General features: G+C 41.2%; 2 protein-coding genes, 1 long non-coding RNA gene and 1 other non-coding gene across 8 annotated transcripts; 1 reads left to right on the top strand and 3 right to left on the bottom strand.

Moving 5' to 3' along the window:
• Positions 1–33,225: 33,225 nt before the first annotated feature.
• On the bottom strand, positions 33,226–75,597 carry LOC124982533 (uncharacterized). Its single transcript, XR_007108306.1, has 4 exons — positions 75,459–75,597; positions 73,817–74,023; positions 33,790–33,885; positions 33,226–33,290 (listed from the first exon to the last, which is right to left on the bottom strand). It is a non-coding gene; the product is annotated as an uncharacterized LOC124982533 (long non-coding RNA).
• Gsg1 (germ cell associated 1) lies at positions 73,433–88,260 on the top strand. 5 transcript variants are annotated; one of them, XM_047549328.1, is made up of 6 exons: positions 73,433–73,616; positions 82,194–82,512; positions 83,952–83,999; positions 84,804–84,956; positions 85,752–85,863; positions 87,852–88,260. In XM_047549328.1, exons 1-6 carry the CDS (start codon positions 73,569–73,571, stop codon positions 88,189–88,191), a joined length of 1,020 nt encoding a protein of 339 aa, XP_047405284.1. In that variant the 5' UTR covers positions 73,433–73,568; the 3' UTR covers positions 88,192–88,260. The 5 variants fall into 5 exon arrangements, with proteins under 5 accessions (XP_047405284.1, XP_047405281.1, XP_047405283.1 ...); XM_047549325.1 differs by having other exon boundaries at positions 83,952–84,122; XM_047549326.1 differs by lacking the exon at positions 73,433–73,616 and adding an exon at positions 80,204–80,310 and having other exon boundaries at positions 83,952–84,122.
• Positions 88,261–89,033: 773 nt separating this feature from the next.
• Fam234b (family with sequence similarity 234 member B) lies at positions 89,034–113,687 on the bottom strand. Its single transcript, XM_047551519.1, is given in 14 exon segments — positions 89,034–91,468; positions 92,073–92,293; positions 93,727–93,844; positions 96,400–96,555; positions 99,321–99,402; positions 99,999–100,142; positions 101,463–101,604; positions 101,958–102,105; positions 107,078–107,208; positions 108,268–108,396; positions 108,399–108,444; positions 110,840–110,937; positions 113,392–113,461; positions 113,463–113,687. Coding segments are annotated over 14 exon segments (1,710 nt in total). The 5' UTR covers positions 113,682–113,687; the 3' UTR covers positions 89,034–91,462.
• On the bottom strand, positions 106,346–106,418 carry Trnag-ccc (transfer RNA glycine (anticodon CCC)). Its single transcript has one exon. It is a non-coding gene; the product is annotated as a tRNA-Gly (tRNA).
• Positions 113,688–138,669: the final 24,982 nt, after the last annotated feature.

The raw sequence follows: 138,669 nt of genomic DNA, 5'->3' as shown, positions 1-138,669 counted from the left end.
CTTATATTGCCCTCTAGCCCAGGTGCAGTGAAGGGGACCACTGGACATCCCAGACTTTTCTAGATACTGATGTATCTGCTCAAATGTATAATTAGACAAAATACTTATTTTTCTTTAAAATGTGTAATGCACAGGATATAGAGAAAATATTCAATGCACTGTACAGAATTTCATGGTAATATCAATTTTATCTCTCTTACTCCTTTTTTCTAACAAGATAAAGCTTTTCCCACTTTCAAAGGTTTAAATCTCAACTCACTTCTGCATGAATTTCCTCTGCCGCTTCACTGATCTGCCTCTGTGTTAGAGTACTTGTCCCTGTTGGACCATACAATTTGAGTACAGTCAGCCTTCCATATCTGCAGACTCTGCATCTGGAGATCTAATCAATAGAGATTGAAAATATTTGGAGGAAAAAATTGTGTCCACTCTTTATACATGGAAATTTTTCTTCTAAACAATATGATAAACCAACTATTTATGTAGCATTGACATTGTATTAAATGCTACAAGTAATCTAAGGGATGATTTAAAGTATATGGGAACTGGGTGCAGTTAATACCAGCTACTTGAGAGACTGAGGTAGAAGGAGCTCAAGCCTGAGGCCAGTCTAGACAACTTAGGGAGATCCTGTCTCAAAATAAAATTTAAAAGTCTGAGGATATAGCTTAGTAGTTGAGAACTTGCCTAGCATGTGCCAGGCCCTGGTTCAATCCTCAGTATAGTGCAAACAAAAATATATATGGGAATACATGACATTTTGTATAAGGGACTTGAACATCCCAGATTCCAATATTTGAGGAGGTCCTGGAACCACTCTCTCTGGGATGCTGAGAGGCGACTGTACTTCTTACACATTTTTCCTCACATCACCATTTCAATGAGAACTTTTCTGGTCCCCTCCCCCAGCACTCCTTCTATGCTTTTGCTGCTTGATTTTCCTCCTTAGTGCTTACATACCGCATATCTCCTTCTTCTTCCTGACCATCACCTGCCTCCCACATAACCATGTAATTCCTGGGCATTCAGGCATTTGATTCTTTCTTCATGGCTCTGTTCCCCAGGGCAGAGCATGGTAGGTGCTTGGTACTTATTGGCTGAATGCTCGGCATGGTTTGTCTCCAGTTTACTTTAGTTAAGTAGTTCCCTCTCCTTAACCAAACTATAAAGTCCTTGCAGTATTTCAGATCTGGAATGTCCCAAAGATCTATGTGTTGCAGGCTTTTCCCCTCATGGCACTATTAGGAGGTGGTAGAACCTTTAAAAGGCCTAGTAAGACCTTCTTAGGTAATTGAGGGTGTGCCCTTGAAGAGGATAGCAGGACCCCTGCCCCTTCTGCTCTTTTTTCCTCCGTAGCCATGAAACCAATAGTTTTGCTCTACCGCACACTTCCGCCATGATGCACTGCCTTGTCACAGGCCCAAAGCAACAGGGCGAAACAATCATGGACTAAAATCTCCAAAACTGTGAGCCAAAAATAAACCTTCTCTTTATAAGTTGATTATCTCTGGTATTTTGTTATAGTAATGCAAAACTGACTAACATAGTCTCAAAGACAATAAACAGATCTTATATATCTTCTATATCCCCACAACACTTTGGAAGATTCCACACACATATTGGTTATTTTAAAATCCACTTATCTGATAGAGTAGCAAATTAAGTGAAACAGAGGACCATAAGTCATATACCAAGGGATATGGATCTTTCATCACTGTGAACTGACCTCTGCTTTGGAGAATTTTAATTGGCATGACAAGCAGTAAAGAACACTATAATAAAAGTTAACTTTTCTTTCATTCCACAAGACTAATGTTGGTGACACTTTGAGGGAAGGCATGCCTTCTCAAAGTATTTTTCTCCTCTCTAAGCCTTAGAAGTCCATTGGGGCCCTCAATACCCATCACTCTGACAGCTTTCTATGCTGAATTTGAGAATATTCTACAAATTCTTGTACCTGTCAGGGCCAGGTGAGGATGCACACCCCCAGGGTATGGCAAGAGTGACTAGTTCAGGCAGCAGGGAGGTTTTGCTCACAGACTCACCTTCCCAAACCAGGGTGGACGTGTCCATCTGTACTGCACACAGGCCCTGCCAAGGGGAGATCTTAGATTTCCATTACTTCCTACCTTGTATGTGCACATGTGTGTACACAGGTGGTAGGCCAGCTATGCCTGATTCACCTGAATTCTGAGGTGAGCTGGCTTCTTGGAGATACCAGGTTGAAATCCTGCTAGCCCGACCAGCCCTGACCCTACAAAACAGGGGATTAACCCCATCTGCAAACACCCAAATCAGGCCACAAGTTACAGTGGTTAGACAATGGAATCATCTTTTCTTCTGGTTTTGGTGGTTACTATTTTTAACTGCATTGAATGGTCAGGAAGAACCTGTGGGGAAGGTAGCCAGAGCAGCAAAGACCTATTTCCTGGCTTAGGAGCCCACAGCCCTTGGAATAGTTTCCTGTTTGCCAGAAGAAAGCTATGTTAGTACACTGGGGGAGGGCTGATATTCCCTTATGGTTTTAAGGTTTTGCAATACTTAAAGGAAAAGAAAGAAGAAATCGGTTTTGCCCAGGCTCAGCCCTCATAGCAATTATTTTTCTTATGGGGTGGGAGGAGGGAGAGCAAAATGGGAAAAAAAGTAAGTTTTAGTGGAACAGGATGTACTTAAAATTCTCCGTGTCTATTATCCATCCCAAAACTGGCCTCTTCATGGGTGTAGGAGGCCACTGCAAATTCATACATATTTATAGTATTTGGCAGATTTGTATGGCACAACTCTAACAATGTATTTTAAATAAAACTAAATGAAATGCATTCCCAACCCATAAAAAATGATCTGAACTTTTTTTTTTTTTTTAAACAAAATGTGGTGTGGAGATATGGTGCTAGCTAAAGCATTGTGGGTAATCACAGTGTATGAAGCAGAAATGCATCTGAGCGGAGGCCAGACTGCAACAATCTGGAAAACAAGCCTGCTGCTCCAGCTAGCCTAACTGTTCCCAGATCTTGAAGCTTGAGGAGCAGGGTGCAGCTCCACAATCCCTCCAGTCCTTCTGCCCAAAATGTTTTCCAGTTTTTGGGAACCTGATGGCTTTTGGCTTTTCGATGAATTGAACACTAAGTAACTCATTGTCTACCAAGGTTCTCTGAAGATTGGAGATTAGCAGGGGTCAAGTTTTCTGGAATCAATGCAGAGAACATAAGCCCAAACCCAGTGCTCTGTCTCCTCTGATCTCCCAATTATATTGCAGAAGTGCCTGTGTCTGAAACCTAAAATATATTTTGTTAACTCTCAAGATGAAATATAGACCTAATTGAACTTCATTAGCCTATGTATATGTCTATAGGTACAACTTCTTCACTGACTTCACTGGGCCCTGGTTTCCTTATTTATAAAATAAAGATATTGAACCAAGTTCAAAACTTCCAAGCTGCAACAAAAAAATTACATTTAATATCACTCCTCCAATCCTATAGCCATTTCCCGACCAAACCCAGTTAATTATTTGTCCAATTTACTTCGTGTTTTAGAATCCTTTTCACCATTCCAAAGGTAGCCACACTAGTTCAGCTTTTAAGTCTCTCAATATTAGACTATTGATACTGTCTTCTTAGGGGTTTCTTTAATTTCAGTTGCTTTTATGCTGATCAATACCATGTGCAGCTGCTCATGACCTAGCTTCAAGAACCATTTCATATCTAGTTCAGAACCAGTACCTATCTGGTCACTGTCCCACCTCATCCCCACCTGCTAGCACTCATAGATCCTTATGGTGCCCTTTGTCTAGTCCTTCATTCACCTGAAGATCCTTGCCCAATCACCTTAACTACAACATTTCTATATTGCTTCCCCTTCTCTCTGAACCACTCTTTGTCCATCCTTCAGAACTCAGACTGAAGCCAGTCCCAAAATCAAAGGCCAAATGTTCTCTCTGCTATGCGGATGCTAACACACAATAAGGGGGGTGGGGGGGAGGGAATAATGGAAGTTCATTGGATTAGACAAAAGGGAATGAAGGGAAGGGCAGGTGGGAATAAGACAGTAGAATGAATGGGACATAACATTCCTATGTTCATATATGAACACACCACCAGTGTAATTCCACATCATGTACAACCACAAGAATATGAAGTTATATTCCATGTATGTATAATCTGTCAAAATACAGTATACTGTCATGTATATCTAAAAAGTACAAATAAAAAAAAAAAAAAAAGAACTCAGCCTGGTTACACAGCCAAGAGAACAGAACTTGTGTTCTTTAGTGTTCCCTTCATCCTCCTTTCTTTGCCATTTTGATTACATTCTCCACTGCATTCTTTAGTGGTTTCATGCTAAGACAAAGTTACAGATTATACTGTCCTTTCTTCTGCACTAGTTGTGTTGAAACGTCATAACCCTGCATCCCCTCCTTGATGTAAGGTGCAGTACTTTGTATATAGATGCTCAGTGGATGCTCATTAATCATGAAGGCAACTAGTAGACCTTGAATTGAAACTAATTCAGTGACTAAACTTGCTGTAGTCACCACAGTAAAGGACACATACTGAGGGCTGAGCGTGAGACCAGACTCATGAACCATGCCCATCCCTTGGCTATAGGCCAGATTGAAGAAAGATGAGCTCTCAGCTTTTCTGCCAATGATTTAGTCTTCAGCTAGTGACCTCACTTGGTTTTCATTCTCATCTCTGCAAATTAGGGGGAGGATGACTTGGCCCAGAAATCTCATTATGAAAGACTCTGCACAGAGGCATCATTTTATTTTTGTAAATATGATAGTCTCTATACAGTCAACCAGAAAAGCAATTAATACACGATGATAAAGATTATGAGATGTTTGCTCATATCTCCTGACCAACCATTACACACAACTAAGGACCAAGAGGCTTTGGTCTCCGTCCCCCAATACCACCCTCATTCCCAAGAACAAATCAGTGCCAGAGAAGGGTTCTGAGGAGAGCATGGCTTCCACTCCTTCGCTTGTAACCAGTAAAGGATGAAAAGTCACTTTTATTAGAACTTGCTTGGAATCTCAGAATTAAAACCCTTCTTTGCAGCCCAGAATTCAACAATCTCCTGGCTTCCCTATGGAAAGTGTCCTGTGAATCCTCCAGCAATGCCACTTCTTGTGGCAGGACTTCAGAGTTACACTTGTGACTCTCAGCTTTCAGCTTCTGTGAGAGGACTTGCTTGAGCTCCTCAGATTGTCTGCAGAGTTCCAGAACAACACAGAGAAGATACTGATTGTCACTGCTGGGGGAAAAAATTGTCACTGCAGGTGCCTCTTGTTATTGTTTGTACTGTGTCAAATGTTTTCTGGAAGGAGGAGGAGAGCTTGCTTTTATGCTACACAGACACAGGCTTGTCCTCTGGTGACCCAGACAGGTTGTTTTTCAAGGGGTCAGGAATAGGGGGTACACACAAGTCAAATGACCGGACAGGAAACTATTTTCTTCCAAATGCTATCTTGTTACAACTTATAGAATAAAGGTCTACACTTTGAATTGTTTGATAAAATGAGGATCAAGTTCTTGACCCCGCTGTCTCACTCTGATACCTCCACCTCTTCAGTTACTCAAGGGACTAAAGATTCTTCATCTCCAAGAGCAGGGTCATGAACCAGGAAGGAATCTCCTCAATCAGGTTCAGTCACTGGGTTCAATCCTCCACCAAATTAAAAGGGTGGTGGCAAGGTCACACCCTTGTGGCAAAAGTCATCCTGAGGGAAAAGTCTCATTTGGAATCCAAAGTGTTCCCTTAGTTGTAGACCTGGTGATTTCCAAGCTTTCTGTCTATCCACTCTCTTCTTCCTTTCACTTCATTACACCACCTATGAGACACACAGGCATTATTTTTATTAATAAAATGAGTTTAAACAGACTAGTTTGGGAAGTTGAGAATTTCCTGACATCATGAGGGTCTGTCTGGGGCAACCTGAATGGGAGCTGCAAGTCTTTGAAGCAGATGCTTTGGAGTAAGACCAGGTTTAATCTGATTTCTAGCTGCCAGGCAAGGAATTCAGTCTCCCTGAACTTTCATCTAGAAAATGGAAATGATACCATCTAGCTGGTTGGGTTGTTAGTAGCAATAAATGTGATACATAGAAGTCACCCAAGAAATGGTAGATTTGATCTTATACATTAATTTTAGAGGACAAGGTGTCAGAGCACACAGGGAAAAGTCTAATAGGTACAGAGTTTATTCCTGAGGCATTTTCTTTAGTTTGGGTCACCAAAGGATTAGAATTAACACGTGCAGGAGAGCAGAGCTAAGCATAACAGACAGGTGAAAAGAAAGGCAGAGAACAAGTCAACAGAAACATTCCAGATGAAATTACACCCTTGGACTCCAAAGGCAAGGGCTGGGTTTTTGGGTGTTAGTCACTGTTGAGGATTAATGAGTTACAGAGCATGTGGCTGGGATCCCCTCTCAGGCAAGAATGATGTCTGGCAGAGTTCTGAGTTGCCAGAGGAGGAGGACCTGTCCCTTCAGTCTGGACAATCCTGCTCATACCAGGGAAACTTGAACTGAAACACCCTCTCCTGACTCGGGCTGGACAGTGAGGTGGAAGAGGGAATAGAAGGCAGGGACTCTTTATGATCCTGATGCTTGATCTAAATGTAATGATTAACAGTCAACAGTGCAGCATTAAAAGGCAAGATGGGCTAATTGTAGCATTAGGCTTTAGGAATCTTTTCAAAATAATGATGAATACAAGAACAAAATAACATGCCTTTGCCATGATACATGCCAAGCACAGATATCAATCCAATTAAGAGGCATGAAATATACCAGATTTATACTTTAAAACCAAGATAAAGTGCATACATTTTCTAGACCACATACTAAACTTAAGCTTTCGGTCAATTCAGATTAATTTTCCCATGCTTTCAATCAGTTCAAAGTGGTTTTAAGTGTAATAAAATTTAAAGATATATTCACCTAGTAAACCAGGACAGAGTCAATCCCATAAAACTGTGAATTGGATACTAACTGGAATATCAAGACAGACTTAGAATCAAAATTAAAACAAATAACAGCTTCCAAATTCAATGCCAATTAGACTACAAATAAAAGGAGTTGGGCAGTGGTGCATTCCTGTAATGCCAGCTATTTGGGAGGATGCGGCAGGAGGATCACAAGATTGAGACAAGCTGAGGAAGTTAGCAAGGCCCTAGGCAACTTAGTGAGACTCTATCTCAAAAATTAAGAGGATGGGGATATAGCCCAATGATAGAAAGTTCCAATATGCCATCCCTCGTACCATGAAAAAATAAATGAAAAACTCTTAGTCGTTGATAATGATGGTGACAATGATGATGGTGATGATGCTATACTTCCTGGTAGTAACATTGATCTACACACAGGGGCTGATGCTGGGCTTACCCCTATAGGGGTCTCAATGCCTTCCAACTGGAAAACCTGCCTTCTGGCTGATATGGCACTTGAGAAATGCATTGCACTGGAGATCCCAGAGGAGAATCAGACCCCACGGAGGAAAGGAGAAGACAGCTAATTGACTTTCAGTTTATCAATTATTAAATGTTATGGTTAGCATATTTACCAAGGATTATGCCAGTTTGTGTGTATGGGTATGTAGTCGATATATAGGTATTATTACATGTACACATCTTTAATAATTCAAGTAATTAACAACTTACTTGTTTTGCTGGAATATATTCTTTAGATCCTGGGAAAGATCTAAAGGAAAATAAAATTGTGAAACCCTTCCACCAGCTGGACACATTCAGATGGTGTTGTTTGTTTTGCTTTAAAATATGGGGTTAGAGGGACTCAAAGTCACACTTCCAGGTGTCATGGAAATTGGGACTTGGGGATGCCTCTAAGTGGAAGAAGAGGAAGGTCTGGTAAGTGGGGAGATGGGGAAATGGATATCTGGAGCAGTAATTTGGCAGATCTTCCTAGAGGTGAAGGAGCTGGCAGAAAGAAATAAAGGGTTTAACTCCATGCAGCCAGGAGTTTGGCTGTGGTTGAGATTTGAAGATTTTGAGACACACCAAGTCGACTTGGCCACAAGACCTCCATTTTCTGTGGTTTCGGATTTACTCATTTGAGAAACATGGGATGTCCTAGCCATTGTAGAGAAATAAACCCAGTGATCCTGAGAGAACACGTTGCTGATTCAGAAGCTGAAGAAAGAAAGAACTGTGCCATTCTTGGCTCCTTCTCCTTCTGCATTCTGGAATGGGTTCCCTTCTCCCCTGAGTAAGTCCCCAAGCCTGTCCTGCTGGCTCTGCAGACTGGGCAGTTCTAGAATGGTTCCTCCCAGGACCCAAGTAGGTCCACTCAGGTCTAAGAAGAAGAGCAAGTTCCTAAAGGCACGATACCCTCCAAGTTTGCTCTCTAGCAGCACTGTCTGAAGTGTGGCCTCCACACACACCGCACAGTTAAGTCATCAATCTGCTTGGGAACCATTCCTTCTTTTCCTCCTTGTTAGCCCAGCTCCACAAGAAGAGTTTAACTTGGACTCCATTTCTCTTCCTGTTGTCCTACTTTCCTCTGTGGCTGAGAGAGGTTTTTCCATTTCATTTTGCAGACATGTAAGGCATCTCACTCCCCCCACTTCCCCACCCCATTCGTCCACACATCTGGAAGAGCAATGCTCACATCTGGAGACCATTCTCATCTGGAAGATTTCTTTTGACATTCTTTTCTTTGAAACTCAATCCATGTACCCTGTCGTTCAAAAAGGCCTCTGAACTACTGAAATAACTTGCAGAGGCTCGGGAAAAAGTCCTTCGTTTCAGTTCTACATGGTGGAATTTATGACTCAAACCAAACCAAACAATATGTTTCTGATTGCCTTTTTTTAAAAAATTACTTTTTTGAGCTTTGTGTTTTAAAGGACTGAAAGTTCTAGCCTAGGTCACATACAAAAGGAAGCAAGAGGTGATGTTTGATAATTACAAGGGTGAGTCCAGTTATTAGGTCTATGACCTTGAACAAGATAGATCATTTCCAGGATTCATAATCCCTGCTTTATTACTCTTCAGGAGTGTGTGCAAATAAGGTGAGAAAATATATCTGAACATGTCTTGCCTCATACCTGCATAAGATGAGGAGTGGGAAAAGGGGAAGGGGCTGGTGTTAGGCCGAGCCTGTCTTTGCATTTGCACTTCCTTCCACAGAAATCCATGAAAGACCCTAAGGCTACAGCTCCATGATGCATCTCTGCGTAGGGAAAACACAAGTCGGTGGAACACAGGAGCCCACTGATGGCCACACACTCTCATTCCGACCAAGTGAACAGCAGGGTATTTGATCAGTGGTTCTCAAAAGCAATGTGCATACAAACATCTGGTCATTACAACAAAATGAAGATTCTGGTTCCATGGCCTGGGATGGGGCAGTGGTCTGAGTTTCCGACAAGCTCCCAGGGGAACACGTGCCACTATTCCCACTCATATCTGAGTAACTCAGTACTAGTTACCAACTCCCAAAATCCAACTTCTGCTAACAAGTAAACTTGCCATTCTATATAGAGTCTAATTCTCCAGCACGACCAGTGGAATGGTGAGGCGTGGCGGGAAATGACATTCACATTCCTGAAATGCACAAAGACCAATTCAGCTCCACTTTTATGCTCTCCTGCCGGAAGGCAGGAACCACACAGCCTCTTGGGTGTGAAGGGAAAATTAACTGCCCTACTTCACCCCGTCCCCTGCCCTCAAGTATTTCCCCTCCTGAGTCAGGTTTACACCTAGTGGAGAGAATGCCACGGCTGCGGATGGCCGCCTTTGACCTTCAGCAAGTTGCCCAACACCCAGTCAGGCTGCCAGAGAGGGGAAACAAGGCAGCTTTGGCAGCCAGACGCCACCAGCCAGCTTTGCTTGCCCCTGAACTAGGTTGCCTGGCAACAGGAGGGCAGGAGAAAGGGAGGATGGAAGCAGGGAAGAAGGCAGAGAGGAAATGGTGATGACAGGAGAGACTGAGCTGAAGTTCCTCCTCCCTCAAGCAGACGCCCAGTGGGGTGAATGCTGTAAGTCTCAAAGGGAGGGTGCCAGTGGGTGTGAACCTAGAAAGCAGGAGGCCAGAAGTGTAAAAGCATTTATTTTTTCCATTTTATTATTTTTAAAATACTAGTAATAAAAGGGGGAGGGAAAAAATCCTACTTCTTAGATGAGTTGGCAAGACAAGAGGAAAATACTAAAAAACTACTTATAAAAACCCAGCGAAGCATTAAAGGGTGTGGAGGGGTTGGGGAGAGGTTGGTAAAAATCTTTTGCTAAAAACTAAGGCATGTCATAAAAAGTGGCCAAATTACAGGAAGGTCTAAAAGTGGGAATGAGATGTAGCCACCATGGGGGTCTTGTAGATGGTTCCGCGTGGCTCACCTACCACCACCAGCCTGCTGTCCCATCAGGTTCTCCCTAGGCAGGTGTCACTATGGCTGACAAGAGCCCTGGTCAGAGGACCACTGTCTGGGTAGGCAGTTAAAGAGTGGGAGGAGTTCTATTCCTGGTGAACTCATGGAGCATCATTTTCTACCCAGGTCAAAAATCTGTGTGAAGGTTCTGATTCTGCAGGAAGACCCTGGTACCCGTCTCTGACCTGGCCCTCCTACTTTCTGCCATCGCCATACTTCAAACCCTACTACACACTGCCCTGCTATAAAGATGGTCCTTCTGAAACACAGATGGTATTTTGCTGCTCAAAAGTTTTCATAGCTCCCCAACACCAACAAAGGGAATCTATACTCCTTAGTGTGACGTTCAATGCTTTCCTCAGTCTTACCCTCACCTACTTTTCCAGAGCCGCCTCCAGTTACTCCTACCTGCGCCCACCAACCATCCCACAGTGTAGCCATGAAACTATGCCTTTCCCAACCAAGCCAAAAATGACTCTCTCATTCCTTTGCATGTTGTTATAATCCCAAATTGGCTTATCTTCCAAATAAGCCCTATTCACCCTTTTAAAAATACGCAGATTTAAAATTTTTCAAAGTAATATGGGCAAATGATTTAAGTTTTAAATTGAGGTGATCAAAAATGCAAAGCAAAGGCCAGGCACAGTGGCACACACCTGTAATCCCAGTAACTGAGGCAGAAGGATCTCAAGTTCAAAGCCAGCCTCAGCAACTTGTCAAGGCCCTAAGCAACTTAGTGAGATTCTGTCTCAAAATAAAAAATAAAAAGGGCTGGGGTTGTAACTCAATGGTAAAGAACACCTGGGTTCAATTCTCAGTACCTCCCCACCAAAAAAGGGCATGTAGAATTAAACCTGGTCTGTCTCAAAATGTTCTTTCTTCCAGTTTCAACATTTACAGATATTTTTCTGAGTATAGAATTAGTTGAAAAATCATTTTCCTTTTATGTTAAAGCAGCTAAGACTATCTTCTAGCAACCTGTGTTGCTGCTAGAGATCTTTGGTGCCCATTTACTTGTAGGTTAGCATTATTTTTCTCAATTTCTTTCTCCCTCTGAAAACATTTAAGATCTCTTTTTATTATTAGTGTCCTGAAGTGACTAATACTGCAACTCATCAACTTTTTTCATTATCACGGAGTACTAGGTGAACACTTCTTTCCTAAATTTTGTATCCTCCAACCCTGGGAGGTTCTCCTGCAATATTTCTCTATTTGTCCTTCCCACATCTTTTCTCCTCAGTCTTTGTGGATCTCCAGTCAGTCAGATGTTAAGCCCCTGGGTTAATACATATATTGTCTTTTTGTTCATGGTTTTACTCCATCTCTATTTTATTTTTTCTCTGTTATTCTCCAAATTTTTAATTAACATTTTCCATAGCATCCTCTCTTTTTATTTCTTTTGTTTCAATTGACAAATGAAATTTGTATATTTTTATTATGTGAAACTTGATGTTTTAAAATATGCACACAATGAGGAGTGGCTAAATCAAATGATTAGCATATGCATTACCACGCATACGTTGTTATGTGTATGGTGAGAACACTTAAAATCTACTCTTAGCAGTTTTCAAGTATAGGACACGTTGTTGTTAATCATATTCACATAATATATAACAGATCAGCACCCTCTTTTTGTTGAAGTCACATTTTCATAAATGTCTCTAAGGATACATGAGACTTTCAAGCTCCTATGTACCCTGAATCACAGTTTGATTTCCCATGCAGCCAGTCTTCCACCTATCATAACTTCCTCAAATCCCTACTGAACTGAGCACCCTGGCGCACGCCTGTAATCCTAGCAGGCTGAGGCAGGAGAATCCAGAGTTCAAAGCCAGCCTCAGCAACTTAGTGAGAGCCTGTCTCAAAATAAAACATAAAAAAGAGTTGGGGATGTGACTCAATGATTAAGCCATCCCTGGGTTCAATCCGTGTTGGTCTTTGGCATCTACAAACCCGACTGTGAACTTGGAGTACATGGCAGTCCCTGTTCACTATTGGGCTCCGCATCCGGGGAGCGGGAATGAGCCCGGATGTGACCTCATCTCCCGCAGGATGAGCAGGCTCTTCAGCGTCTTTAGAGAAGGGCAACCCTCCCCAGGGTCTCAGGGAAGAAGTGGGGAGCCTATCTCAGCCAAGAATGAGAGCCTGTCTCATTCTCTCTATCAAATCTAGAGTTGTGGAGTCCTCTAAATTTGAGTCTTGAAACAGTCTTCAAATTTAGAGTTCTGGACCCCTCCAGGCTTCAGCAAGAAAAATAAGCCCTTGACAGCAGCTCCACTGTGTATGTTCTTCACAATGTTCCTTCCACCCTGCGATCCACATACCACACCACCACGTAGCCTCTGGACACCCTCCCCACATTCTTTTAATTGTTGGAAATTCATAACCAGTTTTTATCCCTTTGATGTCATGACAAAAGGGTTCAGATGGCAAAGGAAATAAATGTGCATGTCAAGAAACCAAAATAAAAATGACAAGTCTAAAAATCTCCAGAGGAAAGGTACAGAGTCCTTGGAATGAAACAGGAATCCTTAATATCAACTCTGGATGCTGGGCAATAGAATAATTTTTTTCAGTGCTGAAAAACAAACCTTCAGCTTAGAATTTTAACTTCAATAAACTATATTTAATGATATCTCAGGCATATGTAATCTATCCTTTAAAAGTATAGCTCCAGTAAAAAGAGAAATAAATACAAGGCAACACTATGATACTTGTGTTAATTAAAAGTTAAAATAAAGTCATATAGATTTTAATTTTTTAAAAAAAAGTAAAGTTTAGTTAATGGGTTAGAGAAGTAGAAGATGACTCACCAGTCATACTATTGGAGTCCCAGGAAAAAAAAACAACAAATTGACAAAGGAGGATATACTTAAAGAAACAAATACTATTTCTCAGAATTAAATAACATAAAAGCACTCAATTGAAAAGGCTTATGGACTGTTATATGACATAAGGAGGAGGTCTTGTACTTGGAACATTATAGAGAATTTATAAAGTGCTTATAGTGGCAGAAGAAGAAACTGAAAACTTGCATAAGTAAATATCATTATAGAAATTAAAAGAGCAATCACTTTATGAGTCTAGTAAATATAACTTTGATTCTAAAACTGGATAAGAACAATATTAGAAAAAAATTGTATTGTCTACATACATAAATAATTATATGTCTAATAATGTACAAGAAATGCCTGTAAATCAAAATAAAGAAGATTGGAAACCACTCCCCCAAAAATGACTGAAATATGCAACACACAATTTTGAGAATAAACACCAAGCACCTTTTTTCTTGCATGTGCCTGCACCAGACATAATTTAGGACCAAATCCTTCATTTTTCTATTTCCCCTAGATTCTTAGTCCATGGATCTAACCTTCCTAGAAATCAGAAAAAAATAATAAAAACGTAGAAGCAATGATATATTGGTTTACACGTACCCAGAATACAAAGATTAGAAGAACAGGTAATAATAAATGCTGGAGAAGATTCATGGAAATAGACTCACACACGTGTTGCTGGAGTGATAGTAAACTGGTACTGCCCTTCTGGGAAGCAATCAGGCAGTATTCAGAGAAATCACATATTCATATTCCCTGTGGCCCTGTTATCCCCTGCCCAGAGCAGTTCCACCTGGATCCACACACAGGGATGCTCTTGTCCTATCATTAGTGTGTCAGGTGCATCAGGGATGGATGGGGTCAGAGGTGGGAAAAAGGGTAATGGCAGTGAAGATTAGGGCTGAGGGCAAATAACCAAAACGAAACCAGAACACGACCTCGCTCAGCCTGCTAAGGACAGAGTGCCACAAACTGAGGGATATGTTTAATTCGCTTCTGAATTTCCATTCCACAAAAGTCACCGCATGCAGTCATTTACTTACAACCTAGTATCCTATCCTGGGTCAACAGTGGAGACAGAAAATTGAATGAGCAACTTCTGCCTGGCTGCTTCACTTGTTTTGCCCCAACAGGTGAGCATGGAGTGGAAGTGACCTTCCACAGGGTTGCTCCCACACCTCTCAGTTCAACTGGCATGGTGGGGAAAAAGAAAGCCTTGCACTCTGTAAACATACCCCTCTCTAGCCCTCAGTCATCTCTAAACTCAGTTTATGCCAGATTTGTGAGCCCATTTCCCACCCAGCATTATTTCCTTCCACAGAGCTATCTGAGGAGCATGTTCCTCAACCCCTAAACAATCCCTGTCTGCTTCATTGCAGAGCCAGATTGGATCCCTTGTCCGAATGTCACCAGCACTCACTGGAGCAAGGATGCAGCCATCTCATGAACCTCCGACCCAGGAGGGCAGGGAAGGCTAAGGAACCAAGTGGAAGCAAGATCCTGGGTTTTCTGAGGAAAAGAAATTATTTTAGCAGCAATAACATCTGACCCTCCTAGGTAATCAAACGGAGCAACTGGACAAAGAAACCCTGCCTCCCACAGATAAGGTCCGGAAATGGGGACTTAAGTGGCACAGGAATACAGAAAAAGCAGTGCAAAGGTGAACCCTACGAGCAGGTACAATCACAAGGGGCAGATTTTTTTTTTTTAAAGAAACATCACCAGCACCTTTTTTCTTGCATGTGCCTGCACCAGACATAATTTAGGATCAAATCCTTCATTTTTCTATTTCCCCTAGATTCTTAGTCCATGAATCCTAATTTACCTGGTTCATCAGCTCAGACACGGCCATACTGTACTGTCTGGGGAATGGGGCACTCAATTGTGGACTACTCAAGACTTCATGCAGACTACAAAATGTCCTAAGGCCTTTCCAACTTCTTTGTCCTCACCTACCAAAATGCTGGTCAATTCACAGAAGTTGTTAAGCTTACACTGAGGATAGTGTACTGGCACTTCACACCCTCCCACAAAAAAAGACACAGAAATAAAAGTTTATATAGGCTCTACTCTTAGAGTAAGTGAACTAGTGTCTATGGGTCCCCTGTTAAGTGACAACCACTAGCTGGGGTGGCAGTGCATACCTGTAATCCAGCAATTTGAGAGCTGCAGCAGGAGGATCACAAGTTCAAGACCAGCCTTGGTCACTTTACAAGACCCTGTCTCAAGATTTTATAAGGGTGGGGCAGGTGATGGAGGTCAGGAGTAAAGCACCCCTGGGTTCTAGCCCCAGTACCAAAATTTTTTTAAAAAAGGTCACTCCCCTTGGGATTTTTTTTTTTTTTACACATTCCTTTTTTGTCTCCATCATGACCCAGAAGTTCAAGTCCCATTTTTCTCTGTTTTCCAAAGGAGTAACTGAGCCTCTCAGAGGTTGAGGAACATGCTTCAAGGTAGTGAGTAACACATCCAGACTTCTCACTCCAAGAAGTGAGAAGAGTGTCTTTTCACGACAACTTAGTTGCATTAAAAAGAACTCATCCCACCCAGAAGTATAGAGCACTGCTCCCTGAAATGCACTCAAAGGAATCAAAGGACAGCTGGTTCACAAGAACAAGTGCATAAGAAAAATTCTGAGCTAGGTGTTCTTATCTCTCCTGGGAAAAGAAGTTTGACAGTGAAGAATTCCTACAGGAAATAGTTTCATAATCCAGTTTGAAAGAACCGAAGGCTGTAGATTGGCAGAGAAGAGGAATAAAGTCAGAATTAGCATCTTCTCTCCAGGTTACTTAGACCTTCCTACCACCACGAAATGAGTTTTCCACTGTGTCTACCAGAGAGGAATCACTGAAACGTGGCAGGGTGGATTCAGGTTAGACAGCACAAAAAATATTTCTTGTGATGAGGAGGTTCAATGCCAAACTATTTCATTAAAGGAAGTGGTAAAATGTAGATTTTCCTCTCCTTGGATGGTTTTGACTTACTTCAGACAGGAACAGGAGATGGAACACAGGAGCTCTGGAAACGTCATCTGAAAATGGCAATTCTGTAGCTGATAACTTTATTATGCTCACATAAAAAAAAAAAGTTTAGGGCAACCCATAGAACAAAAAACTATCACCCAACCCCAGACCCTCCCAGAGAATCACTGCAAAGTCATTTCTCACCTTGCCTCCCCAGTTCCCATACTCGGATAAGCAGGAACCAGAAAGGGTCTGAGTCACCAGGACATGTGACTGAAAGTGCACATGGGGCCTCTCTCCACACTTGGCACAGCCATACGAAACTGACATCGCTGTGCCAGGCAGGCGGTGGAGCACTACAGCAGTTGCAGGTTTGTGTCAGGGGACATCCCAGATCTGCTGTCCAGTCGAGCAAGCTGGAAGAAAATTCATACTTGGAAATGGTTCATTCCAAGGGACGATGGCCTGCCTGTCAGATCATTTCAGTGGGCTATGTAAGTTACTGCCATTCATATCTGGGGTCCAGGATCGCCACTCCCTGCCTTAGCTGCTTTCACTGTTTTCCACTTTAGAGGGTATTGGCAATGGCTGTTCAGGTGTAAGTTAATCAGATGATTAGTTGGATAGTTGATTGGTTCGGTTAGTCGAATAGTTGGTTAATTGTCTAGATGATTAGTCAGTTAATCATGTTAGTTAGCTAGTTTTGCAAATAGCACAAGATATATCTATCTGGAAGAAATTGATGCTCTTTCATTGACCCATTGATGACATCACTACCCAAATGGGAAAGCAGCAATGACCTTGAACAAGTTTCCTGGGAAGAAACTTGTCTCTTCCTGCTCTAATGACTTCCATTTCCTAAGAATCACAGACTCAGAGATGTTTCAGTCCCAATTCAGAAGTCATCTAGTCATTTTCCAGGAAAGGAAGCCCAAGGTCAGAAAGATTTGCCCAGGGTCAGGCATCTGGTCAGTGCCCTTCACCTGGGAGTGGACCTGTAACATCCAAAGTGAGAGCGGAAGAAGTTGACGGTATTCCTTTTGTACTAGTTATGTTAGCTTAAGATTGGTGAGAACAGGGTTGGGGATATAGCCCAGTGGCAGAGAGCTTGCCTAGCATGTACAATGCTCTGGGTTTAAGCCCCAGTACTGAAAAAAAAAAAAAAAATGCAAGCACAGTTTTAGACATTCTTCCCATGCATATCCCAACCCCACCACCAGTACCAAACATGCGTAAGTTGCCTGCCCTGCTTTTATTTCCGTGAGAAGATTTTTAGTTTATAGGTACTATCAGTTCCTTCTGTCAGAAACAGGATTGCTTCCTGTCCGCAGAAGGAGGTGGCTCCCCTTGGCAAGCTCAGGCTGATGGCAAATACAAGCTTCTTGCCACCCAGGCATTGTTCGGTTCTCATCTCCCAAATCCAGAGCCCATCTTCTCACCACCAAAGTGGATCAATCAGGTATAGATACCTCCTCACCACCAAAGCAGACCAGACAGGTGTAGACAACATGAGATGACTGAAAAGAACCTGACTCAAATCAAAGACCTAAGTGAGTCCTGGCAACAAGACATTTATTAACTGGAGGCTTTAAATGGGGGACGACAACGCTGTGGTGTCCTGAGAATGAAATGAGATCACATTTTGGGAAAACCCTTTTGAGATTGCTATGGGGGCAAATAATGGGGTTTTCATTACCAGCTTCAAGTGCCCCAGGCTCAACCATGCAGCAGAGTTCACCGCCCACGGGAAAGGTGCCAGCAGCTGGGCGGGGCCAGAGGCGGGGCTGGAGGTTGGACCCAAGTCTCCTCCACCTGTGTATACAGGGAAGCACCTCTTCCCACAGCCCTCAGAGGGGCACAGCTGAGGAAGTCATGACTGGAGCCAGCCGCACACACAGTCCCAGAGTGCTGCTGCTCCGCATCTGCGTCTGTTGGTTTTTTTGTCTTGTTTTTTGTTTGGTTTTTGTTTTCCTTCCTCTTCTTTTTCTTGGTTCTTGCAGCTTCGGGAGCATTTTAAGAGGCCGTGTCACTACTGGCCTGGCAAACAGGCAGATGGCTCCAGGACAACAACTCATTCCTTTTCCCAGTCTGAGCTTGTGCAAGTGGGGAATGCTGGGAACATGGATGCCTATGCTGTCTTACTCTACTTCCTTCCAGCACTCTATTTTCCTCTCCCACTCAAACACCATCAGCAGTCTTGATAAGAAATGATAACCTCCTAGCTAACATTGACCCCCACCTTCCTTCTCCATCTCAAAAGACTTAGCTCCCTGCAGCTGGAGAGTAAGCAGCCTCTTTTACTCAAGCTAGGCACACCGCTATTTCCTCTGCCTCCGGAACCCTCCCCACCCAATGAGTGCTGCCCACGCTGCCCACTCCCCTGACCTCACCCAACAGCACATTTGGTTTCTCCTCATTGCAGATATTTCTATCCTCTTGAGCATGTTCAAACTTCTGATAATTTAAGAAATGTTGCCTGATGTTCCTTCCACTATTTACTCCACTTACTATCTTATTTTTATTTTCTTTCCATTGCCACGCTTCTTCAATCGGTGGTCTATACATACCAGCAGTAGCTTCTTTTCCTGAAATCACTATTTTGACCCATCATGTGTTCTATAGAAACTGCTCCCACCATAGGTCACCAAGGAATTGTATAAGGGTCGATACCCAATTCTTGATCCTCATTCTTCCCCCATGATATTGAAGTTCTATTCAGTGGGATCCACCTCTCCTGTGGCAGTGCATAACCCTCATGTCCCCACCTCTCTGTCTGCTCCCATGTCCTTGTTGTCCATTCCCCATCTTTGTACTGCCTCCTTAATAAGATATGTCAAGATACAGTTCCCAAGTTCTCGCTATTCCATTAATTCTTTTTCCCTTGTTAATTACATCTACTTTCTCAAATTGATTATAGGTACCATCAGTTCCTTCTGTTACTTCAGTTACTTCATTTTGAAAACCCATCCAAAATCTCTTTCTATAAGACTACTCTGATCAGCAAATTCCTATAGAATATTGTCCTCTTCTAGGTCTTCATAGTGAGTTGATATACCTAAAATTAAATTCCTCATCCTTATGGATTCTCTATTTGTGTGAACAGCCAACTTCTCTCTTGATAAATCATTTAAGGATTAAGTTTGAGAACCATTCCTAATCCCTCTGCCTCACTCACCTCCATGTTTAGTCAATCTCCAAGTCAGTTCTTCTTTCTAAATTCTTATGCATTCTCCTTTCCTCTTTGCTTATTTTATTCCCACTAATGTCCCCTTTCCTGGTTCAGATAAATCACCCTTTTATTCACTCATTTAATAAATATATGTGAATACCTACTCTGTGCCATCTTTGTACTACAAATCAGGTAAACAAAAACAGACACAGACTGCCCCTGCTCCAGCAGAATTTATAGCAGAATCTATAGAAGAGACAAGCATTACTCAAGAAAACACCAATGAATACATAACTACAAATTGGAATGAGTACTGAAGAAAGGCCAAATACTGTCTCTGATTTGTGGATGCTAACCCAAAACAAGGAGGTTGGAGTGGGGAATAATAGAAATCCACTGAATTAGACACAGGGAAAGGAAAGGAAGGGAGGGCTGAGGGGAACAGGAAAGACAGTAGGATTAATTGGACATAACTTTCCTAGCCTTGTATTAAAATACACGACCAGGGTAACTCTGCATCATGTATGGACCATGCAGGACCATGTATGATCCTAAGCAGAATAAGTTATACCCTATGTATGTATAATTTGTCAAAATACATTCTACTGTCATGTATAACTAACAAGAACAATTTTTTTTTAAAAATTTTTTTAAAAAGAGAGAACACCATTAGGATGAGATGGGAAGTGTGACTAGAAAGTTGACTAGACAAATGGAAGAACCCTCAGAGGAGGAAGAAGTCACCTCCGGGCAAAATTTATTCAAAGACTAATTGGTCAGGAGGAACATAGGAAGTAAAAAAAGAAGAAAAAAAATGGGAGAGGCCAATGAGGCTAGAGCTGAGAGGAAGAAGGACAAGATGAGCTGGAGAAGGAAAAGGGACAGATGGCATCAAGCCTGACTGAGTGTGGACTCCACCCTAAAATCAGTGAGGAGACATGAAGAGTTCTTGCTGGTGCCCATATTGACTGAAGCAATGGCTTCCTGCCTGCAATTCTGGCTTTCCTTACTCCAATCTTTACTGCACATCAGCACAAGAGTTTTCATGGGATGATCCACCAACCCATCTCCCTAGATTCACTTTCCAACACCATCTTATGCAATTCCATGTCACAACCAACAGATCTGCCCTTTGGTCCCTGGGTCATCCTGTGCTTCCTGACCTCCTCTGCCCTCCGCCCCACTCCTCTTCTGCTTCAACTGGTGTCAACTGACCCTCTGGATGTCACACCTGCTTATCATTGAGAGGATCATTTAGAGCTCTGTTTTCTGGGATCATAAAGCTCCTGACCACCCTAACTTAACATGGCTTTCCATGCTCTCAACAACCATGATACATGCCATTTACACACTACAGGAGCCTGACTGTAGAGCTAGGGTGACTTGACTTGAATCATTTAATTCTAGAGGGTTCCACTATCTAATCTATAAAATGGATAAAATCATTGCACTTACAGAGTGGTTGGAGAATTAAGTCAAAATACATTTGTGAAGTATCTAAGAGTACCTGACCCACAGTGAACACTGAATACTCGTTATCACCTGCCCCTTTCACCTCTCTTTACTCTTCTAAGGAAATGGTAGACCTGTAAAAGAAAGGGACTATGTGCTAAATATTTATCTTCATATTTCTACACTTAGCATAGTGCCTGATATCCAGGCACTATGTTTGGATGTGTATTCAAACAATAATGGTGAATGATTTAAGACGATGAACAGATGTTGAATAATGTTAAAGAACCATTTAATCAAGAGAAATTCAGCATCAGAAAAATCTTGTAAAAGGAAAAAAAATTTGATCATCTCAATAAGTGCAAAATAGTAAAAATTTAATTTTATCTTGAGAACATTTTATCAAGAATAAGCCAATCCCAAAAAAAACAAAGGCCGAATGTTTTCCCTGATAAATGGACGATGATATATAGTGGAGGTGGTGGGGAGGGGGAGTGAGAGAAGAATGGAGGAACTTTAGATTACGTAGAGGGAAATGAGAGGGAGGGGAGTATGAAAAATGATGGAATGAGACAGACATCTTACCCTACATATATGTATGATTACATGAATGGTATGAATCTACATCATGTACAACCATAGGAATGAAATAATGTACCCCATTTGTGTACAATGAAACAAAATGCAGTCTGTAAAAAATAAAAACCTAATAATTTTTTAAAAAGAATAAAATAGAATGTTATTAATCCAAAAAGCATATTCACCAAAATAGAGCATTAAAAGTGACATCATATTTAATCATAAGACCTTAAAAGCAATTATATCAAAGTAAGGAATAAGATGAGGATATTTGTTTTAGCATTTCCATTCAGTACTAGAAATCATAATCAACAAAATAAGGATTAGAGAAATAAATGTACAAAATGAAAAGGAAATTTATAAACCTGCCCCTACTGACAAAGGATAGGATTATCTATGGAAAAATCTACATTAAAAATTAATATCGATAAGATCAGTCAGTATTGTTATTAGAGGCAAAAGCAATATAAAAAATAAACAGTTTATTCACAAATGGAATACTATTCAGTCTTAACAAAGACTGTAATGATAACATTCTACAACATGGAAAAACCTTCAAAAATTATACTCAATGAAAGAAGTCAGTCACAGGAAACTACACAGCATATGATTCCATTCATGTGAAAGTCCAGAATAAAGAAATATAGAGACAGAGATTAGATTAGTGATTGCTTAGGACTAGAGCAGACAGGGAGGGACAAGGGGGTGAGGGAGAGCTAAAGGATATTGGGGTTTTCTTGAGATAATGAACTTATTCTGAAGTTCACGTGTGAGGTTGGGATGTAGCTCAGTGGTAGAATGCACACTTTGCCTGGGCAGGGCTCTGGCTTCAATCATCAGCACAAAAGTAAAATACATAAATAAAAATAAAAGGTACTGTGAAGACTGTTGCACATATTTCTGAATATTCTAAACTAGTAACTACTGTTTTATACACTTTAAATGGGTAAATTGTATGATATTTGAATGAAATGTCAAAAATCAATCAATGCCTACAAATAAGTAAAAAATAATTAGAAAACAGTAACAAAAATTCCATTCACAAAATCAACAAAAACTGTTAATGTCTGGAAATCTCATAAATATTGTGTAAAAATCTTCATTGATAAAAATTATAATAATGAAGTAAGAAAATATCTCAATAAATGGAGAAATAAAACACATTTGTGGATGGAAGACTGAATATTGAAAAGATATCAGTGTTCCCTAAATAAACAAAAAACTAAACAGGTATTGAACCTCTGTTTGATCCTCAGTACAAAAACCAAAGAAATGGTGGTGAATTCTTATAACTATTCTCTATTCATGTATATATGTTTGAAATATTTAACAATTCAAAAGAGAAGTAAAAGACTAAGTTTTAACAAACATGCTAAACAAAGGGTTAATCAAATAAAGCCTCTTACAAATAAAGTATACAAAATTCACCATTGATAAATGAAAAAATATGAATAATGAATTTACAGAAATTAAAATATTAATAGTAAACTATTAAACCCATTGTCAAATATACTCAACTTAAATAGATATCATTTTTGCACATAAGATTATCAAAATTATTTTTCTTGGTAATAGTCAATATTGGCAAAGATATAATTCCATGAAGTCATATGCTACTGCAAGAGCATAAATTGCTACTAATATTTAGGAAAACTATTTGGTGGTTTGTATTAAAATGTCCATCACTTTTTACCTTGTAACTAATTGAACCTCTAATAAAAAATAAAAACAATAAAATAAAAACAGGAATGTAATAAGATTTGTGTTCAGAGATATTACATATGCATCCAATCGTAAGGGAATGATTCCATAAACTATAGTTTAGGATTTATCCATAAGAGAGATTGTTGCATAGTCATTCACTCAAGATGATGTTTCTAGAGAATTCTTCCAGCTATTGAAAAACACCTGTGATGGAGTGTTAAATAGCAGAGTAGGTTGTAGCCCTGTTTTACAGGGTTGTACACTATGGAAATACATCCAAGGGCCCTCCTTACCACATCATCATTACTTAAGTAAGACTCTGGAGTTGCAAGATTTCATGAAGTAAGGAAAGGGACTTTGGAAACTGTACAAATCATATTCAAACTCACTAGCTGATGAGAATCTGGAGAGTAAAATCAGGAAAAAATTGGAGAGAGAGCCAACAAAGATGATGACCGGATAAGTCATGCAAACAGAAGGGTCTAACTACTCAAGTATTAGAAGAAGAGATTGAGGAAATTGAGGAACTCTTCAAACATTTTTGCAAAAATGTTTCCTTTTATGTCTGTGTTACAAAAAAATCAAATGTGAAGTAAAAGATGCAGTGTTAAGCTTTCATTTTCTTTAGAAAAATTTTCCTCCCACTCCACCCAAATCCCTGCTTATTGACATTTTCTTCTAGGAATTGGTGTCAAGTTTCAAGTATTATTTGAATTTTATTTGAAAGACTTGTGAGAAGATTATGCTCATAATAAATAAAATTGTGCTCATAATTTTATGACATTTTCAAGATAAAAATCACAATCTTCTTAATTCTGAAATTTGATTCCCTATTCAAATAAATTAACAATGACTTGCTGACTATTACATATAAAAATAAAGAGTAGGACAACACTGTCTAGTAGAAATTTAATGTTATCACTTCTGTAATTTGAAATTGTCCAGGAGTCACATTTTAAAAATCTTTAAAAGATAGATGAAATTAATTTTAATAATGTATTACATTTAATACAACTGTCCAAAATATAATTTCAACACTTAATCAATATAAAAATTATTAATGAGAAATTCTACTAATTCTTAATCCAGTCTATATCTTACACTTACTGGACATCTCAGTTGGTATGAGCCAAGAGTCACATATAACTCAGGTCTAGAAGAAAATGCTTTTAAAAATCCATACAAAATGGTTATGTATGAAAGAAAGGGTTAAGTGTAAGAAATTATTTTCATAATTTAAAGTCACTTCAATTTTTGGCCTTCAAGTAGCCAACATTTTAACTTTCTTTTTTTACTTATAAAAGGTAATGATTTGTTCTATACCTCATTTATGTCTTAAGTATTTAAACAGTACAGTACATTACATTTTTTTTCTGCTTCTTTCTTTTTTTATATTTTTGAGACAGGGTTATGCTAAATTGTTCAGGCTGACCTCAAACTTGTGATCCTCCTGCCTCAGCCTCTCAAGCCACTGGAATTACCAGTGCACAACCAGCTTTGTCTGTTTCCCTTTATGTTCTTTGCTGTTTGCATTTCATTTCCTGCTTGGGCTTTACTAGTTTTCTCAGTAAATTATTTCCATTTTTTCCACCCTTTTCACTGGTAGCCTGGCTAACTTTCCACCTCTGAGATCATCTGAAAATATCTCTTGGCCCTGCCAAGTTAGCTTAATATTCTACCCTTCCCTACTTTCTCGGTATTGAAAACATTTTCACTTATGTTATTGGCACCATAGTCTTTTCTTATGGAACAAACAGTTCTCTTTGGCTTCTTTGTTTTAAATATATATATCCTTCTTAGGTGATCCTTTAAGCCCCTGGAAACCACTTGGTTGATAGTCATCTTTTTTCTCTATAGGTTTCCTCCCTTCTATTCATCAGCACCATACATTTTATGATATGTAAACATATGATCACTTTTAACCTGAATGCCAAGTTTAAACTCAAACACTCCCTGCTCATGAGTATCACACCAAAAGCATGTTTACACTGCACTGGTTTGCTTTCTCTACCACTTGCCATAAAGGCCTGTTTCTCCTAGGAGAGTTAGAGAATTGATTTTACATCACTTCCATGCCATTTCCTTTCAAAGCAGATGGAAGCAGAAATTGTTGGGCTAACACTATTGCAGCCAGTAGTCAAGAGTTGTGGGTAAATTGCTCAAAGAAAACTTTGCAGCTTGGTCAAGGGATCCTCTGTGTATCATTTTCTGGGGGCTAATTGCCAAATTCCACCTTTCTAATATCCTTAAAATCCCTCAGTTGGTTGAGAACAGAATTGTCAGTATATAATATGATCTAACTAATTTTGAAATCTCTGGACAGTAGGTAAATGCTACTCATTACTGTAAGAAACTACATTTTCAGAAAGTAGAACTCAAATAGTAGAACTGAACTGAAAGGAAAAAAGTTAAGAGGTGGTCAGAGGAGCTCAGGGAGCAAATTATTGAGCCCTCACACTTTACCAAAGTGACCCAGTCTATGGGATCATTAGGGATCCTGAAAGTAATTCTTGAACATCAAGCCACCCACAAGAAACTGGAGGCTGTGTTGTTCATGGGAATGGAGGACTATGAAAATAGCTTTTAGATGAAGAGGCAAAAAAAGTTAAATAGAACAGTCACTAAGATTTGGGGTGCAATGAATTAATGATCACTTATATTTGATAAGCATTGTGGGAAAAGTTACAGAGAATCTTTGATTATATTCTGTACTTCTCTATGTGGGGCTTGAAAGAGACTGGAAGTCTCTCTGAGAACAGTAACATTTACATACATGCTATGGAGGTACAGAAAGAGGTGAGGGGGGGAGGAGAAATAAAGAACTAGGAGGGAAATAGGGAAAGAATGAAGGGGAAGAAAGGAAGGAATTTTATTAAAGTGTGTTTCATCTGTAGAACACATTTCCCCGAGTGGGGGGAAATGAGACAATTTAATTAAACTGAAAAATGATGTGAATAACTGTGGTGGCTTGTTCTAGGTGCACAGGAGGGTCACAAGATCACAGCAGTCAAGGCAAAAGCTCCGCCCTCCACATGCTCACAGAGGAAGGCCCAGTTTGCCCCATCATGAGGCAGGAATTCACACCAGGTTGAGGCCCTAACCTCAACAGGTACCTTCTGAACAAGCCCCCTGGAGGAGCCTTAGCATGTGGATAGGACTCCAGAGTTTATCTGGGGCTTTCCAGAGGTGACTTTAATTTTGAGTTACTGTAAGCTCATCCTGCAGTAGTCTCTGGCTATTCCGAAGATGTGCTCTGTCTTTTCATGAACTTCCAAAAGACTAGATCAAAGCTGCTGGGAATGCCCCAAACAGAAAAAGAGTACTTAGGGAGAATATCCTTCACCTCCTAAATAAATGTCACCTATTTCTATGTGAATTGCTTGTAGGAGGTCACTGTCTTCCTCAGAAAGAGCAGAGATGCTATAGGTTAAGGGAAACTTTCAATGTCTGTGACCAAACACAAAAAAAGCAGTCAGGAGGAAACCTAGGGAACCCAGGCTTGGAGCCAGTTCCAAGCTATCAGACAAAATGTTCTACCTTTCATGTCTCCATTTCTTTAGCCTTCGAAGGATGAGAGCACCACCTACATCACAGTGGCCCATTGATGATGAAACATGGTCCCTGAACATTCTGGAAACATCTAATGCATGTTCATTAATACTTACAAAATTATGAAAGAGAATGCCTGGATAGGTGAGAGCACAGATTCCTTAGACAGCTGAGGAAGTAAGTTCGGGTTAAGTGAGCAAGATACAAGGACTCTTCCTGAGAGATCTCTAGAGATATTGAAAGGATTAGACTCGGAAAGGTGGAAGGCAACATTCAGGCCAATTAAGGAAACTACCCAAATAACCAGATTCTGCCCTTGTGAAACTCATAATTGAGTTGAACCTAAATTCTATATTCTGCCACTGAGAGAATCCCAACCAGTGAACCCCAGGAGACATCCTGAAATCTACAATGGCTGTCCTGGGCTGTAGTGGCTGCGCCTCTGAAACCATAAACATGAGAGGGAGAGGTAGCTGCAAGGGCAAGGAGCTGTGGCTCTCAGACATCTGGCCACAGTTCTACCACACCCTCCTCTCCATCCGGTCTGAAACCGGGCTGGCCTGAAGCTGAGCCAGACTCCACACAATAGGGGTACAAAGTGCCTTTCCCTAGACAGTCACTAGGGGAAACTCAGTGTCTCTTTTCGGTTCATATCCTGAGTTTCTTTTCCCCTTTGTTAACTTTGTGACATACCTTGTTGCCTCTTTATGGCCCATGTAATAAAGCTGTAAGGAGATAAAGGAGGTGCTTAATTGACCAGCAAGGCTGCAGGACTGAGCTAAAAGGGTCCTTTCCATCTCACTCCTAGTAAATCCTAGGCCTACCAGCTTTTCCATCATATTTATGTTTTTTTCTGTCAACTAAAAGGATCAGACTCAGAAAGTTGGAAGGCAACATTCTATGTGCCAATGGAGACACATAGATTCAAAACCATACCTCAGTTTTACAGATAGTTAGCTTTGGTAAATTAATCCAGGCCAGTAATAAAATGAACAATCTCAGCTCCTGGTATCCATGCCCTTCTACATTGAGTAGGGCTGGCCTGTGCAGCCTAGAATAATGCAGAAATGATGGCATGTGGCCTCTAATAGTAGGTCATAAAAAACATTTTGGCCTTGACCTCATTCTTTCTTGGGTCACTCCCTTTGGGAAGACAGCTGCCATCTTGTGAGGAAGTTAACAGCCCAGGGTAGAAAGTCACAGGATGAACTATGGCCTCCTGAAAGCAGTGGATCCTCCTGTCCCTATCAAGCCTTCAGAGAGCTGCGGTCAGACCCAACATCTTTTTAAAAATAATGGCATTATTGAAATATAATTCCCAAACATATAATTTACCCACTTAAAGGGTACAATGCAGTGGAGTTCAGTATATTCTCAGATACATTTAGTCATCACCACAGTCAAATTTAGAACATTTTCTTCAAGATAAAAAGAAACCCTATACTCTTTAGCTATCACCTCCTTATCTCCCCAGCTCCCCTAGCCCTAAACAACTCCTAAACTATTTCCAGATTTGTCTTTATAGATTTGCCTTTTATGGACAATTCTCACAGATTCATATAATTTATGATATGTTTTCAAAGTTCATCCACGTTGTGGCATGTATCAAAACTTGATTTCACTTTATTGCTGAATAACATTCCACTGTATTTATGTACATTTTTTTGTCCACCCATCTGTTCATGGACATTAGGGTTGTTTCCAACTTTGGGCTATTATGAATACTGCTGCTATAAACAGTCATATACAACTTTTTGTACAGATATATATCTTAACTTCTCTTGGGTGAATACCTAAGAGTGGAATGCTGGGTCATAAAGAAACTCTATGTTTAAACATTTGTGGAGCCTCCAGACCATTCTCCAAAGTCGCTGCACCCCTTTACATCCCTGCTGGGAGCATATGAGGGTTTTGGTTTCTCCACACACCCACCAACACCTGCCATGTTGGACTTTTTGACTCTAGCCATCCTGGGTGGGTGTGAAGTGGCTTCTCATTGTGGTTTTGGTTTGCATTTTCCTGGTGATTAATGATGTGTACATCTTTGCATGTGTTATTGGTCATTTCTATATCATCTATGAAGAAATATCTTTTCAGTTCCTTTGCCCATTTTTAACTGAGTTATTTACTTTTTATTATTGAGTAGTAAGTGTTCTTTATGTTTTTAAGATATATATCTCTTATCACATGTATGATTTGAAAATACTTTATTCCATTCTGTAGATATTTTACTTTTAAAATATCAATTGAAACACAAAACATTTTAATTTTAAGGAAGTCCAATTTGTCCATTTGTTTTTCTTTTGTGGCTCATGTTTTGGTGTTATATTTAAGAGTTCATTGCCAAACTTAAGGTCATGAAAATTCACCCCTATATTTTCTTCTGATAGTCTTGTAGTTTTAATCTTTACATTTAGGCCTTGAGTCCACTTTGAATGGACTTTTGTTCATGTTGTAAGGTAAGGATCCAACTTCATTCTTTTGCATTTGGATACCCAGTGGTTCCAGCACCATTTGCTGAAAAGACTATTTTCCCCCATTGAATATGCTGGTACCCTTGTTAAAAAATCAATTGACAATCAATTATAAACTTAATAATAAGCAAGTACCATCAATATTTAATAAAATTAAATTATATTGCTTCAACAAGGACATTCTTTTTTAAATTTTTTTAGTTCTAATTAGTTATTATTGACAGTAGAATGCACTTTTTTTGTTTGTTTGTTTGTTTGTTCTGGGGATTTGAACCCAGGGCCTTGTGCTTACAAGGCAAGCACTTTACCAACTGAGCTATATCCCCAGCCCATAGAATGCACTTTGATACATCATACATAGATGGAGTATAATTTCTCATTCTTCTGGTTATACATGATGTAGAATCCTACATATGTACTTAGGGTAATAATGTCTGATTCATTCTAGTATCCTTTCTACCCCCATACTCTCCCCTCCCTTCACTCCCCTCTACCTAATCTAAACTCTACTGTTCCCTAACCACTCCCACTTATTGTGAATTAGCATCCACAAATCTGAGAAAATGTTTGGGCTTTGGTTCTTTAGGATTGGTTTATTTCTCTTAGCATGATATTCTCTAGCTCCATCCATTTACCTGCAAATGCCATTTCATTCTTCTTTAAGGCTGAGTAATATTCCATTGTATTTATATATACCACATTTTCTTTACCTATTCATCTGTTGAAGCACCTCTGCTGCATAACAAAATAGATGTCTCGAAAAAAGCATTCATACAATAATCTGAGTTGAAAGTTGACCTAAGTGATTTTGTCATGGAAAACCGTTTTTACTTGCAAGTGAACATGGCACATTCACAAAGAAAGATTATATTCTATTACTCAGTCATAAAGAAGAGTGAGATTATGGCATTTGCTGATAGATGGAAAGAACTGGAGACTATCATGCTAAGTGAAATAAGCCAATCCCTAAAAACCAAAGGCTGAATGTTCTCTCTGACATGTGGATGCTGACTCATAATAGGTTGGGGGAGGGAGGAATGGAGGTTCACTGGGTTGGACAGGGTGAAGTGGGGGGAGGGGAGAGGGAATGGGAATGGAAAAGACAGTAGAATGAATCAGGCATAACTTTCCTATATTCATATACAAATACACAACCAGTGTAACTCCATATCATGTACAACCACAAGAATGGGAAGTTATACTCCATGTATGGATGATATATATGTCTGGGTATGTTTTACTGTCATGTATAACTAAAAAGAACAAATAAAAGATCAGTTGACTGTAGAAAATGGATTTATTTCTGGACTCTCCATTCTATTCCATCCATCTACATGTCAATCATTATGTCAGTACTCCATTGTCTTGAGCACTGCTGTTTTGTATTGAGTTTTGAAATGAGACTGTATGCGATTCCTCCAACAATGTTCTTCTTTTTCAAGATTGTTTTTGGCTATTCTGACCCCTTGCAATCCCCTATGAATTTCAGAGTCAGCTGAGATTCTAACAGGTATTTCATTGAATCTATAGGTCAGTTTTGGGAATCCTGACATCTTAACACTATTAAGCCTTCTGATCTATAAACATGGGGGAATAATTTCTATTGAGTTGAGTCTTTTTCAATTTCTTTCAACAATATTTTGTACTTCTTTTGTCAAATTTATTGGTAAGTAGTTTATTATTTTTGACACTACTGTAAATGGTATTGATTTCCAAGTTCTATTTTTAGATTGTTCATTGAAGTGTATAGAAATACAATGAATTTTTGTATATTGATTTTGTGTTCTACAATCTTGCTGAACTCATTTATTGATTCCAATAAATTTTTGGTGGATTCCTTAAGAGTTTCTGTATACAAGACTATGTCATTTTTGAATAGAGATGGTTTTATTTCTTTTTCTTCAGTCTGATTGGATTTTATTTCTTTCTCTTGCCTAATTACCCTGGATAGATCTTCTGATACAATACTGAATAAAAGAGGCAAGAACAATATTCTTGTCTAGTTTCTGATCTTCCGAGAAAAACATCCAGTCTTTTGCCACTAACGTGATGTTAACTGTAGGATTTTTTTTTTATAGATACCCTTTGCCATGCTTCCATTTGTAGTTTGTTCTGTGTTTTGATCATGTAAGTGTGTTGAATTTGTTGACTGTTTTTCTGTATCTATTGAGATGATAATGGGCTTTTGTTGTTGTTCTGTTGATATATTGTACTACATTAATTGACCAACATCTTGACCATAGCCTTATGAGAGATCCCAAGCTAGAAACAACCAGCTAATCTGCTCCTTAATTCTCAACCTACAGAAACTGTGACATAATAAATGCTTTTTATGTTTTTAAACTACTGAATTTTAGGGTGATTCATTATACTGCAGTAGATATGTAATATGGTAATGCTATGACTGCTTTATAGATGATGAAACCAAGGTTTTGAGTTTTCACCCCTCTCCTAATTCTGCTATAGATTAGAGTCAATAGTTTAACCGATTTGAACCAGATTTTCTGACTTAATGAGATTTTCTCCACAGTTTCTACTATATTTAATGACTCAGTCCATGTTTACTGCAAAGTATAGTCTCTTTGGTTGATGGGCAGGTGGTTCACTGCACAGGGGCAAGTGGTTGAGAGGGAAATTGGTCTATGATTCTCCTACTAAGCAGTGCATTGTGGCTCAGGGATGCATCTTCCCAGGAAAAAAAAAAAAAAATGGCTCTTTTTCAAATGTGCTCAAAAACTCAGACTGATTGCCAAACTATATGCCCAGAGGGTCGATACCCCCCAATGGAAGTACATTTTCAAATCTTAAAAAAGGCACTGTATAACAGCTGTTAGGATATTCCAATAAAATAATATAACCAGAAAAGTGTCAACCAGGTAATATTAGTCAATGGAACTGATCCCAGACAGATTTTTAAATCCATGACAAGATTCATTCTCACCATCTTTATTCTCTCTACCATCCCATCCCCACAGCCTGTTCCCTAGGACCTTGCTCTTAGGAAGAAGAAAAGTAGGGGACAGACCTCTGTTTGAATATTCCGTATGTGCTAATTCATGAATCACTTAATGAGTTTGGGAGGCAGGTATTATTGGACTTATTTTGCAGATAAGGAGCCCACCGGGAGAGGTCAGACAACCCGTCCAAGTCCCACAGATGGTGATGGTGAAACTGAGGTTAGAACTCAGGTTCATTAGATGCCAGATTCAATGTTTCTGCCTATGGCAACTTTCTGTTCTATTTTACTAACAAATTCATAGGAAATGCCCCCCAACTAGAACAGCAGCGTGCTCATAGGGAACTTCTGCTGTACGAAGAATATTCAAGACCCAAATAAATTCATCTTAAATATTATACTGTTGAGTGTTGAATTATAGGATTCTTTGGATGCTAAGAACCCCCAACAGCCTTCAAAACACACATATAAATGACCTTCTGGACTTCAGTGTAACCCTATTGACTATCCATGGATATAGTCAGACAATTTACAGAAGTACGTGATCTGGATCTCAGGGGTTGATTCACTTTCTAACTCCAAGATGGAAGAAAAGATTTGTTGCTATAGTTTGGCTATGCAGTGTCCCCCAGTGGCCCACATATTAAAGGCTTGGTCCCCATGGTGGTGCCATCGGAAGGTAATGGAGATTTTAAGAACTAGGTCCTACTGGGAGTCTTCGGGTCCTTGGGGCATATCCTTGAAAGGGGTTGTAGGATCCTATCTCCTCCCCTCTTTTTTACTTCCAAGCTGTTATAGTTTGAATCTTGAATGTCTTACAAAGGTCCATGTGTTAAAGGCTTGGTCACCAGCCGGTGGTGCTAGGAGATGGTAGAACTGTTAGGAGGCAGGGCTTCGTGGGAAGGAATGAAGTCATGGAGAGCATGCCCTGGCACTTTCCTGTCTCTCACTCCTTTGCTTCCCAGCACTAGGAGATGAACAGCTTTCTCCATTCCACTTGGATGTGCCGCCTTGCCACAAATCCAAACGTAACAGGGCCAACTGATTATGCACTGAAGGGTCTGAAATTGTGAACCAAGGTAAACCTTTTCTCTTTATAAGTCATTTCTCTCAGGTATTTCTGTCACCTGACATAAAACTAACACACTAACCGTGAGGGGAGTAGCCTTCATCTTCCACGTGCCTCTGCTATGAAGTGCTGCCTCACCACGAGCCTAAAAGCAAAGGGCAAACCAATCAGGGACTGAAACTTCTAAAACTGTAAGCCAAAATAAACCTTTTCTCTTTATAAGTTGATTATCTTGGATATTAGTTTTAGTGATAGAAAACTGACCAGTGCAATGTACTGGTACAGGAAGGCAGACTTTCATTCATCCCTTCAACCATGCAATATTTATTGAGTGCTTACAAAGTTTCAGGTATATGCTGAGCCCAGAGGATGCAGCATTAAACATGGTAGGTATGCTCCCTGGCTTCATGGAGCTTAGAAGGTAATAAAGCTCCTTAAACTTGCCCTCTCCCCTTTACACATACACACACAAACACACACACACACACACACACACACACACACCACAGATCCTGAGGTAGGAAAGAGACTACACACATAGCTCTCATTAGAATCCCTATGGTGGAAAACTCAATTGATGGGCAGAGTTTGGTGGTTTAAAAGCAAAGCAGAAGTTAGAAAGTTAAGGCAGAAACTCTACTCACCTTCTCAGGTGAGTGGCCAGAGCACGTGCACAGATGCCTCCGGACAGCACTTAGGGGCCAGAGTCTTCAGAGAGTCCAGGACCATCATTCCCCCACCTTCAGGTAAAGAAGAGTATGTGAGTGGGAGAAAGAGCACTGAGGAGAGATGTCCCTTTGGAACACTTGGCTTTAAAATCCGAATGTCTGCTTATTATTGCCACAATTTCCTCAGGGAATTTCGGAAGGTGGCAGGGTTTGGATTCATTTCAGAACAATATGTAGAAAGAATTGACAGGCCACCCACAACCTTATGTGAACCTAAAATGTCTGCAAAATTGAGCAACAAAGTTCAACAGAACAGCCTTTTCCTTGCAGACTTTTGGCGCCAAGACCCCATCTGGCCCAGTTATAACTGAGTAAATACAGAAGCCAAGAAAATGAAATGGAGTTTTTGGAACTCCATCCTGGTATGCTACAAGCTGAGCACAGAAATGCTTGGATTGAAGAAAGTGGGGTGTGGGCTTGTTTGCTTTGGGGTCCTTCCCTGTCTACAGAACCTTGGCTGATGTTACAAGGTCAGGCTGGCTTCCGGCTCCTGGGAGGGTCCAAAGTTCAGGGCGATCTGTTCAAAAACCTCACCATTTACAGTGCATCACAGGGTGAGTATTAGCTGACAGCTCCCTGGTGAGAAAGAATAGCTTCAGAATCTCTAACTACAAAAACTGGTTAGAAAAAAAAGTTTGAAACCATGCCAAAAAAACAGAAGCACACATCTCGATAAGATAATAATGTGGGCAGTCTCAAGGGCTACTGAAGAGCACAAAGAGCAGAGCGAAGTGCAAGGATCAAGGCTCTGCCTCCCCCTTCAGCCACAGCGGCTCAGTTTTCCTTCTTCATAAGCTGGGGATCTGTAGTGATCTGATGGAGGAGGAAAAAATAGAAGAACCTGCTTAAACAACAGATGGATAGATAGACAAATGCTGGTACATAGATAGTTAATAGACAGGCAGACAGACAAATATGTGAAACATGAACTCCAGTGGGCCAGGAAGAAGGCACTGGGTCAAGGAGATGGCTTTTAATCCACACTGCCACTAGTCCTGAATGATCATAACCTGAAAATCTCTTTATTATTATTTTTTTTTCATCTGATGAATGCCCCATGTGGGTTAAACAATCTCTAAGAACTTCTAGTTCCAACATTATTTGCTTCTCTGATTGTGAGAAGCCTACAGTTGCCTCTAATGAGCTTGGCACCTACACTCAACTCCTCTCTGTGGGAAAATGGGATTTATATGGAGACAAAGCTGAGATGTTAAGACATCTGCATGATTAGAAGACCCCTGTAACCAACCACAGAAAGAAATTCAAAGATGAAATCAGCACATGTACTCCAAAGAGGACTACACTGAGCCTCCAAGCCTTAATAATAACCCCAACACTAGTGGTAATAAAAACACAGTTACCACACACTCACAATGAGTCAGACACACGATCCAGTATTTTATACGCATTGCCTCATTTAATTTCCCCCAATAATCATATGAAATCAGAACATTTATCATTCCCATTTTACAGATGAGGAAACTAAGGCTTGGAGGGGATAAGTGACTTATCCAAAATCATGTTGCTGCTGCTCATATCAGAAGCAGCCTTGTGCTCTTAACCACTATGCCATGATTAAGATGGAGACCCTGCTGATATTTGAAGGGTCATGAGGAAAAGGAGATGCTATAAAACAATGACATGCATTGTCCAACACACAGTAGTGATTCAATAAGAACAGGAAGCTAGAGGGATGCCTCAGAGATACTGAGGCACACATGTGAAGGCTGGCCACACATGCTGAGTGGCTCCCAGGGACAGAAGAGAAACAGACTGAAAAATAGCTCCCTAAAGAAATGATGAAATCAGTCACTGACCACTGGCAGCAGGATGGAAAGATAAACAGACAATTCCTTACAAACAGGGTGAGGGAGGCATGGGGGCAAGGGAACTGCCAGAAACTCATGCCAAGTGTCCAAGAGTCTGTCTGCATTGCTTCATGGTTATAGGACTATTTGAATAGATCTTGTACTAAATTCTGACAAAGGGTCAGTTCTAGGTCGAGTGAGCTGAGAGAAGCTTCTGCCTTCACCTGCTGCAGCAATTTTTCCTTTATATTTGTGCTAGTTCCTGATGCAAGGGGAAAAAGAGAAGGGGGGTGAGCTAGCATTCCTATATTTCTCCCTAGAACATGTGACTACATGTTCCAGATATTCCTCTTCCCTGTTGACCCCCTTTGCCTTCTTGTCCAGGATTTCTGGAACCCCAGTATTTCCTTCCACTCCTCTGTCCACATGACCTTAAGTTCTGGAAACACTTCCCATCTCACTTCTTTCCTCCTTAAGCAGTAAGGATTTCCTGCCAAACACCAACGACACACTCTTCCTCCATAAAGACTTGGGAAGCCTGGTTTACTGCACAGAGAGAAAGAAGTGATGGCAAAGAAAGGCCACCTGAGAGCTGAAGCCCAACAGGAGCACATGGCCAGCACAGTACCCACCACTGCAAAGGTCTCAACTAATATTTGCTGAGAGGAAGAAAGGAAAGGAGGAAGGAGAAGAAAGAAGGAGGTTTGCTTTGGTTGACAGTTCTATCTTATATGAGAATTTAGAGACCTCTAGATCACACTCAAGGCCTACCAGCAATCATTGAATTTTTTTATAAAGTGAGTTGCATGGTATATTCTGTTAAGGTCCAGCACTTGCCTAGCATGTGTGAGACCCCGAGTTCAATTCCCAGTACAGGAAACAAACAATAAAGGCTTTGTCCTTTGAGGTCCCCTTTCCACCTCTCTCCATCCCACCCTTGGGAAATCGAATCCTTCAGACTACAGTATCCAGGCTCCCTTGCACCTTCAGCTTCCGTGGGTGTGGCCAGATGAAGGACTATAGGGTGGGAAGAGAAAGAAATTCACACCCCTTCTGTGGTCAAGTGAGTCCTATGTCACCTCTCTGTCCTTCCTGGGGCTCTAGAGCTCCCACCCTGCAGGGGCACCTCCTACCCATTATTTTTCTTTTGCTAGAATTCTACTGAAGGCAACTAATGTTATCTCTGAGCTTATACTTAGAAATATCCTCTGCAAGTAAATAGGACTTCTAGGAGAAGCACGTTCTTATCTGGATCATTGTGGAAGCTAATAAGCTTATCACTCTCACTGGGGAAAGTGGGCAAATAAAACATATTTTGAGAACCTACAATTTGCTAGTCATTATTTAAATGTTATCTCGTATGTGAGTTCCTAAAAACAGTGCAGCAGATATAACTTTTGAGTTGGACAAAGTAAAGGAGAAATTGGTCACTGCAATGCTAAGGAGGACTCCAAGGTGACTAGCAGGATGTGGGAACAAGGGAACAAGAGAAGGGGATTGTATCCAGAGATAGAGAAGGGTACTGAAAAGAAATGGATTCATTCCCAAGTTTGTGCCCAGCTGGCTTAGCCCCACCCCTTCCTCCCTCCTTCTCTTGACCCACCATTACTTCCTTCTGTGACATGCTACCTCCTCTTCCTCTTCCTCCTCTGTCTCCATTTTTCCCTGCTGTTTCCTTGGTCACCACTTTTATATGTGCTATCCAGGATACAGAGGAAATTTATGTTCACTGCGGCCAAAAAGATTCCAGGTACTTCTTATGTGTCATTCAAAAATCTGAGGGGGGAAATTAGAAAATCTGAGAAAGTAGTTTCCTAAGAGCCCTGGTATTGGGGCTTCACTTAGAATGAGTGTATGTTATGGGATGAAACTCCAAAAGGCAAGATTTGTCCACGTCGAAGTTCTCAAGACAACTAGAGGGCTAGGCTAGTGTGGGAGCAAACTAGGCTGACCCTTCTTTACCATTAAAATAATACCAGTGAGAATCAGCTCACAGGGATCAGGCCTTGGGAATATGGGGTATGGCCACTGATGACTCTAGAGGGGCGCCTATCACTGTCATGCAATTGTGTGAGGTGGAGGTCTCTTTGTTACCAGGGGTTACAGGCAACTCTCTGATCACAGGTACAGTGCTGGGCTCTTGCTCTTGGGATTTGGTTTATCTACTGCAATGTTTATTTAGTCTCATCTTGCCATCTGGAGAAATGACATTTCCCAGCCTCTACTAAGTTATGACCAACATTCAATAAATACAAGTGATATGTAATAGCTTCCAGGAAATCTCTGTATAAGACAATTGTCAGATGCCATTTCCTGCCTTCTTCACTGTCTCTTCTTTCTTTCTGCTGCTTAGAATGTGCATGTGACGGTTGGAGCTGGAGGGACCTTCTAGGGCCATGAGGTGGAAGATGCATGGAGAGGATAATATAACAGAATATTATGACTACAGTCTGGATCCCTGACAAGTTGCATGATCATAATAGCCCTGAACTGCTTTCCTCCAGCCTTCTTATATTTGAAAGGAAAGTAAATTTCAATTTTATTTAAAACACTATTATTTTTGTTTGTTATATGTGACCTGATCTGATTCTGATAAAATATCTCTCCAGGCTTTCCATATAACACATAAGTTATTTCTGAATAATTTTTAGTCCAGAAATCCTGTTGTCTCTTCCAGAGAGGTCTAAATATAGAACTCACTTTCCCTTTCTTTCCAAAGACATGGAGTTCATATTTCCACAGTCCCCAGAGATGTCCATCTCATGGTCTGAATGGCAAAGTAGAAAGTGGAATCTAATCTATGTTTCCATCCAGGTTCATGAGATTTTCCTGAGAACTAGCCATGCCACCATCTAACTATTAAGTAGAAACATGAGTCCCATCTACATTTAGGGCCAGAAGAGAGATTAGTAAGGATTCAATGTCTCCAGATTATTTGGTGATCCTTAGATGAAAAGCAGCTTAGGAAATAGAAACACATCCTGGTCTTTGGCTAGAAAACAACACTGCATGAGTCAGAACCAGCACAACTCCTCTGGGGCAGACGATGGCACATCCGGTCATTTCAGGAAGCAGTGAAGGGAAGTGGCAAGGGCAGGGAAGGAGGGTGGAGAATGTGGGACTAGCAGGTAGTGGACACAGTGTTCCTGGTCACTCTTTCTCCATCTGTGCCAGCCATGTGGTGTGTTTTAAACCCTTCGTGGGCTCCATGACCATCATCCCTCCCCAAACACAAATTCTAGTCACTCCCTGAATGTTCTTCCATGTTCTTCCATCACTACAGCTGTTCCCTATGATTAGAAAGTTCTAAACCCTCTACCAGTTCAAATGACACTTCTTCAGTAAAGCCTGCTAAGGTTCATCAGGCAAAATTAGAACATTTCTCCTGTGTGCTTCTGAGGTACTTTACATATTCAAGCAAAATTCTACTTTGAGGAATAGCCAAGGCACATTTAACTTGCACGAATTTAACTGCATGTTCAGTATACAGAAAGAAGGAAAAAAGAAAGAAAAAAGAGAGACTCCCTTTATTTCCGTCCCCTATAAAATATGCCTTAGCCTAATTTCTTAATATAAAGGAAATTGTAGCTGAAATACAAAGAAAAACAAAAGATTTACAGGGAGAAATTTTCTGGCCTGCTTGTCATTTTACTTTATAAGCTGATGTTGGGCTAAATCTCTGAACAAGATATGATCTCTCTGCACAGCATCATGTGATGATTTCTCTGACTGCTCCCTGCCACACTTCCTTCTTGACTGTGAGCTTCTGAAGAATCGCAGCCTGTTATTCACTTTGAGATCCTCTGGGCCAAGAACAGTGTCTGCTACACAGTTAGTGCCCACTAAACATTTGTTGAAAGAAAAGTGGAATGATTCCAAAATTTCCCATTGGCTATTTCCTATTTAGGATTTAAGGAAAACTGTGCTACCCAACCAGGCATTTCAAACTGTCATCCAATCCCTCCTTTGAAGCATATGAACCTGAGCTCTTCACTTTCCAAAGCAGTGCAGGTCACTGTAGGTAAATGCCATTGTTAGAAAACGAGGAGCGTCCAGAATGCCCATCATGGAGCCCTAAGAAATAAGGAGCTTAAGTGACTTCTGCTGCCACTGCCAATGATGACTCACTAATAGAATCAGAATCCTTATGCTATTTAATTAATTACACCACTTTCTGTAATCAGGGCTGGGGATATTGCTGGGTATTAAGGGCCCATTCCATTCTCAGTCATGCTCCTGAGAAGTCCATCTACTTGTCACACCTAGTTTTCTAGAGCAGCCTTCCACAACCCTCAGGATGGCTATGAATCTGCAGGTAACAACGGACTAAAAGAGGAAAAACCTTTTGGTGGGTGAATTATCCCTTGGTCACCCATAATAGTGGACCAAAAGGAGACAAGAACCTGAAGGCAGCAGGCTGATGATGGCCCAATGGTGCCAAAAAGTGGAACTCTGAAGCTAGTGGCACAGAGAACATTCATGTGTCTTTGTGAGGAGTGTGACAAGGCCACCTTACAGAATTTGTTTTTCATTTCTTTCTCCCTCTTATCTCCTCCTCCCTCTCCATTTTACAGAGGGATTAAAAATCCTTGCTTTGAAATGGTATGCCTTTACTCCATGTACAAACGAGAAACAACATGTATCCCATTTGTTTACAATAAAAAAAAAATCCTTGCTTTGTTCTCATCTTTTAATTCAAGGAATGTATTTTGATTGTATGCTCTGGGCCAGGCACTGTGCTGATCATTTGGGTTCAGTGAAGGAAAAGCTCACAGTCTCAAAGGGAGACAAGTAAATGGGAGGTTATTCAACAGAGTGCGGTTAAGTGCTAGAATAGGATATAATCTGTGTAATGGTTAGGCAACCTCGAACTGGAAAAGGAAATAACAAAACAATGAGGAAAATGACCACAAAAATAACTAAAACATAGCATTTACTATATGCCAGATACTACTCTACGAACTCTACGCATACGAACTTATTCAATTCTCAAACAACTTTATGATGAACGTAAGCTTATTGTCATCTTCATTTCACAAAGACAAACAAAACTTGAGCCTCAGACAGGATACATAATTTATCCAAAGCCATGCATCTGGGAGCTGGGGATATAGCCACATGGTACAGCATTTGTCTAGCATGCTTGAGGGCCTAGGTTTGAACCCATTCTGCAAAAAGGAAAAAAAAAAAAAAAAGAAGACATGTACAAAAGTAGTACAGTTAGTTCATGACCAAGTTGTGCTTTGAATTTAGTCAATCTAAGTTTATAAAATGTGTTTTTAATAACTACCCTGCTCTGCCCTCTAGAGAGGAGGGGAAGATACTCCAAGGGAGGTGGCAATGTGATGTCTGATCTGAGACTTAAAGTTCAAGTAGATCTTTGCACAGGCAAAAGAAAAGGCAATTGTGGGAAGGATGCTGGAGGTGGTGAGGAGCAGGTCTGGGAAAGTAACCAAGGGGAAGATCAGGAATAAGAAGAAAATCGACCTTTATCTTCAAAAAGATGAGGTGTCATTAAAGAGTCATATCTGCATTTTAGAGGGATTGCTTTGGTCATAGTAGGGATAACAGGTTAGTTGAGTTCAAACTGTAGGCAAGAAGACCACAGAGGAAAGAGTTGTGGAAATCTACCTGAGAGCTGCCAGTCGCCTAGCTCTTGGCAGTCTCAGAGAGCACAGTATGTCCTAAGGCCTATGATGACAGGACTACATGGTGGATTAGGTGTGAGCAGGTGAGGAAATGGGAGGGTCCTAAGGGGACACCTGGGTTTCTGACTTGGGTGTCTAATGGATGGTGATGCCAGTCACTGACATCCAGCCCCAAGGAGGAGTTGATGCCCCATCCAGAGCAGCCCACCCTGGGGACAAGAGGAGGGAAGTCAGAGCCTTCCTCATCCCTCCCACTCTAATTCTCCACCAGTCAGTTGCATGGCTTCATTCTGCTGCTGTCTGCAATCCAACCGCTTAGGGAGAGTTCTATCACAACAGTGAGGTCAAGGGTCACCCCAAAGATGATGGGGCAGATACTGTGACAATGGAGGAGAACCTCAGAGACAGAAGACAGACTCCATCTAGAGTCTGATCTGCCAACCACACAAATCCTCTGGAGCCCTACTGCTGCCAGTTCGGAGCGTGTCCTTGCCCAGTTACATGAAATACCAGGGCTGGGGTGGATCCATAAGCTTATGGTACCAGGTGATAGCTAGAACCTGAGGGTTCAGCCTCTGTAACCTAGGGGAAGTTGGTTCTTGCAAAAACTATAGCTCAGTGTATTGATTGTGATAGTGCCGAGACAATCAAAAGATTCAATGTCAAAAACCTGAATGCATCAGGAGAGACAGAGATAAGAAGAATCAACTGGATAACTTTCCAAACAGAGAACACCTTGGTGCTTCTTGATGGCAATCCAGAAGAGAAGATCAGAAGCTCAAGGGTAGCAATGTATGAAATGGCCTGGGTAAACTTTGGTGGAAACTAGATAGAAAGGGAGGCGAGCATTCATTGATAAGAGCACACTTTCTGCTAAAATCAGGGTCTTCTTGAAGGCAAATGTGGGGAAGAACCAAGGCCCAGAGGAATAAAAAGTGGAAGATCTAAACAGCGTAAGATTTCAGAGAGATGATCCAGACACTTAGATAGAACGAAGCCAAAGCCCGTGGCCCCGACCATTTTGTGACTGTGTATGGAAAAAAGCATCTGATTTAGGTGATGGTAGTAGTAGAAGCAGCGTGGGTGGTAGGAAGTGGAAGCTGGGGTGACTGGCCCAAAACAAGGACAACCAGAGCAGAAAGCTGGAAGTGAAAGGAGGCAAGAAGGTAGGTGGTAGCACAGAAGAGGACTGAGGGCTCAGTCAGGGCTGGGAGGGATATTTACTAAATGCAGCTCTAAGGGTGACAGAGGTAGTTAGGCCATGGTGCATCTGAAGGCAATCTCTGTGGCTGAGAAGTAAATGCTTACTTTTTTTTTTTTTTTAACATAATAAAACTATGTTGTGGTGTTGTGGTGATTAAGTAACACTGAAATCTCGGTGACTTAACACAACAAGTTTGTCATACTCATTGTACTCAAGACATGGGTTTGGTGCCTCTCCTCCTTCTTGAAGCTAAACCCTCTGAAACATGTAGCCTCCAAATTTAAATGCTTCCTTTTGAAAAATATTATCCATGCAGGGAAATCATAATCCTCTCCAAACCATTTGCCCTGGTGGTCTCACCACCAACAGATGGGTGGGTTTTGGGAGCCTGGGATGGCCTGTCATAGGTCATCTAGTCCAGTGAGTACTCCAGGGACTGTTTGTTACAAGATAAGAAGCATGCACCAGAATGTAATAAACAAACAGCTCCCGCAGAGGTCACTAAATTCTGATCCCCTCCTTCCATCTGGAAATCCCATTGCACCTGTGTCAGACTTTATTGGGAAAAAAAAAAGAGAGAGAGTCTAAAGACCTATTGAAACAGTCATGTCCCCTAGTTTTTGTGTTGTCTGGGGCTGCTTTAGTGCTTCTAAACATCAAGTCCTCAGAACAGAGACTGTGTCCTGCAAAGCCTAGAATGTTGACTTTCTCTGGTATTTTATAGAAAGAAAAAAAAAAAAAACTTTGCCAACATTGAACTAGAAGATCTTATTCTAAAAAGTCAATAGAACCTAAAAGGGTGTTTAGTGGCAAAGTTGGTTTACAGATTGCTGACTGGTAACAACGTATGGACTGGCTTCCGTGGCTGATGTTAGGTCGTGCCCTCTCTATTGCAACGGAGAGGGACAGCTGCAGCTTACCTGTGGGCCCAAAGTCAGGCCTGAAAGGAGGCAGAGTCAACATTCTTCCTCCATCAATTCAGTCTCCCACCACTGCAGGTAGCTGGAACTCAGACTCTATATTTAAAAGGTGTTCAGAAGCCACCAGAACAGAGCCCCTGCAGCAGGGAGGTTATTTCAATGACAGAAGCACTTATGTATATTATGCTTGTTTGTCTTCATTATAATTAGACGGCTAACTCCTCAGGCCAAAATTTGTCTAACCATAAACTTTTGAGTATACACTTCATTACTAAGGGTAAATAAAGTATTAACAGGAAACCATCAAACCCTTTACTAAGAAAATGAGTAAATATTTATTTTGTGGAATATTTTGAGAAGTAGTGGGCAACTGTATGCATAATTTTCTATTTCTTTCCATTTTAGCATCTGATTAATTTCCTTGGATCTACTGTGTGAGAAATCCTAGGTCAGGGTAAGGGTTGTTGCTCTATTTCTGGAGGCATATATGTGTGTGAGGAGGTGTTTTAAATTAGGATTGGCAAGTTATTATTTATAAGAGGATAACAAAGAATTTTCCTCAGTCCACACATACATAAATACATACACACACTTACAGTCATTAAACATCACCAAGATTTTAACTTATGCCGAGAGCTATGCTAGGAACTAGGAGTACACTGATGAGAAAAACACACAGAAAAGGTTGTGGCTACAGTAAGTTGGTGAGGAGGGGCCTGGTGCATGGATCCATGCCGACTCTAGACCTGATTTTGACTCTAGACTTGCTGTTCAATTCAGTCACTTCCAGCCTATTTGGGCCCACAGTGTTCTGTGACACTGAGATGACCCTGCCAAAACGTGGTCACATTCTGACCGGATCCCTCAGCTGGGTCGGGCTCATCTCAGTGCCCTGACACCCCTCATGTGCTCTGACTCACTCCCTCAGACAGACCACAGCAGGGTGTGGCTGCCTGGAGGAACTCTCTTCTAGCCACGCCTCCCCCAGCTTTCCAGAAAGGCCCCTCAAGGATTCTGCATTCCAGCAACCAGCCCTTCCAGTTGGGCAGAAATTTCCTGCCCTGGCAATCAAGAGGCATTTTGTTTTGTTTTATTTTAAGTGCATAGTACATCCCCAGGCAGCTCCACCCTCTGTTCTGATTCCAATAGATCTATTCTTTTTGGACCTTCATTTTTCATGTGTAAGAAAGGAGGACTGGGAAAGAGGGTGGGAAGAGAAGTCAGAAAAAAAAAAAAAAAGTTCCTCCATAAAAAGTTGAAAACAAAATTGAGGGTCCCTTGAATTCCTGTTCTGCATCTGTACGTTTTCCTCCCTCATATGTGTCACCTCCCAACACCAAACACTCTTGAACTTGTGCCCAGTCTCCCCACCCCAAGGAGAAGTAGGCTGCATTAACTGAGCTAAAGTATATAATGTCACAGGAGTCGTCAATAATTAAAGGATAAGGCAGATATCTGTGCCTTCAGACAATAGTATGTATGCATACCACTCTTGATTTAAAACTAATGACAATGTCATGCTGATATAATTAATGCCTCATTTATTATATCTCATGGGAAATGAGCTGTTCCTCATAATTTATTCTTCTAAAATTCTGGAACTTAAATTTTTGGGAATCAAATCATTTAAACATGTTAATTCTTGTAGAAATCTTTATATTGTATTATTGTCTGTTTTTCTAAGTTAAATTCATCCAAAGTAATTTATTACCCTCCTTGCGTCTGCCATTATATACCCAGTGCCTGATGGAGTACCCAGGGTCCCAATATATATTTGTAGAACATATAATTATAACCTCCAATATTGAACTCTGATGAAGAAAAATCATGATCTCTTGGGCTTTGGAATTATGAAGAGCTATTTTCCCTTACCTCAAATTACTGTTTTTTTTTTTCTATTCTTATTTGTGCTTTTTTTTCCCTCCTATCTCCTTTTCTAGGAAGCTACTAACTTCTTACTTCTGTTTCTGAAAATTGCTCCCTGCCCCATTAATGCACTGATTCTAATCTGCTGGAGATCAGAATCAAACTTCCTAAGTGGTGTCTAAAATAAAAGTGCCTCTCTTAGTATCTAAGAAAGGCAGAGTAGCATCATGAATTTTTGACACCCATGTTGGCCACTCAAACTCCTTTTTGTTTCCTTCTCAGCAGTGTTTGAGATGGCCATCTGCTATATGAATAACCCCTAGGTAAGCTACATATTACCATAAGAGCCATAATAGAAACTCATGTTAAATGCATCACATGTCAGTTAGAACATGTCACCTATGCCATCCAAGAAAAAGATCACTTCTGATGACAGAATCTGGTATCTCAATTAACTGTTTTCCCCACACTTGTGTGGCAAAGCCAACAGGACAAGGGGGAGCCTCTGATACATCTGAAGCTTACACCTCTCCCAGCAAATGCCAAATGTTCCATTCACTGGTACTTTGGGTCTAACAGTCTTCCCCTCTCTGGTCCATGAGTCTCTAAATTAATTGCATAATTAATCCAACAGAATTGAGAGTTTCCCAGAGTTCCCATTGAGTTGTGAGACTCTCCCCTTTATGCTACAAGTTTCTCTGAAAACAGAAGAAAAGCAAACTGATGAAAATCTTGATTCTGAGTTTACCAAGAAATTATTTCAGCTTCAATAATGCTCAGTGTCTGGAACCAAGAATTCAGTGAAGACTGCAATGAATTAATCCAACACAGGGAGAGAGAGAGAAAGAAAATAAGATGGGTTTAGCATTGGATCCAGTGCTCCCACCCCTGGTGTGGCCTCTAATACCATCTTGGTTCCAAAGCAAACTGGTTGAACCAGGAGTTTTCTTCCCCCTAGAGGTCTGGTTGAGGGCCAGAGGACTCTTGGTTGGAGTAAGTCAGGGCAGGGCCAGGAGACAGAATTCTTAAGTCTCACCATTGAGTCAGCAGCTACCTCACCAGGTGACCTTGGGCAGGCTGGCTGAGCCCTTTGGGATTCCAATTTACCAACTATAAAACAACTGAAGATCACACCCTTTTGCCCATAGTGTGGTGTGAGATTTTGTTAATTGGTGCTTGGAAAGGCTTGTATCTTTGGATGAAAGCCTTTATAAGTTTTGAGCTCTGTTCTTAGCTGAGGTCTTTGTATAGTTAGATTTTATTAACTATGGCAATAGGGCTTCTGTAATTTCCCTTTGGAGAAACAGTTCTCTAATCCTGCAAATACTGTGGTGAAAAGCCACATTTATAAACCTCAAATGCTCCCTTTGGATAGTTTTCTATCTCACAGATGATCAACATGGACTCCTTCAACGCTTAAGAAAAATTCTTTGAAAAATTTTAATGCTAAAAATATTGGGTATGGACTGAACTTTTCTAAATCAAATTGTGGATTGAATGTTGTACTAAATCTTGCGAACTTAAAAAATATAGGTTTGAATCTTTTAGAAAAGATCATTCTTTTCAAATTATATAGCTACCTCCCAATGTTATCTCTTTTGGGGAGATTTTGTTGTTCTTTTTTCTTTTTTTGGTACTGGGTACTGAACCCAGGAATGCTCAACCACTGAACCACAATTCCAGTACTTTTTTTTTTTATTTCAAGAGAGGATCTTGCCAAGTCACTGAGAGTCTCCCTAAGTTTCTGAGGCTGGCCCTGAACTTGGGATCCTCCTGCCTCAGCCTTGCACATTGTTGGGATAACAAGCATGCACCACCACACCTGACAATGATGTTCTGCTTTGGTATATAATTGACAAACAATACAATGTTTTTTAAATTGTATAATTTGAAAAGTTTTGGCATGTATATGCATCTATGCAACCACAATCATGCTCTGGAATATCCACATCCCTGCAACTTTGTGCCTTTTTGTTACCCTTTATTATCTCTCCTTCCATAATTGGCATTTTCTAGAATTTTGTATACATAGAGGTAAAAAGCATGTACTGTCTTTTTTGTCTGATTTCCTTTGCTCAACATAATTATTCTGTAATTCATCAATGTTGCTGGTTTTACCATTGAGTTCATGCTCATTAATTCCTTTTTATTGCTCAATAGTATTCCAGATGTGGCTGTGTCCCTGTGGTTCATCTAATCACCTATTGATAGACATTCAGACTGTTTCCATTTTAGGGCTCTTAGAAATATAATTACTGAAGACATTTTTGTACAAGTCTTTGTATAGATATATTCTTTCATTTCTGTTGGGTAAATACTTAGGAAGTGGACTATCTGGGTCATATGGTACAATATCATGTGAGTGGATCCTGAATAAATAGATATTGTATTATAGAAAAGCATGACACATGTGAACCCCAACAAACAGTTCTTCTGATGCTCTAAAATGTTCATCACAGAACCAAAAAAAAAAAAAAACTGTATTTCTTCCTCCTTCCTTCCTTATATTTTGATAATAATAAAAATAATTTGCTTTTGTCTTGTGCAAAATGCTTTGCATTCATTTTCTTAACATATCCTTACAAGAGATTTCTTCTTCCCTTTCTCCAGTTCCCTCCAATTTATTATCTCCCTAAATGACACTAACATTCTGAGGATAAAGAGGTATTCTAGATGTGTTCTCAAAAGATCTTCTATCAAATTGCCCCTTGTTCCCCAGATGACAACACCTACCCTCTGGCCATACACTTTGCCTATGGCAGCCATGTCCCTGCCTCCATGGTGAATCAGCAAGGTGTAAACCAGACCGACCAACCACTCCTGGTCACTCTGTTCTTTCTCTCATTTCAGCCATGTTCAGTCATCAATCATGACTGCTGCAGTTTAAAGCTTACATATTTCACATCTTGACTCAGATCTTTCACAGATAATTCTCTGCTAGAAAGATACTGAAACTGTTCCACAGGTCATTCCCAAGCACAGAACCACCTTACCCTGCTATTTTAAAAAATCTCATGTAGAAGATACTGTTGAAGACAAAATTAGCATTTTTACTGTTTAATGCCAGAAATAACCTCATTCCATTGTTGTAGAAAAGTTCAAGAGAGACCTTTAGAACCTTCACTTCAAAAATTTTGTCCTGTCTCTTTCTACCCTTCTGTCCTTTCTACACCAACTTTCTTGCTGCCTCTTCTCCCTCTGCTCTTCCAACTTCCTCTAAGTTTTGAAGAAATTTTTCAACCAAAGTCTATAGTAGAAAATTCTGAAAAGAGTCTCTAACTTTGGAACAATGGGTTTCTTATTGAGAGTTGGGTTCATTTGGATTTTAAAACCAGAAAAATCAATGCACTGAAAAAATTAAACTTTCAAGCTAATAATGTTGGGATGGGAAAAGTTTTCCTAAGGAAGAGGCAAAATGTAGAACATAAAAAGAAAATTATTGACAGCTCGACCATCTAAATTTTCTAGTTCTATATATGAAAGACATCATAACAAAGTTAAAAGGTGCTTTACTTCATGGATTTGGAGAAAACACTTGGCAATATACATAAAAGGGGAAAACTACTATTCAAATGTATAAAAAAACTCCCCACATTGAATTATACCTTAAGATTTTTGTGTTTTACTATGTGTAAATTTTACATCAAAAACTAAAAAGGACCATAAATGAAATTAAATTCTATTACAGATAAGCATTAAAAATATTTACTATACTAATATCTGCAACTTACTTAGAAATGCATAAAAATATTGCACATGCCAGGCCCAGTGGCACACTCCTGTAAATCCCAGCAGCTCGGAAGGCTGAGGCAGGAGAATCTTGAGTTCAAAGCCAGCCTCAGCACAAGTAAGGTACTAAGCAACTCAGTGAGACCCTGTCTAAATAAAAATGGGGCTGGGGATGTGGCTCAGTGGTTGAGTACTCCTGAGTTCAATCCCTGGTACCCTACCCCCCAAAAAGTAGATTGATAAATGAATAAAACAATGAATAGATGGAAAGATATTTGATAAAATCAGTGTAGCAAAATTAATTATAGATTCCAGATGGTAGACAAAGGCCAAGAATGGTGGCTCATGCCTATAATCCCAGCTATTGCAGGAGCCAGTCTTAGCAATTTAGTCAGACCCTGTCTCCAAATAAAAAATAAAATATCTGGGGATGTAGTCAGTAGTAGAGCATCCTTGTTTTAAATCCTGAAAGAAATAAAAATTTATGTGTTGGGAATGAAGCTCCCTAAATTATCAAGAAAATATGTGTAACCCCTAAGAACAGTAAACAAAGCAAATTAGCAGACAATTTGAAACAAAGAAAAACAAATGAACCAAAAGAAAAAAGAAAGAGAAACGCTCAATGTCACTTGGAATCTGCAAAAATTTGTAAAATCTGATAATATCCACAGAAATACACATGGGGAAAAATATACGCGTAAGGATATTTATTGCTTTATGGTTTGGAATAGAAAAGGAAAGGAAAATAAGAAAAGAAAGGATGCAAGCAAGGCCCCCTGGTGCAATGTTAAATAAGCCATGGCACACCCAAGCTTCAGGTCTCTACCCATCAGTTAGAGAAACAGCTCTGTACTGACAGGAGAGATCATCAAGCTCCAGTGTTCATTGAAAAAATAAAATCACAGAGTGAAATGATCTTTACATAAAGATGATTACAGAATATGAGTGTATGCAAATGCACAAAAAATAATGTTCCAAAACCCACATATACAATCCAAAAATTCATCTCAAGAAAGGGTGAAACTGGAGGAAGAATTTTAAGTGTCTGGGGGACACTTAAGCTTCTACTAAGTTTCTACTCTCAGAAACTACTGTGAATCTACTCTGTAGACTTCTCACAAGCAAACAATATCTTAATAACTTTTAAATTACTTCAACTGACTGAAGATACTAAGAATGGCTATTATCTAAATATCCTTAAAACCCTGTGAAAATTTCAAAATTCAGTCAAAAATCCACATATTTTTTTCAGCCTAACATCAAAAGTCTCAAATTTTGCAGACAAAACATCTGGTCATCTTTTATGGGATTTTTCTTTACTTTTCACATGAATGTCTCAGCAAATGGTCACAAGCCTATAACTCATGTGAAAGTTCTTTCTTCTCCCAACTTCATCCCCCTGGGGCTTAGCCTAACTCTGGATGCACAGTCTGGCCCCGATAGAAGCCTCGTTGAAGAGATGTGTTCTTAAACATAATGGTAAGCATTTTGAGATAAATACCAGGGATTAGACAGGGTCAGGGAGGAGAGAACTTTACAAAAACAAACCAAGTCAAAGGCAAGAGAAAGCAAAGATGAAAGGGAAAAAGAGAAGAAGAAGAAGGTTGGTCAAGGTGGGGGAAGAAGAGAGCAAAGAAAGAGTTTGACTTGAGTTTGCAACATTCAAACCCATGAAAGAATTCAGGAGGAATTTTGTCACCTAGATATGCACGTGTCCATGCATGTACAGTTCCATTCAGGAAATAAGAGAGACTTTGTGTGGACAGACAGAAATGGTAAACTGTTCTCCTGAAGTGAAGATGCTAGCTGAGACAGAGAAGTGGAAAGAGGAATACATACTTTAAAAGATGAACATGCAGGTGATAAACATGTTTTCTGACCACAGAGATCATCAGAGCATTGTACAAACATTTTTTCCCTGAGCAGAGAGGGTGTTCAGTCACTTGCTCAGCTAGTTTCTCAGGTGGGGATGGAGCTTGCCTCGGGTTCTGTTGAAAACACCTGTGTCCAGGTAAGGATGTAATGCATTCAAGACAAGAATGTTATTCCCATAGTGTGTTTCTCTATCTCTGCTGAAAGAAAAATTCATCCCATGCTTCTGAGGGAAATAAGGGTAATGGGTTCACGTGAGTTCTCATTTCACACCTTCAGTTCCCTTAACACTCAGGAACTAGGTATCTAATGAGTTCTAGATGCTGTGTTTCACTCTGGAAATGCAAAAATGAATAGCATGACCCTCTTCCAAAGAATTTCAGTCTGGCAGGAAAATATTTACAATATGATGAATGTTCGTTTAAGGTACAGTAACAGCACAAAGTCAGTAGTGACCATCTGCTAGGCTGGAGACAAGGCAGGCCCAGCACCACAGACATCAGACGCTCAGTCCTCTGAGTTACACTTTAAAAATAAATAGGAGCTTGAGAGAATGAGAAGCTACAGGCTGGGAGAAAATATTTGCAAAAGACAAAATGACTTCTATCTAAAATATACAAAGAACTCTTAAGCAGGAAACAGGATCGAAATACATTAGTTGATCACTTTCCTATACTCCTATAATGAATCTGCTAAAAAAGAAATTAGAAAAACTATCCCATTCACAATAACCTCAAAAATAAATGAATTAATCTAGCAAAGGAGGTGTAGAACATCTACAGTGAAAACAATAGAACACTGAAGAAAAAATTAAAACCTTAGAAGATGGAAAGGCCTCCCATATTCCTGAATAGGCAGAATTAATATTGTCAAAATGACAATACTACTCTGTGTTTCACAGATTTGATGTAATCCCCCATCAAAATACCAATGACATTATTTACAGAACTAGACAAAACAGTTCTAAAATTCATTTGAAAGAATAAGAGACTCAGAATAGTCAAAACAATCCTAAGCAAGAAGAGCAATGTTAGAAGCAACTCTATATCTGATCTCAAATTATACTACCTAGCTACAGTAACAAAAACAGCATGGTACTGGCACCAAAACAGACGTTAAAACCAATGGAATAGAATAGAAGACACAGAGACACACCCATATAGATATAGCCAACTGATATTAGACAAAGGTGCCAAAACATACTTTGGAGAGAAGACAGCTTTTTAAACAAATAGTGCTGGGAAAGGTGGATATTCATACATAGAAGAATAAAACTTGACTCCTATCTCTCACCCTGCACAAAAGTGGACTGAAGACTTAGAAAGCAGAGTAGCAATTTTGCAACTGCTAGAAGAAAAGGTAGGCCCAACACTCCAATATATAGGCACAGAAATCAACTTCCTTAACAAGACTCCTAAAGCACAAGAAATAAAACCAAAAATCAATTTGCCATCAAACTAAAAAACTTCTGCACAGCAAAGGAAACAAGAGTGTGAGGAGACGGCCTATAGAATAGGAGACCTTTGCCACCTACTCTCAGGGGATTAGTAGTTAGAATATATAAAGAATTCAAAAAACTTAGGACCAAAATATAAAAAAACCCAATTAATACATAGGTAAAAGAACTAAACAGACACTTCTCAAAAGAAATACAAGGACTGGGATGTGGCTCAGTGGTAGAGTACTTGCCTAGCATATGTGAGGCACTGGGTTCAATTCTCAGCACCACATATAAATTAATAAAATAAAGATCCATTAACAACTAAAAAAAAAAAAAGAGCAAGGGAGAACTAGTTGGACTCTAAAAAATAAAAAAGAGGCTGGGAATATAGTTCAGTTCGTAGAGTGTTGTCCTTACAAGCACAAGGTCCTGGGTTCAATCCACAGCAGCACAAAAAAAAAAAAGAAAGAAAGAAAGAAAGAAAGAAAAGAAATACAAATGGCCAACATATATATGAAAAATGTTCACCATCTCTAACAATCAGGGAATGGAAATCAAAATTGCATTGAGATTTCATCTCACTCCAGTCAAAATGACAATTATCAAGAACACAATAATGAATGTTGGTGAGGACGTGGGAGAAAAGATACACTCATACATTGTTGGTAGGACTGCAGATTAGTGCAACCACTCTGGAAAGCAGTATGGAGACTCCTCAAAAAACTAGGAATGGAACCACCAAATGAACCAGGTATCCCACTTCTCAGTATATATCTAAAAGATCTAAAATCAGCATACGACAGGGTTGCAGCCACATCAATGTTTATAGAAGCACAATTCACAATAGCCAAGTATGGAACCAGCCTAGGTGCCTGTCAAAAAATGAATGGATAAAGAAAGTGTATAAGTACACAATGGAGTATTACTCAGTCATAAAAAAAAAGAATGAAATTATGGCATGTGCTGATAAATGGATAGAACTGGAGACCATCATGCTAGGTGAGAGACCCAGAGAGTCAAAAGTTTAATATTTTCTCTGATATGTGGAAACTAATCCAAAATAAGGGAGTAAAAAAGAAAAGGGGAATTGGAATTTCATTAAAATAGAAGAAAGATCAGTGGAGTAGAGAAAGGGGGTTGAGGGGAAGGAAAGAGGATTGCAAAAAGGGAAGAACATGGAATGAATCTGACCTAACTCTCCTATGCACAAACATAAATATATCACAGTGAATGTCACCTTTATGTGGATATAAGGCACTAATTTAAAAAAGAAGGGAACAGGGAGAGGGAGGAGGGGAAGGGAAAGGGGAAACACTGGGGACTGAATTAGAGCCAATTATATTCCATGCTTGTATAATTATGTCAAATGAATCCCAATATTATGTATAACTGAAAAGAACTAATAATAGCATATATCAGATTTTTTTTAAAAAACTCAACAATAAGAAGACAATCTAATTTTAAAATGGGCAAACAATATGAACAGATACTTCACTGAAGATATGCAGATGGCAAATAAGAATTTGAAAAGATATTCCACATCATAGAGAATATCAAATAGAGAATTGCAAATTAAAACAATCACACATGGCTATATCTAACATGGCAACTGTATAAAGTGCTGACAAGAACGTGGAGCGACAGGAACACCTGTTCATTGCTGGTGGGAATGCAAAGCAGAACAGTCACTCTGGAAGACAGTTGGGAATTTCTTATAAAACTAAACATACTTTACCAAATGACCCAGCAATTGTACTTTTGGTATTTACTCAAAGCATATGTTCATACCGAAACCTGCATGCAGAGGTTACAGCAGCTTTATTCATAATTGACAAAACTTGGAAGCACCCAAGAGGTCCTCCGGTAGATGAATGGATAAACTGATGTATCCAGACAATGGGGTATTACTCAGTCCTGAAGCAATGAGCTCTTAAGACATGAAAAGATATGGAGTAAATTTAAATGCATATTACTAAGAGAGAGAAGTCAGTCTGAAAAGACTATATGTTGTATGATTTCAATTATATGACATTTTTGGAAAGATAAAACTATGTAGACAGTATAATAAAAAATCAATAAGGAGGGAGGAAGAGATGAATTGGTGGAGTACAGGGGATTTTAGGGTAGTAATGTAAAAATACTGCACATGATACTATAATGATGGGTATAAGTCATTACCATTTGCCTCAACCACAGACTGTACACCACCAAGAGGGAACCCTAATTAATGTCAACTATGCACTCTGGGTGATAACATGTATCAGGGTAGGCTCATCAGCTGTAACAAACATACCACTGTGAAGAGCAGCGCTGGTAGTGAAGGGAGGAGGATGGGGCAGGGGCACAGGATATGTGGGAACTCCATGCTGGCAGCTCAGTTTGCTGTGAACCTAAAACTGCTCTAAAAACTAAAATCTACTTAAAATAAGCAAGTGGGAACAATACCGACCATCACACACAACCACGTGGCCTCCCCTTGTAGGGAAGGGACACAAAGTCAAGCCCCCAGGATTATAAGGGAAGCACTCATGTAAATACGCACAAAGATATATTTTTAAAGATCATAATTATTTTTGATGAGTTCACCAGGCAGCCAAAGTTGGCCAAAAGCAGATTGTGAATGAAAGCACTAAGCCCAGAAAATGGCATATTGAAAATTCCCAGTACTTGGTAACTGTTATTGCTGTCATCTCCCTCCTCTTCTTCTCCATCATCGTCATTGCTGTTATTGTCATCATCAGCATCATTGTCCTCACCATCATCAACAACATTTCAGGAAAAGAGAACAACATGCCCAAAGCACGGGAAACCCCATCCAACACTATATAGTTCCCAGAATGCCCTGTTGCTGGAACACAGAAGCAAGATAAGAAGATGAAAGGAACAGAGCAGGTGTCCCAGAGCCATAATCACTCCCAAGGAAACTCAGCTTTATCCTATAGTTAAACAGGACACCATAGGATAGCCCTAACCAAGAGAATACGTGAGATCAGATTTGTGGTTCTGAAAGATCAGGGATATGCAGGGAATGGTGGTGCACACCACCAGCAACTCAGGACCCCGAGGCAAGTTCAAGGCCAGCCTGGGCAAACCCTGTTTCAAAAATGAAATACAGAAAGGGTTGGGGAGCTGGACACAGTAGCACGTACCTATAATCCTAGTGACTCAGGAGGCTGAGGCAGGAGGATCACAAGTTAGAAGCCAGCCTCAGCAACTTAACGAGACCCCGTCTCAAAAGTAAAAAATAGAAAGTGTGGGATATGGCTGAGTGGTAGAGCACCCCTGGATTTAATCCCCAGTAATGCAAAATGAAAAGTAAAATAGATTAGAAATAGGAGCCAGTCTGGAGGCTGCTGGCATTATCCATGAGAGGAATGAGGTTCTTCTGGGTCAAGCAGCTGAGGTAAGGTGGGTGGGAAGGATTCATAGATTTTAGTGACTGCACAGATGGAAGAGGTGAGGGAGAAGGAAAGAGAAAAGTCTGGGCTGATATTTGGATTTCTGGTTTTAGTAATTGAGAATGGTGGGTACATTAAGGGGAGTCACTGGGGGGGACAAAGCAGCATGGAAAGGAGAAGAGGAGAGAGAAAGTGCAAATGAGATCCATGTCCATGGTACCTCCTAGAAGGCCACGTGCTTTGTGGCACCAATGATAATCATTACAGTCAGCACTAAGGAAGCCCTGCCACTCTGCTTTGTCTTCCGCTTACTTTATCTCATTGATCCTTACTTTATCTCATTATGAAATGGAGATTATTGTTGTTGCCGTTGTTAATCCTTGTTTTACACAGGAGGAAACTGGGATTTACAAACTCTCCCAAAGTCATGCAGACAGTGGCGGGGCAGGTGTCCAAACGTGTTTCCTGCGAAGTCCACCCTCTAAATCAGCACCCTCTACTGGCTCACTGGACGACCACCACCTCCAGGCCTTTCTTCTTTGTGTGCACTGGAAACATGTGGCCTTGTCCTCCCAACAGATCCGGACCCATCCTGGGCACAAAACTTGATGAGAAGACTCTGCTCAGCTGGGGAGCTTTAGCAGGGTGCAGCCTGCGCAGCTGTCTCAGTGTCCTCATGCACTGTTCCCTAAGCATGGTCATGCACGGTTCTCTGGTTCTCACTATGAGGCAGGATTAGACAGATCTAAAGACACCATAAATCCACAAGGGAGGAATTCAACTGTGATAGGAAGTCATGTTCCACTTGGGCTAAATGTCACTTCCCAAGGGAATAGTCCTTATCTGCATGTGCTGCTCTCTCTCTCTCTCTTTCCTGGACAGTGTACAGTACTCTGGGATCTAAATAAACCACCACAACAGGGTGGTATTTTCATTCAAGAAAACACTAGGTTAAAAAAAATAAGTAAATTAAATTAATTAAAATAAGTAAATTAAATTAATTAAAATTTTACTAGGGTAAAAATTAAGCCGAGGAAATAAAATATGGATGTATACTTGGTAAATTTGTTATGAAAACCTTTGGGACTCTAAAGTCTGTTTTCCTCAGCAATGGGGAGCAATGGCAATGCTACAATTAATGGCTGTGACTTTTAGGATAGTAATTTCCAAATGCCAGTCCCTGGACTAAGTAGGTCGCTGGTGAAGTGTCACTGCAAGATGAAATGAGACAAAGTCAAATCAACCTACTTATCTACAGGTAGGTATATGTATTACATAAATATGTGCATTTGAGATTATTATCCTCCCTTTTTTAGAGTATTTTTTACATCCCAAGCAGCAACTCTAAAATTCTGGAATAACTATTGTGGCTAGCAAACCTTATCTAGTCATTTAACCAAATATCTACCCTCTGCCAGGTTCTGGGGATATCCTACAATCACCTGTGCTTTTACAATGGTATTGATGATGTTATAAGGAGCACAAAGAACACAGTGAAGGAGAAGCAGCAGGCATTGTGGGCACATACAAAAGGCAACTTGCCTCGCTGGAAGCACCTGGGAAGGCTTCCCTGAGACAATGGCATGGGAGCTGAAACCCAGGGATGAGTGGGCATTGGCTGAGTGAAGCAGCTGTAAGTAGCAACAGTTTTGCAGAACTGAAGGAAGGCAGTGCTGAAGCACGTTACGGGTTTGCATCTCAATAGTCAATGGCGAAAGAGCCCGTTATGGGGTAAGCCAGAATTAGGTATACAATCTGTGTTTCCAGAGGGTGCTGCTGATTGCTGGCAGTCGTCACCAACTACTGCATGCCTGACCATGCACTATCTAGCAGCATTTTATGAATAACAAGTGTTCAGTAAGATTGGGGAACCTCTGGCAAAGTGGGATAAGCTGGTCACTTTGCAAACTGCCCCCTTGCTTCATTTTTTTCAAATGTCTAAAATCAGAAGGATAGCAGGAGGCTAGCATTCCATAATGGTAAATACACAACTGCTACCACTTACTGAGCATGTTAACTTTGAAGTCACTGTGCTAGATTGGGTATCAACAGTCCTCATAACAGCCCCAGAAGGTAGGTATTATGATCACAGTGTTCTAGATGAGAAACTCTGAGACACAGAATCAAAGTTCCAAGGTCACATACCTCATATGTAGCAGATACAGAACTCAAACCAAGTTCCATCTAATTCCAAAAATCCTGCTGTCTCCATTGGTCCACACTACCATGAAGTCCTTGGGCTGCTCTGTGATTCAATGTATTCTACTAGCATTCTTCAGCTTGGCATTCAAAGTCTCTTTTGTCCCAGTCTTCCCCTTGCCTCTATTCAGACTGGCTTCCCAGTTGACCCAGTACACATAGGCATTTATCTACAGCACTTGCTTATGGTTTTCATCCTTAGTCTGCCCTTCTCCACCTCCCTTCCCTATTGGAGTGAAAGTAAGCAGCTAGGCAATGACTGCTAGAGACTGAAAGTTCGGGTCACCCCCAAATTTTCGTGTTGAAATCCTAACTCACCATGTGATGGTATTAGGAGGTGGGGGAATGGGATTAGTCTCCTTATGGGAGACTCCAGAGAGCTCCCTTTTTCCTTCTACCATGTGAGCAGAGAGAAAACAGCCATCTATGCACCAGAAAAAAAAACCTTCACCACACACCAAATCTGCTGTCATCTAGCCTCCAGAACTGTGAGAAATAAATCTCTGTTATTCATAAGTCACTCATTCAATAGCATTCTGTTATAGGTGCTCAAATGGATGAAGGTAACAACCCAGCCACAAAACACACTATACAAGGTAAGACAAGCACACCGAGTAAATGTGGTAGGAAAGAATATTTGAAGTTCAACTGAGCATATGAAGCAGTTTTAGAACAATAGAGGGAGACAAGGTCTTGCTGAGTAGGTCAATATCAAGGAGATCCTGCAAGTATGATCAGTGAAATGCTACATCTGGGATGGAAAACACAAAGACCCAGGTTCGATGCTGTCTAAGACTGGCCTGGATACAGCACTTGAGTTCTTGGGACTGTGGAGGAAAGGGTCAGAGACCAAGGCAAGGCACTTCATCCTGGGAAAAAGGAAGAAAGACCACAAGAATAGAACCCAAGATTGGGACCCAGCCTCAAGGAACACAGAAAGAGCATAAACACTGATGTGGGGATGCCCCATGTGAACCAGGTCTGCAACAAACAAGAAGATGATCCCAGAATTGACACAGAGTCTGAAGGTCTTGGACAAGTAGCCACTGAGATACATGAGCTTGTATGATTCTAATCTCGATAGGCTTCTCAGGTGGGTAACCTTAACAAAGTCAGGGGAAGACAATTCTCTGTGGGTCTCCCACATTTTTCCAAGTCTGGCACTAACTACCATTTGTTCTAGATTATCTTTCTGAGTATAGTACAGTCTTAGAAGATAGAGAGAGTATCTTCCTTTGGAACAGAAATGAAGCAAGCTTCCTTCCCTTTATAAAAGAGGTGGGTTCCCTAAGTTTAGGATTCCTCTTTTGTAATAAAACTCACTTCATGTACAGGTGTCATCAGGTCCACTTTATATATTTCCTCAACAAATTTTATTTCTTTTTTCCATCAACTATCTCATGGGATTATGGAGCCCACTGTAAATGCTAATGTATTGTCTATGTAATTTGTTGTACAAGACAGTAGAATGCACTTATACATTTTGATAGATCATACATAAATTAAAGCCCCGCTCATCTCTTTATCTCTGGGATGGCCTTTTCAAATACTTCAGGGCAGAGGCTAGTCATGTTATTTATACACATTGTCAAAGTTTTATATGCTTCTTGAGCATTATTTTTAGCTCCCTGACTTGAAGGAGGAAAGGGGTCACTTCTCCCACCTCAACTGAATCAGGCATCTATACTTTGCTTATGGGAAGAACATAAAATAAGGCCTAAACACTTATAAATTGATTACATCTCACATGTCACCAATCTACATACCTATGGCCAGGGGATGCCTCAGAAAAGTCAATAGGAAAGAAGGTGAATTGTTTTTAATCAGTTTTACTGCCTCTCCAATACAGGCTTCATAGGCTGGAGAGGGTAGACTGGTAAAAGCTGATTGTGGCATGTCAAGCCCATTGAATTTATATGAGGCTGATTGAGCTGTTATGTGTTCAGAGAATATCTGCATCAAGTGTATTATTAAGCACAAACTTAAGTATTTATGTATGCAAAGTAAACTGCACTAATTCATATTGGTTCTTTCTAGCAACTCATCATGTGGAACAGGCCATCTGCTCACCCATAGGAAACAGTTAGGGTCAAACCCCAGAAGCCACATCTTCACCCTGTTTCTGGAATCTCTGAGCCACTAAGCATGTCATCTATTCTAAAAAGATGCTATTGGAATTAAGGTCTCAGCTATTAGAGTCAGTAAGCAGTAACTCTTACAAGCAAAAGCAAAACTAAAGCAATAGGAACCAAAATAAAGCTGATATAACAAATTATTGTTATGTTGTTTTGAGTAGATAAGCAGTTTGTTTCCTCCAAGATATTTGTCCTGCAAGGCAGGGAGAGGTGCCATGGTCCTGGCCTCCTCATCTAACAGCTTTGATCCTCAGGCACATGGTTATTTCTCTAGAATCACCAGTACAATCCAAGTACTACGGTCACCAGGTGTGATAGTCCATGAAATAAAATGAACCCATCACTTCACACACCTGCAAATGAAGATTTATACCCCCTAAAAGCACCCAAATGTTGAAGTATATCAATGCTAAAATCTGACAGGTTAGCCCTGTTACCGTCTATAAGCAGAAAGAGTAGAGGTGGCTCTACGGAGTCTCCCTGCCCTCTCATCTCCTATGATCTGGTCTAAACTACACATTACCCACTATGTTGCTTAATTTGGATTTCTAAAAGAGTCAGGACTCTCAGGCAACCTTACAACTGCTGAAATTAAGTGAAATCATGTATGAAAGGTGTGTGATTCATTACAAGTATCCATCGAATGTTAATTAACTTCTCTCTTCCCGGCTCCATAAGGAAACCAGGATTAGGGATGAGAAAGCAGTGACAGGGAGCAGCAGCTTCGTGGGTTGCTACCTTTCACTCCTGCAATCCACCTGCTGGGTAGAGGGCAAGAGAAATACCTGTCTGTACCAAGGACAAGAGCAGAGGGCAAGAAGAAAAACCAATGGCATCTGCTGCCACTGGAGATGGGGACACGTGCTTCTAAACAGCCTGTGTTGTGAAAAGATCTGACTGGATTAACACACTCTAATCTTTCTGATAGGTTCAGCTTATCTCAAGGCAGATGGCATACCCTATTGAGAGCATTCACATGGATGATCAGAAAATGAAATTTTGCCATCACTTTCACCAAGCCATGAGGGATTTGCAACTCACTTGAGCACTAATGAATTACACTGAGAACCAGTATTCATGGCTATGCATGTGACAACCTCCAAATGACCCACTATGCCATCCCTCCAGTGCAAGTAGCCAGGCCAACCTTGCTGCCCAGAGCAAAGCCTTCACACATCCTTGATTAATAAACTTTTCTGAGTTAATTAAAAATCAGATACACAGTAGAATGAATCTGACATAATTTTCCTATGTACATATATGAAAACACCACAGTGAATCCGACCATCATGTACATCCACAAGATTGGGGTCCTATGTAGAATAAGATATATTCCATGCTTGTATAATTACATCAACATGGATTCTACTGTAATGTATAACTAAAAAGAACCAATAATTTTTTTTTTTAATCAGAAACAATGGGCTGATCAGTTTGCAAACCAATATATTACTGTGGCTGTTTACACTTGAGGTGAAACTCTAAGCTTGATCATGTTCAAATACTCTCTCTGTAAATTAAATACAATTATGCCTGAACAGATATCAGATATGTCAAGTATAAATAGCTCTGAGATCTTAAGATGAAAGGCCCAGTTCTCCCTGTTGTCTGTGATGTTATTTTGCAGGAATCCAGAATTATGATCTTCTTCCTCTTTGGTCCTGTGCTTTTTCCACTTTCCCCATCTGAGGAAACAGAGCTGGAGAAAATACTCAGGCCAAGCTTTTGTCTCTACTTGGCCAGAGAGGAAGGAAAGCAGGAGTGGAAAGGTGGCTGTGGGTAAGCTCTTGTGGTCACTGAAATCTAGAGATCATTTGGAATAAGCTAACCTCTTAAAATTACTTGAATACTTCAGATAAAGAGCTTGTTTGATAATGGGCTGGATCAGGAAGACTTGTTGTACCTGCTATACAAATGTTAGTGCTTTAATGAATGTTTTTGCTTCTTTTATTCAAGGGCCTTAGAATCCTTCAGGATGAAAGGCCCTGGGAGGCTGAAAGGAATTAATGACAGGTTTTAGGTGTTATTATCTTCCCACAGAGACACCTGCAGTCTAGAGGGCAGAAGGTGAGTTTTCAGCCCGAAGCACCTATGTGAAGTGCAGTTTTTGCTATGCCAGAAAATCTCCCCAGGAGAGACCAACAGCCCCAAGAGAATAGAAGGGCAGGGAGAACGATGACAGTGATAATAATCGGAGCCCGGGTTGAGACTTACCATGTGGCCAAAGGCCTTCTCAGTACTCTTAACTTAATCCTGACAGTCACAGCATGATGTTACATTCCCCCAGTGAGGAAACTGAGATGCAGACAGAGTAAGTAGCTTGCTCAAATTTAAAATGGTACAAGATAGGTTTTTTATTTGTTTGAGTATTTTTGCTGTTGTTTCAGTTTGTGGTACTGGGAATTGAAGCCAGGGATGCTCTATCACTTCTCCTGAGTTATATCCCTAGCCTGGTCTTTTTCTTTTCTTTTTTTTTTTTTTTTTTTTTTTAGTTTCATGGTACTAGGGAATGAACCCAGGGCCTGATACATTCCAGGCAAGTGCTTTACCACAGAGTCACATCCCCAGTTTCTTTTTAATTTTTTTTTTTTTTAATTTTGAGACAGGGTCTCTCTAAATCACCCAGGCTGCCTCAAATTTGCCATCTTCCTGCCTTAGCCTCCAGAGTTGCTGGGATTACAGGTGCACATCACCACACCTGGCACAAAACAGGTTTGCAATATGAGTAGAAGGATTTCAGAAATTAAGCATTTGACACAGAAAAAGAGATAAAGTTACTGAATCCTTCCATTTCATAAAAGACTTGATCAACTCAGGTGTGAACAGAGCCCCCATACTCCTGCCTCTGTCATTCTGGTCTTGTCACTGATGAATCCTATCAGCGTGCCAATCCTGTCCACTGTGCCCAAGAAAATATGTGAAGGTGAAGGGAAGCTCAAGAAAATAAGGGGATGTCTGCTGACTATCTGCTCCTTGAGTCTACCTAAGATACAGCAGTGCCAGGTGAGGTTAGGAGACATTAATAGCTAGAGGTGAAGGAGGGCTGTATTAAACTCTGGACATCAAATTTAAAATGCAGGCAAGTGGGGCTCACTCAGAAGAGCAACCAGAATAATGAATAAAGGTTTGACAAAGTATCTAAAGATATTTGACCTGGAGAACAAAAGACACAGAAGACAGGAGAGCTGTTCTCCTGCATCTGATCTGTTCTCTTGGGAAAAAAGATGAGAAGTGAAGATCCTAGGCCAGGTACGGTAGCACATACCCATAATCCCAGCTACTTGGGAGGCTGAGGCAGGAAGATCCCAAGTTCAAGGCCAACCTCAACAACTTAGCAAGGCCTTAAGCAACTTAGTGAGACCTTGTCTCAAAAAATAAAAATAAAAAATAAAAAGGGCTGGGGATATGGCTCAGTGGTTAAGCACCCCTGGGTTCAACCCCCAGTAAAAAAAAAAAAGAGAGAAAGTGGGGACTGAAGGTCCCAAGGAGTAGAATTCTCACAAACACAAAAATGTTAATTGCAGTGAATGCTCAGAGCTGTCCAAAGACAAATGGACCACCTAGTCTCCTTAAAAATATTTAAGTACAAGCTATAAGATCCCTGGCTTCCTTGTTAGTTACACATCCTTTTACTCTCAAATAGTCCCAGTTTGGGTCTAAATGACTGAACACTGGAGACAAGGAACACAGCTCCTCAGTTCCCAGAAAACTTGTGTAGGCTTTTACATTTGCATATATAAGATTTTTGGTGACGGTAATCCTTTTAATGGTTTTTAATGACATGGTTTATACTTTTTATCTACTTCTCCATCATTTCTATTGTGGTACTTGAACATATTCCTTCAAAAGTTTGCTCGTTTTCCTCTATCTGTGAGCTCTGTGCCAGCAGCGGAAATGAACCCAGGAATGTTGTGCTGAATGCAAAGGGCAGGAAAGTGCTGTTTGAGTTGGAATTCCACAGCAGGGGCAGCAGGGTGGGAAAGTGACTGCCCTGTCTGAACAGGGTGTTCTTTGGGTCCTGGGGAACATGCTGACGGGATCTGAGTTCAAAACAAAGGGGCAGCAAGAGAAGGAGGGGCAAGAAGGGCCAGGCTGGTGTCCCCGAGTGCCAGATAGGAAACAGCATCTGGGTCAGCTTTGTCCTTTCACATTGCAGCACTGCTCTGTTTTGTTTTTCCTTTCTTCTCCAACCCCCAACAAAATGCATCACATACCCAGTGGCTAAAATAGCAACTTTTAATTACAGTTTATAGGAAGGGAGAAATTAAGAAGGAAAAGCAAGCAAATGAAAGAAACTTGTAAGAGACCTCAGTAAAAGAAAGTCATATGAGATGAACTAAACAGATCCTCATATGTTCTGGAGGCCAAGTTGATGCTGCCTCAATCAGAGGAGTGGAACAGAGCTCTGTCAAGTCACCTTCTAATGGGTGGTTCTTTGCAGAGGAACTTGGGTCCAGTGCAGTGTAAAAGGATGGAGAGCACTCAGCGGGGAGTCCCTTCTCTCCCTGCTCAGACTTGGAACCTTAACTAAATCACTGCACCTTTTTTGGTGAGGGGCGGGGTGAGGACAGGCTGGGGTGGTAACGGGATTGAACTCAGGGGCACTTGACCTCTGAGCCACATCCCCAGTCCTATTTTGTATTTTATTTAGAGACAGGGTCTCACTGAGGTGCTTAGTGCCTCACTTTTGCAGAGGCCGGCTTTGAACTCGCAATCCTCCTGCCTCAGCCTCCAGGACCATTGAGATTACCTTGCCCAGCCTCACTACACCTTTGAGCCTCAGGGTCCACATGTGCTCACATGAAGCCTTTAGGGTAGATGTTTCCAAGGCCCAGAGTAAGCACTCTGGAGTCTAATGATTCTGTGATTTAAACTTAAAAGAACTTGTAATTGCCCTGGTAGATTAAAACCTTCCTCCAGGGAAAGCAATGGAAGGATGAGAGTGCAGGCAGAGAACTGGTCCATGAGCTTCTTGAAGTGTTTATAAAAGGAACAGAGGTAATGAGAAACAGTAATGGGAAAGGCCCTTGACCTTTCCAGGTGTTCAATTACCTCTTTCTTATAATTTCCAATGGGAGAGGCAAAAGCAATCTCAGATGGCCCCTCTCTTCATGAAACTTGTCCCCCAAATGAGATTTTGGGTGTAACGATGACAGCCAATTGTATCCCTTCCCGCAACAGACCTGAGGAGGTCCAGATAAGAGAACTCTGGCATCAGCTGCTGACTTTGTCACTAGCCAGTTCAGGCTTAAAGCTCCATGGTGCCAGCTGTACCATGGGTCACCCATATTATAAGTAAAAGCAAAGTATCTGGAGGAAGGAGTTTGACAAAATGTGGAAAGGATAGGGAAGGTACCTGTGTAGAAATATTCTCGGAAGACCCAGAAAGTATGAGGAAGCCAGAGGAGTTGGGGGCTGGTTAAATGCATACAGGGAAATTGTTCTGGGCTCCTCGACAGCACTCGACTCACAGAGAGTTGCTGCCTCAGTGCCTGCCAGTAGTCCCAGGGGGCTCTGGGTAAAACTGGCTAGTGCAAACCCAGGACTGAGGAATGAGGGGAATGTTTGTGCACGTCTCCTTCAGTTCTGAAGGACAGCCAGGTTTAATTTGTGCTGCCTGGGGACAACTGAAGCACAGCAGACCTGTGCATTGGAAAACTAGGGTCACCAAGTGGGCTCATCTCCTAACGTACACTGGAATCCGTACAGCTAACCCTTCTGGAAGCCAGAGAAGTATATGAGGCTTCAAATGTAACTGACTGTCATCTCTGAGCCACAAAGCCACCAATAAAGACCCATGCCTTGGGTAAGTGACATCATAAAGCACCTCACCCATATGTCACACTTTACAGTGTGCATAGTTTTTATGTGTGCAACTCATTGGATGCTCATGACAACCCCACGAACCAAGCTCCCCTGTTTTAAAATTCAGAAACTAGAAACTCAAACAATCTCATGACATATTCAAACTCCCATGACTAGGAAGGGTCAGAGCAGGGACACTGGTGTCTAAATATATGAAAGGTAGTACTTCAAAAGAGAACAAAAGGTGGCATCTCCAATCCTCTTTGCTTTCTGGAATTACTTTAATTCATGCTACAGTTGATGTAAGCCCCCAAGGAGAGAGCTGTGCACAAATATACATTCCTTTGTAAGAGGCTCCAAATCCCTGCCAAATACTTAAACTGTCCCTACTCCCTCCCCGTGTACACTACCACAACTCCCAGGATCACAGAACCATATTGGATGGAAAAGCTAATAAGAATCTTAGCTTCCCTCAGGCACCAATTAGTACTTAATATATTGAACACCCACACAGTCCTCACTGAGGCCTGCAGGGCTTTATGGCCACAGACAAAATGCTATCTTTATTCTCAAGGAATTTACAGTCTTAAGAGGAAGAAGATGCATCTCCAGTTACACAAGGCATAAAATGTTTCGCAAAATGCCAGAGCATGAAATCTAAACACAGGGAGAAATTGGCAAGGTTGGCCATACTTCTATGTCTAGTGCTAAATACTTGAACAAGCGCATTGGCCTTGCTTACTGTCTCTAGTAAATAAAAACATACTCGCATGTTTTTAAATGCATGCTTTAATTTCACAAGATCTGCATGTGAAACAACTAACATTCTGGACAATTCCTTTTCACCTTTAAAATTCCTTTTATAAAAATCATTGATTACTAATAATAATAACTTCCATTGACTAAATGTTTATTCTGTGCCTGGTACTTTTAAATGCTTTATATTTGTTATCTCATTTAATTCTCTCCAAGACTCTGTGAAGTAGTATTTATTATCTCCACACTTCAGATTGGAAAAAAAAAAAACTGATAAAACTGAGAACTTAAGGAGCTATTGAATACACTTGCCCTAAGTCATAAAGCTTATAAGTGGAAGAAGCAGGATTTAAATCAAGATCTATCCAAATCTGAAGCTCTTAAGAAGTTTGTATTTCCTCATTTTAACTTTATGACATTCTTCAAAAGTACACAGGGAAGGTTTTATTGACTCCATTTAAGTATCATCCAATGGTTCAATGACTTACTTAACATGTTTAGCACTAATCCTACAATTTCTATCTACTTCCAGTTCATCCCAGCATCTTTCTATGATACAAGCAACTACTTGCATCAAGAGTAAAGCCAGAATATTATAATTAGCCATGAGACAGAAGTATGAACAGGAGTACAATTCATGCATTTTTTTAAATTATTCTTTGCTACATGGGCAGTATCACATCCAAATGTTAAAGATTTTACCCTTTACCCAATAGGGAATGCAACTGGGTTGGAATCTTCAAAGCCAAGCTGAAAATGATGAACATTTGAGAGAACTCCTGCCCTGAATTCCTCAAAGCCCAGAGGTAGTTGGATTCTGAGCAAGACTCCCTTGAGAACTTATCCATTTTAAAATAGCAGTCATATCTGGATCCCTGATGACTCAGACAACTCTAAACTCCATTGAAATTCTTCTCCACAAATCCTGTCTGCTCTCCGTTCACCTCCATGGAGATTCACCACTCTGAAACCCTGCCATATTTGTTAATCACCATGAGGAGTTGGCAAATGTATATCTAGGCCATGGTACTCCTGCTTGCATAAAAATCCCCATAAGAACTTCACCCTGTCACATCTTATCAGAAAGCCATGTATTACCATCAATAAGAGCCCATCATCATTTCTCTTCAATAAAATATTAATAGAACCAACTTATTGCATTTTGGATATTGCAAGAGACAATAAGCAAGTAAGTTCACAGCATGGTATCTGATACATTGTAAACAGTCTTAAATATTAGCTAACCAACATTTAGTAGGAGGAGGAAGAAGAGGAGGAGGAGAAAAAGAAGGAGGAGGAGGAAGAAGGAGTTTAATTATACTCTATATAATTAAGGAGGGCATGACTAACCAGAATACTCAATTGGATTTTTTTAAAGTCTGAATTGTACCCTTTCTCAGCCTAAAAATAATTTAAGAAAGAAACAAGAAGGGGAAATATTCATATAGACAATTTAGATCTTATAAGCAGCTGTCCATAATTTCTAAATAGGTCAGGGAAAGTAGACAAGAGTGACAACCTTCTATCTTTATGTATCTGAGGAAGGAAGGGTTTATATGAGGAAGTCATGTTTTTCAGACCTTTGCTCCTTTACATATTGTCTCTACATGTTCAACTTTTCTATGTTAATTTTTTAAAAATAAAAGCAATAAGATTCAGAAAGGACAAACTAAAAACTGTAAAACTCATAAAGGACATGCTTTCCTGAAGGTATATGTATGAGATGGGTATGAAATGTAAGTTGAAGTATTTCCATTTCAAACACTGTATTAGTTTCCTGAGGTTGCTATACCAAATTGCCACAAACTTAGTGGCTTAAAACAACAGAAACGTATTCAAAAAAAGAAAAAAGAAAGAAAGAAACTCATTCTCTCAGAGTTTTGGAGGCCAAAAGTCTGCAATTGGTTTTACCAAAATCAAAGTGTCCACAGGACTGCATTCCTTCTGGAGGCTCAAGAGAGGACCTTCCTTGCCTCTTCCAACTTCTGGTGAATTAATTCCCTGATGGGATTAATTGAGTGGTAATAGAAGGCAGGTAGGGTGTGACTGGAGGAGGTGGGCACTGGGGGTGTGCCTTTGGGGTATATATTTTGTATCTGGTGAGTGGAGACCTCTCTCTTTCTCTCTCTCTCTCTCTCTCTCTCTCTCTCTCTCTCTCTCTGCCTCCTGATCACTCTGCTACACTCTTCTACGGTGATGTTCTGCCTTACCTCAAGCCCCAAGGCATGGAGCTATCTGTCTATGGACTGAGACCTCTGAAATCGTGAGCCCCCATATAAACTTTTCCTTCCCTAAAATTGTTCTGGTCAGATATTTTAGTCACAGCAGCAAAAAAGTTGACTAAAACAGACTGTGATGGTGTTCCCAGAGATGATGGGCATGTGGGTCAGCAAACTGATGGGGGAAGATCTGTCCTGAATGTGGGTGGCAACATCCAAAAGACTGGGAGCCCAAATGGAACAAAAAGTGATGGAAGCCCACCAGTGCAGGCGAGCTCAATTCTTCTTGAGTAGGGCACTTCGGCTGCTACTATCACCCATGGACACGAGAATCCAGCTTCTTCAGCCTAGGAATAGGGACTCACACCAGCAGTTCTCCAGAGAGCTTCCTGGTCTTTGACCTCAAACTGGGGTTGCATCATTGGTCCCTCTTATTCTGAGGCTTTCAGATTCCTGGGCTTAGTAGCTATTGGCTTCTCCAGCTCTTCAGCCTGCAGACTGCTATTGTGGGACTATCCAACCCCTGTTCATGTAAGCCAATCTAATAAACCCCCTTAATAATTATGTGTGTTTGTGTGTGTGCATGTGCACTCTACTGGTTCTGTTCCTCTAGAGAACCCTGACACATATTTATAGATAAAAGAAATCATGAATCCTCACTGATTCCTCTCGTTCCAATTCATCCCATAGGATTCCTTCTTGCCTTCCTCTGTTCCAATATTTTGATGGAATGAGAACTTTCTGTAATGAGAACTTGTTCCCAACAGCATTAACAAACACATTTCCTCATTTGCCCAATCCCAGATACATTTAGGATAGTTTCACAATTGCTTCACGCATCATCATAGCTACTACTGGAATGTCCCCCCAAGGCTCATGTGTTGAAGGTTTGGTCCCCAAAGCAACAATGTTCAGAAGTGGGGCTTTTGGAAAATGATTGGCTCATGAGGATGCTAACCTCATCAGTGAATTAATCCACTGATGAATCAATAATCTGAATAGACTACTGGGAGGTGGTAGAAACTATAGGAGGTGGAATCTAGTTGGAGGGAGAGAGTCCTTGGGGGCATGCCCTTGGGAACTGTATCTGTTTCTGACCCCTTCCTCTCTTTATGATTCTTTGCTGCTGCTAGTTGAACAGCTTTCCTCCATCATGCCCTTCTACCATGATGTTCTGCTCAGACACAAAGCAATGAAGCAGCAGGTTGACCCTGGACTGAAATTTTTAAGTTGTGGGTAAAAATAAATCTTTCCTCCTTTTAAGTTTTTATTTCCTCAAGTATTTATCACAGTGACAAAAAGCTAAATAATACACACATCTACTACAAGATGAATAAGCTATATATGTTAAAAAGAGTTTAGGAGTTGGTTGTAACTCCCCTCTTCAACCTCACTTAAAACTGACTGTGGATAGTTGAACATTGTGTTCCTGAGTTCCTTGGATTTGTTCTTTCTTTTGCTCATCCCCCTTTGGTGTGGTTATAGTACTCATGTGAAATACAATTGAATTCATTTGTTTCAGTTTGTTTACAGTTTTAGGTTTTTCTTTCCCTTCCCATCTTGTTTTAATTTTATTTTTGAATATGTAAAACACCAGCATGCTTCTAAAAGTCAAAACTATACAAAAAAAATCTTAGAGAAATGTCACTCCCTCCAGAATTATTTCCATTCCCTCCCTGCAGTAAATAATCAACTCCATTATTTCTGGCCTATCCTTCCTGTGTTTCTTTGGGTAACAATAAGCAGATACGTTTTGTTTCCCCTTATTTCTTTCACAGAAGATGGCACACTATATCCTTTGTGGCCTTGGAATTTTTTTATTTAATATTTCCTGGAAATCCTTCCCTATCAATTCATAGAAATATCTCTCTCTCTCTCTCTCTCTCTCTCTCTGTTTTTTTGGTTGTTGGTTGGCATTTTGTTTTGTCACTTGGATATTTAAGGATAGTTTCCAGTGTTTTACAATTTTTTATAATGTAATAAATAATTTCATGCACACCATTTTCATAGTATGGGAGGTATACTTTCAGGATAAATTCCTAAAACTGTGATTTCTGGATCAGGAGATAAATACACATGCAGTTTTGTTAGAGAGTGCCAAATTCTGCACAGGGCTGTGCCATTTTGCATTCCCGAAAAAGTGTGAGAGCAACTGAGCCCCACAGTCTCATCAGCAGAGTGTATTGCCAGGCTGTTTAATTTTGCCAATCGGACAGATAAGTGATTGTAGTTTAAATCTGCATTACACTTATTGTAAATGAAATCAAACAGCTTTTCACATATTTAAGGAATTATCTGTTACTGAATTTTGACCATTTTTTAAGAATGTTTATCTTTTTTTCCTCTGAATTTTTAGAAGTTCTTTATATAATGGAGATATTAGCCTTTTGTCTGTGGTATATTATAAATATCTTCTTCAAGCTTGTAATTTTTAATTTTATTTATGTTGATTTTTTTTCATGCAGAAGGTTGGTTGGGTTTGTTTTTATTTTATGGAGTCAAATTTATCAAATCTTTTCTTATCAAGTACTTGATTTTTAGCTATGGTTAAAAAGTCTTTCTTTACAATTTCTCTTGAAGGAAAATTTACCTATGCTTTCTTTGAGTACTTGTATAATTTCATTTTTAAGTTCAACTCTCTGGTCTATTTGGAGTTTTGTATCTGATATGAAAAAAAATGAACACAATTTATATTTTCCCAAATGGCTATTCAGTTTATCCCAATACTGTTTGTTAAAAAGATCACCTGTGCCTCAAGGATTACAGGAATCACCTTCATCTTATATTGGAGGGTCATAGACAGCGTGTTTATTTCTTCTATTCCGTTGGTCTGTCTAGTTATGCTCCAGGGTCACATGGTTTTAATCCTGCAGGCTTTGTAGTATATCAGTGAGGGCTGGTCCTACCACAGAGCTCTTCCATTTTGGTGTTTTCCTAGTTAATTTAATGCATCTTTCCCCCCAAATTAACTTAAATATCAACTCATCAGAGTCTTTAAAAAATGCTGTTTGGAGTTGGGCACGGTGGCATACACCTATAATCCTAGTGGCTCAGGAGGCTGAAGCAGGAGAATCGCAGGTTCAAAGCCAACCTCAACAATTTAGTGGGGCCCTAAGCAACTTAGTGAGACCCTGTCTCAAAATAAAAACTAAAAAGGGCTGGGATGTGACTCAGTGGTTAAATCTCCCTGAGTTAATTTCCTAGTACCAAAAAAAAAAAGTTCTTTGGTATTGGGATTACATTAAATTTCATAAATGAACTTAGGAAGAACTGACATCTTGATAAAGTTGAGATATGCCAAGAATAAGGCCCATTATCCTGTTTATTCAAGTTACCAACACTAAATCTGATGTTCTCAGGCATTTACGTAGGTATCTTAGGTAATTTAATAAATAAACAATACTTATTAAGCAACTATTATCCTCTCCACTCTGTCCAAACACCATAGAAGTAAAGTAGGCCCTGTCCTCAAGCAGCTTAGAATTTCATGGGAAAAACTGAGTAACACACCCAAAGCAATCAAACAGTTCAAGACCCTACTTAAAGAGGCTCCCATTGTACAGCCAACCCAGACATACCATGGGACCTCGGAGGAAAGAGACAGTGATAGTGCTGGGAAAACAGGGTATGGAGACTGGAGTCACATGCCCTGAAGGTTATGTAGGATTTAGATGTGATGGCAAACAGGAGGAAGGAATCAAAATTGGGAGTTTGGGGGCACCTAGTGAAGGCTCAGAGGTGAACTGAACATGAAACGTTTCACAGGGCAAAAGGCTCCCATTCATATTCTCAGCTGGAACAGTAGGGAAATCAAAAACCCTCCCTTGGCGCCTCCAAAAGTTATGCACTCAATAAAATTATGCTAGAGAATGTCTCCTATGTTCCCATATCCAAATCCTTTAGAATGGCAATTTCTATACATCATTACCTTTACAAGGAATGATCTAGAGTCCCCGCTATTTAACAGAGTAGCTACTAGCCACATGTGGCCACTGAGTCCTTATGATATGGATGGTGTGACTGAGGAACTGAATTTCTAATTTTAACTCAAATTCATTTAAATTTAGATTTTAAAACAGAAGTAGTGTATTTCTCCATTGAATCCAACTTTATTGTTTTGGGAGGGCTTGATTCTACTTTAACCATAGCCTTGTATAAAATTTCATTGTTGTATTGCAGTGTGTGTGTCCATTTTACTTTTTTTAATGTGACTACAAGAAAACTAAATGGTATATGTGGTTCACATTGTAGTTCTCTTTGAAAGCACTAGTCTTTCAATTCAGTGTGTCCTTACAATTCAGTGTGGCCTACATGACATCACCTGATTAAGTCCTGGGTGACTTCTGCACAGAGAAGTACTGATCTAGAGATTTCAGAAGACCTTCAAAGACCTTTGATAGGTACCCAGTGTGCCTCCCACATCCTGGTCCTTCTGGGGGGCGGGGCAGCAGGGAGGCCCCTGCCTGCCACTGTGACATCACAGAGTAAACCATAGGTCACACAGCCCCTCCCAAGCTAGTGCCCCACCTTCAGCACATCCTTTCCATGCTCTCCAGACCACCACACACCATCTCACCCCTCTGCTGGCAAGAGGGGATCTGATTCATCCTCTCACTCAAAACTCATTCTACCAAACTGATTAAGACCCAGCAGAAGAGAAATCGAAACTTCTCTGCCTCCGAACTTCAACAGTGAATGAGCAGTCCCTCTCAACTGATTCAAAATGTTTGTCTCACCCAGGAGGTAGGTACATTGCTTTCTGAAATCTCACAAATTGATGCGCAGTACCCTTAATGTTGGATTTGTAATACAGTGTATACCAATCCATTAATTTATTTCACAATATTCCAAGTAGAAGCTTACAAACATTGTAGAATTACAAAAATTAGAATGAAAATTTGCTACTCAAACTAATTCTATTGATAAGCCTTGTATATTCATACCTTGGATTCTTGGTTTTCCATCTCCTTCTGTTGAAACTTCCATTTATTCTTCCTTTGCCTCTTCATCTTCCTCCTCTGTGTTCCCAGGGGTTCCTTAGTTCTTAGCTATAGCTTTTTCCCACTTCCATCTGTATGATTCCTAGTGCCAAAATCTTGGTCCCTAGTGATGGCCTAGTGGTGGTGGTAACAATGAAGATGTGTCTCACCCTAAGAAATTGAAAGAGCAAACATCAAGTTCTATGCCAGAGAATGGTGAGGATCCCCAAGCCAGTTGGGATCTGGAACTGGGAAGAGAAGCATAGGCTGGGAAGGGATTTCTAGGCTGGAATCTGGGAAAGAGTAGTCAAGCATCCTTCCAGGTCTAGGAAGACCCTCACAACAGACAAATCTTGCCCTGCTCAGGGTTGGAGCCACATATGGAAATGACTAACTTCCCTTCAAACTTGGGATGGCCAACTTTCAGCTCAAAGGGTTACTAAAAAAACAAATGGTGTTCATTCTTTAACATCTGGCCTTTCTCAGGAGAGAAAGCCAAGGAACTAAAACACACACAGGAAACTATGTATTGTACTAGAAATTCTAGTGCTCAGAAAGAAAGGATAACCTAACTAGGAGTCACTTCTGGGTCTCTGGAACTGTGGGCTTAGGCAGCTTCCCAAATTCAGAAGGAGCCCATAATGAATAAACCATAAATAGGAGTACCCTCAAGTAAATGTGAAAATGATGGCCAGTAATGGTTTAGATTTTATTGCTTTTTATCATTGGTTTTCTAGGAGAGACGAAGGGAATAAGGGAGAGTCTGTTTGCTAACATACACCTGAAAAGTGTATAGTATAGTACACTTAATCCGCAGCCTCTTTCTGTAGGAGTTCCCACAATCTGGCCTGCAATCTGTCAATTTTGTCAAAGGTGACTAAGCTGGTGATGAGTCAGGTGTCGTGTTAAGAGATTTTGAATACTGACTCCACCATTTATTAGCTTTGTGGCCTTGAGCAAGTCAAATGCTCTAAATCTGAGCCCTCCCTCGCTTGTAACATGGAGGTGACGCCTCTCTTTGAGGCCGGGTGTGAAGATCGAAGATGTTCGCTGCGAAGACTCTAGGTGCCAACTAACTTCCGCTCCATTTCCCTCTACCTCTTTCGATCTTCAGAGCAGAACCGTGGAGGACAATCCTTCCCACTCCTCTATGCCTGGGGCTTGGGGGTAGGGCCACCTAACTGGGCCAAAATCATTGCTCCAGTCGTGAAGGTCGGGGGTCGGGTTGAGGGGAGTGGTGACTAGAACTCAGATCTGCTGAGGGGCCGTGGTCACCAAGTCTCGCCTCTTGGATCTACCAAATGAGGCAAAACGGGCAGGGGACCTGCACCTTCAGGGGCGAGGAAGCTAAGGGTCGGGGAAATGCCCGACTGTGGGTCCGCGGCCACCAGGTAGACCCTCGCTCCTGGCCCACGAACCCGGGTGTGAGGACTTATCTCAGGACCCGGCTCTTCCCTCCCTCCAGGAGCCCGCAGCCGGCCGGTTCCCGCCCTGGGGGCCTCTAGGCTCAGTTCCCAACCTAGGCGGACAGGAGGAGGAAACCGCGCTCCCCGCACCCCGCGGCCTGGGAGCCCAACGGTCGGACGCCGCGAGGGCGGGGCCTCACCGAACAATTCAAAACTCCTCGGGGCGCGTCGCCGGGCAACGTGGGCCCGCTGCTAGGCAACCCGGGCGTCGCACGTAGTGAACGCCGGGAGGGGCGCGAGGGCTCGGGGTGGGCCAGGGGAACTGGCTGGGATGAGGCTGAGCTCCAGGACCGCGACAGGCGGGGCAGGGAGCGGGGAGAGAACAGGAAAGGGCGGGACGAGGGGGCGCACGCGGAAATGGAAACGGGGCCGCCCAGCTCTGCCTGTGGGCAGCCGCACCCTCAGCACCCCTCTTGCTCATCCCCGCCCCGCGGTCCCCAAGAGTCCCCAGACGGCCCTGCTGGCGCCGTCACCCGCGCGTGAGCGATTGCCCCACAGGATGTGCAGATGTGGCTGCCCTTCTGATTCACTCCAGCTGCTGGGGTATGGAAGAAAGGCGGCTTCCTCTCCTGGAAATGACTGCATTAGCAAAAGCCCTCAAACAATTCCATTAAAAAGCGGAAAGGGAAAGGCCAGAGAGGCCCGCAATGCTTTCCTTCGGTCCTCCACACTGAACATAAGTGGAAGTGTTCCCAGCACTGGGCACCCTCATTAGGAAGTCGAGGATCACTTATTGTTTGAACACTTGGGGTTCTGTGGGCCTTTACACAAGGGTACCATTGAGAATAATTAGTCTGAAGTTGAAAAGTATCAAAGTTGAATCTTGTATTAAACATTTGGAACACTCAACCAGGGCATTTTGATGATCACCCTTCCCTTCCCCTCTGAAGGGCAGGTGTCAAAGTATCCTGTGTGAAGACCTTCCTTAATTTCATCAGTGAAGGAGTCAAAAGTCCCATACTGAAGTAAAAATTATAATTAAAGCAGCAAAATCTCAGAACGTTCTAGATGGATCATCCAAAAAGGTCTAATCAGTAGGGAATCACCCAGCGTGGAAAAGGACATAACATTTCCAATCTGTCACTGACTTTTTTTGGTCCCTGACTTGAGCACTCTGTTTGTCCCCTAATCTCTGTGAACTAAAGATAATACTGGTTCATGAGATCATTGCTGTTTTCTGAGCTCTGCTCATAGAAAAGCAGGAATGTTCCCACAGGTGGGAGGAAATGTATTGGCAGAAGATCTATTTGATGAAACTTTTGGCACATCTGTGTAGAAAGGCTTAGGGTGTGTCTGTGGACCTATGGACCATTTTTAGTTTCCCCTTAACTCTTATGCATGTCAATCAGAAAAATCCTGTCTGCTTTAGCAACTGAAGGCTATCTGGACCCACTTCTTTATTCACCCATAGGCTTCCTAATTGTTTATAATGTAATAAGCCTCATTCATTTATTCAAGGGTGTTAAAGCAGTGCTAGGCTCTGCAGAACAACAATGAATAAAACATGACTGCTACTGTATCAAGCAATTTTAAAGTCAAATGAGGGTAATAGACAAACCATGTGATAATTTACATGAGAGTCCTGCACATCAGAACATGCAGGAGCAAAGAACAAGGTCATGTCCATCAGAGCCAGTGACTGCAGAACCTCTTAAATTCCACTCCAAAATTCCACTTTTGTCTATTTAATAACAGAAAGGAGTCCATGGGGCATGGGTCAGAAATCTGGCTTCTGGGAGAGGGACAGAGAAACCACAACCAGGAAAGGCAAACAAGACACCACTATGGATAAGTGGAATAATCAGGATAAGACTGGATCCCTTAGCCTCTGCTTGGGTATTAAGAGAAGTAGTGTAGTACACAACATGCTCTGGCTCAGCACTTTTACCCATTTTATTCACCTCTATTCTACAGCACATTCACAAAACAAATTGAATTTCTGCCCACGACTTATGTATATGTGTGCCAAGACCTTCACTTCTCTTTATGTCTAATTAATGTGGTTTTGTGCAGTGGAGGGAACACTAAGGATCTTAGCAAATGCAGGTTAGCCAGCCCAAGGCTTTGTGATGTCATAAATGGTGAGGTGCATACATGTCCCTGTGGAAGTCATCCTGAAGTGGTAACAGTCCAATACACTAAAGTTAAATACTGTTTTGAAATGTGAAATCTTTGTGTCTGTGCTGAATCATGAGCTTCTGAGCCTAACCTAATTATATTTATGTTACATTGACTAGCAATTACTTTTTCTGTTCTAAGAAAGGAAATGGAAGAAAAAAATATTAACATGCCCAAATTACAATGAAAGGAAGTAAATAGGATGCGAGGCTCTGATTTGTCTGGCCAGGCAGAGAAACTTCACGTTTTGTCAAAAAGAGGAAATTGATGCTCGGGTCCATGGTTCTTGGGGAGAGGGAAGCCAAGACTGGTCACATCCAAGAGTCAGCCAGCCAAGCAACCATACAAAAGGCTCAACATCAGAAGGGGTGGATCCAGGCTTTGTGGAAGCCTAAAATAATATCATTTTAGAGGCCCTGTTTAAGAAAAATAATACAAAATTACAAGTTTGAATTAGGTAACAGAGTCTTGGAAGCAGCCCAAGTAAGTGGGGGACCACAGAGCTGAAGTTTCATTAGCTTCAGTCTGAATCCACTCTGGGCCTCCTCATGTAATACACTTAAGATTCTGCCACTCCCATCCCCTTTTCCCTGGAGAAGACAAACTTTAGGCTATTAAGGCATAGGGGGTGCGGTTTATGAGCAGAAGCAATAAAAACTGAAGACATAAGGCTGTGCCAAACAGTGACTCAAGCTGGATATGAGAAGTGTCTGCAAGTATTTGAAGGGTGTAAGCACAGAAAGAGGAAAAGAATTGTTCACTGTTCTGGGGTGGAGAGAGAATGAGGATACAATTAAGTTGAGAAAAATGTGCACAAAACTCATCAGGAAACATTGGCTAGTTGTATGTTCTGATACCATGGGGTTGTATTTCCCATGGAACCTATTTGAGGATCTATTGAGTCACTGAAAACCAGAACTGACCACAATAAAATGTGCTATAGGAAATAATCATAAAAAGAGGTTCTCCAGGGTATGACTGGATGCCCCCCAAAGTTCACCCCGAGTCCTGAATTCCATCGGGCTGACTCATGGCATTCTGTAGATTAGTATTCTATTCGGGGAGGAGGCCAAATGAAGAACACGGTCCTACGGGGAGGAGCAGCCACCTCCACCCACATTTTTGCTGACTGGTTGGGGAAGCTCTGGACATAAGAGGGAAAATGTGAGGGGATAGCGCCACCCAGCGTTGTGAGGAGGCCATGTTGCCAGGAAAGCAGCAGCCCATTCAACTGCAAAATGTTACCACAAATTCCCGTCCCCTTTCCCCAAAGGCAAGCAAGTTCCGTCACAAGAAGTAAAGGACTGTTTGCGTGATAACAAAAAACATGGCTGGACATAAGCACATTTGTATCAAATTTCTTGCTAACTTCAATCTGGGAAGAAGAGAGAATATATCGGATGATGAAAACAGGATCCAAAAAGACTTATTAGCCTAGAACATGGACAAATTCCAACACTCAAAGTTAATTTAAACTTAACTTGTCTTTGATTCTGCACAAAGACAAATATAGAATGGGAAAAACAAAACTTAGTGGCTAATCCAGAAGAGATGGGGAAGGGCAGCACAAGACACAGAGTTTTGTTAAATACATGCCCAAAATGAGTCAAACAGTTGTCAGAGAGGAACATTTTAAAGAATAAGAAACTTTTTAAACTAATCTTGATAAAAGGCATTTCCACAGGTAAAAGGAGACAGAGGCTTCCTGGCTTAAAGAAGAACACTACCAAAAGCATAGAGGAAGAAAGTCTAAGTGATTAGGGAATCATAAGCAGTTGTAGAATGTCACCCTGCTAATCTATACAATTTTTTTTTTTTTTTTTTTTTTTTTTTTTTTTTTGGTACTGGGGACTGAACCCAGGGGCGCTTAACCACTGAGCCACATCTCTGGCCCTTTTTTAAATTTCGAGACAGGTCTTACTAAGTTGCTTAGGGCCCCCTGAGTTGTTGAGGCTGGCCTCAGACTTATAATTCTCCTGCCTCAGCCCCCAGACCAGGGATTACAGGCATGCACCACCACACCCAGCTAATCTGTACAATTTTGAGGAAAAAAAGGAACAACTTGTATTTCCAGGTAACTGGTGACAAGAAGATAAATGAAATCTTACTGATTTGTCTAATTACCTTTTTAAAGTTTTAGAAACTCTTTTTTTTAATTCCTTTGCCTAAAAGTTGGGAGAGAAGTAATACATAACCATAGCATTACTGGCCCCAGAGTTATTTGTCTCCAATCTTACTCTATCTGCATCCTTACTGCCATTATGACCTAACACACTCTTCCTTTCTCTGAGGGTTCCATGTGGATGCAGGTACTTAATCCTTACTAATGACACTACCTAAAACATAGAGACCACCATGGAAGAAAGCTATTCCATGTCCATATCTCCCTGAGGACGTTGCAGAGAATAGAGCTTCTTCAAAGCTTTCCTAGAACGGAAAGCTCCACTGGAACAGGGGGAATAACAGTGGCCCTGTCATATTTTCTGTGACTTCCATAAAATCAAGCCCCAGTCCAGTCACACCAGATAGTTAGGGAATGGCAGGTAGATGAAAACTAAATCATTTACTTAAAATAAATAAGTTCCCTCTACAAACACAGATCCTTTCCTCTTTGTGGTTAATCCCAGGTCCCCATTGGCAAGCTATCTGGCGTAATCACCAGAACAGCTGGACTGTGACTACACTGTCAATTATTAAATGCCCATGTTCACTGTAAGTCAGCATTTAATCAAGAGACACTCCAAAACCTATGGGGGGCGGGGGGCAGTGGGAAGGCAGTTTTCATTCTTGGAACACTAAATCAAAGGGCCTCACAACCCAGATGGCATCCTTCCGTCCATCCAGACTGGCTGCAAGACACTGAACATGGCCAAGGTAACCATCTTCCCTTTATTGTTCAGGAGAGACATTTCACAGCTGTGTTGCACCTGGTTCTTTTAAAAAGTGTGCCAGTTTCATCTGTTTGTTCTCCTTCCTAGCCTGTGCTAATGCTGTTTTTCTGTTAATATTTGTTGATAGAAGAATCGCTGACATCCCCACCTACGTACTTCCTAGTGATCTAAGCCTGAGTGTCAGAGAAGCCACTCTATCTCTTGGCACGGGCTGTGTCAGCCTATGGAAAGATGTAGCTTTTCTTATGGCAGTATTTCTCCAGGATCGCTTTAAGAAACTCACTGCAAAACGAGATTTGCTCTTTCAAGAGGTATCTGGATCCTAGAGAGAAAAGGTATGTGACACAGGGCGTGGTAGCATATTGAAGAGAATTCTTGAGAAGCCTCAAGTGAGACGATCACCCGATTATCAAGCATCAAAAATCGCATTAGCAGCTTACTTTCCAAAGCTGTTTTATCTCATTTTGTATTTTGGTTTTTATATACATGTCCACCTTATGTATTTTTTACTGCCATAAATAATATTGCTTTGTCTGTGGTGTATGCTGCTTCTTGAATGGAGCTCCCTGAGTCTATCGATGGGCACTTGTTCTGGAAGGAGCCTCCTTGAGCTAATTCAAGCTCTTCTTCATCTTTTGTCAAATCACCTTTTAACTTGGTTGTCACCTTAGTGTCACAAGGTAGGTACACATCTATTCTTATTTCTAAATAACCTGGAGAATAATTTACAAATGTGTGTAACTCAAAATGGATTGAGGGTAGAGTTAAAAATCGGATGTGGTAGTAGACAAATTTCCAAACCAAATAAGATTGAAAATAACCTCTGAAAACAAACCCTGAGGTCACAGAAGGATCTGTGAAGATATTGTAGCTGGAGGTCCATTTCCTGTTTGAGCAATGGATATAAGAGTAATTAGAAAGGATAACACTCAGTACCAGGACAATGACAAAAGCCAATATGACTTGCAAAACTAAAAAGATGAACCTTGTTTTGTGGGGACAGAGCAACACATGTTCCAGTATCAGCCACATAAGAGCTTTCTTCATTCCAGCTGCTGTGTTTTTGTTGTTGTTGTTGTTGTTGTTGTTGTTGTTGTCCTCAGTCAAGATCACCCAAAGTCTTGTAAGGATTGATGATAATTCTTGGTAGAGTTAATTTGTTGAGTACTTAGGAGGGAAAATCGCATTAGCAGGTTGCTTTCCAAAAGCTGTTTTGTCCTGTTTTGTATTTTGGTTTTATAAATATATCCACCTTACATATATTTTACTGCCATATATAGTACACACTGACCATAGTGTATACTGCGTTAGTCCCTGGGAATTCTGAAGAACAAGCTATTTGATTTTCAAAGTTATCTGTTAAATGTAAAAACTATTAAGCTGGGGGTGAAGAGAGAGGCAGATTTGGGGGCCTGTCCATTTATGGTTTTATTTACATCTCTTCAGCTAAGCAGATTTAGGTCTGATTAATTCTGATATGAAAGATCCCCTGGAAAGCTCAAGATGGTTTACTTTAAGAAGCGTCTGTCGGCAACTAAGCACAGGCTTTCTTCCCGTTCAGTATGTATCGACGTAATAGCCCACGTTGCTGCATAACACAAAGCACAAGAACCGACGTTAATTTTTCTTTCTTAAGTCTAGCTCCAAACCACTACTCAACGAAGTTGACAAGTTTAATGTTGGTCATTTTTTAGGTCACCCTCCTCACAGGCTGGAAATGACAAGGCAAGCAGGGGCTCCAGAGTGGGCCACAGAGTGGTTCTGCCTATCGGGTTTGAAGGAAAAGGAAGCAGGTCCTCATCTCAGAGGAGACTGACATCAGACTCTCCAGCTCCCTTCCCCTTCACTTGTGTTTGTGTGTTACAGATGGAACTCCCGAAGGGCTTCTCTGGCCAACGGACATTCATATCTGCCGCCCTCAGCCTGCTATCACTCAGCCTCTCCACAACATCCCTGCTCAGCAGCTCCTGGTTTGTGGGCACACAGAAGGTGCCTAAGCCCCTGTGCGGAAAAAGTCTGGCAGCCAAATGCTTTGACATGCCAATGTCCCTGGAGGGCGGCGTCCCCAACGCATCAACCCCGGAGGTGGTTCAATACAGCTGGGAGACTGGGGATGACCGGTTCTCCTTCCTTACCTTCCGGAGTGGCATGTGGCTATCCTGTGAGGAAACCATGGAAGAACCAGGTAGCCTCCCCACCCTGGACTTCATTTACTTTATTTTGTATTTTATATTTTATTTTATCTTATTTTATCTGCAGGGGAGCAAGGGATCTTATGAGGCAAGGAAACATTTAGAACAACTTAGAGCTGGGCAGCAGTGAAAAGTACTGCACTTCCCCAAACCCATATGGGCCTCACCCCTGCACCCCACTCCTGCTCTGCACCTTCTACCTGGGTGTTGTCCCTTCTCCATACCCTTTTAATAAGTCCTTCTGGATTTTCACTGCCTCCTCCTTTAGTAGACCTACTGGGTTGTTTTGTGCTTTTTTTTTTTTTTTTTTTTTTTTTTGCTGTTGTCTCATTTTTTGTTTGTTTTGAGTTGGGACTCTCCCTAAGTTGCCCAGGCTGGCCTTGAAATCGGGATCCTCCTGCCTCAGCCTCCCAAATAGCTGGGATTATAGGCATGCACTACCACGACTGGCTCTATTTGTTGGTTTAAAATAGCATTAACCTTAAGAGTTTCATCCTTTCATGTTAAAATTTCCATTCTAATGAGCTAGAATTGCTAATAGAAACAAAACCAGAAGAGAGAAATATTGTAGATAAAGTCCAGGCTCTACCCAACTGTGATCTTATATGAGTAACTGCATTTCCATAAGCCTTGATTTTCTCATTTGTGAAATGAAAGGATCACAGTAGATCATCCCTAAAGCCTCTTCTTCCCCTCTGCCCTCAAGAGTGTTTTCTCATTCGAAGGGATTACTGTTAAAATTTAAAGACTGGGGAAACTACAGCTCGGAGGGTACTGGATAGTGTAGGGACCCTCTGGAGGAGCTTTAGACAGTTTCTCCCAGGTCTTTTGCCACACTGTCAACAGCCCTAGTCAACATATATTCCATAGCTGAGAGGGAATGAAGCTGAGGGATGCCTCTTCCTTCAACTCAGAGTGTTCAAAGGTCACCTTGGGGCCTTTGAAGGTAGTGCCTGATGGTTAGTTACATTTTCCTTATGTCCAGAATCACGTTCAATTTGAGATCTGCTATTTCTCCCAAACTGGGCTAAGGGGGAAAGGAGATGGAAGAGGAATAAAAATGTGTGTGTTTGCATTTATCTTTATTATTTTGCCACTTAGCGCTGCTTCAACCACAGTCCTGGAAACAATTTAAAGCCATTTGGTCCAGTGGTATAGTGGCTGCAAAAGGCATTTGTTAACATCAGGATCATGCACTCTGAGAGGAAATGGGAACGCTAACCTCATCTTCATTATCAGGAGGGAGGAGAGAGAAATTAAGCTTGGATGACTCTTGCCGGTGCCATTCATTCATCCACGCATTCTTTCCTGCTTTCGAAATGTATGCAAGGCACTGTGTTAGAGCAAATGGAGTGCTGGGTGTGGGATGGAAAAGGCTTTCATCCCAATTGTCCAGGGAAGAACCCCCATGAAGTCGTTTCTTGTGTTTCAGGGGAGAGGTGCCGAAGTTTCATTGAACTCACACCACCAGCCGAGAGAGGTGAGAAAGGACTACTGGAATTTGCCACGTTGCAAGGCCCATGTCACCCCACTCTCCGATTTGGAGGGGAGTGGTTGATGGAGAAGTCTTTCCTCCCCCACCTTCCCTTGGGGCTTGTGGCAAGTATGTGTTCGATAAGGAATTTAGTTATCATTGAGTGGGGCCTCTCTGGATCTAAACTACACTGTGATCTTCTGCTTTTCTCTTCTTCTGAGCCCTGCTGGGTACCATGAATTAGTCCCAGAGTTGACTTTCATTCATCTGCAATTCATATGCAGAAATGCAAAATGGGAACAACAGAGGGACAAGTAAAGTTCAAAAACTGAAAACCAGCAACAGCTCTAGCTAGCTCTGGCCAAGAGACCACAATGAAAAACTCAAGTTTTTTTCCTTTATTTCCGCCCCCATTCCTTTTTTTTTTTTTTTTTAAATGAAAAGGAAACAAAGGGAGGAGGGAAGAAAGAAAGGAGAAACAAACTGATTATCCCAAACTTATATAAGGGAAAAAGACAAAACGATAACTAGAAAAGTTATATCCCTATGAGATTTATGGAAATTAAGTGATTTTTTTCCCCACAAATCTCCCTAAAACTGTTACTGTCCATTAAATGTTGGGTGCTACACATAATGGGAACTTTTGGGTGAGAGTAAAGACCTCAAAATGATGTTATTGGTTCCAGCTTTGCCTCCCTCTCCCCTTCTACACTGCCGGGCTTCTAACTTCTGTCGGGCATTCTGTGATCACTGTTGGTTCCATTATTTAACTGTCTGGCTGGGGTTCCTTCTTCCTCTGGTTTCCAACAGAGATCCTCTGGTTATCACTGGGAGCCCAAATCACCTACATTGGACTTGAGTTCATCAGCTTCCTCCTGCTACTGATGGACTTGCTGCTCACGGGGAACCCTGGCTTCGGGCTCAAGCTAAGCGCCTTTGCAGCCATTGCCTCTGTTTTGTCAGGTGAGTGACCCCCACCGTGGAGGTGGGCGACTGTCCTCCATCTGCTTTGAAGCACTAGCTGGAAGGCTTGGGTCTTGGTTTTTAGGGAAGGGAGGAAGAGCTCAAAGACAATATAAAGAGTGGAGTTAAAAGATACTTTATAGGCATCTTTCATTTTAAACTGAAATAACAGTAACACATGAAATTATTGTATATTGAATCATTAGGTTTTCCTTTCTTTCTTTTTTTTTGGTCTGGTAGTGGGGACTGAACCCAGGGTCCTACCACTGAGCTAGCTACACCTACCCCCTTTTATGTTGTATTTTAAGATGGGGTCTGGAGGCTAGCCTCAAACTGACTCGGATCATTGTGTACTTTGCAAAATGATTTGCTTCTAGATTCCTTTATTTGAAAGCTTACTCAATATGAAAAACCTCTGGTTTGGGACTCTTCAGTTGTGACATACATGCAGCTTTTCGAGATTGCTGCATAAAGCGAGAGATCCACATGTAATATGAAGAACAAAGGGTGGGGTGGGAAGAAGTCAAAGGACTCGGTGGCCCTGGGTACAGTACTGACTCAGATTTCCTTCCATACTGCTCACCCTGAAACCTGGGGTGATGATTGCCAAGTTATGCATTCAAGGAGAAGCCCCCGATTGCTGCTCAGTCTCCTGGGAAATGTGATGGCATAATATGGATGCCAAAACACAGGCCACACCTGATTCAAAGTTAGAAGGTGATTCCGAAATCATTTTCCTGTGGATGTCAATGGCAGCCCTTCTCCAAGGGCTCTGCCTTCCTCTTCCCTCTGTAGGCCTTCTGGGGATGGTGGCCCATATGATGTATTCCCAAGTCTTCCAGGCAACTGCCAACGTGGGTCCAGAAGACTGGAGGCCACATTCTTGGAATTATGGCTGGGCCTTCTAGTAAGTGCTTGTCATCTCCCAAAATTTTTTAGCCCCTCCCTGGCTAACCTCACTAGAGTTCTACCCTCAGCTAGATGCTCATTCCATGTCCTCCTACCTTTTCTTCACACCTCATCTCACAAGTCTGCTGGCCAAACATAGGGCTCGATCATCAGAACATCTACTCTTTTACCCGCTTCTGAGGGTGTGCAGAGAACATTCCTCTGGCTGACTTTGTGAGGATGTGGCCTCCTCCTATTTTTCTGGTCACCAGCTGTAGCAATCTCTTCTTCACCTGATACATTTGTTGCCCTTGTGAAATGAGGCTGATTTTGTATCACTTACGGAAATGATGTTATACCTTTCCTTACATTTCATGATTCAAAGTATTAGAGAAACAGGATAAATGACTTTGAAATTTGTATTGAATTCTATCAATTCAATTGGATCAAATCAATTGATTTGATCATTTTTTCCAATGGATCATCAACCAAATTCTCTCCCCTTCCATTCTAAACTCAAGCCAAGAGTAACTTCTTCCCATTTCTCCATTCTTATCTTTACCAAACTGTATTAGAAATAAACTTTCCATCCCACATTCTCTAACTCTTAAATAAAAGGGGGGGCGGGGGTCATTTTAGACTTCCCTTTAAAAGAGAAAGCAGCAACCATGACAAAACAAACACATTCAAGCCAGATGTCACCTTCATTAAAGAGCTCCCTACCTTCTCCCCTGAGCAGCACTCTTCACTCTTTGCAAAGCTGCCAACTTGGACTCACATTAGCTGTCTGGGACAAGTGCTGAATGCATTAATACCACAGAAGAGACAAAGCTGGCTCAAGTTTGCACCCTAACAAAGGAAACCTACCCTTGTCTAGAATGACAGCCTACCCCCTTTTCTCATGTTGCAATATGTGTCCTTTGATTCAGGAGTCCTTAGTCTTCCAGCCACATCATCAGCTTAGTTCACTTCCTCTATCCAGCGTTTCTCACCTTTTGTCTCTCTTCAAGCCATTCTTGGCATCACAGCTGTAGAGCTCAGACTGCAAAACTCCTATCAGCCTGAGTCTACTTCACACCAGCTGTGGCCTGGCTTTAAGCATCACTTGGCCTCATGCAATAACTCCTAACCTTGCAAAACTTCCTGTTTTCTGAGCTTCCCAGAATCATGGGGAAATTCAGAGATTTAACTTTTCAAATTTTCAGGAATGAGTGATATAGTTCCCTGGTGTCTTTTTTTTTTTTTTTTTTTTTTTCTTTCTTTCTTTCTTGAATTCATTCAGCTTCTCTTAATCTCCAGCATTCATAATAAACTACCTTAAGCCAAGGACCACAGCATTTCATAATAAGCTAAGACTCTCTTAGTGCCACATATAATACCTTCAGATTTATAGTAAAATTTTCCTACATGACTCCTGACTGCATAACTCTGTGGACCCTAAGAATACCAAGTTTAAAATAAACAAACAAAGGTGGAAGCGGGATTCCTCCTGGCATCTGAGTGAAGAAAAATCCTTGGCAGGGTGTGTGTGTGTTGGCATAATAGAAGGAAAGGGAAGAAAGGGCATTAGGCCATGTCCACCATATTCAGTTGAACCATAAATCTACGGTATCTCAGAGAGATAAAAGGATAATCGCAGCTTTGGAAAAAAGTTCAAATTACACACACACACACACACACAGACAGGCACAGCAGGTATAAGTGTGTGGCACTGACAACTAATCAATTCAGTGAAAAAAAAAAAAAAATCCAAACTCCTTGTCTGGTTTTAAGTACATGAGTCATTCTCATTAATTATAAAACATTCAATTTGTACCCACCAAAGACACACCAAATTAATTCTTCTTGCTTACAGTTCTTTACATGAATCATGATGGAAGGCAGCATACTCAAGCTCCTGAGTCTCCAGAAGACACCAGCCTAGTTGTATCAATAGGAAGCGATCATGGTATTTTTCTTTCAGGAAAGTCAGATTCTTAACTGTCCCTTTTGTGTGTTTGTCTCTAGCACAGCCTGGGTTTCCTTCACCTGCTGCATGGCATCAGCTGTCACCACTTTCAATACATATACCAGGATGGTCCTGGAGTTCAAATGCAGACATAGTAAGAGCTTCAAAGAAAACCCAAATTGCCTACCCCATCACCACCGGTGCTTCCCTCAGCAGCAGTCATGTACAGCCCACCCCGGAGGACCTCCCACCAGCTACCACCATTACCACAATCAGCCCATCCACTCAATCTCCGAAGGTGCTGACTTCTACTCAGCATTACAAGACCAGAGATTTCAACAAGGGACCAGCCAGGAGCTGGAAGAAGTGGTTGGGTCATCCATAGAAGAGCAGTGCTAGTAGTTAAGTGGGTTTGGAGAGCAGGCTGAGCCCTACCTTACACGTGTTTGTTCATTATCAACATCTGCTTAAGCCTAAGTCTGTCTCTTGAGCATTTTTTTTTAGAGGCTAAGAATAAGAATATCTTACAGTAAACATCCAAAGGGACTCTACAACTACCCACTCTCCACCACTCTGTCCCATGTCCTCCATCATCCATACCTCCTGGCTCAGAATTCCCTTCTCTTTTTTACCAATTGCTTACGTGTCAGATTCTGGACTAAGCAATGGTGATAAAAAGGGCGAGTAAAGTACAGTTCCTGATTTTAAGGGTCTTATAAACTGGCTTATCAGCCTGAAAATTAGAGAAATAGAGGTGAGCAAATTAACAGTAACTTGATTATGGTTCAATTTTCCACTGAAATTTTCCTAGAAGTCAAACTGTAAGATGGAAGCACTACTGAGTGCTTTAATTTGAAGGACCAATGCCCTCCACACTGCTTATTAGTTTCCTACATCCACATAGTAGGTGCCAATAAAGGTATTAAATAATATCTAGAAGCCATTGTGAGGGTAGTATGATATGAGAAGGCTCCTACAACCCACTTCTAGAACTAGCCTACCAAGGATAATAGATGGGTTATGGTCCCCAGAAGAGAATCATATAGGGGCTCTTCCAGTGACTGAGGCAAGGGCAGAGCCTCCTCTAGACATCCATCTGCTCCTCCCTTCTGAGAAACTTGCTCTGCTGTTTCTTCCACAAAGAATGCCATCCATCCATTCACCCATTCTCTTTTCCATAGGGAAAGTAATTCATCCTTGATAGCAAGAAGAATGAGAATGGCACACGAGTATATTCCTGTACATAGTATTTATTTGTTCTGTAACAGTTCACATTTTAAATAGTGCTTTCTGACAACGGATCAGCAGGCTTATCTTTGATGTGGGTAATAAGGATAGCAATTCACATTCATGGGTTAGTTGGTATTACCAGATCACACATTGGAAGAAGGTGAGGATGTTGTCTAGGGCAGAAAGGAGGGTTTGCAAAGGGAAAGAGAGGAGATTGAGAGGCAGGGAAGACCCTCGCATTGCAGAAGTCATTACTACTAAACAGTGGTCATATTGGTTTTGGTGGCAACCCCATGTTGGGATTGTGGAGAGAAAGGAGCACTTCCTATCTTGGATCTGAGTGGATGGCTATCTGCAAGAAGGAAGTTTAGGGATACATTTGACAAGAGACCAGCACCACCCACTTTGGCCAGATGAAGCTTCCTCAGACTTCAGCCACTAGCAATATCCTCCTGTACTAGCTGTAAGAGGAAGTAAACCTAGAACTTCCATTGTGTTTAGCAAGTAGAGATTCAAACTTGTAGTAAGGAGAAGTTAAGTTAGTTCCCAAAACACCAGGGAGAATTCAGCAATGTTGTTGTTCTTTCCTCTTATTTGTGTCTGAGGTTCACCCTGCACAAACACGATCCTCTGCTGAAAACAATCTCACCAAAACAAGTTCCCCATAAACAAGTTGCATTTGACTCCTACCTACACTGGCTGGCTAGCTTCTCAGAAAGCCTCAACATGGTAGACAACAGTTAGTTGGGTGGCTCAGCAAGCCACAGGACCACCACCATTTTGGAGTTCAGTTCACTACAAATTACTCCTAGGCTTTTATACTCAAGTAGATTTAAATTTTGAATCTAGGGTCATCTCCATACCCAGGTATCCTCTTAATTGTTCCCCCAAAGAGTCAATTTGGACCCACATACTTCCAAAGTGTTGAAATTGAATAAGCTTTCTAGATCTGAAGGCAGTACCTAGAAACCTAGTGAGGATAAGCTATAGGCCAGACAGACTGCAGGTCACATGACATGCCTGCTTGGATTTATGGCTGCCAACCTCCAGTTATAATACCTATCCATGGACAATTAACAGATATCCTTTTATCTGGAATCCATAATTTCCTGGAGCTCCTTTATTAACACAAGCTAGAAAAAAAGCCCAAGCTAGGAGAGAACCTGATTTTCAAGGTAGACCTACCAAAATTACTCATGAAGAAAAAAAAGCATTTTTCCATAAGCTACCAGGGAATTTTCTGCTATACAAACAATTTCAAAGACCTAGAAGTTTAGGAGAGAATTTTAAATATAGAGGCAACAAATATACATAGAAGAAAGGGGGAAGTAAGCACTGGAGATAATTCTAAAGAACTTAACCATTTACAAAAGTTACAGTATTTACATAAGAATTTTCTCAAAATACAATGCTTCAAAGGCTGTACAGGAAGGGAGAGGTGCAGGGCAGAGTGGTCGCACACTGGACTTGAGTAGCAAAGGAAGTCCAGAAACATATCCCTGAATAAAATAGAGAAACCAGGGGAGGAAGGGGAGGAGGATGCCCTTGAGGAGATGATGCAAAGAAAACAGAGTGAAAATGCAGCAGGACAAGGACACAGGCCTCCCAGAACCTGGCTTCCAGTTCTGAATTGAAGACAGCAGACACATATACCCTCTGATGTTACTGCAGGAACAAGAACCACAAGTGGCAGAGCCACTGAGATCCCATACAACACCACATATGAACCTGGTCAGAGGTGGGTCATTGAAACAGTATTTCTCTTGCTCCCATTGTGATAGGGACATGTTAATTATTATGGCCACTTACTGATATAGATGGAAAATCTCGAAAAGGAATAGATGAAAACACTACATGGCTAATAGTCCTCCACTACCAATCCTTGTCATTGCTGTCCATAGTTGGGAAGTAGCTATGGTATAAGTGGAAGGAGAGAAAGATGAATAATCCTCAAAATCGGAGGTGGGCCATCTGGAAGTCTCAAGATGACCAGACCAGATGTATATCAGGACAACAGGAAATAGGATCCCTGAATCTTAGGGAATGTCTGGAAAATAACATCACCACGACACTAAAAAAATATAAACAGCATAATGTAAAACAAAATATTTCCTAGCCATAGTCTTCACTGGATTCCCAGCAAGAGTTTATAAATTAGACATACAAAATAATAATACACCTATAAGATTCACATTTCCAAACTCTCCACACCGAGTTCCTAGAGGGGATTAATGCAGGGATTGGAAAGGTGTAAGATACCCCCAGCCAAGCCGATCATGCTGTTATCAAAGAGCTCCAACAGGCCTTCCAAAGTGCAAGGATCACAGACAAGTGTGAAAATGAGGCCAAAGTAGTCATCTCTCCAAAGAACTGCTTTTATACTGATGGAAGGGACCCATTCTGTTTACCTCTTCTGAAACTGAAGATTTATTTCATCAGACTAGATCTGCAAGAAAAGGTAGACGCATCAGTGACTATTTTTCATGGTAAGAATTCTCAAAGAAATGAAGAAAACTTGAATATGCCTCCGTTTCCTGTCCTTTTGTTTAGTCCCAATAGTTTATAAGTATCTCTCCTCCCTCCAAAAAGGCTCAGAGACTTTGTCCTCCTGCATGATAAGCTCTTGAGCTTTGAGCAAGAGCAGAGTATTTCTTGGGGAGGAGGTGGAGCATTAGCATTTTCAGCAAGATAATTCTGTGTAGTGTGTGACTGCTGCCAGCCCTCCATGACCTCCACATCACTGGCTCCTACCCAAAAAATACCAGGAGGATCCACCCCTCCTCACTGGGACCCCTACACTCTGGCCCTACGTTTTCAAATGCATCCTATAGGAGATGACACCATTTCTAGCTGAGAACAATTAACTTGAGAACCCTTTCTACATGGTTTGGAAGTATACTTAGGAAATAACACTGGTCCAAAAAAATTGGTTCTTGATATTCATGTACCCAGTTAAGCTCCCACTCTCCCTCCTTTCTAAAGAGCAAAGCAGGAGTTGTAGTATGTGTCCCAAGCCTCAAGAGTAACCAAATATCTCAGAAGCTATTCACCTGGTAGGGAGAATCAACAAATTTAATCCTAGAAAGGAATCTTCGCAGCTCCCCACGGCCAATTTTGGGGGTGGTCTCCTTCAGTTGGACCATTTGGCCCTCCATCAATGCCCACCGTAGACTAAGCTTGCTGACCACCAGGGGTGCTGGATGCCCTTCAGAGCTTGGCCCTGTTGTCCTGGTGACATAAAAGGCATCTTTCCAAAGGTCGTTGATTCCAACTGAGGAAGGACAAAAATGAGAGCAGTTAACAAGGATAGATACTTTCTAGTAACAGGAAAGTGGCTCAGTTCAACAACTTTAGTCATTTGTTTACTCACTACTTCATATGAAAAATTTCCTGAGCACCTAGCAAATGCCAGAAAGTGAGCCAGACAGTGAGTGTAAAGAAGTGACAGACTGCATGCCAGCAAAGCAGCTTAATCTTCTCAGTGTTTGCACCTTTACTTTTCTGACACTCTCTCCAAGGAAGCCCCAACTCAACAAAAGAGAGAACATGCCCACTATGGTGAGTATTCAGTAGAAAAGTGAGCCTCACAGACTAGAAAGTCTGAGAATTTCCAGGTTGTCAGTACATGGTCACATCTGTTATTTTCCTAGCCAGGTATGATTTTTGCATCATCATTAAATAGTGATTACAAGTATTACCATTACGTAATGTTCCTGTATACTACTTTAAACTAATATTGATTTTGCATGCAGAGGCCTCCCCACCTCACTTCCACCCACTGTGATCCACAACCAGTGGGCAGGCAGGCCAACAAGTTCCAGGTCAGTTGTTCTTCCCAATATATCCCAATACATGAGAGTCACAGCACTAATCCAACTCTAGGAATGAGTTTGTGTAAATAGAGAGCAAGTCTACAAGTGGCAAAAGAGTACAGACAAAAGACAAAAAGGAGATGTGGCCAGGAGATGTGGTCTTCCCCCTTCCCTACCCACCATCAGGAAGAGCTGCTTCCAGGGGGCTGGGACTGTGAGAGGAGACCAGCAGCCAACCAGACTAGCAGGCAGCAGCGGCCAAATGCCCAGGGCTTCAGTTTCCTGGATTAAGGGTCTCCAATATATGAGCCCAATTTTATGATAGCTATATAAAGTAGAAGAACATTTCCAAATGTTAACAGTGGTTGGATTATGGATAACTATTACTTTCTTCTTTGATTTTTTTCTCTTGACTCCAATTTCTATGCAATATACACATTTGCTACTCAAAAAACCCACTCCAACTAAATCACTGCCCTGATAAAACATATTCTACCTCTATTGTATCCCTCACAGTTAATTCCAAATCCTAGTCTTCCCATGAAGATTTCCTGTGAGTCTTGCCAGCACCTGGCACATAGCTGAGGCTTAGTACATTCTCTGAGGGGCTGCATACATCATCCCTGCAGAGCCCCTCTAGAGAGGGTATGTGCTTTCACCTCCATTTTAGCACATTCAGAGGCTCCAGGCTCTTGCCCTGGTGACCTGGTGCACCTATCCAGAAGGAGAACTCCAGTAGCATCCCTGGCTCCAGGGACACCAGAGTAAATGCTACTGCTGTCACCTGAAAAGCATGCATCCTTCCCTTGGTGAGGCAAGGGTATCTTCACATAAAGCCAGCACACATTCTCCCCATCTTTATACACAGACCCCCAATGTCACTGGAACTCACCCTCTGAGGCTGTCACTGTGCCTGAGGTGTTGGCCAGGTCCAGGAAGATGGAGGGGAAGGCTGGGTGCAGGAGGTAAAGGTGGTGGAGGCTGGGTGGCTCAGCTCCCACTCCAGCATCCTGACAATGAGCCACAGAAAGAAAGAGCAAAGGTGACTATATTCCCACACATGACAGTCCTCAAGTGAGAAGACAGAGGAGAAAGGGTGGTTACTCATCACTCTCAGATGCTAAATCCTGATCCCAACTACAAAGATGTGTTTGAAAGAAATGCCCATATACAGGAGATTGGTTATTTCAAAGAGCTCAAAACACTGGCTTGTCACTAGCATCTTCAAACCACTATCTATAGATAGAAAATGCTCATATAAGAAAAAAGAAGGATGGGGGAGGAAAGTGCACACCCTAGAGGAATCTTCTGTAGAGAATATTCCCTTCTTCTACCTATGAGAAAACTGGGGTACTTGTTCGTCCCTTGCATCCAGTGGGGCTTTGTAGAGAGAAAATCTATTTTTAAAAATACAGTGAGCCAAAGACATTTACTTTCATTGGATACCAAAGACAACAGCAAGCATCAGGTTAAAAATTACAAAAGTGTTGTCAGTTCCTAAAATAGGCAGATTGTTGACCAGACAGAAACAAATCATTGATGATAAATCAAAATTTCCAAGGCCTGGGGCTGGGGTTGTGGCTCAGTGGTAGAGCAAACTTGCCTGGCATGTGTGAGGTACCGGGTTTGATTCTCAGCACCATATAAATAAAAGAATAAAATAAAGGTCTATCAACATCTAAAAGAATTTTTTTTTAAATTCCAAGACCTAAGTATCAAGACTCCAAATCTCTGTAGCAGAAGAAATGTCTGCTGGAACTACATTGTCAGTATGACTTCTATACAGGGCTGGGGATATGGTACACACATGTGCAGCTGTGCTGGTGTTAAAGCACAGAGGACGTCAGCTCCACCTCCACATGCTTGGCATGGGAAGAAGGCCACCTCACCAGGAAAAGAATAGGCAGGGGCTTGCAAAGCACATGAGGGCTTTTCCCACACACTCAGGTATGAGGAGACAGTGCTCTGTCTCAGTTAACATGACCATAAAACAGCCAAGTGCCTTCCTTACTGCCTACAGAACAAAACCCACATTCCTTAGGATGATAAACTAAAGTCTTGCGCAATTTAACCAAAATCTACCTTTTTGAGACTTCAACTGCAATTATTTACTGCCCACCCTATACTTCAAGAATGTCTCATAATTCATAAAGCCAGGTGTGGTGGTGCACATTTGTAATCCCAGAAGCTCAGGAAGCTGACACAGGAGGATCACAGGTTCAAAACCAGCCTCAGGAACTTGGGAGGCTCTAAGAAACTTAGTGAGAACCTGCCTCAAAATAAAAAATTAAAAAGGGCTGGGGATGCGGCTCAGTGATTAAGTGCCACTGGTTTCAATCCCTGGTTCCAAAAAAAAAGAATGTCTCTAAATACATGCTTCCCTTGGCTCTACCTAACCACTGCCAATCTTATTATTTCCCCCTTAAACTCACTGCCCTCTCCATCCCAAATCCATACATCAAAATATACTACCCATCCTCAGGTACCCAACATAAATGCCAGCTTTTCATGAAACGTTCCCCTATATCACCCCAATCAAAATTACTATCTCCCATCTACATTTATTTGTACCTCCACTGGAACATGTGTAACATGCCCTTGTCTTGTAGGAAACTAGGAAATTAAAATGTTAGGTGAGCTGGGCATAGTGGTAAACACCTGTAATTCCAAACTTGGGAGACTGAGGCAGAAGGATCATAAGTTCAAAGTTAGCCTCAGCAACTCACTGAGAACTTAAGCAATTTAGTAAGACCCTAACTCAAAATAAAAAATAAAAAGCACTGGAGATGTGGCTCAGTGGTTAGGTGAACTGCCAGTGGTCACTTATTAGGGCATGGCAGAGTTAACACTATAATCTAGATTTTAGGTAAATCTCATCCTCAAAATGAGAGAATATATTAGCATCTTCATTAATGGGCTCAGAAAACTTAAGTAGCTTATCAAGAGGACACATGGTTGATGAATTCAGGACTCTGTGTCCATCAGGTTCCCACTCATCCCTGAACCATCTGCTTCCTGTAAAGGGTCAGGGCTACTTCCGATTCTCCTTGCAGCTTAACATGTAAGACTTTCTAAAATCTGCCTACTAAGTGTCAGACCTTCTGTCCCATAACTCCCCCAAATGACCTCTTAGCTAATCAGTGGCCCTCTCCAACTGCTCTTCCCCTTCCCCAGTCTAGTCACCTCAAAGCCCACCCTGACCTGACTCCCATGTGAAACTTTCTCTGGCCAGTCCAGATCAGTCATGATGATTTCTCCTCTTAAGCCACTACAACACAGATGAGTTAGCCATAAATTTGGACCTGGAATCCTGAAAGGACTTTCTATTCTTTCCCCAGCCTCTCACTGTTGGCAGCCACTAGTTAGGGGCCCTGTTCAACGTTCACATTCTTAGCCAAAAGGCAAGGCAGGAAGTGTGGCTCAGGAGGACACAGCTCCTTTACTGATTTGTTTCTACCTCTAACCCTAGGACAGTGACTGCTCAAATACCTTGAGACCCCAGTCAGTCCTGTGGAGCAGCTACCATATGACAAAGTGAAAAGGGGGACCCCCCAGGATCACTCACAGAATTGGGATAAGCAGGTGACAGTCCTTCAGCCCAGAAGAGGAAGACAGACTTCTGATCTGAAGTCACTGCCGAGGTGGTCGGTGCTTCTTTCATGTGACACGGAGCACTGTAACTCCAAGCGATGGAGCCAGAGTCACCATCCACCACCATCATCTGCAAGAAAGCAGACAGAATGAAAATGGCCAGTCCCTGGAAAAGCAGCAGGCCAAGAAAGCACACTGAACAGAAACAAGGCAATCACCTGCAGATATTCAACCAATACCCATTCAGAGAATTGGCTCCAGACCACCACCACCACCACCACCACCCCCGGCCCATGATGAATATCCAGATCAGTGGATGCTCAAGTCCCTTACATGAAACAGTGTGGTATCTGCATATAACCTATGTATATCCTCCTGGATACTTTAAATGATTTCTAGATTACTTTTAATATCTAACACAATGTAAATGCCATGGAAATAGTTGCTATATACTTATTTAGGGACTAGTGACAAGAAAAAAGTCTAAGTGTTCAGTGCAGATACATTTTTTTTTTTCACATATTTTTAGTCCACAGTTGACTAATGTCCCCATGTGGAACCCACAGAGAGAGAGCTGACTGAATTCAGAGGTTGAGTTTCTAAGATGTAAGCAAACTGGGTGTTCAGAGAACATCAAGTAATGGAGAGGGACCAGTATCCATATTTTTGTAGTTCTTGTTCCCATGTAATAGAATTTAAGGGATTTTATAATTCTTTTCAAGAAGACATTGTAAATCTTCAAGTTCATCTCATTTTACAGGTGAGGACTGGATGCTCAGAAACAGGGAGTGATTGGAATTGTCCCACAGTTACAACAGTCTCAGAGAGGCCATTCTACCATGATAATACTGAAATGAGAGGCCAACAGCAGAGCCTCATTGCTGTTCCTTCCCTCCCAGAACCACAGCAACTACTAGGAAGCAACTACGTGACGACCAGGCACTGCCATATGAGTTTTATGAATTTGACCCTATTGAGTCACAGCATGTGTACTTCAGCCCTAGGGTAGTCTCAAATTTAAAGGAACATAGACTTAACAGGCAAAAAACAAACCAAGGGGCATTTCATTCCACAGCTCCATTTCTCAAAGGCCAACAAGAAGTCAAATTCACAGACCCTGGCAGTGCTTACATCTCCTTTAACCCCTAATACCTCAAACCTCACAGATCTAGAGCCTGTCATTTGCCCAAATCCCCAAGAAACTCCCCTGCCACCTCCCGTCTAGGATTCTTACTCCCTCTCCTCCATGTCTCTGTTCTTCAGTAAATGGAAGACCCAGCCTTCCCGGGACAGTCACCGCCCCCCTCCCCCGGCACCCCCCTTGGTCTCTAAGACCTGCCCTTCTGGGCCATGCTCAGACAACACCACAAAAGGTTCTGGAACCCACCTGGCAGTAGAGAGGAGAAACAAATGAACAGAAGCAATTCCCTTTGGTAGTTGTGGGAAGAAAAGAAGCTTAGAGGCACCAACTGAAAACTGTATCCAGAAACCCACATGTAGTATTTTATTCAACTGCTATGACAACCCCCTGAAGGCAGGCACTATGATGACTCCTGTTTTACAAATGCAAAAGTGACAGTGAGGCAAAAATTATGTAATTTGCCCAATATCACCAATAAGTAGTGGAGCCAGGATTAAAACCCAGGGCTGAAATCCTCTGTGTCTCAGTGCATAACAAACCTTCTCCCTTAATCCTCCCGGGAATGTCAGTGAAAAGTACAATCTCTATTTGAAATTCTTTTACAATACAATCAGACATCCCTTCTCACTGCTGGAAGACTCTCCTTTCTATCTTCACCTCTGCCCTCTGCCTCAGACCAAATAACTCTCTGGTCTCCACACCTCACTCACATCCCACAGCCTGCCTTTGGGGCCTTCTGCAAGCTGAGTCACTCTGATCTCTCTCACAGAAATGTGCTCAGGCATCCTTCTCTCTCTATCCAGCAAACCTCGGCTCCACTGCCATGATTCTGCACATGCAACCCCTGACTGACGTGCAACATCTCGACTCCCTAACCCTCCAGCTGTCCTGCCCACTACCTGCTCCTGGGTGCCTATGGGCAACCATGTGCAAACACCCCCAACAGCACCTTCTAGCCATGTGGTCTAGGTGCCCCAAAAGAAGCAGCCCTGTCTTCATTCCTTTGTATCTCTAGCACCTAACACAGAACTTGACACACACTAGAGGGGATGATTCAGTGTTTGTTGAATTATTTTCTCTCAAGGAACACTGTGTGATATGTATTTTTTATGGTGAAGATAAACCAAAAATCTAAGCCAATTATAGAAAAGAAAATTTTAAAACTCCACAATTCTGCCTGGAATAAAAAAGAGATAACAACAGTCTATCCACACAACATGCAGCCTCACCTAAAATCAGAAAGATTTATCCCATGTCCCAGGAACATGCCATACCATTTCTGCCTCTGGGCTTCTGGTCTTAGTGTTCCTGACCTGGCCTGCTGTTCCATAAATTCAATTTAAAAGGCCCTACTCATATTTTCCCCTTTTATCTGAAGTCTTCCATTAAAACCCAGAAGGCACAGATACCCTGGAAACTGCAGATACATACTTACTCTGAAGTATTACATTCTTTTAATAGCTGCCTTTTCCTACCAAGAGATTTCAGAAGGTTCCTCCTGTCTAACTGTAAGTTAGGGATCTAGCAGGACCTTCTGTGCAGGAATGAACTTATCCAAGAAATACTCTGAGTGCTATATATCTTAGTAGTGAATTTTGAGTTCTCATTTTACCCTTTCAGTTAGACTTCAGAATTCTTTCAAGGATGAGACCATTTTTAGATTCTCATTCCTCACCGTATCTAGCACAGAGCTGGACACAACGTATATACTTTATATAAAGTTCTGATGGATTTGAGTCCCAGTGTTATTTTACCTTTTTCATCCCAAGTCCATCCTGTATCTGCAGAAGGAAGTCTAATGTCTGATCATCAGTGAAATATCCAGGAGTAGGCTGGCTGCAATTGAGGACAAGGAAGCAATCAATAGTGAATAAGGAAACAAGGAAGTCCTCCCTTCTTTCTCTTGCATATGCCATAGATATCAAGGAACTATTCTCAGTAAATTTTTTAATTGTTTTATGTTCTTTGAAAGTGGAGCTAAACCATGGAGCTAGCCCATGCCTGTGATCCCAGCTACATGGGAGCGGGAGGCAGAAGAATCACAAGTTCAAAAGCAGCCTGAACAACTTTAGCAAGACCCTGTCTCAATAAAATAAAACAGAAAGTTTTAAAAATTGCTGGACATGGGGCACACAGCTTGGGAAGCTGAGACAAGAGGATCTCAAGTTTGAGGCCAGATTTAGGAACTTAAAGATGATGCTGTCTCAAAATAAAAATAAATAAATAAATAAATAAATAAGGAAGGAAGGAAGGAGAGGGAGGAAGAGGAGGAGAAAATAAAAAGTGCTGATAATGTAACTCAGTGGTAGGGCACCCCTGGGTTCAATTCCCAGTACAGAAAGCAAGCAAGTACATTAAGGCAGTAAGTAAAATAAAAAGAGAGAAAGAAAGTAGCTCAAACCAGCAAGCAGAAGCAGGAGTAGACTACGAACCTACGTATGCCTTGAAGGCTCAGTGTCCAATAGGGTGTAAGATTTTGCCCCCGAAGCAGAACCAGGCCTTGTCTGGTTGTAACCAGGAGATTGCTGCAGTTGGAATCTGGTGCCTTCACCATCTGGAGTAGCTCAACACCATCACTGGATTAAATAAGACCCCAACAGTTAGCCATGGGAGTGGATGAGATTGCTGAAACCATTTATTTTAGCTTTTTCTCTCACTATATGTATGTTTGCTATCCCTTGGTAATCGTGGGGGATTGGTGCCAGGACTCCTGCATACCAAAATGCACAGATACTCAAGTCCTTATATAAAATAGTGTAGTATCTACATACAACTTACATCCTCCAATAGACATTAAAGCCTCTCTAGATTACTGATAAAACCTAGTGTCCTGTAAATGCCGTGTAAATAGTTGTTAAACTATATTGTTGAGGGAATAAGGACAAGGAAAAAAATGACTGTACATGTTCAGTACAGACAAAAAAATTTTCCCTGAAATTTCCAATCTGCAAATCTGCAATTGGTTAAATACACAAATGTAGGCTCCACAGATAGTGACAGCCAGCAATACTCTTGCATCCATTTCCCATTTAATCTCACTTTCTTGACCCAAACCTTAGAAACCAAGGTTCTCTAGAAAATTCCATGAGTGCTCAAAGGAACTCACAGGAAAAGTGCTATGGTACAATATTCTCACACTAGAAACTCTGGGAAAGGTAAATAGCCAATATTAATGGCACAGAAGACAGATGGTAAGCAGGACAGGAGGCCTGAAATTGTCAATGAGGTTGGACAGCAACTCCTGGCTTGCACTTCATCAAATTATTTTGTTCTCTACACCACTGGGCCAGTCTGTTTAATTCCTGTAAAATTCAGTGAAACAATATGATACTGCCCCCACCCAAAAAAAAGCTAGAAAATGATTTGCAACTTCTGGTAGAAAAGAACAAAACAGTGATACCCCCAGTATGGGACTAAATGGGTACAAATTCACTGCCTATGACAACTACCTGCTTTTAGTTAAGAAACAAATAAGAATTAAAAAAAATAAGATTTCATGACACTATCCTTGCTCCTGTTGAAATGATTCAACTAAAAGAAAATTATGGGACAGAGTAGGCCAGACAGTTCTGCTCAGCTTTACGAAGAGTTATTTCAAATAAATCTATCTCCCCATCACTACTCTGACTCAGACCAAATACCCTTTCTTGCAACCTCTGTGTGACATGATCATACATCATGGACACCAACACATACATACTAACACATTATGCATAATGGTCAAGAGCAAAAAATTTCTTACTCCTGTTAACCACATTAGAAGATGGTTCAGTAAGCCTTGCACTGTTTCCCCTAATCCCTGCCCACACAATCACCAGCCCAACCAAATTTAGAGACTCCACAAGGCATGAGTTCTCAGGAGACCTCCAAGTGCCTGAGTTCAACGTCTGCCCTACCTGTACACGTCAATGAGCTCAGACAAGTTGATGGATCTTCTCTTTTCCCATTCTGGCTCTTCTATCTGCAGAGAAGGTGGTGAGCTGTCTCGATTTTGGGCCTGAACAAAAATGTCCCGCAGGGCGACAGCTTGTATATTTCCTAGCACCACAGGAAGAACCAACACTGAGAATTGAATTTAACAGAACGATCCAGGGTGGGGATCTGAGCAAGAGACACAGCCCATCAGATGAGTCTAAGAGACCCTGCTCAGGCTGGTCCCACATGGAATGGGTGGGTAAGTGATAAAGCAAATGCTGGCCAGAGTCTTCTCTCTAGAGAAGGCAGCAAGGGAAAGCACAGCTCACAATCTCTACAGCAGGGAGAGTGAGAAGCCCCGGTGGAGGTGATGAAAGGGCTGGCTCTGCAATCCCTGAGCTTTCACTGCCTCACGAGGAAGGCCTGCTCACATACACCAATGGGGAACAGTGGAGAAAATCAGCCGTTCTTCTTACCAAAGCCAAACAGGATGTAGACAGCTCCATTTGCAGTGATGTAAACCTGAGGCCCAATCAGATTCCCCACTCCCATGATGTTGTACTTCACAGGTCGGCCCACTGGACTCCCCGTCCAGCCAGACACCAGCAGAAAGCATAGATCTGGCTGAAGAAGTGAAAGAAGGGGTCAAGTCAACAGAAGCCCTTCATTTCTTTATCGAACAGCTCTCCTGACAGTCATCGCCTCCTCTTTGGCCAAGGGCTCAGAATTCTCAAGGCTAGAAAGCACAGGACAAGGCTGCTTGGTTATTCCCTGAAAGTAAGAAATGAGTGAACAGCCATCCCCTGATTACATGCGAAGGGCACCTTTATAGTGCCTCAGACAACTGCTCTGACTGCACGTCTCCAAGGCACACAATTCCAGCTAGAGCTGAATATGGGATGGCTGACCCAGGTCTTTACTCCCATACCCTGAAGCCCCCAGTAATACCCAGCCCCAGCCAGAACCAGTCTAGGCACAACATCAGCTGTCTGGCCACTGTCAACTTCACTCTCAGAGATAGGGAAACCTTTCCTGTGAAGGAAGGACCAGGTAATAAATATCTTAGGCTTTGCCAGCCACAGAGTCTCCATAGCAACAACTCTCTTCTGTTGATCTAGCAGGAAAACAATCATGGGAAACACATAAATAAACTATTTTTCATGAAAATAAGCAGTGAGCCAAATTTGGCCTGCAGAGCACAGTTTATCAATCCAGTTCTAGACGGTTCTTTTCTTGAGGAGTCATGAGGTGGGAAATACAGGAAATGTGCTAATATCTTAACTTCAGTAAAACTTCTGACAAAGCACATCATAATGAATTCTTATGGACTAGATAAGAAATATGGTTTGCTATATTCCAGAAAAAGGTACTTATGGGGTCGATCCTAATCCAGAGGGATGTTTTTAGAATCTCATAGCATTCTGCTATTGCCTCATTCCTATTAAATATTTTTATCAGAAACTTATATAGAATTCAAGTTAATCACAAAGCTGAGAGGAATAGCTAATATGCTATATGATAAACTAAAAATTCAAAAAAGTCTCAGACTAAAAGATGAGTCAAAATCTGTAAGAAAAAATATTGATCTCTGAATTAATGATTAATTAAAAGATGGGGCTTCACTGATAATAAAACAAAGAGCAAATCTTAGGCTACTGTAATCTTTGACTGCAAAAACAGAAGTACAGAGTCTGCATCAAAAAGTCAGTTTCCTGGGGCCTGGGGTTGTGGCTCAGTGGCCAGCATGCTCACCTAGCACACATGAGGCCCTGGGTTCGATTCTCAGCACCACATAAAATAATATAAAGGTATTGTGTCCACCTACAACTAAAATACTAGTTATTAAAAAAAAAAAGTCAGTTTCCTAAGGTTGGTATAACCATTCACATCATTCTTAAACTAAGAATAAAATACCATTCACAGATATGGGTACCACATGTAAAAGAGCTAAACGAACTGGAGTATAAAGGGAAAGAAATCAAGAAAAAGAGGCACTGGGACTTCCAGCTGCTGTGGGGAAACAATAGAAGAAACTAAGACATTTGGCCTTGAGAGTAGCAGGCTGAGAGGGACCAGGCTAACCAAACCCAGGGATAGACTCATTCAGAGTAGCTCTACTGCACTGAAGCTGGGGCAATGAATGGAAGCTATGAGAAAGCACATTTCTCACCAACGGGATAATTTCTAGAGCTGACAAACAATGAAATGGGACCACCCACAAATGAGTGCTCTTCCCATCAGCCTGAGTGGGCAAGAAGGGCATGGAGCCAGTGTGTCTGGAATCAGGCCCAGAGATCACAGCATGGTGTGAGAACAGTAACCACTGGCTTCTAAAGTCTCTCCCCCTAACATTCTAGACAAGATCCATTCCCTAATTCCAAGCAGGTCCAGTTCTCCCATTCTGTTCACACTACGCTGAAACCTAAGGATACAGTCACTAAGGTATTAACCTAATATGTTTCCATTCTTGTGAAGAGAGCTCCTTCCCTGCCTATGGCTTCTGTGCTCCTCACTTTCCCTGTTGCTGGTAAAGAGGGGCAAAGAGATCAGAATAAAGATGAAGCTGTCGCTCTAAATCCATCTCCTCTCCACGAATTTCCTGGAACCATCACTTTGCAGGCATAACAGACACTATTCCATATCTGAACACTGTTGTGTGAACAAGTAAATTTTGTGAAGCAAGCTGAACAATACACTAAATAGAGACAAAACAATAATTTTTTAAAAGGCAGAGAGTAAGAGCAGATGAAAAGCTGACTACTCTAATCGAAGCTCCCCAAACTGCTTGAACCACTACCCCTCGGCCACCAAAACTGTAAGAAGCAGATGGGGTACTAAGACCAAGATTTCTACTTTTTGATTGTTTATTCTATTTAGTTATACATGACAGAATGCATTTTGATTCATTGTACATAAATGGAGTACAACTTCTCATTTCTCTGGTTGTACACAATGTAGTCACACAATTTGTGTAATCACACATGTATATAGGGTAATGATGTCTGTCTCATTCCAACATCATTCCTTCCCCTCATTCCCTCCCCTCATTTCCCTCTACACAATCCAGCATTCCTCCATTTTTCCCTACCCAAACCCCACTGTTATATATCAACATGCACTTATCAGAGAAAGCATTTGGCCTTTGGTTTTTGGGATTGACTTATTTCACTTAGCATGAGTCTGTAGCTCCATCCATTTACCTACAAATGCCATAATTTTATTCTTCTTTATGGCTGAGTAATATTCCATTGTGTACATATACCACAGTTTCTTTATCCATCCATCTATTTAAGGGCACCGAGGTTGGTTCCTAGTTTAGCTATTGTGAATTGCTATAGACATTGATGTGGCTGTGTCACTGTAGTATGCTGATTTTAAGTCCTTTGGGTATAAACCTAGAAGTGGGATAGCTGGGTCAAATGGTGGAGCCATTCCTTTTCTGAGGAATCTCCATACTGCTTTCCAAAGTGGTTGCACCAATTTACAGCCCCACCAGCAATGTGTGAGTGTACCTTTTCCCCACATCCTCACCAACACCTATTATTGCTCATATTCTTGATAATAGTCATTCTAATTGGAGTGAGATGAAATCTTAGGGTAGTTTTGATTTGCATTTCTCTAATTACTAGAGATGTTAAACATTTTTTCATATATTGTTGGTCGACTGTATTTCTTCTATGAAGTGTCTGCTCAGTTCCTTAGCCCATTTATTGACTAGGTTATTTGTGGTTTTGGTGTTAAGTTTTTTGAGTTCTTTATAAATTCTGGAGATTATTGCTCTATCTGAGGTGCATGTGGTAAAGATTTTCTCCCACTCTGTAGGCTCTCTCTTCACATTATTGTTTCCTTTGCTGAGAAAAAGCTTTTTGAGTTTGAATCCATCCCTTTTTTTTTTTTTTTGCGGTGCTGGGGATCGAACCCAGGGCCTTGTGCTTGCAAGGCAAGCACTCTACCAACTCCAACTGAGCTATCTCCCCAGCCCCATCCCATTTATTGATTCTTGCTTTTATTTCTTGTGCTCTGGGAGTCTTGTTAAGGAAGTCTGGTCTTATGCGGACATGATGAAGATTTGGGCCTGCTTTTTCTTCTATTTGTAGCAGGGTCTCTGGTCTAATTCCTACGTCCTTGAGCTATTTTGAGTTGAGTTTCATACAGGTTGAGAAATAGGGGTTTAGTTTCAGTCTGTTGCATATGGATTTCCAGTTTTCCCAGCACCATTTGTTGAATAGGCTCTTTTCTCCAATGTACGTTTCTGACACCTTTGTCTACTATGAGATAACTGCATTTATGTGGGTTTGTAAGACCAAGATTTCTGAATTTGTTCTGTGATAAACATGCTCATGGCCTTGTTCTGCCTGTGCTGAATTCCATTAGAAAGAAACTCCCCAGATTTTTCCCCTTTTGAACCTTTAGAAAATCACTCCCTGCTGGAGGCAATAATTAAAATTTTTCCTGGACCACAGTGTCTTTATTCACAATGATTATGTGAATAATTCCTGAATTCTTGGTTCAGGTCCACAAGCTGCCAGCTGAAGAAAACCAACAGAAAGCACCAACAAGGTCTTTTATTTTAAAATTATAACGAGTAATCAAATGAGGCAAATGTATCTGATTCACATTTTCTCACAAAGACTCCTTGCCATTTGTTCAGTTCTTTTGTCCACAAGCATTTCCTTGGCAGTGTCATACTAGTAAGACTGAGAAAAGTGTGAGAGAAACTGACAAAAGCTCTAAGAAGTGTTTCAGGAATAAAACTTGAAATTGAGATAACTTTGTTCATTAATTTAGTTTTTCCTGTGATTTAGGGGAAATACTATTACTTTATCTGCCTACAGAATAACTAGCTTCATAATTTTTTTTTTCTTTGAAGTACTGGGGATTGAACCCAGGCCTTGTGCTTGGGAGGCAAGTACTCTACCAACTGAGCTATATCCCCAGCCCTAGCTCCATAATTAATAACATCCATAATTTAGAGGTCACTGTTGTAGAATTAAAGCATATCTTGTCACAGTATAGACTACTATTCTTCTTCCTTTGGTCACTGATTTTATCATTTGACTTAGATTTTTTCCTATCTATATATTTAATAAATTTTCTATCAGTCTCTCCTGTTTTATAGTTGAAATAAAATTTAAATATGTATAATAAATATAGTAAAACTAACAATACATTTACATGATAAAATAAGCACGATTCTAGGCACTTTAAATATGCTAGTTCTGTTTTTCATAACAGTCTTATGAGTAGAAATAGCATTGCCATTTTTACAGAGGAAGAATCCAGAGCTTGGCTAGGTTCCTCGGCTTGCCCAAGACCACAAAGCTATGGAGTGGTAGAGAAGGAATTTACACACAGACTGCTAGCTTCGAAGCTCAACTAGGCCCCAGTCCATGGAATCATAATGACGCTGTGGGAAAAATGGGTTCATAATCTCATTTATGCACTTAACCTCACCAAGAGAATTTATTTAAACCTAAGCCATTATAAAAAGAAAATGTCAAGCAGCATTTATAATAATATTAAGAACTGAGGCAACTAAAATTGAAGCAATCCCTGTAAAAAACAAACAAACCAAAAAAATTAATAGAGAACATACCTGCATCTCCCCAATGGCCAGAACTACTAGGTCTCTGACACCATCCTCATCCAAGTCAGGCAGCACCACCACGGGGGCAGCCAAGGTACCGTTGGACAGGTAGTTTGCGTTTAAAGTCCAGATGGCTTTTCCTAGGGAAGGACAAATAGGCTCATCACTAATATAACTTTCTGCCTCTAGAAAATGCAGATGCAATATTCTCAGGCCAGAAAAGGGACACTCCAAGGGCTCAACAACAGACAGCAACTCCTTACTTTTTCTCTTTTGCTTTTATCTTACTGGGGACAAAGAGGTTAGGAGATGTGATCTGAAACCTCAAGCATCTGGCTACCACATCCATTTAATAACCTTACACCCAGATTTTTTAGATCAAATGGAGGTGCTTAAGGGTAAGCTCACTCCACCAGGGTGGGAAATGAATCTGTTAGAGGGTATGACAACCACCAGAAGCCAGACGGGGGCAGCTGACCAGAGACCCATTCTGGCGCCTTTTCCCATCTGGTCACATAAGTGAGCACCGGGGATTGGCAGGAGGTAGTCAAGAAAACTTCAGTTCTAGAACTAACTGTATTCTAGTGTTTTGTTTTGTTTTGTTTTGTTTCACCCAGAAGCATCCCTCTATCAAACCCCAATTTCTAAACCTGGGGAGGATGAATGTGTAACCCCAGGAGACAGTGAGCATCCTGGCAGTAGCTTTTGACTCTGAAAGAAGCCTTCATTATACTTAACTCTTTTTCATTCCTTCTGTCTTGTGTGTCTAAAAGCAACAAGAAGCTAAAAGACCAAATGAACATGCTTCAATAAACCTTCATTTCCTCACGGCAGTATTTTTAAGTAGTTACCACCCAAGTTTACACATGGACCCCATGTGTACCAAATAGGAAGGGACCAGCTCATTTATCTTTTACAAAGACAACCATTGATCAGGGAGACTATTTATAAACCACAGGCCTCAGGGTAGTTTCCATTTAGGTGACTGAGTTTAGTCCCATCTATCCCAAACAGGTTGAAACATAGATCTATTTACTCAACCTGCCCAAACTTATCTTATTCCCTTAATAACCACTTCCAGAGCAGCAAATCAAACTTTCCACTCAGTCCAGGTGAAAAAAGTTCCTTCTCTACCAGACTGTTCTAACACAAAATCATGGCTCACTGGAGCAAAGACCTTGGGGGCAAACACTCTTTACCTGACGTTGCATTGAATGCGCTGAGCATCTTATGCGTCCCTGTCACAAGGCAGATGATTTCAGCCACATTTCCTGGTATCAGATCCAAACATGTGATATCTTGGGCCTCCTCTGGGAGGGGACTAGACACAGTGTGCTGCCATTCATTCCCGAAAGGCACACAGATTAGCAGTTGACCTTGAGCTACCTAAAGCACACAAGAGAGATAAGAAAGGAAGAAGGCAGGAGAGATAGAAGGAGAGATGAGCAGGAGGCCTAAAAACCAAAAGTGAAGGATGCATATAAATAAAATAAAATAAGTGAAGGATGCTAAGGCAGAAGCTCACACTACTGTGTTCTCCTCCCTCCCATATTTCCGACTACAGAGTACCTGTCTCCTCTGCTCACAAGACACTGGCCTCCTCTGCACTGCCTCCCTGCATCTCCACCTTTTCAGCTTTCCCAACATAAGCCATTACCTGTCTGCCACCTTGGCCACCATAAAATAGTGACATCCTATGGACAAGGACTGCCTCATTTATTTCTGTATTCTAGTATCTTACAAAATTGCCTGGTACACATAGCAGCAATTGTTTGCTGAAAAAAAGGCAGGAGCAAAATCCAGAATATGGAAAGATGATTCTTGGGTGGTGGGGAAGAGAACAGGAGGGAAAGGGAAGGATATGTTCAGAAATGTGAGGCTGATCTAGAATACATGAAAAGTAGAGGGCAATGATGAATGGATAAAGAAACTGTGGTATATATATACAATGGAATATTACTCAGCCATAAAGAATGATAAATTATGGCATTTGCAGGCAAATGGATGAAACTGGAGAATATCATGCTAAGTGAGATAAGCCATCTCAAAAAACCAATGGACGAATGATATCGCTAATAAGTGGATGATGACACATAATGGGGGGTGGGAGGGGTTAGTGTTAGGGTTAGAGTTAGGGTTAGGGAGGGGGGCAGAATGGAGGAAGGAAGGACTGTATAGAGGGAAAAGAGGGGTGGGAGGGGTGGGGGGAAGGGAAAAAAATAACAGAATGAATCAAATAACATTACCCTATATAAATTTATGATTACACAAATGGTATGCCTTTATGCCATGTACAAACAGAGAAACATCATGTATCCCATTTGTTTATAATAAAAGAAAAAAAAAAGAGAAAAAAAAAAAAAAAAAAAAAGTAGAGGGCAAAATACCTGAATCCTAATCATCAGAGGCAAATGCTCCCTGAGAGCAGAAAAAGAATGTTTTCAGAAAATAAACCTGAAGATTACATGTAGCAATGATCAGAAGGTCTTACTGGTCTAGAGCTCCATGAAGCAGCTGATTTGGTCCCAGGCAAGAGAGACTACGTGGGAAGATTCAATACCTAGGTCCTAAGATAGCTGGTAGGGAAACTAGAGCAGCTCCCCTCGTTAGTAAGTTGGTCATTATGTGACTTAATTAACAGCAGAATAATAACCCTCTTGCCAATTGTACTTTCACTTTCAGAGCAGAGACAGCTTGACTCATCTCACACACTCTCCTCTTCTAGCAACAACTAAGACAAATAAAGAAACGTAAGTTTTGAGTTTCATTCTACCTATTCCTCAGTATTACTAATCAAATATGTGACCTAAAAACAAGTGACAAACTGTAGCTTGCTGTTTCAGACCTGGTTGTCAGAAGCAGACACACAGGATAAACAGAGTGACAGGTGTCCAGATTTCTCAGGGATGCTATGGTTAATATCCTGTGCTGTTCTTCCTAGGTAAGGGTCCTATAGACTCCATATCCATTTCACTGGCTGTTTTTTTGTTTGCGTGTTTTTCTGGGTGATGATGAGTTACCCCTTCCCCATTAAACGGTGACTCCTTGAGCAGAGACTGTGCTCCTCTTGTTTAGCTCTAACCGGCACAGCTCTGGAGAAGGTGCACAGCATGAGCCACACCGTCAGCATTCAATACCATTGCATAAATGAACAAACAAGTGAACAAACAAATAAAAAACTCAATTCCTCCCTGTCAGTGGCACAGAGCTTTGTGGGTTATGGGCACAGGTGTTCAACATGAGTTTGAGGATAGAAACTCCAGAGCCTGACTCTTGGGTCTGAATTCCGCTCGGCCATTTGGCCAAGTTCCTTCAGTTCACTATATAACAACAGTTTCCTCACTCACAGAAGGGTGAGGCAGGCTGAGGTAGGAGAACCACAAGTTCAAGGTCAGTCTCTGCCTCCATGAGCCCACCACCCCTCAAAAACAAAGAAACCATGGAAAACTCACTAGGAGGAACTGAGAGAAACTAAGGATTAAGTGTCAATGCTGGCGTCTGAACAGGTCCACTTCCTCTCTGCATTAGTTTCTTCACTGACCTGGATGACAACGAATAGCTCCTTACACCTATACCTCTCTCTGTTTTTTGGAACTGAACTTCATTTACATGGAAACTACTGACGTGGCTTATCATGTATGACAGATCCGTGGTGGCTTTGCCTTTCTTCTATTCACTGCAGACTCTCTTCTGCAGTGCCCATGGGGACAGCTGATGCTTTTTACTGGCTGACAGCAAGCCTAAGGCAGTTCAGAAAGCCACATCTCTTACCTGCTGCACTCCCATCCTCGACGTCACAAAGGAGAGAAGCACATCCCGCAGGCCATCTCCATTCACATCAGCCAATTCCAGGGAGACAGGGTCCCTACCTGATGTGCACATAAAAACAAGAGGTCCTGAGAATGTTGCCACAAACCAGTTCTCTGCTGCCAGCACCTCCACAGAAACCAAGCACCTTCCAGTTCCCAGACAAGATGGTGTCCACACGCCTCTCCTACTCCCCAGCCCTACCCCCACAAGCCTATCTCAAAGCCCTGGGCATTATGCACAAAACAAACATAAGAAAACCCTGAGAGAGGGGAGAGATTAAGGCAGATGGGCTAGAGACTGAGAGACCAAAGGAGTGACAAGGTGATGACCCGTGGGTTTTCTTTTGGTCTCATATATACCAGACAAGGTGCTGCAGAAGTTACCAGCAACCCAGAAATGCCAAAGGTACAAACAAAGAAGTCCCAAGAAAAGCTGGCTTCTCTGGCCAAAGGCCCAGGAAAGGTGCAGTCTAGCAAGACAGAAAAGCTCTACTCCAACCAAAGAGCACACACAACAAAGGCTGACTAGGAAGCTACCCCTCCCCTGCCCCCTGGCACAGCAGGCCAGGTGGGAGCAGCACTGTGATCCCCACCTAGCAGTACCAAGGCCTTCCATACACAGGGTAAGCCTACAGTTCTACCCGACCCAGCATTAGCGAGGCAGCTGTCCCTTCCTCCCCACCAGAGGGTGCAGCAGAGGCTAATGGGGAGCCTGAACTTCATCCCCATCCCTAGTGACAAGACAGGAGCCCCACCCTCAAAGGTGTGGAGTCAGAGAAGGCCCGCCAAATTTGGAAAGAACTCACACTGCGAGTGGAAGCCTAAATTGATACCGCCACTTTGGAAGACAATCTAACATAAGCCACTAAGAATGAAAACACACACACCTAGGTTTGTGCCTACAGAAATTCTCATACTTGCATGAGAGACATGTACAGAAATTTCTTTTTTAAGGATTGGAAACCACTTAAATGTTCATCAACAGAAGAATGGATAACAAAAAAAAATCATGGAATATTCATATCATGAAAAACTAGACAATAATAAAAATGAATGAATGACAGCCACATAAATTAATTTGGATTAACTTAAAAAATATTTTTCACGGGGCTGGGGTGTGGCTCAGTGGTAGTGCACCTCGCTTAGTATGCATGAGGCCCTGGTTCGGATCCTCAACACCACATAAAAATAAAATAAAGGTATTGTTGTCCACCTACAACCTAAAAAATATATTTAAAAAAAATATTTTTTCAGAAAATTATGTTGAACAAAAAAGTAAGTCACAGAAAATGACACAATTACATTTATGTAAAATTCAAAAAGAGGCAGAATTAATGAAACGTCATTTAGGGATACATGTCAATGTGATAAAACTTAAAGAAAGGTCAAGAAAAAAATCAACCACAAATTAGGAGAGCATAACTTGGTAGGCAGAGGGGAACGTGGTCAGGAGGAACACATAGGAGACTGGAGAGGCCTCAAGAATGTTCTATTTCTGGAGCTGGCCAGTCAACATGCCAACAACTTGTTACCAGTCTTTATGTATAAATATCATGTATGAATATTACATTTGTCTTTAGAGAACAAAAGATGAGAACACAGAACCCATGAGAAGCTAATTCAAAGGGAATCAGAGACGTGGCAGAGATGAAGCATTTCTAGGTCAAGATGACACAAGGAGCCTGGGAATAGCAGAACCCAGTTCACAGGAGACAAGGCTGCTCAGAGTAGCTGAGATACAGCCCCTATTCCAGAGCAAGAGGCTTCACGGAACCTGCTCCAGGCCAGGTGCAATGGCACACATCTGTAATCCCAGCGGCTCGGGAGGCTGAGACAGGAGGATCTCAAGTTCAAACCCAGCCTCGGCAATTTAGTGAGGCCCTAAGCAACTCAGGGAGACCCTATCTCTAAATAAAATACAAAAAAGAATTGGGGATGTGGCTCAGTGGTTGAGTGCCCTTGGGTTCAATGCCTGGTACCAAGAAGAAAAAGAAAAAGAAAAAAGAGACCTGATCCATGTGAGATGAAAGGGCTGGCACTACCTGGACAGCACCACCCCACAACTGTGAGCAAAAAAGAAAAGAAATGAAATTATTTAAAATTTAAGTCAGTTCAGGATTATAAAATCGAGGAAGGCCTGAAGGTCCTGTAAGAGGACCAGGCCCTGGTCTAGCCAGGTCTTGAGCTTTAGGTTTCTCTGTAAACAGCTCTTTCAGAAGTTTTGCACCCCACCAAACACAGTGCTGGCTCCATGGCAGGATCCAGCAAACCTATGCTCTGTCCTCTCTGTCTAATTATGACCAATACCCAATACAACAAAGCAGTGATTCCCAGGTGTCTGGAGGTGTAGCAATCCATCTATTGTTAATTTCAAATCTTAACCTCCTAACAATACCCACACACAGGGAGAAAAGTGCTACATGACACACTACTGTTAAGATTGGAGAAATATTCAATGTAACCAGATATATGATAAAATATTACAAATTAGAGCTGAAAATCCCACCAACTCACCTGCTTGAGAGCCCAAGTGGCGGCTCCAAGTGCTGTGCAGGTCTCTGGGGGGACAGGGGATCAGGAAAGCAACAGAGGAGCACCAGGATCATTGAGATCACCAACGTTAGCAGGAAGACAGATGTGCGCACATAAGACACAAGGGAAGAGGTTGCCTTCTGCTCCAGGCCCCCGAGGGGCTCCGAGGGGTACCCCTCCGTGGTGACTTCTGAAAGATGTGGCTTTGCAGCCCCTGCAACCTCAGCATCTGAGTCAGGCTCTGGTGCTTCTCCCAGAGGGACTCTTCCCATTTTTGACTCCTCCATTCTTCTGCTGCAAGTTAAGCACAAGATCATCTTCACTCTCATCACTGTCGGCCTGAGTAAGGGGTCGTACTCCCTAGGTCTGGGCTTTTCTTCCCTGAAAAGACAGAACAGAGAGTCAAAGATAACTAGGAAGGAGAAATTTTCACCAAATATATACAACTGTAAACACCTAGGGAAAAATGCACAACACACACACACACACACACACCACACACACACACAAGTCTAGGTTTACACTCATTTGGCTCTTGGTGGTGATCTGTAAAATTAGATGCCAGCAAAAGGGTTGGGGGGTAGTGGGGAAGAAAAGCACACACAGTACTCTAGAATTACTGCCTTCATGAGGTCCAGAAAATTGAAAGGATGCAGCAACAAGATGGAACTGGAGGACATTATGTTAAGTGAAATTAGTCAGGCACAGTAGTAACTTGTTTTCACTTAGATGTGAAACTTAAATGTTGATCTCAAAAATATAGGAAATAGAATAGTGGCTACCTGAGCCTGGGAAGAGTGTGGGGAAGGGAGGGCTGGAGAGAGCATGGTTGAGGGGTCCAGGGGTGCAGCTGGACAGGAGGATGACTTCTCATGCTCTGTAGCACCATAGGATAGCTGTTTGACAACAATTAATGGATATTTCAAAAGAGTGTGTAGAGAGGATTTTGAAAGCTCCCAACACAAAGAAATGTTAGATGTGCCAATTATCCTGATCTGATCATTACACATTGTATGCAGGTATTAAAATGTCATGCTATACACCATTAATAAGTACAATCACTACATGTCAATTAAAATTGATATATTTAAAAGAAAAAAATTTAATTGGTAAATTCAAATATCTTTAGTTCTATAAAAAGTTTTCTACATTTGTTTGAATCTCACTAATAAAAAAGATCATGGCTCATATATCCACTTTCTATATACCCAACATGCATTATTGACTGAGACTTTCTTAGATCTGTGATGTCTTTATCTTTCCTGGTAACAGAACAGAACGCTTCTTCTCTGTAATTACAGTCCAATATTCATGACTTCCCAATTGTCTCTATAGAGACAACTCAGAAGCTGAACACTACACATCATCTGGAGATGTGTTACTTGGAGCTTACTCCTCAGGACTGCCCTGTGATCTGAATGCTTTTTCGGTGCATCTTTCAGTAACAGTGTTACCCTCTATAACTGCCAGTCTGAGAAGCGTCCTGGGAAGGTGGCAATCTGGCAGGAAGTAAGAAGTAGAAGACTTGTCTGCAAGCTGGTTTGCACAGCAAGCTCCCTGTTTTTATTTAGGACTCTGTGTTGATTTAGGGCAGCTGACAGACAGAAATTACAGAAGGACTTGGCACATCTCCCAAGCCTAACCCTGCCCTCACTGTCAATCACTAAATGACTTCATACCTTTATTTCATGCTATAATCAATGAAAGTTTCTTTTGGGGAAATTACCTGGAAAGCAGTTAGTAATGTAACTCTATCATTAAATATTTTGTTCAGAAGAAATATAAACGAGAAAACATAAGTCAGCTAATGTTATGGAGAAAGAATCCTTGATGATAATCTCTGCCTCTGAGTCCCTCTGGTCTTGGTGATGTCATTTCATACATTATGTTTCAGTTGCTCAACACATGAAGCAATAAAATACTACATGGGTTTTTTTTCTCTCCACGACCAGATGTGGAGAGAAAAATCTTCAGTGTAAGTTTAGTACTTGGTATGCAGGAAACAATAATAAAAAATTTTGATTAAGAGAATGAACACTGTAAAATTCTCTTAAAACATTAAATACTTTCCAAAAAACTCAGATAATACTGAGTATAACAGTATCCTAATAACTAGAAATTTCTCTTTATTTTCATTTTCAAAGCTATTCATTTTGTCCAAAAAAGATTGATTTGATTTTTACACAAATTAAAAGAAGATGAACTGATATTAGGAACCTATTCAAACCTTATTTGGCCTTCAAGGATAGGCCAAGGATCAGCACAGGTTCAGGCTGAACTCCTATGGTGTTTACTTCATATTTACATGAAGCATATCATTTTTTAAAAGAGTAGTAACACCTAATCCTCATCCACCCCAGGTAACTTTGTTTTGCAAAGGCATGAGTTGTTACAATAATATTGACTCTAATACTTTTAAAGTGGTCATTTGTTTTGATTTTAACTAAATACACCTGATATGATAAACAAAATATGGTGTTTTGGTATACATATACATACATGCCATGGATTATTATTTAGCCTCTAAAAGGCGAAGGAAATCCTGATACTTACAACAACATGAATGAAACTTGAGGACACATGCTAAATGAAATGAGTCAAGAATGAGGAAAACGAAAGCTGTCACTCCACTACATAAGGTATCTAGAGTAGTCAAATTGCCAGAAAATAGAAGACTGGTTTTCTGAAAGAAACTGGGGTTGATTCGTAGTAGACACAGAGTTTCAGTGTTGCAAGACAGAAAAAGTTCTACAAATTGGTTGCACAATAATGTGAATATACTTAATATTGAACAGTACACTTAAAACATGGTTAAAACTAGTACATTTCATAGTGTCTGTTATTTTTATCACACTTTAAAGAAAAAGTATACCTGATAGAGGAAAGTACACTTGAGGAACATACTCAGAATCCCCAAATTGCAAAACTGAAAGACATTTTAAAGTTCACATAATCCACCCCCAACCCTATTCCAATCTGATAACTCCTCACGAACACCCACTAAACAATAACTTGGTACACGCCTTGAACATAACCAGTAATGGGTAATCCACTGGCTTCCATCTAGAAAACAATTTTGGGGGGGGGGGGGGGGTTACTAGAAATTGAACTCAGGGCTCTTCAACCACTGAGCCACATCCCAGCCTTATTTTGTATTTTATTTTGAGACAGGACTCTCACTGAGATGCTTGGTGCCTCACTTTGCTGAGGCTGGCTTTGAACTCAAGATCCTCCTGCCTCAGCCTCCCAAGCCACTGGGATTACAGATGTGCACCACTGCGCCTGGCTAGAAAACAATTATTTACACTGATTTAAGACTTTATTTCTGAGGAGTTTCCAATTATCTATCCTAGTTTAATATCTGGGACCCCTCTTCCACATGCAAGTCCTTTTAAAAACTTGCAGGTATCAATCAGAAGAGACAGACAATACAGCCTCTAAGAGCTCAGGCCTTCACAATGAGACAAACATAAAGACAAATCCTGACTTCTTAGTAATTGTGTGGCCTCAAATGTCTTAACTTTATGGAGCTTCAATTTCCCTATTTATGAAAGGGAATAATTATTGTTCCTCATATGATTGTTATGAAGATTAAATAAGATAATAAACATATGGGTGGTTGTTAGTATCTGGCTTTTTGTCAAACTCAATAAATTTTAGCTTCTTTTATTTCATTATTGTTACTATTGCTATTATATCTCCAACTACCCTTGCCTAGTCATCTTACATCCAGGTTAAACACCTCCACCTCTTTCAACCCATTTTTGGTTTTGTTTTGATTTTTGACAGTATTAGGAATTGAACCCAGGGCCTAAGGACACGCAAGGCAAGGGCTCTACCACTAAACTACGTCTCCAGCCCTTTTTATTTTTATTCTGAGACAGGCTCTCATTAAATTGCCAAAGCTGGCCTCCTGAGTAGCTGGGATTACAGGCATGCACCACCTTGGCCAGCTCAACCTATTTCTTGAAGAAGCATTGTTTCAGATGTCCTCACCGTCCTGGTGACCCTCCTCTGTACACAGTGTGATGTGTCAGTGCTTTTTTAAGGTATGGTTTCCAGAACTGGATCCAGTCCAGGGTCTGGCTCTAGAACACAGAACAGGAGGGCAGAAATGGATCCTGCCAAATAACACCTATAATTCAATTACTGCATCTAATTCTTAGTAGTTTTCTTGGCATCGCACCACAAATCTGATTCAACTCAAACTCCCTAACATTTTGAACATACACTGAGGGCCATCTTATAATTGTGTGATAGGATTTAGCACATGTGTGAAAAATTTAGTATTGACATCTACTTAATTCAATCTTGTTTGTCAGTTTCTACCTCACAATATAGTCCAAATAGTACCTTTGCCAAAGTGAAATAATTAATCAAATATTAGTTTTAAAAACAGTTTAAAGGAAATTCATTCTTATTATATCATATACTTTTATACAGGCAGTTAGGACATATGCTACAGAAATGAAAAAAATTTTTAATTTTAATAAGACTATACAAAAATAATCTGCATGCATTATTTGGGGAAAAAATGCTGTTGAATTGGTGCTTTCAGGAATACATGCTTCTAGTTAATGATGGCTTAGGAAGGTATTTCTGTCATACTCTTTTCCCTAAAATTGGGGGGAAAAAAATAAATGGAAATAAAAACACAAAAAGATAGGAAACAGCCCACATTCCCAAACCACCAATTTATGAAAAAACTGTTGTCAAAGCAATGAAACTTGTATCTAATTGAGGGAGTGCAACAAAGGCAAGCACATATATCTGCAGATCTTCAGCAAGGAGCACAGTTCACAGAATTAGTGAGGATAACAGTAATCATGATGAGAACTGGAAATCATTTACTAAGTGCCTCCCATCCCAAGCCCTGGTCCAAGCAAGTTACATGTGTCAACTCACTTAATCCTCACAGCAGCTCTATATGGTAGGTATTATTATCCCAATTTTATCAACAAGAAACTAAAATATAAAGAGGTAAATTGTCTAAGACTACAAAACTTGCAAGAAGAAAAACAAGGATTCAAATCCAGGCACTTGGCTGCTAAGCCCAATTGTTCTAAGCTACTACTTCCCTTGTTTGACAAATACTCCCCAACCTGTAATTTCTTGCTTGGAAATACCAAGTCTAGGGTCACAGAAATACTTATGAGCCCCATTCAATGTCACAGAGTCAAAGGGGAAGTGTGACAATGAGAAAAAGTGCAAGTGACATCTTCACAGAAAGCAAAGTGCAGTAGGACAGGTTAGAGAAGTAACCATCAGCATCATCAGTTCTGAAGAGGCTGATTTTTTGACAGACTGAACCCAGTCAGAAACCAGAAAGTGATTCAAAGAAAACAATTCAATATTTAAAAAAATTATTGATCATGATAGGAAAGTAAATATAAGATAAAAAGAGAACTTAAAGGTGCCCTAGACTAAAGGTTAATAACCAAACAATGAATTTGGTATTTCAAAGAGCCAGGATCTGCTTTCACAGATTAGGCAACAAAAGTGAATTTGAAGTACAGGGCAACAGATTGAAAACTGGCAACAGGAAGAGAATCAAATGCTACATCAGCGCTCTCTAAGGTCCTGTTGATAATCCTGTGTTCTCCAATTAGCCAGGATAGAGGCATGCACAGAGGGAGAGAGCTGGTGGAAAGGGACCTAGTTAACAGGTTAACATAAAATTCTAGCTTCCAACTGCCCCAGCACACTCTCTTGGCCTTGCCTATCAGACAAGAGATAGATGTAAAGCAACTACCCATCCAGCTTTGCTAATTTATTTAGAACTCACTCTGTAACATATTACAAAGTTCTACAGATATTCACTAAAGAGATTATGACAAAACTCAGCAAACAAAATCAGCTAAAGAACAAATGCTGACCCACTTATACCATAAGGCAGAAGAAATAATGAAGAGATGCTGTCCTACAGAGTCCAAGGAATTAAAGAAAACAGTCTCTCTGAAATAAGGGCTCATAGAAAGTTAATATTTCTAGGAAGAAATGACAATTCAGTAAAAAAGTTTTTTTTGAAAAGATGAAAAGTAAGCAGGTGTCAGGAAAATAATGAAAGAAAATAATAAAGCAATTTTAGAAAAGAAATCTTTATTGGAATCAGCAAAAAAAAAAATAAACATTGCTGAGGAGCTGGGGTTGTGGCTCAGTGGTAGAATACTTGCTTCACACATGTGAGGCACTGGGTTTGATCTTCAGCACCACATAAAAATTAATTAATTAATTAATTAAATAAAGATGTCCATCTGCAACTAAAAAATATTTTTTTTAAAAAAAGAATAAACATTGCTGAAAACATACTTAAAGGATAGACCAGTCAGCTCTAGGATTTCAAGTCTGGCATGGAATCTCTCTGGGCTTCTTTTTCTCATCTGATCAGCAAGAATACTTGCACCCTCTTAGTGGAGGAGGTTTTGTTTCATTCTGGTTCTGGTTTTGAGATTATTGAGCCAATGCATGTACAAATGAGCCTTTAGAACTAGGAATAACACATGATGAATGTCCAGCGGGGGGGAAAAAAGGATAGACCAGGTTTAGATATGAGGTGTCCCCCAAAGCTCAAGACAATGCAAGAAAGTTTAGAGATGAAATGATTGGTTTACAAGAGCTTTAACCTAAGCAGTGCATTAGTCCACTGACATGGACTGATGGGGTGGTAACTGTAGGCAGGTGGGAAGTGGCTGGAGGAGGTGGATCACTGGGGGCATAGCTTTGGGGTTCATATTTTTGTCCCTGATGAGCAGAGCTCTCTCTGCTTTCTGATGCCATGCCCTGAGTTACTTTCCTCCACCATGCCCTTCTGCCATGATGTTCTGTCTCTCTGGATCCCAGAGCAATGGAGTCAGCCGTCTATGAACTGAGACCTCTGAAACTGTGAACCCCAAATACAATTTTCCTGCTCTACATTTTTCTTGCCAGGTTTATTGGTCACAGCGGCAAAAAGTCGGCAAAGACAACCAGTGAAAATAAAGCAATGAAATGGAAATATCAAGGCTGGGTGTTCTGAGAACTTACTATACTCTACCCCAACCCTCTTAATGTCTCATCTTGGTAAATCTTTACAACTCTGTGAGGTATACATATTTTAATCTTCCATTTTCTAGAAAAGCAAATTGAGGTTTGGAAGTTTAAACAACTGGTCCATAGTTAAACAGCAAGTAAGTTCTAGCTTCAGCAGGCCAGCTTCAGAGTTTCTACTGACTACCTACATACCTCCCATGGAAAAGATTAAGGTTTCTAAAAAGACTAGGAAGAAACGGATAGAGATAGAGAATAAGGTAACACAGTTGTAACCAAAGAAGAAAGCAGAATCAAAAACAATATTTAAAGAAGATGCAAAGAAGTTCCTGCCATAAAGCAAGACTTAAAACTCAAGAAGAAAGGATACACAGAGGTCCAAGAAAAACAGATACCGAATAATCAATACTGAAACATCTTGGTAAAGACACTGGACTTCAAGGGCAAAGAAGGAATGCTATGAGCAGTCAGGCCAGGGAAAAAACAATCAAGTCTCTAAGGTCAGGAACAAAATTGAAGCTGACTTCTCCACAATAACGTAGAAAAGAGTGGAGTGGTATCAAAAAATTCTAGAGAAAGAACACATGGTATGAAGTCCAAGAACTCTGACCCATGCTATCTCTGCAGCAGAGAGGCAACAACACAGGAACTCAGCTACCTTACTCCTGGGTTTTCTTTAAAAGATCACAGATTACAGTCAGTTATTGACCAACCTTTGGAGTATAATATTTACTCTCATACTAATACATTTTTTTCAGACAATACAAAGCAAACTTTAGCTTAATTATTACAGACTGTAAGGTTTGACTAGATTAGTCCTAAATAACTTTTTCTCTGTCTACTCACAGAAAGACGATAAGAGAGAATAAAGTATAAAGAAGCCCCCCTAGTTGCCTTAGGTCGCACTCAGTCTGAGGAGTTGGCATCAAATCCATGCTTCAAACCAAAGGTGAGGGAACTGAACACTCACTCTCTTCTTTGTTGCTGTCAGCCACCACCAAGATTTTTAATCAATGAAAGGTTTGCAAAGAACACAGGAGAGGGCACTGATTTCCTAACACACCAATATAAATAAGCTTTCCACACTTATTACTTTTCCTCCTAGGAAAACTGAGGATGCTGACTACATAGCGTTTCCAAATTGGTACAGAGGAAACATTAATGGGAAGGGATGCAATTATACCATTCCCAGATGTTTTGGGGAAAATAAATAAAACATATACTATTCCATTACATATACAATATTACATCATGCACTATACTTCACATATACTATGGAATACATAACTGCAGCTTAGGGTAAATATTTCATAATAAGGATTAGTTTATCTAGAGCACATAATCACTCTAAGTCACACATAATAAAACAAACCATAAAAGTAACATTATGCTCTGATGTTCCCTTCAGTGTTTAACCTTCAAACTTTAAAATGGCCTAAAAATATATATACTTAAGAGATAAGTTGTTCCACGGGCCTATGAATGTCACATCATCCTTCTGTTACTAATTAACCTCATGTTATGCATGTGAGCCAAACATCTTTCATGCTGAGCTTAGCGAAAGGATACTAGAAGATGAAATACATTCCCAGCAGCTGCTCTTTCATCAACACATTGTTGAGATCTGTCACTAGCTCACATCTGCATTAGGACTTCCTTCAGGTGTCACATTCACAAGGACTGTGATATTATGATAATGATAATAGCTAATGTGTCAGAAGTTAATACATGACCTAAGTACATTCATTTCTTTTACTATTCCAAATAATCCAATGAGGTAAATATGCAGTGGATTGTGTGGCATGTAGTGAATGTTCCATAAAAATATTGTTATTACAGATGAGGAAACTTTTAAAGAGATTAGGTAACTAAGCAGGTGAAGACTGGATATGATCCTGAGTCCATCTCCTACTCTTAGCCACTATTTTTCAGCCTTCCTCAGAAAAATAGTGAAGGTATTAACTAAGGTAGCATGAGACAATAATCCAAACAGGATAGCAATCTAACAACCCAAATTACAGTGTATTCAAAAATAGCTATGAAAAAGCGACATCTAACAAATATAGTCAAAAATTGTATTTTGGGTGGAGGGGAGAAAGGGCAAGAGGGAGACCAGGAAAAGTGCAAGTGAAAAAAATCCATATCACATAAAAGAACATATGGCTACTATATCTGGACTTTATCAGGGTAAGCTGTTATCCAACCTCAGGCCCAAAGACAGGGCTATGGAAATCCTTTACCTACACTATCAGCTGAACAAGTTACTACAACTGAATACTCCAGGAAATAATAATAATAATAATATAATAATAATAATAATAATAATAATAATGCCATAGCTTTAGGATGTGAGACCACAAAAGAGCTCAGGGGTTTCTAAAGAAAGATTTTCCTGCCAGCGTGATAACACACACCAGTGACTGGGGAGGCTAAGGAAGGAGGATTAAGAGTTCGAAGTCTGCCTCCACAACTTAGTGAGGCCCTAAGCAGCTCAGTGAGACCCTATCTCTAAATAAAATACAAAAAAAAAAAAGGACTGGAGAGGTGAAAAGAAAGATTTTCCTTCATTCTCATCCTCCTAGAATTATTATACTGAAATAAAATACTGAAATAAACAAGAACTCTTAAAAGGAAGAAGGCTAAATATGTGTAACATTTCATATGTTGAGAGATGGTCCTACACTAAGGCTACACTCTTCAAAGTGAATTAATCCTGCAGGTAATTGGACATACTGTTATTTAATTCCAGTATTATGTACACATTCCAAGGTAGATATTATCAGTGTTCCTTCTAATATGCTAATGAGGCCAGGAGGAGAAAAAAGTTTTTCTCAGGTCATGAAGTCCGGGGACAGGAATGCAAATTAATATCCAACCCAGAGTCATCCAAGTTACAAGTCTTGTTTGAAAGTAGCTAACGTAAACTCTTGGAGAACCAGGATCCTACCATCCCTGATAGCCTAATGCTGGATATATAACAGACACCCAGGTAGACCTGTCCAAGATGCCAGTGAAAGCAAATACTTTTCTCTTCACCCCTTTTATGTTATCAGCAAGTAAATGTAATGTTTTAAATGTATTTAAGTGGAATCATAATTTTTTAAAGTCTTAATGTTTAAAATTTATCTGGGCAGAATAAACGTATTTTTAGTAAAAGAGCAAATTTCTAACAGTACAGTCCCATCCCAGAAGTTTAAGATGAAAAACAAAACAAAACCTTGAAGCTGCTGCCCAAAGTCCTGAATCAGCTCTGGAAGTTGTCATTACCACCAGGGCTTCCTTAAAGAATATCCCATACCTTACCCGCAACTTATAGGTGCCAATCATTTCCCACGCTTAGCTTGACAGCCAAATGTAGTCAAAATCTCAGGGTCTACAGTCAAAAAGAGACTTCTAAGGTTCAAGGTTAGGCTTTTCCAATACTGCTTATGTGATCGTAGACAATTCAATTAGCCATTTTCCTAATCTCATTTTCTTCTATGCACTAGGAAGAGAAATACCTGTTTCACCTAGCTCCCGGCTGGGTCACTGCTTGTCATTAGGTAGAGAGGCTGTTTCACTGAAGGTCACTAACTGTCCCGCCGCCCTCTGCATCCGCCTAGGTTCGGTCCAAGGCAGGAGCTGGCGTCTCCGCGGTACCTCGTCCGCCGCGCTCGGGGAAGGATGCTCCCCTCACCAGCCCTCCCTTTGGGACCGCGGCGACATGCGCTGTGACAGTCCCTGCCGCAGCAGCTCTCGCCGGCTCCGGGGCACCAGAACCGAGCGCCTCCAGCGGTCCCTCCCCTTCGAGTCTCCCAAACTCGCCCCGCGCCCGCGACCCCCGCCTCTCCGAAAGCCCTCCCGCCCCCTGGTGGTGCAGGGACCCCAGGCGCCGGGGTTGCACCCTCCTCGCCTCCGGACGCCTGCAGCATCGCCCGGGTTGGGGCCCGGCCCCGGCCCACCTCGCCCCCAGAACCTCGCCTCTCTCTCCCCAGGACCGGCGGGGCAGGGTGGTCGCGTGGCTGCGACTCCTTACCGGGGAGCTTGAGCGCCCTGGACAGCACGGTCGCCATGGCGGAGGGCCGGGTGCGCGTGCGCGCGACCGCGTCCTGCCGGGAAGTGTAGTTCGCAGCGCGCGGCGCGTGGGGCTGCGACCTGGGAAGGTGGGACCAGCCGCGGAGCCCAGACGGGACGCGGCCCGGCCCGGTGCAAGTCACTTCCCCACTTTGTCCCACTGTTCTGGTCTGTCTAATGGGGTTGGAATAGTAACTACCGCATAGCCTTGCGGACAGACTGGGATGAGATAACAGATACTTAGGGAGGGGCGGGTTGTGAAATGTGCGTGGATTTTGGAATCCGACGAACTGGATTTGAATCCTACCTGCATCACTTGCTGATTGGGCCACCTTGGGAAGCTTCAACTTCCTCTTTAAAATGGAGGCAATACTACCTATTTCACAAGCTTGCTGTGAAAATTTAAAAGTACGATCTGTTTAGAACACACAACCCAGGAAGTATGTCTGTTATGTTTCTTTGGTACAAACTGAAGTTTCGTGGAATTCTAACCTTCATTTCTTGCTCCCAGTGCTTTCCAGGTATCTATTCAGCACCCTGCCCCACAGCTCCTAGCTTGCAAGATCTGGGATGCAGGCACAAACTTGCTTCTTTCCCCACGGACACCCAAAGATCAGCAGTTTGGTGCAGGAATGCTGAAGATATTACATTACCTCGGAAACAGAACGATCATAGAGACTATCTAGTCATGTCCCCCGACCCCCACCATCTCCTTTTTTTATTGGAGAAAAAGCTGCAAATATGACGGTTTCTTAGTGTCAGAACAAAAGCTCCAAGGCAGCTTCAGAGGCTGCCTCATCCCATTGAGGAACTGTGATAGGGCTATCCTGCCAGAGTAATCTGAGAAACTAGCAACCATTCCCATCACCTTTTCCTTGCCAAAAAAAAAAAAGCCACCGACTGACACAACACCCACTCTGGAACCAAGCCTCCTCAGGTCAAAACCCAACTCCATCATTTCCTACCCACTAAACCTACCGCTATTTGCTTATCTCTTCCTGCTTCATTTCCTCATCTGCAAAATGGGGGTAAAATAATTCCTGTTCCACAGAGTTGTCCTGAGAATTAAATGTATACTATAACGTACTTAGAACAGTGCTTGGCAACTAGTGTTTTATTAGAGTTAACTCTTCTTTTGATAGTTAATTTATTAATGTTTTAATAATTAAAATTTTAGCATAATAAATGATAAGATTAATAATAATTTAGTGGCTTAGCAATTTATGTGTAATTTTTTCAGCATTCAACAATACTCAGAATTTTCACTGTTTACCACTTCTCTGGAGGTATGATTAAAGACTAGAGTTTACATCAATGTAGGTCATCTAAGAAAAGAAACACTGTAAGTCACAATCAGCCAGTAGTTGCTTGCTTAATATCAGATTAGCTAATTAGAACACATGAGATATGAAGACAGAAAAAATGAACTTTAAGTATGAGAAGGATGTAGGAAAATTGTTTTAGTTGCAGAACAACAGAAACTTGAGCTTCTACAACAAGGTACAAGTGGACTGAACAGCCAAGTTGTATAGGATAGGAGAAAAGAATCTGTCCATTTTTTTCATCAAAGGTGTAATCCAGGAGTGTCCCTTCTTATGTGAGCTGAGTAAAGTAAAATTGTAGTTTAAAGTTTGATTAACAGTATGGAGGTTCCTCAAAAGACAGGTATGGAACCACTATATGACCCACCTATACTATTTCTCAGTATTTACCCTGAAGAACAAAAGCATCTTACTACAGTGATATGTGCATACCCATGTTTATAGCAGCTCAATTCACTACAGTCAACAATGGAAACAGTCTAGGTGTCTATCAATGGATGAATGGATAAAAAAAAGTGGTATATATATATATATATATATATATATATATATATATATATAAAAACAATGGAGTTTCATTCAACTGTAGAAAAATGAAATGATGTTCTTTGCAGGAAAACAGGTGGAACTTGAGAAAATTATGTTAAGCAGAATAAGACAAACTCAAAGTCAAGGGTCATGTTTTCTCCAATATGTGGAAACTGGAGGGGAAAAAGGAAAACAAAGGTGGGGGTTGGGTATCTCATGAAAATCAAAGGGAGATCAGTAGAGTAGAGGAGAGGGATGGGAAGGAGGGGAAGAAATGTCAAAGTGCTGGGGAGAGCAATATTGATCAAATAATTATTATTATATTTTGTGCATGTATGTATATATAACAACAAAGCCTACCATTATGTATAACTATAATGCACCAAGTAAAAAAGAATGTGGAAAAAATTCATTTGATTAAAAACTTTGCTTCAAATGCATGTGGTTACCCAAAGTACCTGTATGTATCCACACATTTATGTGTGAATATTAAAAAGTGAGAGCAAATATACATCCGTGTGGCCTCCCAGCCCCTCAGATTTATATCCTAGTTTCTGTGGCATTTCCATTCTCCTCATAATCACTCAGCTTTGTCCAAGTGATTTTCAGGGGGAAGCAGATGCTGAGGAGTCTCTCCCTGCCTGGCTCCCTCAAGTCATCTCTATTTCGTTTCTCTTCCCCCTCTAGAAATTTCTCCTATCCTGACACATTTTTTTTTTCCATTTTAACATAGGAATTACAACTCAGAATAGTGTTTCTCAAATTTAATATACTTTACTTTCACTAAAGAAAAAATTCAAAAGGAGTCAGGATTCTTGCCTTTTACAAAAAGAATACCTTTGAGTTCCTCTCTAGTTATCAGGTGGAATGTGAATACCTTTGATGCCAAACACCCACTGAGGTCACTGCAGAGAAGGCAAATGCCCAGGGGCTCCCTGACTTCTAACTTGGCTTACCTCCAGAAAGGTGAAACAAAGGTGGCAGGGGAAGGATGGCCCCTTAGCCTGATATCGTAAGTGGTCCACTTAGGTGCTCTGCCACTAAACTTATTTTTAAAATGAACATGTTTCTTTCTCTTCCTCTCTCCCTGCTCCTCTCTAATCTCTCTCCCTCCCTAATCTCAAGGGAAACTTTTCTTCCCCATCCTAGCAGAGTTATCTGGTCCTGAGTTCACACCCACCATAGGAATGAAGTAATCCAGACTCTCCCAAATAAACAAGTGAATTACAACTCCAACAGAGACACATGGAATGTAGTCTTTGAATCATCTCTTTAAGAGCCCCCTGTTCCTGCCTCTGGCACAGGAGTCCCTTGTGTTTTTCTTTTATTAGCAAAGCAATGAACCTTTTTTTTTTTCCTTTTTCTTACAACCATGTCTGGATTGGCATTGGGGACAAGGAACAAGTTTTCAGTAACAATATAAAAAGAAGAAATTGCTTTTCTGCAAATCACAACTAAAGCCAAAAGGGCATCTTCTCTTCTTCCTACATTGATGTTGTCATGTACAAAGCTGCTCCCCCAGACCTTTCCGGTGCAGCCATTTTCCCCACCTCCCAACCACTTGTCAGTCTGTGAATATCCTAGCTAGCTATTGGTTCTTCAGTCAGCTTGCAAGTATCCTTCTCCAATATCGGTCCCCTGTTATCCCGGCGGAATTCAATTGCTTTACTGTAGCTACCCCGCCATCTTTCCTCATCTTTCTCTCCTACTCACTTCTCTATCCTCCTCGCTTTCACACTTTCTTGCATGCGCCCTTTCTCGTTCCCTTTCTTTTCCTCTCATTTTCTCTCTTACCCTGCAGGGAGACACTCTGTTTGCTTAATAAACTCCTTATGTGATTTCCCATGTCCGGCGTGGTTTCCGTGGGATCCCTTACATTGGTGCCACGACTCGGGATGGGATCTTCCACTGTCTCTTAAGTGAGTAGAACCCCATCTGAGCCCCAGTGCCCCCCAGACACAGCCCCACTTTCCATTCTGCCAGGACACTCTGCTCTGCATTCATCACTGGACTTCAGATTGGTGAGTCCTCTAGGCCGGTTCCCCTAGGCCGATTTATCCGGGACCCTCGAGGCGGCTGAGGAGTGGGGGTACCCCAACCACAACTTTTATAGTTACGGCTGGCCCCTATAGTCAGTCTTATCTGCCAGGTGGATTCCTGATTTTATGGTGGAGATTCTCTCTCAGGGTTGAGGCTCATCTCGTACTCAAATTCGCAATCGAAAACCCTGATGTCAGGTCCTCAACTCTTCTCGGCTTTCGCCTGGCCCCACATTGATGTTTGTGTGACGACACCACCTTTGTGCCTCCTTCTCATCTCCAGTTGACTACTCTGGCCTCGGGACGCCGGGGCACAGACTAGGCTGTATCAGTCCCCACCATGGAATCTGGGTCCTCCAATCTGGCAGATTCAACCCTGGGAACCCTTCGCCCAATCCCCGACTTAAAGCCATCAAAATTCATTTGTGTACGAATGGCACACAGCTTCCGTGAGCAAAAGGGCAGATGGAAAGGGATTCCTTATCTTCAAGTCTCTTCTTTCTTGCTTCTTGGCTCTTCCTGCAGGCTCGGGCACCTCCAGACCCTGCTTCTCCATCTTCCCCTGCTTCTCCATCTGCTTCCATTCCCCGGCCCAGCCCACCTAGTCCCGCTGCCACGAGGTCCCACATATGCCAGTATGGAGGGAGTAACCAGCCCAACCATCAGTGGCGTGTCCCAGTAAGGAGTATGACCTGTTAGCTGCTTTCAGATCTGAGTCAAGGCTTACATTGGGATGTAAATGGAGGAAGCCAAAATGCTCAGTGGAAGACCAGTCTCAAACCCAAGGAAAAAAGCGTCCATTTAAATTTCTCCTGGCTGTAACTCAGAATACTTTTTCTTCCTTTCACCTCTTCTCTCTTTCTCATTTTCTCATGCTATAATTAATGACCATTATCATTTTTCTTCTAGGACTTTTGTTTTTCTTAAATGTTATATTTTGAGCTCACAATTTTGATCCTACATACCTAGGTTAATGATATTTGATCAGTTCTTTTTATCCAACTCTAGAGTTATTTTTGAACATCTGTTACATTGCAATGGAGATAAACATTACAAGGCCTTTACTTTTGTGTTAAATATAAGTGTGCATTAAAATTAAAAAAATGGAACCAAATACTTTTAATTCACGTGATTTAAAAAGGTTCAATTTAAATTGGGTAAAGTAATAGAAGTAAAATGTCTTTAAAATTAACTCACAAGTCTCTAGGTGGTCACACTAATAAAATGATGATGTTTATAAAATATCTAACATCAATTTTTCTAGGACTTTTCTTCAACAGGAAAGAGACAGCAAATACTGTTGGTACACTTGTCTAATATCTTGGTTTTTTTACAATAAGATGAGTAAATTAGAGTTGACACATATAGGATTATTCAAACGCGTTTGTTAGAGACATCTAATTAATTTACAAAGTTATTGCATGAAATAACATACTTAAAAACATTATTCTTTATATATTAAATGTGTTCATATTTTCCAGGTATACAAACCTTTAAAGCAGAAAATTTATCAAACTGCTATTCTCCAAATTAAACTTGTCTGTAATGGTAAACCTATCATTTAATGTTCTATTATAGGACCTGTCATCAATAGGGTATATGTAAAATTTGTTAAATGTATTTCTAAAAGTTATTGAAAGCCTGATTTATTTAAAGGTTAAACATGAAAGCATTTTGCCACTTTGCCACATAAAAGGAAACTCTCAGTCTTTCTTTAATTCATGTTTTAGATATAATGTTAAATTGTGTTAACTAATGTTCATATAGACTTAGGAGTCAATATATGTAAACTTCTTAAAATAACATTTAAGAAAGAGTGTAATGTGCAGTAGCAAAAAATGGGACAACAGTGACTGAGATTGGGGTCTCTGACCTCATGACTATGGCATGCCTGGTGCCTGGGAGTGCTCCTGTGCAGGGGCACAAGATGTCTAACTGCTGTGGCAGTACGTTGATCTCAGGCACACAGCTATTGGGCAGGAAGGAATTCTTTTGCTAGATAACCAGTGTTTCATCAACTCCCTTCTCTGGTTCCTGCCCACCTTACAGTAACTTTGGAACCTAACATTGCACATGTATAAAATTGCTGACATAACTCTTTAGATCTGCATTTCCATTAGAGAACAGAGCTAAAAGCCCCACCTTACCTGAGATAAGGCTCTGCCTCACAACCCTGCTGCACATTAAAATGACTCCAAAGTAAGCCAGACTTTAACTCATTTAAAGTTGTGTTCAATGAATGGCCATTTGTGGCACATACATACAGGTAGCATATATGGTTTTATCCTTTGCTACTCAAAATATGAATGTACGATGTCCAGTGGAGTTACATCAGAAACACATCTAACTGAGGCCAGTCAAGAGGAATCCATAGGGAAAATAACATGAAGCCTTGTGACAATGCCACAAATTTAAATGCACACCCCCAAGTGAACCTGGACCAGTACTGTACATCTGCTCTTGCTTCAGTCATCATCTTTTCACATCTGCCTCTTACCCAGCAAGCATCCTGTAGGGCTAAGTGTGATTCTAATATTTAAAAGAATGTGCTTTTTATACACAATTGTCCCCAGACCACCACCATCAATGGAATTTGCTGTGTTAACTCATTTAAAGTAGTGTTCAAAAGTTTGATGTTTGTTATAAAAGATTACTGTAATCTCAAACAGGGGATATAATAAATAACTCAGCCAAATTCAAGATAGCTATTGCACAAACTGAATGTTTTACTGTTGGTAATTCCATTTTGTATTTTCCTTATAAACTCTAATTGTTGCCTAATCAATATTTTGCAGAAGTACTGCTTCAAGAGCGAACACTGTAAATTAACTTGAAATAGTAAGTCATCACCTATAGGACAGATAACGTAAACCCCAATTAGATAAAAGGGGGTAAATAATTGTAAAGTCATAGACATTGAAGTTAAAGCCCAGTACTCTTACTTTGTGACTGGTAGACTGACTTGCTTGATGGTTAAGATCAAACTTAGAGATTGAGATTAAATACAGAGGTCAAGAAAAGTCTATATTTGGGTCTTGCCCTCAAAGTCAGCCTGAACCCAGGGAACTAGAGGGCTTCTCTAAGGAGGTTTGCAATTCTGGGTCACACAACCTCCTGATCAAGGAGATTAATGAGGCCACTAGAGGAAAAGCCATTCAGTGCACCTGCTGCAGAGGAGGGTCAAGGAAAAAGGGAGACATCCCTGGTGCTTTCAAGGGAAGCCACCTCATCGAGTAGACCCTGCCTAAACAATGGCACTAATGGAGCTAAGAAGCTGCTCTTAAGTTCTCTATGAGTGACCCCTGTGGGAGTTCAGCTGACTCTTTAACAGATAGGAACAGGTCACTTTGACCAGCTTGATCTTAAACACCTAGCAAAACAGTTAAAACCAAAATATAGCCATTCTTGGGCATTTAAAAGAAATAATATTAAATGTTACTTAAGATGTACACTTGTGTTAGCCCACTAAAATAAAGACTAAAAGCTACAAAGAGATTCTTAGGCAAATATGCCTGATAACTATCAAGAGAAACTGCCAGAGTCAGAAGTTTTAGTCAGTTTAAAGCCTACAGACACAGGTAGGCTTAATCTATGTTTGCTAGTAACAGAAGTATAGAGATCTCTACTAAATGTTGTGTTTACATTCGTGATAACCTGGACAATGTTAAAGTTCCCAAATAAAGGCCTTGTCTTTTCCAGCCTTTGCTAGGCCTTGTTATGGGAACAACTTCTCAGTTCTTCCACCCCCTGGTGAGGAATTATTGACTTCTGTCATCTTTATGATATGCATTGGCATGTTCCAGATTCTGCAACATTTATATTGTATTAATCTCATTTTAGTACTCATGTCTTTTTGTTCTTCTTTCATAGAAGCACCCATCCCCAGATGCCTTTACAACCTGCTCTTCCCCAACTGGACTTCTACCTTGGACCCCTCAATTGACCCAATTTCTAAAAGGGAACTCCAAACTGCTTGCCCCATGCTGCCCCCTTCCAGCTCGAAGAAGCCAGAGCATTCATCGGCCCCCTTTCCCTACAGCAAAGGAGTTCCTAAAATTAGAGGGGTGAATGAAGCCAGAATTGGGGACAGGCAGTTAGTGTAGAGATGGGGAATCAGTCAAATTGAGGAAATGAAGTCCATGAAAACCATTTGCCTCTGGAAGTCTGGAAGTTGAAGTCTGCCCCTGGGAGAATGGACTTTTTACATCTCACCTGCAAAACCAGACCCAGTCACTTAGGCAGGAAGGAGAGAGAAGACTTCAGAAAGAACTGGAGAACAAAAGATTTTCTTATAAAAACAGAAACGGAGGAATGTAATACAAAGCTACTCCCCCTGACCTTTCCAGTGCAGCCATTTTGCCCGCCTCCCAACCACTTGTCAATCTGTGAACATCCTGTCTAGCTAATGGTTCATCAGTCAGCTTGCAAGTATCCTTCTTCGTTATTGGTCCCCTGTTAGCCTGGCGGAATTCAATTGCTTTACTGTAGCTACCCCGCCATCTTTCCTCATCTTTCTCTCCTACTCACTTTCTCTATCCTCCTCGCTTTCAAACTTTCTAGCACGCACCCCTTCTCATTCCCTTTCTTATTCTCTCATTTTCTCTCTTACCCTGCAGGGAGACATTCTGTTTGCTTAATAAACTCCCTTATGTGATTTCCCATGTCCGGCGTGGTTTCCGTGGGATCCCTTACAGATGTTCCTCCACTTTTTCAGTTTCCCTGAACTTACTCCAAGTATCGCTCAAAATCTCTAAGTATCCTCCACTTAATCAAAGGATGACCAGATCTGGCCATCTAATATTTACCATTCCCTGAACACCATGGCCGTTTCTTCTGGTCCTGACCCTCCTGCTAGGTTTATTGACTTCTTCTTAGAGCCAGGTATCCACCAGCAGCTGCTGCTGCTCCATCTTGGTGTTGCCCAAAGCTCGGTCCTTGTCCCCGTGGGACTGCCAGGCCCATGACCATCTCTGTCTACTCTCAAAAAGCTTCTTACTGTAACTCACACCAGTCAATGCCAAGTCATGGTTTGGTGCTGTTAAAATATCAGAACTGTGTGCAGTGCAAGGCAAACTAAGGAAGACTGCCTCTCTTCTTTCTGTTACAGTTTATTAGAAAATTACCAACCCTAAAGCTTTGTTCCTGAGCAGAGCTTGTTCTGACTTAGGGATTTGCCACTGTGTTTTAAGATAAAGCTCTCTCAGCAGGCAACTGGCTTCCTCTATAAGTGTACATATATGAGCAGAGCCCGGATATGTCTAAACTCAATGGTGGACCCATCTCCAGCTCAGAGCACAACCAAGAAGCAGCCACAGGTATGAAATTGGAAAAGCAAAAAGAAAATACTGTGACAAATATTGAGAGCAGAGAGTGGAGAAAAGCAAAAGAGAAATTCAGCAAACATTTGAGGGTTAAATGCAAATGTCAAGGATCCTGTAAAGTCAGTTTTGGATTTGCATGAGGAAGTTCAAAAAGGGCGTGTGCCAGTGGCATATTCACTTCTCACAGAGAATTTGACCCTGACCAAGAGCTGAATGACTTGTCATGAAAACAAACAGGTTTATGTTCCCAGGGCGTCCTTTAATAAAACACAAAAGCTAATACAGCTCAGATTCATACAGACTTGCAGCCTACAGAACTTTCTAGAATCTAGACTATAAAATCCTTTCTAGGCCCTAAGACTTAAACAAAGGCTTCTTCTTAACAAGTCTTTGGCTGGAATGTACATTTGAGAACAACAATATAATTAAGGATAGATCCACCCAAGCCAACGCATCTCTTCCGTCTCTCAGCCCTCCTCACAGCTTCTCCACAGGTCTACTGATGCGCTCGCAGTAGTAATGTGGGTGGTGATCTACCACTTATGAACTCTTACCACCTACAAGAGAAGACACTGTTCTGGATCCTTGCCAGTCTTGATCAAGGACTTGGTCGCTTTAGAAACTTCCAAAAGAAGTCCAATGGACCAAGCATATTGTCACTTGGGTAGTTTCCCTGATGATTTAGGGAATCGGAGAGAGGGATCAAGACTCACAACATTTCACCAAAAAGCCCCCTTTGTCTCTGCTTTTGAAGCCAGAATTGGGGACAGGCAGTTAGTGTAGAAATAGGGGATCGGGTCAGATTGAGGAAATGGGGGCCGTGAAAGCCATCTGCCTCTGGAAGTTGGAGACTGCCCTGGGAAAATGGAATGTCAAGGACCTGCAGAGCCCATTGATAACCAAATTTTCTGCCCTTGTCAGGGACTACAGACAAGGAGATGCTAATTAATGTCCCCTGGGGCCCTTACTTGCCTGAATTACCTTGGCCCTCCCCCCTGCCCATCCCTTCTCACTTTATGCAAAACCAGGCTTAATCATGTACGCAGGAAGGAAAGAGATAAAGGGGAACAACGGGAGAATAAAACCTATAAAAAGGACAAGATTTGCTCAATCCGATGGAGTCCCCCTTTGGGTCCCCTTCTTCCACCTGGGAGAAGTCTGCTTTTACTTTTCTTTAATAAAGCTTACTTTCTACTCTATGCTTGCCTGGCATGCTTCTCTGGCATTATACTTCAAACGGCGGTATCACTTTGACACAAGGCTGGACTCTCACCTTCCTCCTAACATCTTTTCACGGAAGTGGTCAATTCATACCATGGAATTCTCACACAATGTTCTCCATACTGTTCCTCCAAAAGTATCCTATTTAATTCCCTCAACAATCCTATAAGGTAGGTATTACTACCCCAGTCTTTCAATGAGGAAATATAAGCTTCATTAGATTAAGCTTCTTGTTTTTCCTGCCTTTAACCACAAGCCAAGGCAGCAAATACACAGATTGCATGTTACAGTTTGTCCTTTATCTAGGGCAGATATCAATCACCACAACCTAGACACAGCTTCACAATCTTTACCTGGCTATCTAGGGATCCACTGTTCATTTGATTGGACTTAAAAATTTAAAGTTATTTGTAATCCCTACCTCACTTACAGCATGGTAAACCAGTATTTGATTAGTGATAGGTATTCAATAAATGTAACTGATATTTGGTCACCATTTGTTCTAACTGGTTGAGAGTCCTACCTAATTGGTCAGGACTAGGCAGAATTGAGTTTATTGTTTGTACATCACACCCTTGATTGAATCTTTTTAGTTCTGCCTGGTTAGTCCTGAGTAATGGTCTCAAAGCCAATAAATCAAGGTGCCATGTGTAACCAAAAAACTAGAATGTTTCATTTTTCTGCCCATCTTAGAGTATTAATTGTACACAGCTGCATGTTATACTGTTATATGAATGTGTGTCCATGTGTTAGGTTTCTGTTATTGTGAGAAAATACCTGAGAAAATCAACTTAAAAGGACAAATGGTTTATTTTGGCTCAAGGTTTCAGAGATTTCAGGCCACAGTTTATGGCTCCCTTGCTTTTGGGCCTGTGGCAAGGCAGCACATTACAGTGGAAGCATTTGGCAGGGGAAACTGTTTACTTCATGGCAGTTGGCAGGGAGAGAGAAAGAGGAAGGGGCCAGGTCCCAATATTCCCTCCAAGGGCGTACCCCCAGAGACTAACTTCCTCTTAATAAGCTCCACCGTTTAAAGTTTCCACCACTTCCCGATAACACCACAGGCTAGTGAAGTCAGAATTAAGGACAGGTAGTTAGTGTAGAAATAGGAAATCGGTCAAATCGAGGAAATGAAGCCATGAAGCCATCTGCCTCTGGAAGTTGGAGACTTCCCTGGAAGAATAGAATGTCCAGGATCTCCAGAGCCATTGATTACCAAATTTACCTGCCTTTATCAAGGACTGCAAGTATGGAGCTAATTAATGCCCCCTGGGCCCTTACCTGCCTGAATCACCTTGGCCTTCCCCTTGTCCACACTTCTCACTTAATGCAAAACCAGGCCTAGTCATGTAGGCAGGAAGGAGAGATAAGTGGGGAGAGAACTGGAGAACAAGAGGGACTTTAACCTATAAAAGATGTAGGGTGCGCTCACTTCTTGGGACTTTAGAACATCAGCCATGGCCCCCTTCTTCCTGCCGGGAGAAGTCTGTATTATTACCTTTAAATAAAACCTGCTTAATCTGCTTGCCTTGGCGTGCTTCTCTAGTGTTCAATCTTCAACATTAGAAGGAGCAGAACTCGTCACCGGTAAACAGCGGTATCACTAGTAACAAAACCTTCCGCACATGGGCTGTTGGGGAATGTTCAAGACTAAAACTGTAGCAGTCTCCTATATTAAATTTGAATATATGACTAGGTAAAGTTAGAGCATACCTCTAATCCCAGCAACTCCAGAGGATGAGTCAAGAGGATCATAAATTCAAGGCTAGTCTGGAAACTTAGTGAGACTCTTGAAAATTTACTAAGACCCTGTCTCAAAATAAAAAATAAGAAAGGACTATGGATGTAGCTCAGTGATAAAGCATGCTTGGGTGCAGTCCCCAGTACCAAAAACATAAAACAAAAAAAAAAAGAATGAATTTTTAAAAAATGTATTTCTGCCATATTAAAACTCTAACCTAACTTTCCTAAAAAGTAAAAGCAAAATTTTGTATTGTATTAGTCCTATGTAAAACATAACATATGACACTAGATGTTAATGGATAAATGTGATAAATAAATGTAATTATTACAAGAAAAGAATAAAAAAAAATAACTTAGGAAAAAAAATCATAAAAGGAAAAAGGCTTTAAAAATAACAAAACCATTTTTTCTAAGCTTTTATTCCTTGATTCATTCTCAAATTCTTTCACCACTCCTCTTCTGCCAATGCTGTGGTCCAAGGGCCCAGTCTCTATGACTTCAGAAGCCCAGTCCCTCTGCATGTGAATCTCTGGGCGGTGCATACAGGCTCCATGTGAGCAGCATGGCTATCACTTCTCCCCTGTCCTTCCCATTCTGATAATTACCTCTAGGATCTCATCCCCGCGTCTCCATAAAGAACTGTAACACAGGGCTGGTGGGACTAGCTCAGTGGCAGATCATTTGCCTAGCATGTGTGAGGTACTAGTTTCAATCCTTAGCATCACATAAAAATAAGTAAATAAAATAATTATTTTTTTAAAAAAGAATTATAACACAGAATAGGGAATGTTGACCCTTGCTATCAAGTGCCTCACTCCTGGAGTCCACTGGCTACAGTCTTCTCACAAGGCCATTCCTGGCCAATTTGTTCCACAGAACTGGATATAAAATAGTAAACATAGACAGCTAGTTTCTTACTTTCAGAGCCCTTACAATCTAATGGAAGAGACAGACATTAAGCAAGCAAGAACTAAATATATCATTACAAATAATAATATTATTTGCAAGTGCTATGAAGGAAAAGAACCTAGTAATCCTGAGAGAGAGAACTGTAAGGACAACATAGATTAGATCAGAGACCAAGAAAATGACTCTCTAAGACACTGATAAGTGGAGACCTGAAGGAAGGGTGGAAGTTGGCCTTGTAAAAGGTGAAGAGCAGTTTGTGTGGAGGCTCAAGTCAGAAAAGAGTTGGGATCTGTGGAGGAAACCAGCACACCTGGAGACAGTTGCAAAGAACAGATGGTGAGAATGGTGAGAAGCAAGAGGTAGACTGGAGACTGGAAAGCCTTGACTTTGAAGGACTTAAATCAGAGAAGTGAATAATGCAGCTGACTTCTAAGCAGAGAATACACTGGAGGAAAACAAGAATACAGATAAGGGAAAGTTACAAGAAAGAGGTCATAATGTGTTAAGTTACTCATGCTTTAACTCTTAAATACAATGTATGTGCAAATTCTGTTCACCTACTTTCCTGTTCTGACAAGACTATATATACATATACGTATATATGTACATATATACACACGTATATATTTGTGTGTGTATATGTGTGTGCATATATGTGTACACACCTATATATATAGCTTGTTTTTCTCTTATGACAGAAACTATTCAAACTTACAGAACTCAAATTTCTTCTCCAGTGAACCTAATTATAAGTAAGGCAGTAAGCATACCCAGCCTGACACTTTCCTGTCACCCCAGGTGGTAGTCTCACTATAGCCTCAATCATCTCGCATCCAGGGAATAAAGCAAATCATACAGACACTGAGGCTTTCTGGATCTCTCCTCCCCACAGACATGTAGAGTCATCACCTCAGATGACAGCCTAACATATAATGTATGGAAATAAACTCTTTCCCTCTGTATTGATCTATCCTTGAGGGGAAGATAAACAGGCATCATATGAGATATGCTATGTAAATTTTCCCTAATGCACAATCATATTAAACACTAACCATTGTTCTCAGTCCTACACAATTAACATTCAGCTTTCCTTATTTG

Source organism: Sciurus carolinensis, chromosome 4 (genome assembly GCF_902686445.1).
Source record: "Sciurus carolinensis chromosome 4, mSciCar1.2, whole genome shotgun sequence".
Taxonomy (NCBI): domain Eukaryota; kingdom Metazoa; phylum Chordata; class Mammalia; order Rodentia; family Sciuridae; genus Sciurus; species Sciurus carolinensis.
This window is presented reverse-complemented; position numbering and strand designations above follow the sequence as displayed.

Coding starts and splice junctions, on each gene's coding strand:
- Gsg1 (XM_047549325.1), top strand. CDS start 73,569: ATGAGCAGTCCCTCTCAACTGATTCAAAATGTTTGTCTCACCCAGGAG. Junction 82,513..83,951: donor GGAAACCATGGAAGAACCAG/GTAGCCTCCCCA, acceptor CTTGTGTTTCAG/GGGAGAGGTGCCGAAGTTTC. Junction 85,864..87,851: donor AATTATGGCTGGGCCTTCTA/GTAAGTGCTTGT, acceptor GTTTGTCTCTAG/CACAGCCTGGGTTTCCTTCA.